Here is a 144,179-nt window from a genome sequence, read left to right as displayed (position 1 = left end):
GCATAGCAATACATAAGGAGATACTTAACATTAATTAAAAACACAAAAGAGGAAGAAAGAGAAAAATGAGTTGCAGTGAGAATGGAGGAAAAGAGGCGAAGAGACAAAACCTTTGCAGAAACAAGAGAAGGCAACAAAAAAGAACAAGCATTGCAAACCCAGTAGATCTCACCTATGAGAGAGCTATTGGAGTTGTCATTGTTTTTAGCAATCTGGTACACCAGCGAGGCTGCTGTGCAGCATGGCGGAAAGCCAAAATAGCACTTCGAATGACGCTTCATGGCGCTTTTTTTTTTAACATTGAGCAAAGCTGCTGTCTGACATGGCTAAAAGACCTTACAAAGCTATGTGGGATCTAATAGCTTTGCCAATGCTTGTTTTTGCGTCTTCAAGTCAGGGAAAAACAGTCTTTTAACAGTGTCCCCCTGTGGTCTGTGGTGTTACTGCAATGGTGGAAGTGCAGGAAGTGACACAGCTGAGGAGGCCTTTGCCATTACTACCTTTTATCTAGATGTGTTTGACCCAGTGTCAACCACCCTCGCCTCCCATGTTAGTTACTTTGAATTGCACCACGCTCAAAGCCCATTTTTCACAACACGCCTTTCTATCTGCATAATTGATGCTGCCAGTCGGATAATGGCGGCCAATTTTCTAGCCCTTTTGTAAAAACACAAAAAAAATCAACTAATTTGACCTTATTGTAAATAATAGAACCCTTAAAGCCAGGGATCTTTATCATAGGTTGAAAAGAAACATGGACAGCCTTGCGAATCTTGGGCCATATTATCAAGCATGGGCGATACATTATCGCCGCTTTTATCGGCAGGAAATGCTGCTAAAGCGGCGATAATGGACTTGATAATATGCTCTTGTGAATTCCCATAGAAGCCCAGGTTCTGGTGTTAACCTGGGCTTCTATGGGAATTCACAAGGGCATATTATCAAGCCCATTATCGCTGCATTAGCGGCAGTTTCCTGCCGATAAAAGCGGCGATAATGTATCGCCCTTGCTTAATAATATGGCCCCTTGTTCACAACTGAATAATTGCATATTAATACAAAAATGATGTATTCTGTTGGAAGTGCTAGAAGCAATGGAGGGTGCACGCAGCAATGAGAGAGTGGTGGGAGGGGCAAGCAATACCAGCAATACATTAAATTAATCGGCTCTTCTGTTACATAATCCGATGTTCATGAAAAGCTCTCTAACACCATTGGGCTATTTTGCACTATATATTAAAAAAATGCAACAAGGGAAAGGGTGGGGAGTAGGGTTGGTTGAGAACATGATGCGGGATGGGGCAGGAGAGACGCACCAACTGGGGCACGATACAACGATGGGACAAGCAAAAAGCAAAAAATGTACTCACCAAGCCCAGTTGGTAAACGGAAATTAGCTGCTGTTGCGAGGTTGTCAAGTTTGCAGTGTTTATTATCATAAGTAGCACATATATTGGTTTCTCATGAATACATTGATTTTTGATGAGGACAACAATTATTATTATTATGTATCTTATAGAGCACGCGGCTACCCCCAACGGGAGAGTCCCGGCGCTAAGCGAAAAAGATGGGTTAAGTGATCAGCACTGTGGGGCTCGCGAGAGTCTACGGTAGACTAAAGAGCCATGTTTTTGTAGCTTACGAAAGCTAGGCTCCGATGAGGCCTTTCTGATTTGTAGGGGTAGGGAATTCCAGAGGATGGTTGTTTTGACTGAGAATGAGCGCCCGCCCATTCTGACCTTGGCAAAGCGAGGGGTAACGAGAAATTCTTGGTGATTGGACCTTAGATTTCTTGTATGGTGTGATTTGTGGATTCTTTTCCTTAGGTAGTGGGGACCGGTGCCGTTTATTTCTCTGTAAGCAATGCCTTAGATGGATATTTCTTATGAGCCTTGCAGCTGCGTTCTGTATTGTTTGCAGCTTTCTGAACAGGTAGGCTGGTAGGCCCAGATATAAGCTATTGGCATAGTCTATTTGGGATGTCACCAGTGCGTGGACAATAGTTTTTCTGCACTCCATAGGTAGGAGGAGGAGGAATTTCCGCAGTGCCTTTAGTTTCCAGAAGCACGTAGAGGAAACATGTCCTGTAAGGGTTTTGCACAACAATGTAGTGTCGATTTTGAATCCCAAATTCCTAGCTGATGAGACAGGGCATGGGGGCGGATTGAGCACTGAAGGCCACCAAAGGTCAGTTCGAGGGGTCGAAGGTTGATTAAAAAGCAATACGTCAGTTTTATCGGCGTTAAGTAGTAAGCAGTTGGTAGTCATCCAGGTGGCGATATCTGTCAGACAATGCTGAAATTTAGTAAAAGCTGCATCTGAGTGGTCTTTAAAGGAGAAAATCAGCTGTGTGTCATCAGAATATGAGATGACACTAACATCGTGTTGCTCAATAAGTGGGGCCAGGGGGGCAAGGTAGACATTAAAAAGGGTGTGGCTAATGGCCGAGCCCTGTGAGACTCCGCAATCATAGGGCGGGTTGATGAGACGTGTGGTTACAACCTTATTCTTTGGACTCGTCCCTCAAGAAAGGAGTTAACCCAGGCTAACACAGTCCCAGTAATTCCTAGTTGCCTGAGTCTGTCAAGGAGAATCTTATGGAACACCGAATCAAATGCTGCTGACAAGTCAAGCAGCACCAGCATTGCACAGCTGCCTTTGTCCAGGGTTTCTCGGATAGTTTTGGTTACTTCAAGTAACGCTGTCTCAGTGCTGTAACCAGCTCTGAATCCGGACTGCGTATCGTGCAAAAGCTTGTTGGCTTCCAAGAAGTTAGATAACGGTTTCTGTGCCTCCGTCTCCAAAGCCTTGGCAGGGGCTGGCAGTAGAGAGATGGGTCTAAAGTTTTTTTAGAATGGCCGGATCTGCATTTTCTTTTTTGAGAATGAGTTGGATGCACACAGATGGATAAATGCCAGTTTTCAATGATGTATTCCAAAGCACATTTAATGGGGGGTAATCAGGTGGGCTAGTAGTTTGAAGAATTTAGCAGTAGATTAAGAGGGTTTTCGGGACTGAACGGGCTAAAATCTGTCCAAGTTTCTGTGTGTGGAGACAGAGGTGTCATCGGGATCTCATTCTTCTGAACGAGGTGTAGCTATCTTCGACCTTTTCTTGAAAAAAGCTCGAAAGGTTCTCACAGAGAGTCTCAGACTGGGTAATGTTACTTTTCATTGTCTCAGGTTTCATAAAGCTTTGGACAATTTTAAAAACTTCTTTAGTAGAGTTATTTAATGCTTTGATTTGGTTAGCTATATGATTTTTTATAGCGGTACGTTTTAATTTATGGAATTGGTTCACTGCTTTCTTGTAGATGTTTTTAATTTCGATTCTATAGGTTTTGTGCCATGTCCACTCGAGTCTTTTGCCGCATTTTTTTTTTGTTTGTAGTTCCTGCGTGAACCAAGGTGTGGAGGGTTTATGCCTGGCTGATTTCATGGCTTTCATAGGGTCAATGGTGTCAAAAGCAGAGGCATCCCAGTGATTGAAGTTTGCCGCATCACAGTTTGGTTCACCAGTGAGTAAAAATGCCGTGTTATGTAGTGCAGCGCCAATGGTTTCAGGGGTGACTTTCCGCCAGTTTCTTCGGACCTCTGGCTTATTTTCCCTATTCCCTAGGTTTGTATTGAAGGTAAAATTTAATGGAACCAGATGGTGATCGGACCATGCAAGAGGGATGAATTTCTCTGCCAATATGGTGGGGATGTTTGTGAAAGTGAGATCTAATATATGTCCTGCTGTATGTGTGAGGGTCATGACCAATTGGTTAAGAGTTAAGCCTTTGAGGGAGTCGACTAGTTGGGCGGTTAGAGGACATTGGGAGTTGTCTATATGGATGTTAAAATCACCTAAGACGAGATAGTTTGTATATTTCAAAGAATGGTCAGCTATAAGTTCACATATATTCAATGGGTTTGGAGTCGGGTGGTCTGTAAATCAGTATTCCTGCTATGGTTAGTTTGGGGGAGATGGTGACATTCAAAGACGTTGCTTCCAACAGATCTTTGGTCTCCATCCTTTTATGTGATATTTCGCAGTACTTTTTGATGATAATGGCTAGTCCACCGGATCTATGACAGAATATCGACTACAAAAATATCGACCTACAAGAATATCGAGTCAACAATATCGAGGGCAAAAATATCGACATCCTATCTACAACATGGTAAGTACAAAAATATCGAAAAAATAATATCGTTGTAAAAAATATCGATGTTAAAAATATCGATTTTTTTTTTAATATATATAAATGTAAAAGTAAGTATATAACACTAATAAATAAAATAAACATATTTAAAAGTATCTAATAATGTTTAAAATTAATAAATAAAAATATATACAGTAAAGATATAATATATATGTACTAAACAATAAGTATTAATAATTAATTTACTAAAAATACCCCTTTACCCAAAAACTGAAAACTGACCCTGAACCCTAAAAATACCCCTTTACCCAAGAACTGAAAACTGACCCTGAACCCTAAAAATACCCCTTTACCCAAGAACTGAAAACTGACCCTGAACCCTAAAAATACCCCTTTACCCATGAACTGAAAACTGACCCTGAACCCTAAAAATACCCCTTTACCCATGAACTGAAAACTGACCCTGAACCCTAAAAATACCCCTTTACCCATGAACTGAAAACTGACCCTGAACCCTAAAAATACCCCTTTACCCATGAACTGAAAACTGACCCTGAACCCTAAAAATACCCCTTTACCCAAAAACTGAAAACTGACCCTGAACCCTAAAAATACCCCTTTACCCATTAACTGAAAACTGACCCTGAACCCTAAAAATACCCCTTTATCCATGAACTGAAAACTGACCCTGAACACTAAAAATACCCATTTACCCATGAACTGAAAACTGACCCTGAACCCTAAAAATACCCCTTTACCCAAAAACAGAAAACTGACCCTGAACCCTAAAAATACCCCTTTACCCATGAACTGAAAACTGACCCTGAACACTAAAAATACCCCTTTACCCATGAACTGAAAACTGACCCTGAACCCTAAAAATACCCCTTTACCCAAAAACTGAAAACTGACCCTGAACCCTAAAAATACCCCTTTACCCATGAACTGAAAACTGACCCTGAACACTAAAAATACCCCTTTACCCATGAACTGAAAACTGACCCTGAACCCTAAAAATACCCCTTTACCCAAAAACTGAAAACTGACCCTGAACCCTAAAAACACCCCTTTACCCAAAAACTGAAAACTGCCCCTAAACACTCAAAATACCCCTTTACCCAAAAACCCCAAAATGACCCTGAACCCTAAAAATACTCCTTAACCCAAAGTTAAATAATATTATTTAATTAGCAATTAATAATTAATTAACAATAACAATAAAGTAAATATATTAGCACATAAGCTGTAATTAATATAATTTAATAATTATTATCATTTTTCCCCAATTAATTAATTAACAGTAACTAAAAATTATATATAAATAAATTACTCTAATAATGTAATCAACTAACTAATATTATTTAATTACCAATTAATTACTAATTTAAAATATGTACCAAATTATATTAATTAATTAACTAATTAATATTAATTATTTGCCAATTAATTACTTATAAATATTTAAAAACATATATTAATTAATTAATTATTATTAAATTACTCCCCACCCTATTCCCCTATAAACCCACATCCCGCTACAGAAAATATATATCAATTAATCAATTAATTATTTCCCAATTAATCAATATTAATTAGCAAATAATTATAATTAATTAATTAATCCTACTAATTATTAATCAACTTACCATAATTAAATTACTTCCCACCCTATTCCCCTATAAACCCACAACCCGCTCCGGTACTAAAACATCAAATTTACTTATAAATTTCTATATTATTATAGAAAATGTATACACATATAATAGTAATTATTTTAAATACTTAAATTAAACATATAACACATACATAATAAAAAACTATAAAATAATACAAATATCGATATTAGTGTCATCGAAATTATTAACATCGATATATATGCTATCGATATTACTAACTTCGATATTACTTACATCGATATTAAGTATTTCGATATTACTTACCTTGGGTCGATATTCTGTCCTACGATATTCTTGCCTTCGATATTATGCTCCTTCGATATTACAGACTCGATATTATGGTAAGTCGATATTTACAACTCGATATTTTGACTGTCTACCAGTCCACCACCAAACAATGTCATATGAATGGGTTTCTGTGGCTGCTGCAGAAATATCTATGTCAACTGGGGAAAATTCTGACAGGGCCAGCTTGCTGTTTCATCCTTCTGATGTCAATGTAGGAAATGAAAGTGAGTTGGGTTGTATATTAACACCAGTTACTTAAGATACCACAAAGACACCAACAAGAATGTGTCTGGACTGATAATAAACCAGGGCATAGACAAAGGCTTTGCACAATACATACTTAACAACAGTGTAATCTCTTAATTTGGGAATATTTAAAGTTATTTAAAAGGACGTACTGTCCTGCAAAGTTAATGTTCCTACGTCTGTGCGGGTTTGCCTCCTCTCTCCTCCCATTCATGTTGTTTGGCTGCAAGGTGGTGAACTTACTGTTTGCAATAAAGATATTTTAACAGTTCAACCGAAATTAAACTCTTCAATGCGGTCAGTTCCACTGTAGCGTTTCTCCTTCCAGACTTCAAAAGAGATTACAGCCGCCTGCAAATATGCCCAAGAGAAACGTGAGTGCCGTGGCATCTGCAGCCTTCCAGGAAAAGGCGGTGTGCAGTCTGATAAGGGACATGTGCTGCATTAGACAAAACATCAAACAATATTTGATTGGCAAATATTTGGGGAGATACATGTTTGCTTGTTTAAGAAAGATTGAAGGGCTCCTTGTGTAACAGTGGCTATAAAAGCAGCTGCCAAAAATATAAATCATGCACATAAATATTAATTGTGCAAATACAGCAAGTCTCTGATTCGTTTTTCTTGAAGATCTATTTAAAATTGCCAATTTTATTAAACACAACTTTCCTCAACTGCTTAATAGTAATCTAGAGGAGGAATGAAGTCAGAGAAAGAAGAGTAAAGAGGCACCCTCAGAAAACAACGTCTGACATTTGACCTCGGTCATTGAATGCACAGCTAATGTGACAAAATGAGAACAAGATTTACAGGCCAGTGTAAAAAAAACGGAGCTCTTGGAGGAATACTGAAAGAGGAAACATCAAACTGAGAATGGAGTGAAAACACAAGCCCTCGTGTGAAATGCTCTTAAACAAAGAAAAAAGTAGTTCCTAAAACAGTTCCTAAAACGGGAGCAGTGGATGGATAGTAGTAATTGGTTGATGCTCTCGGGGAGGATGGGAAAGTCAATTAATTACCATGAAAATGATTAATCTAGCAGTTTAATGTGCAGTGATACATATAAAACGTGATGCAGAAAAAGACACACATTTGAAATGTGTTAATTTACAATACACAGTCATAGTTACCTGTGCAGGCCATAGAAAAGCTATGAAGCTAATTTTTTCAACTAGAAGCAAACCTAACATTGCTGAAATGTGCTCAATGTAATTTAGAGGTTTGACCTTAAATTGACATGTTTAGAAATGTAGTCATAACTGCAGAAATTATCTGTTTTAACAAATGAATTAAATATAATGAACTTCCCACTTTCTCGTGTTTCATATAACGTTTGAATAGAATAATTTGTGCATTTTAAACAACGATGCTTGATTCGTAGCAAAAGGAATGCGTTACCTAACAGTGATTTTGACTTTTAGTTAATAGTTCATTGTTCTCACAGTGAAATAAACTTAGATGTGGAAGGTCGATCTGTGTTTTAAGGCTTATGGTAACCAAGCTCAATGATTCCAGAATCTAACTAGGCATGTCTCTCTGTAGCTATCCTTGTGATAAAGTGCACAAGCCGCATGTATTTTGATGGGAAAAGAGGAGCTGAACCTGCTTACTGAAGAAGACTGCCATCCTATTGGTTCATGGAAGAAGTCTGATACAATGTTTTTACCATGTTTTCTTAACGTTTATATTATTGCCTGTTCCTAGGTGGATGGATCTCATTCTTTTGCTCTCTCTCAGAAGGATTGGACCAGGCCTAGATCCCTAATGGTTGTGGCTACTACTGCTGCTATTGTTTCCCTTTTTGCCAACGTTGCTATCTGATTGCTACTACAAATGTATGCTGATTTTCTTGGATTTATTGAGACTCTGCTGAGTCTTATGAACTACTCTTTATGGGAAGTTCTGCTATCTAATTTGGCTTTGAAGCTTTATGCTCCTCTGATCTCACTCTTTTCTCTGAATTTGAACTCTTCATGGGTTCATGAACTATAAACCTCTGATCCTGATCTTTAGAATAGGGAATGTATTCCTTTATGGAAAGCGCTTAATGCAATATATATTTGATGCTTTGTTCTAACCATTCTTTTGATGAGATTTCTATAAACTTTTTTGATTTATGGACTAATTAAATAAAGACCAAATAAAGAGGAGAACATTATGAATCTCTTAATTAGAATAAAGGTATTGGAAAATTATCACAGCTCTCATCATTGACTGACTTAAAACTGTTGATGCTATTTACATTTGAGATGTCTGATTTGCTCCTTGACTCCTAATACATCATTCCAAGATCTATCAAGAGAAAAAGGCAGGATTTAGCATGGAAACAGGTGATATTACTATAAGTACAGAGATTAAAGTGTCTACCCAGTCCATGATATCAGTTTTCGGATGGCAGAGTAATGGTTCAATGTTTGGAGCAAGAAGCTATAAATACTTATCCAATTTAGAATAAAATACCTGAATCCTGGAAACCAATGCTTGGAGCTTGAGGAGCTGACAAGATGTGATTTTCAAAGGCGGTTGCTATTTGGAGGTGTTAGTATTAATAGGGTGATGCAAAGTCTATTGTAATTGTATTTACCATTGTATTATTGAGTTGAAAACAAATAGTTTGACGAATGAAGGTGTTTATTGTTTCTGTGTGAAGAGATTGAAGAATTCAGCCTTGGTGGAGTCTTAAATCCTAAAATAATAAAAAATTGAGACAAGCGTAAAAGACACTTGAAAATGCCATCGTCGAATAGTATTTCTTGCTTGCAGAGATTTTGTGGTGTAGGGTGCGCCGGTACCATCACCTACACAATTGAGAAAGAAATACTAATAAACTGTTGTGGTTGTCTAATATTGATTAATGTTAGAAAATAATTGCGCAAACCGGGGAAGTTGCATAGATTAGGGTGATTTCACGCTGGTCAAGAATTCACTTGCACATGAAATTTCTGTGTGTATGATAGAAGTCAGAAAGTGTAAAAAACCCTTAATATTCCAGTTGTTGAATTGATATTGTTTTCTTTGCGAAAAGCAAACAAGAAATTATATATGTTTTGTTCTACGTAAATTTGGAAAGGAGGGTGACCTGCTGCAAGGAGCGAGATCATACGTCATAATGTTTTGCACTGAGATTGGATGGTTGGTGTGCTTTCACGCTGGGATTGATTGGTGATGCCAAGGTGCTTTGCTGTGTTAGGTCAGCGACTTTGTGAATGCTGCATTGGGATTTGTTAACAGGATTTGGATAAATAACAATCAAGACAATATTGGAAGGGAAAGTTTGAAATTTACGGAACAGAATTATAACATTGAACTGTGAATTGTTTACTTTATGAGTTGAGAGAAAACATGGGATTTTTGGAAGGATTTAAGAGTTTTCTGAGAGAAGTTACAGTTCTGGTACAGAAAGAAGAAGAGGCAGCCTCTGAGGGATCATCTGCACATTTTATGTCAACTGAGGTGGGAATAGATACATGTTTGTGGCTTTGCAATGGTGGAAGATTACTGAGAAAGTGGGTCCATTGAGGTTTCCAAAATATGGGACTTTTAAATTAAGAATTATTGACAAATTAAGAGAAAAATTATGTGAGATGAGCCTCTACCTAGACCTAAGCAATTTGAAGCTTTAATCATGTGGAAAAAGGCTGCTAGAGGCAAAGAGAGAGAAAAATACCAGAAAAGGACACAGAAAGCAATGTGTAATTATGCAGATGGTCGATGAGATGAGGAACAGAGTAAATAGAGGAAAGCCATAGTCGAAGGCAATAGTATATTCAGCAATTTCTACTTAAAAGCCGGAGAAGTGGAAGAAGAAAAATAGTAAAGTAAAAGACAGGGAGGGAAATTACTATGAAATTGAGAGATGATATTTTAGAAGAGATGTCAGCTGCACTGCACCCAGCTTATGTGATTACAGCTGAATGTCCTGGAATTATTGCCACAGCAAGCAGTATAGTAGCTACAGCTCCTATAGAAACTAGAGTGGTACAAGTTGAGAGACAACTTCAAATATTGCAGAATGCCCCACCACAAGTTGCTCAGAGACAGATTGTTCCTCCACCTGTGGTAAATCCTACTTTTATGCATGCACCAGTGCAAACACTGCAAGTAGCAACTGTACAGACAGGGCCTAGACCTTTTACAAATTCCCCAGTTAATATTAATCTGACCCCAGTGGCACAATGAGTATTAGGAGGTTTGCCTACGACAGGGATTTGTCCGTAGACCACTTAGGCCAGTTCAAGCACAAGAGATGAGGGAAGAATGTCTATATGACACCAATGACCCAGGAGGAAACTAACTTGATTGAGGCTGGAACTTTTCCACCATGGTTTTAGGAAGCTGTATGTATTAAAACGGAAAGAAGTCTCAGTGCAAATGATTGTCCCAGAACCTCAGACAGAGAGGACATTAAATATACCAAGATTAAAAATTGAACTAGAGGAAATTATTACAGAATGGTTCGATTTAGAATTTTTGAGTATGTATTAAAAATAATTAATGTACCTATGTAAAGAGATTACAAGACGAGCAGCAATTATATATGAGAAACGGACTGATTTGGCCCAGAAATATGATGTTGATTTTGATTTTCCAAAAAGCTATCCTTACCAGAAGGGTATAATTGGATGATACAGCAATTGAAAACATGCGTCCTACAGGCATTCAGTTACAGATTACTAAATTAATCAAATGTATTACTAAATGAAGGGATTTTGAGAAATGAAAAAACCAAATGGGCAAAGAAGCATGAAAAGAAAAAGAAAATGCAAGAAATAGGAAAGGAAAATAAGGAGCCAGATAGAGAAGGAGCGTTCAGCTTATCCACTTAGAAAAACAATGAGAAGAGTGTATGTTGATGTGCCTTGGAGCAGAGGTGTTCTTGCAGCATTACAAACAATTTTAGAAAACTGAGAGACCAACCTGTGCAGTGATACAAACAAGTTGATCAAATTGTGAAGATTTAAAAGATTTTGTGGACTGATTTGGATGCATTATTTGGTATTGTGTTACCAAATGATTTGTGGGCTGAGTGTAAGACTACTGTACAATGGCCATGTGATGAACCACCGGGAGGTGCACACACTAATGCGCCATCTCCTGTTGTTATGGAGAAATATGATACAGTGATTACCTTTCTGATAGGCAGAGCTCCTCAAAAGGACTTAGATTGGTTGAAAATTAATCAAACCACACAAGCAGCAAAAGAAACAGTTCATGAGCATTATGAACATTCATTGCAGGTGTTTCAGAAGCACAGTAGAAGAGAACACCCTGAAGAGAAGTACATGGGCATTTTTGTATCTTAGTTTGTGTTAGGTTTAAGACCAGAGATCAGTTCCCATATAACGCAAAGTGTAATCTGTTGGCAAAAGAAGTCACGTGATGAGATCTTGCAATATGCAAAATTTTGCACTGACAAATTAGGAATGAAGCAGAAAAACATTAAAGAGAAATTTATGTTGGCACAATTGAAATTGGCTCAGAAGTGTTTTATGCCTTTTTTTTTGGAAGGAAATAAAGGAGGTATGCAAGGTGGTGTTGTTCCACAAACTAGTTTCCATGGAAATTCCAGAGGTTTTGGTATTTCACAGGGTAGAGGTGTACCTATTGATCCAGGTTCAGGAATTGAGGTTTCTTCATTGAGGAAAATAACTCCTTGTCACATCTGTCCAAACGGAAAATATGCCAGAACAGCAAAAGATCAAGTGCTAATGCTAAAACAATCTGTGATGATACAAGTCTCACAGACTCAGATGATCCCACCAAATATGAGAAATCTGAAATTCAATGTGAACCAGATGCCAAAAACAAACTCAAATTCTTTCCAGAATATAAATCAAAATATGTTCTAACAGTTTCCTAAAGCAGGTCGAAATGCTTTTCAATAATATTCTGTTTTCAATGGTTCAGGCTCTGATACTTTTTTATAACGGTGCCTGAGAGGGGAGGAATTTTTCGTGCTTGGCACAGTCTTAGAGGTAGACCAGAGAGGTCCATATGTAGATGGTGAGGGAAATGGCCACCCTGTATCATTTCTGATCGATACTGGTGCTTCCAGATCCACTGTTATAACTGTGGAAGTTCCAGACCTACTCTGCTGGGGAAAGAAGATCCATGTTGTAGGAGTTTCAAATAAACAGATTACTAATCCAATTTCAGAGAAGGTCCCTGTAAAATTAGGCTAATTTGAAGGAAATCATTTATTTGTCATTTGTGACACAAGTCCTGTAAACTTGTTAGGGAGAAATGTGTTGTGCAATTTCAATTGTACAATGTACTGCACACCGGATGGTGTGTAATTGCAGACACATGAGAAGATGTAGAATTCAAACTGATTCAACAAAAGACAGCTTTAAATGTATTCCCATTAATGAAAACTAAAGAATTTCCTGCATGAAAACAATAACAAAAACAATAAAATTAGGTGATTTTCTCTCCCTATGTGTGCAGCACCCCTAGAAAGAGGAAAAAACAAAGAGAAATGCAAACAATTCTCCTTGTTGCCCCTCGCTACGCCACCCCCATTCTGACACATTTCCAGGTTTACAAATTCTCGTAAATGTAGAAATGTTGCAGAATACATGGGTGTTTCTTGGGAACACCGACAACAACAACCATGTCACTCCCCTTTCACGCACAGTGTTGTGTGAGAAGGGGCCATATTTACAAGGACAGGAAAAGCCATGCAGGATGGCGTAAAGTGTCCTTGTAAATATGGGGCAGGAGGTTGTGCCAGCGGTGCGTCGCAAAAATTGATGCACCAGTGGCACAAGGGGCTTGTAATTAAGCTCCTAAATTCCATTGCTTTGTTAAATCATCTGGCTGGGAACAGACGTAAAGCATCACTGGGTAAAACTTCATTATTGTCTGAAAGAAGTTCAATATTTGGGACACATAATTGAAAAGGAAGCTAGAAAGGTTTCACCAGAGAGAGTGGAAGCAACTCTTCCGATGAATCCAATTCGAACACAGAAGGAAGTCAGAATTCTTTTTGGGAATGGTTGGCTTCTGTAGGTACCAAACATTTCCCTAAGCCTTTACTGAGGCTGACACACAGAGATGTGTCTGATCTACTTCCATGGGACAACACATATTTTAAAGCACTCCTAGAGCTGAAATAAATTATTTGTCATGCCCCACTACTGGGAATGCCAGATTACAGTAAAGGGTTCGTCTTTCTTTGCATTGAGAGTGAGGGCTGTGATTTCTCAGTGCTAACACAGATGTATGGTGATGCTCAGAAATCTCTGGCTTATATCTCTACAACCCTTGATCCTGTCACCGCAGGTCTACCCCGCTGTCTTAAAGCCGTTTTGATCGTGAACACTATTCTGGACAATAATGAGAGCATAGTGAGGGGATGTCCAGTAACTGTGATGGTCCCTCACTCTGTGGAGCTTCTCTTGACAAGAACGAAAAAGCAGCACATGACCCATAATCGTTTGACAAAATATGAGCAGAGCATTCCATTTTCTAAGAACGTTGTAATTAAAAGGTGTCAGAATTTGAATTCTGCTACATTGCTTCCAATAAATGATGATGTTGGTGATAAAATTGAACATGATTGCCTAGATGTCCCAAATGTATGCACAAGTCCTAGACCCGATATTAAGAATGAACCCCTGATTGAGCCAGATCATGTAATGTTTATAGAGGTCTAATACTTGAGAAATAGGGATGGTACCCTGAGAGCAGCATATGCTGTATGTACAATAAATTATGTTGTTGATGCTTCACCCCTTGTTGATGCTTAACAAGTGGTTACCTCAGCCCAGATAGGAGAACTGATCGCCCTTACCAGAATATGCAGCTTAACTGCTCAAATGGGAGTGACTATATTTACAGACATTCAGTATGACTTTGGCGTTGTCCATGATTTTAGGCAGTTATGGTCACAAAGAGGTTACATGACCCCCTCAGGAACCCCAATTACAAATGAGTTGCAGGTGATAGATTTGTTTGATGTTCTTTAGTTGCCAGTTGAAATTGCAGTAATTAAATGTGCAGCTCATAGAGTGGAAATGGCTACATAGCCATGGGAAATAGGTATGCTGACTCAGTGGCATGGTTTTGTGCTTTGCTGGCCTGCACATTTAATGGAGCTTTTACATGAGAGTCTGGGGAAGTCACTTAATGCTCCATGCTAATGAAGGTGGCAGACACCTGGGATGAGTTGAACAGGGTACAAGAAAATGTTTCAGAAGCAAAACAACTGAGTTGGATTAAAGAAGGTTGTGTGAAAAATGCTAATGACATTTGCTTGTCCGCTGATGGAGGGCCAGTGTTTCCTGATAGCTTGTTGTTCCCAATGACTGAATGTTTACATGGATATACACACTTAGGTAGGGATGCCATGCCAAGACTTTTTTTGCCCAAACTGGTGTAATCCTAGATTCAGGATGCTGGTGGAAGCAGTGTGTCACAGATGTGTGGCATGTCAACAAATAAATTCAGGGAAAAGAACACATGTCACACTGAGTTACAGAGGGAGATCAGGTGGTCCTTTCAACAGAAGGGAGATAAACTTTATCAAAATGCCTGTTTGAAATGGGTTAAGAAATGTCCTAGTCATAGTATTTGTCTTTTTGAGATGGGTGGAAGCCTACCTAACCAGAAGAAATGAAATAATGAGGTCCTGCAGATGATTTGCACTGCATTACACATCGAGCAAAAGTTACATTGCAGTTATCGACGTTAAGCTTCTTGCATACTTGTATTGTATTGTATATGGTATTTATAGAGCGCAACAAACACCCTACGGGTACCCTGGCGCTAGAAGAAAAGTGAGATGCAGACCAGCAGGAACAAGAGAAATGGCTAAAGAAGGAATACAGCCAACGAGAGCGATGTCTAATGCCCAAAGGAATTAATTTCTCGGGAACAGCCATGTTTTAATTTTTTTCCTAAAAAAGCAGATGAATAAGACTATCAAGTGTTGTTTAGCAAAAGTTTATGCATCAACATCACTGAAATAATAATAATACTTGGCAAGCTTGTAAAGCTCATGGTTACACCTGCTGGTGTGTCCCCACGCTGAGGCACAGACTTGTCAGATGTAAAGGTCAGAAACACAGAAAAAAGGGCCTTATGTGCGGAAGAGCCAGGTTTTTAATTTCGTAGGAAGAGAGGAAGTGATTTCCAGTGCTTAGAGGCCAGGTAGCTGAAGGAGTGAGCTCCCATTCTGTTTTTTTTTAAATCTAGGGACCTTGAACAAGCAGGTACTGGTCGATCTCAGATGCTGAGTTGTAGTATAGGGAGTGAGTAGATTGTGTAAATAGCTAGGCCCCTTCCCCTGCAATTTGCATTGGCTAATACACAAGGTTTTAAATGACCGTACATTTTACTCTGAGTGCTCATGCGCATTGGAAGTATTCTTGATGGAAAGACTGGTCTTTTGCCCCATGAAATACTGATGCAATAGCTAAGCAGGTTGCCTGCTGTGTCTTCAAATGCATTATTGAACATCACAGATGATATGATGCTCAACTACTGCTCAGGATTGGCTGATGTGGTGCTTTCCGTTTCTTACCAGGTTGCAGCAGCCAAAAATGATCCACGCCAATAACAATCCCATGACCTCAACCCTGGTGGTAGAGTTGTTATCAAGAACCATGTTCGGAAGAATAGTTTGGAGCAAACTTGGAAAGGCCCTTTCCAGATTCTTCTAGTGACCAATATTGCTGTTATGTGTGCCAGAGCGTCGCACACCAAGAAGGTGAGAAATTCCAAAGAAGAAATTGTGCTCTTTCATCCTGAACCAAGAGCAATGGTGACTGCACCACCACTAGCTGTGAGACTGAGTGAAGCAATACCGGGATCCCACCAGCAGCATAGAAATTAAAGCTGTGAAGAACTGCAACCAATTGCACCGTTTCAAGTACCTACTGTTGCACCAAGTGGCATTGAAGTCTCTACCGAAGTAGAAGCAGAGACTGATCCTCAGTTTGGAAACATGACTGAAACAGTATAAGTGCAGCAAGAAGACACAGGCGATGGAACAAGCACTAGACTGAGAAGGGTCACCCACGACGTTGAATCGCCTCAGACTGGTAAATAAAGAAGACTGAAACAAAGTATATCAACTGATTGAATTCCAGTTACAATACCAGAAGAAACAGAGATAAGTGATGAAACTGATACCCGAGAAAATCAACAAAAGGTGAGCAGATCCAAAAGAGTAAGAGTAACTTGTCAGAGGTATTCAGCACCTGAGTGGTCTTACTATTTAGACCGAGTACTAAATGTCAGAATCAATGATCTGTGGATGTGATATCTGAAGTGTTTGAACATTCATGGCACCATCACAATAAGCATCGCTAGAGAAAGTATTTGATAAAAATGAACTGTGCATTTACAAAAAGATTTTGGAAAGTTTAAAGGAAAGACACCTGAAAAAACAACAATAGACTGATACTGACACTGATCAATTCCATTTTTTTTTATTTTAATGAAGATCAATCGAGGCCCGATTCTGCAGTAGAAGAGTAGGGATAACATTAAGAGAAGAACACAGAATAGGGTTAAGGATTGTCTAAACTTGCTTTATTGAAAGCTAATCATTTAAAGAAACTGTTTGCAAAGCCTGCATATTGAACTTTAACTTGACTACATTTAATCTGCTTCCAGAAATAGATGCAAATATATTATGTGTACAATCTTCGAAATAACAGTAATTATGATTACCATAGTGCTAGAGGATTTTATTTAACACCTGACAAAGCTTTTAGAAACACAAACACAACAAAATCACACAAATATATCTGATTGATGAAGAGCAATTAAAAGCGTCATTTATCACCTACAACACAGGGAGGATTACTCAACAAACGTTTATTCTAGATTAGTACAGGAATACATAGATGCTATAGTTTCTAAGGACTGTTATGTCTGCACTCATTTGCCGTCATCAGCATCAGAAGAAGTCACATATCACCACATGCCGTTATCTTGTGGAATCTCATGTAGTATATTACTTACACTGTTTAGAAGACACCGCGTTCTGCTCAGATCTAAGTCATACTGGATAATATCCACCTCTTGCTGTAAGTTCCTAATTGAAATTACTGGCTTTACATTACCTTATTATTATGGTTATCATGCCACATGCCTTTGGATACCTCGTTATTTAAATTTTTGGATATTGGACATCTGCATTGTTTTTTATCACCTTCATTTGGATTACCTGTTTAATATTTTGAACAGAAACCACACGGTTGTAGTAGTTTTCTGCTTGAGTCAGTATCAGTTGAAATTGGACAACAACAGCTTTGATCTATGGCTGTACTCTTACTTCGCCCTGAAAAAGTCCTATGTCAAGAGGATGAAACACGTTGGCTGATGACTGTTGCTTAAATGGAATAAAAAAGAAGAATAAGCCTAGACGACTTTGCATTAGCAACGATTTTTTGTATCAAAGCAGATTTCTTCAATGATTATGCACGCATTCTTTTACGGACTCTAGTGTTGACAAATTGTGGTGCGGAGCCAATCTAGTGGTTTTGTCTTGTATCTCCTTCAGAGACGAGGGGCTCCTGGACAGGGGGTACATTTGGCTTTCAGCACACACAATTGTCTATTGTTTATATTGTATGGGTGATTGGCGGCACAGGTGCTGCATTTAACTTATGGTCCACTGTCCATTTCCTGTAGGTTCATAATACGTACACTTGTATACAGATGAAATTGCTTTGATTATTTCTATTCTAACTATGACTTAATACTTTCTAGAATGCCTTTGATAGCAAGCATGAATTTACACTTACCTAGAAACAAAATGGACACAGCTTGGTATTATTGTATGGCATATTGAACTTTAGATATTGTTAAAGCTTTTCTGAATATGTTAACCTGTGTGATGCGACCATCAGACAAAGTTTTTATTATGTCATTGGAAGAGAAAAGACTAACATAACAACTAGTAAAGACAAACATAGTGATGTCTTGAAAAAAGTTAAGATTAGACAGTCAACGCAAAGGTAAAATTTGCAAGGGAAAGTTTACATTTACAGAAGAAGGACACCCAAATGAACCAGTCATGTGGGAATCGGTAGTTGTGAACACACATTTGAATTAATGGGAGGGACATGGCAAATTTTAGAGGGAGACGAATCTGCAATTCCAGAAGCCTATTATGTTTGTAAATTAATGCTTATTTCCTTTTACCTGCCGATTGGGATGGGATATGTTATTTAGGAGTTATATTTCCTAAAATGTACCCTGGGAGTAGTAGAGATGCATTAACCATAACACCAGCCCACATAAATACTCAAAGTGTAGAGAAAGGAACTCAATTAGTGGGAGACATATTTAGAGCAATCATTCCACTTGTAGGAGTCATACTAAATGACAAAAACATTGGAAATATATCAACTGTTGTCAACAAGCTGACAACTAGTTGGTTTTACAAGGTCGTTTAGCATTAGGCATTTTACTCACAGAAAAGTGTGGAGTATGCAAGATGCATAAATTAACCCACTGTTGTTCATACATATCTGATGAGATTAAGAAAATAGAGGAATTTGCAAAAAGCATTTCAGACTTGAAACCTGAATTAGAAGAGTTGGAAACGCCTGGGGGCATATTTACAAGCCTCCATCGCCACAAGAACAACACTTTTATTGATGTTCCTGTGGCGATAGGGCATTTGCCTTATTCACAAGGCAGCGTTAAGCTATATAATGCGGAATTTTTGTGTGATAAGGCACCCTTTCACGCTATACTTAGCGTGAAAGGGGTAGTCAAAGTATGTTGCGTGGGCGTTCCGCTGCAACCCCAATCGATTTTGATGCTGGCACATATTTGCAAGGGTGGCGTAAATATGGATCAGTTCCAAAATTAAGACCAGGGAAAACCTGGTCTCAAACAGACAGAATGAGGAGAAATGCTTTATTTTTCCCCGATTGTGCTGTTTCTATGTGTGCTGCATTGTGCAGCACACATAGAAACAGCAAAATGCCATGTATGATTGTTTATGTGCAGGATTGCGTCCTTTCCTGGACATAAACAATCATTTTAAAAATGACAAGTTGCAACTTCTAGACGCAGCACACATAGAAGTTACAAAATGCCACACGATGGGTCTCTCTCATCTATTGTGCCGGTATGTTCCCCAAATTTTGCTGTACATGAGCGTTGAGGCATTTCAGCGGTATTAAACCATTTCCAACTACCTTTTTCAAGACCGTAATATAAACTCTCTCTACTCAATATACATTAGTCTTTTGAACCTCAAAAGTGTCTTCTTATTTCCTCATTATCTATATATTTTTATTTGAAGTTTCCCTCATCTTCTACTTGAATTTATGTTGAATCTCAACTCTGGAATCAAAGGATCCTCTGAGTGAACGATGAAGGGCAATTCGAACTTTTATGTCCCTTCATGCCTAATCATCCAGGCAACATCCCCTCTCTCCATAATATACACCTTATGTGTGTGGACTAATTTCTAATTTTGAGCCCCTAGCATTCAGATAACTGTGATACCTTGTTTCCTTTACTGGCTTCCCGCTATCTTCCTCGTGGGCAGCGTCACATAATATATATTCAGTTCGATGGCACAAAGTGTATGTTACGAATCTCATTATTTTCTTTGAATTCAAACTCTTCATGGATTGTTTAACTCTGAGGGAGATATTCTCAAGAACGTGTTATAATTATCGCAAAATTAGCTTAATGCAACTTTGCACATCGCAGTTTATCGCGACAAAATAACACTGTGTTAATGTTGTATTCTCAACCCAGCGGCACCATGCGATAGTCTCACGATACCGTACAAATGACCACAATAAAATTAGGGCAAAAGTGAAAAAAGTTGCGATGTGGCCAACCACGATACAACCACGATACAAAAATCAGCGATAACCAGCGACAGGCCTGCAATTTCCACGCGTCATGTGGGAAAATGCACCATACCAGCAGAACAAAAAAAAGGCAAAAAAAAATAAACTGCGTAGCACCATGAATGCACCCGGACCGAGTGCAGAGGGCAACGCGAACCCCACAAGACCCACAGATGACCAGCAAGGAACCTCGGGGTCAGGGAAGGCCAAGAAGAAAAGAAAGAGTAAGACATGGTTCAGTCCGCAGGAAAACCAGATCATTGTTACGGAGATGATAGAACACTACCAACAACTGTTCGTCACCTCCAATGTGTCATTGGCAACAAAGGCGCAAATATGGCAGAATATCTTGGACCAAAAGAATGCAGTTGCAGCATTGAGGAGGACAATGGAAGAGTGTCAAGAGGCGCTGGAATGATGTGATGGGCAAAACCAAGAAGAAACTTTATGCCAACATGAAAGCAACAACGCTGATTGGAGATGGGAGTCCAGAGGCACACCAGTAACTGGATGACATGGAGAAAATGGTGGCCATAGTCATCAGTCGGGATACAGCGCCAGGAGTTGTGGATCCGAACACTGCTCAACATGACCCCACACAACATCATCAGGGTGAGTCCCGACCAGGTACTGGGGGGACGGGGAGAGATGGGCACAATGGCACACATGCACAATTAAGTAGAGCACACTGCACACCCACAATGACTCTGGATCATGTCCCTGATCCCCGTGGCACACTGCAGTACACATACAGACACCAAGTAGGCACCGTGCCCCATGTCCCCAAAGGGGTCCCACCCCACACATCACCAATCTCACCACCAACACATGCACACGTGCAAAACCCAGCAAAGATGCGTATTTGTGAGCCACACTGACAATGCAAATGACACTACATGATGATTAGCATGGCTGCAGTCCAATCATCATGACATTGTGCACGCCACAACACTGAGGTGGCTGAGTGACGACCACATCCGGAAAAAGCAGATCACACTCTGACACATCCACGTGCACAAACAACCCCTGACGCCAACAACACATCTGCGGACAAACCATGCCCAAGAGTCACAACTCGACGAAGAGCCCAATTCACCCAGGTCAGCTACATCTCAGCACTGTAGAAGCACAGAGGTCAAAGGCACACAGCCTGAAAGGGATAAGGGCCAGCCAAATCAGAGCTGCAGTGGCGACTCACCCACAAGACAGCACACACACATGAGAATAAGAGCACCTCAACATTGACAACAATATGGTATAAACTGCAACACTTTCACAATAGAACACAGGACACAACTGGTGCCAAGTGTGTACAAAATGGACAATCACATTTGGCATAGCAGGAAACTGTGAGATGACAATGTACGAGTACATCCTCACATCTGTTATGTAGTACAAATGTCCACTGTCCCGCATCAAATAGGCATCTCCTCACAAAGTCACAATGTGCACTATCATGCAGTCTGTATGTAAACTTACACAACATACATGGAACACACTGTGAAATTGCATCTCCCCTTTACATTGCAGAGGGACAATCAACAGCTCCTGCATAGCAGACCCCACATCACGTCAGTTATGATAGAGACGACCCCCAGGACATTGCTTACAATGAACTCCAACTGTTCATGGACAGCTTCGGCACCCCACCTCCAGTAGGAGGGCAGCCCAGCAACATCAAGGTGAATGCATCTCCTACACAGACCACACAGCAGGAAGCATCCACCACCACGTCTGGCTCCCAGCACCTCACCGAAGAACACATGGCGTTCAACGGTGTGTGATAAACTGCTAGAAGGAGCTGGCTGAACTGGTGCGGGTGGGGTTCGGCCCCCTGGCAGCCAAACTAGATGCCATACATGGGAGTCTAAGTTCCACCAGTGACCACTAACACTCCCCACAGATACCCACAGTCCGTCCAATGCCCTCCAACAATCCATGGCTGGCGTCGCTGGAGTCATGACTCCGAGACAAGAACAACGGTTTAGTCAGAGTGGCTCCAGCGATGTCAGGCGGGAGTTGGGACACATGCAGAGGATCATGGAGAACATGGAGCGGATGCAGGCGCAAAGAATGGCTACCACGGCTGCACACAAGAAACCTGTAGATGGGATCTTCCATGCCCTGCAGATCCTCATCATGGGAGTAATGCCACAAGACATTGCGCAGATGAATGCTGCTGCTACTTCTACATCCACATCTCCGGCCCCTGATGTGTCAGTGTCACACAGTGCTGCAGACCAAACCCGACCATCCACATGTGAGGTACATAAAACGTAAGAGGCAGAAGATGAGGATGAATCTGCCTTAGTGGTAAGAAGGAAGCAGTAGCATTCATCTCCGCCATATGGCTTCTTTCTGCTTGGTTTTGCCCTATGCATCAAGCCCTGGAATAACACCTTCCACTTTCCCCCGATACCCTCTGCGACACTAACCTTGCACCTCAACATGGACTGCCATATACTGTTAGCATAACAATGACACAGCAATTAGCCTACCGTCTGGACTCTTCCCCTTCTGAGTAACTTGTCAATCCCTAAAGGACTCTGGCTGGCCCTCCACAGGGCAACATTGTAAAGTGTTGTCTGCAGGGCCCAGTAATAAGTCAGCTTCAACACTCCACTGAACGTGAATAATACATTCTAATACACACAGATGTGTCATGTTAATGATGAATCAAGTATGAAAGCATGGACGAATGTAGGGGCAGTGATTCCCCCTTACATCCATGTTGCTCATGTCGTGAGACTTGAGTCACAAAGTGCATCCCTGCACCATGGTGGTACATATCTGACCCCAAAAGAAGCCCTGTTGTCAATTGTAGGTCACAAATGACAGCCTATATATAATGATTTGGGACACATGTGAAACGCTGATGAGTGGGATTCCGTACTCCATCTTTGAAAAACAGAAATGGCATTTTGAATAAGTGACACCCCAACAGCCTCTCTGTACAGAGGTGATACACCCACCATCTATTTTCAGTGATGTGCTTGAACAGAGGAGTGACATGCACTCAGGGAATGTGTTTTGGATTGAATATATCTGCACACGCTGTGCCTGTGGTCATTTTGTACTGTCCCATGATTGCTCATGTGAATACATTGTCAATGATGGTGTTCCTACGGGCTATTCCTGCTGCAGCTGCAGTGGAGTGTGGTCCACCTGCCTCATCTTCCGGTACATCTGGCACGTGTAGCCATGGGGCATTGGTGCGTACATATATGTTGTGCAACACACCTCATGCAACGATCATCTTGCACACGATGTCTGGGCTGTACAGAAGCCTTCCACTTGTGATGTTCAGGCACCCAAAACGTGACTTCAACACGCCAAATGTGCATTCCACGATGCCCCTGGTGCGTTTGTGGGCCGCATTGTACTGCCTCTGGGCCTGTGTGTTCAGGGCTCGGAGGGGTGTCATCATCCAAGGGCAGAGTGCATATCCTAGGTCACCTGTGACAGTGCAGAGAGACATGAGTCAATAGTTGGTTCTGCATGATGTGTTGGCAGGCTTACTGGTTTATTGGTGTGTAATATATGTGACTTAGTGATTCCTGTTTGACATGTACTGCTTGTAGCAAATGAGCGGCATCAATGTGCATTACGTAGCCTCACTGCTGCCCTTCCCTCCCCCGAGCCTATTTACTAGTGTGTGCAGCGTGGTTGCATCACTTGCACTCCTAGGGCACACCATTGTCATGCCTGTCTGCGCATGTCCACAAGTCTGACAACGACACTTTGATTTTGTGCGTTATAGGTGGGCGGCCACGTGTGTGTAAGCCTATGGTAAGTCCTTCATTACATTGAAGTTATATAGTAACGGCCTGGTGGTAAAAATTGTTAGTAGGGTTCAACAATAGTTTGTTGTATATTATATGTAAATATATGCAAACATGTATAGTAATGTATAGTGTTGTCGTCTGTATTGTTTGTTTGAATGTTTATTGTAAACATTTTATATAAACACTAGCCTCTGGTGTTTGACAAAAAAAACCCCTCGGACTAGTACACTGGTTGATCCAAGTGAAACAACTTGTAAATGTGGTTATAAATAAATAAATCACAACACCCACGAATCCAAAAAAGTTGTGTGGTATCTGCTCCAAATAAAATAAGCAGAAATGAAAAGTGACTGGGTTCCCTTTATTTGATACATGTGATTACGTTGTCCTACCCAGCGCTCATTTGGACACAACCTCCCCTTGTCTTTTATTCACTTCGAGCGGTAACTCTTCCGCGAGGTCCTTGCATTCAAAATTAATGCCAGCTTATGAATCAACACAGAGATTAATTTAGATATATAGGCTGGATCTCAGCCTATTAAAACATGTCAGAGGAGGAAACTTTGTCATTCACAGAGGCATATACCAAGAATTTAATTTCAGGACCATCACCATTTGCATAATTAAAATTGAGTACTAATGCTCAGCAACAGAGCGAAACTGACAAATTAATGCGCTTGAGCAAAAAACACGTTTGGACGGAACTACACGGGCATTTTTTGTTTCAACATTTGAAATCAGGTACCATTCCTTGGGGGCTCCAAGTTAAGAATGTGCCGGTAGTTTTTACAGAGGACCCGGTGTACAAAAAAGGTTTCAGTTATATTGCCACAAAGTGCAGTAGGGACCTTATGGTCCACACAGTAGAGACTGCTCAAAGAATTTGTTCAAAAGAACAGGAGGAAATAGACGCTTTGACTAAAGAGATTTCTGACAACCATAATACAATAGAAGCAAAGGCTTTACTAGAAAAAATCGAAAAGGAGCTTCAAACTTTTAAAGATACGACAATAAACTATAGAATCAACAAGTTTGAGAAGGACTGCAAGGCGTTTAACTTAGAAACGGTCTACCCATACTTGAGGGAGGATTTTTATACCCAACAAGAATCCCGTAGAGCACTCTCCCAATATCGGGGCCGCTCCAAAAATTGTTTTCTTACCTTCTCAGAGAGTTCATCTTCAGACTCCTCGGGTGATCAAGACCCCAGAGAAGGCTCATCAAAACGACAAAATAATTTTTTAGAGAACGGCGAAGGCAGAGGCCGCTTAAGGTTCAAACCCCAACCGCAAGCATGGGAGATGAGAACCCGCAACAAGAACTATTACAAGACATAACCAACTCGTCTATCATCAATCTCTCTACTAAACAGCTCAAGATACACGAGAGATCAGTCCTTGAACTAGGTCTCAAGTTTGTCCCAATAGTTACAACAGACATAATTAACTTAAAGATAGAGGCTCAAGATCTGTTCAGGAAAATTAGATTAAAATCTTATTTCCATAACAAAGAAAATACAAGACCATCCGAACCATCTAACTTATCAAATAAGTCGTCTTTTACTCCGACATCACAAATGGTTCCCAAACAAATATTGGCGTTTGAACAAGCTGTTCTTTCCTCAATCACGTAGTTGGGCCGACATAAGACATTCGTTAGGAGAAACATCTCGAAAGATCAACAGGCAGCAATAAAACATCTAAGCGAGGATACAACCATTGTTGTGAAGCCGGCCCATAAAGGGGGAGCCCTAGTGGTTTGGCAAAAAGATAAATACATCAAAGAAGCGACAAGCCAAATAGACAACATAGAATGGTATAGAAAACTTACAGATGGCCCAACTGACAGGATCCAGACAGAGATCCAAATCATACTAAAGGAAGGATTGGATGAGGGCATACTGAGCCCAAAAGAGTTTGAATATATGAAAAAAAAAACTCAGACTCCTGTGATTTATTTCCTGCCTAAGGTGCATAAAAACCTGCAAAACCCGCCCGGAAGACCGATAGTCTCAGGGTGCGACTCCATCCTTGAACCACTGGCCAAATATGTGGACGTTTTTCTAAAACCATTCTTGAGCGATGTAAAATCTTACATTAAAGATACTGGAGATTTCATCAACAAGGTTGAAAACCTGCCCTTTGATGAGGAGAAAGAACTAATGGTGGCGTTCGACGTTAACTCGTTGTATACCCAGATTCCCCAAGAGGAGGGACTTGAAGCCATTGAGTTTTACTCAGACACCAGACTACAACCACAAAGAGTTCCAACCAAATTCATAAGAGACTTGGCCAGCTTGGCACTCAAAAGAAACTTCTTCCGATTTATGGACACTTTCTACGTGCAGGTGAAGGGCACCGCCATGGGGTGTCCTTATGCCCCGGAAATGGCGGTGCTCTTCATGTCCCTGTACGAGGAAAGATTTGTCTATCTAAACAATCCATACAAGAAGCATATCCTAAAATGGTATCGCTACATTGACGATGTCTGGTGCCATTGGAGTGGGACCCAAGAACCTCTGGCCCAGTTCCATGATTGGCTGAACAATAGGCATCCAGACATCAAATTCAGTATGATACACAGCAACACCCGCTTAACTTTTTTGGATGTCGAGGTCTTTGTCAACAATAACGAACTAGTCACCACATTACACAGTAAAAAATACAGATAAAAACACCATTTTACATTATCAAAGCTTCCACCCACAGAGTTTAAAAGAAAACCTACCGTACAGCCAACTACTAAGAATTAGGCGTAATTGCTCAAGAAAAGAGGACTATTTCACACATGCTGAAATATTCTGTGAGCAATTAAGAGCAAGAGGCTCTCCGAGAAAGATGCTTAAACACGCAACTAAACGTGCGTGGTTTACCCCAAGAGAGGCTTTGTTAACAAAAAAAGAAAAACAACCTCTGGAACAGCTAGTGTGTGTCTCCACATATGGTCCCCTGACAAACAAATTCAAATCAATTGTGTTGAAAAACTGGCACATGATGTCAAATTTAGAAGCCCCATTCGCAAGACCAATGTGTGCCCTAAAAAAGAACAAAAATTTGGGTCAACAATTAATAAGAGCTGACTTGGGTATTTCAACAATGAAAAGAAATGTATGCACATTATGGAATTTAAGTCCAATACAGGGCCACCATAAATGTGGCACCTGTATCTCATGTGCAAGCACAATAGAGGGGACTAAATTTGAACACAATTCCGTCAGATGGAATCATAATGAGTTCACTAACTGCAAAAGCAAAACATTGTCTACGTAATACTTTGTCCTTGCGACAAAATATACATAGGCATAACAAATCAACAAATCACACAGAGAATGGCCCAACACCGCTCCAGAATAAAGCAGAAAGTGTTGACCGCACCAATGGTCCAACACTTCGTAGAGAAAAACCACACTGAAAAAGATTTACGTTGGTCTGTCCTATCCGGAATAAAAACTCCTCCGAGAGGAGGAGATGTGGAAACGCTGTTATTGAGAAGAGAAGCATACTTAATTGCGAAGTTCAACTGCGTGAATACAGGACTGAACGAACAATTTGAAATCTGAACGTACATTGATGTCCGCTGTAAAGACACTGATCCACAAACTTTTACTTAGGACTACATCTCCCATAATCCTTTGATCACATGACTAGACTTAAATAGAAGTGGTCATGTGACCAATAACAACTGAACACCAGTTCGTCACGGAAGCAGGCAGGAAAACTACGAGCGTCCAAGAGATTCAAAGGTGAGGGCAGTCATCCGCGGGGCAAACGAGGCGTTAACACGGTACAAATTCTAAATAAATCTTTTCATTCCATTCTTGCAGCCACATGCGAGCCTCATGAAAATTAAGCCATAGGTGGCGCTACGCTTTAGAAAAAAGCGGTGGTTGTACCGCGGACAAGTAAGCGAGTGTAATATAAAGCTGCCACTTGATAATTTGAAAACATATGAACAGATTACTAAGGGTTCTCCTCACGTCTCATTAACATAGACCCTGCCGCAGCAGCCCTGACAAACGAAAGCAAAACGAAAAAAAAGCACAAAGAAAAACAGACTCCCTTCTATAATACAATTACGAGTTTTCACAAACGTAAGTCCTTGTTTCTGGTTCAATCATCGTGACAGCTGGTTGTAAAAACATAGACTATAGATATAATAAGCTCCTCTTACCCCTACAGAATTACTGAAAGCCCTGGAGCTCCCACCATGATAGATTCAACCCACAGCCCATAAAGGTAATACACAACGCAAACGGTTGAAAGTACAATATTGATGCAAATGTAAGGTCCCATTTTAAATAAGATCTCCCCCCAATTATTTTAGGTACCCAACTAACAAAAGCCCTGAAGAAAAGCCTGGCGAGCATCACACAGGCTTGGAAACGAGTCGGCTTGTTTATACCTGATTTGCTCTTGAATGTTCAATGCGCTAAGGGCCACTAGTTGAATGTTGTGAATTCACACAAAATTGTGCATGAAAAAGTCATGCCCTGGCGCAACCAGTCCTTCATTACATTGAAGTTATATAGTAACGGCCTGGTGGTAAAAATTGTTAGTAGGGTTCAACAATAGTTTGTTGTATATTATATGTAAATATATGTAAACATGTATAGTAATGTATAGTGTTGTCGTCTAAATTGTTTGTTTGAATGTTTATTGTAAAAATTGTATATAAACACTAGCCTCTGGTGTTTGACAAAAAAAACCCTCGGACTAGTACACTGGTTGATCCAAGTGAAGCAACTTGTAAATGTGGTTATAAATAAATAAATCACAACACCCACGAATCCAAAAAAGTTGGGTGGTATCTGCTCCAAATAAAATAAGCAGAAATGAAAAGTGACTGGGTTCCTTTTATTTGATACATGTGATTACGTTGTCCTACCCAGCGCTCATTTGGACACAACCTCCCCTTGTCTTTTATGGTAAGGATAGGGCAGACACAGATGCAGAGTTCATGGCTGGCTGAATTCACGATGCGGTTGAGGGTAGACCTTTGGCTTATGCTGCAGTAATAGCGACACACACAACACTTGGTATGTATGATCCCGGACCCCGGGCGGGCTGGCGCTCCCTCATTTACCCCTACAGCCGAGCCCGCACTCCGGGGGCATGCTACATTGCAACATTGTCGATTGTGGGCAGATGGCGCCAACACTACAATAGAGACACACGCATTAGTTACTTCCTTGGTAAGGCCATCACTTAACAACGCCCAGAGCCCCGGTTGATTAACCATACCCCTAAGCTGGACTGTTGTAGGCCAGTCCACTCCGCTTATGCTTACAGGTGGGTTCGGCACAGCAACATTGCCCAGGTCTACCCCACTGCCTGAGGTGACATAGGTGCATCCGCTGTACACAGCACAATGTTATGTGATAGGGCCCAGGGCCCTCATTCATACATAATGACCACACAGACACACTTAGATAGTTTGTGGGGCTGGCTACGGGTACGTGCGCCTGGCCCCTATTATTGCCAGGGTCACATGCCCAGTGATGCCTGTGCTAGATGGGTGTGGGGTGAGTGTAAGCCATCCCTCAGGGAGTGGTTGGTGCTGGCAACAACTACAACAGTGATCAGACAATCCGAAGTTCAAAGTTCAAACAGCAAAGGTCCATGCCTTGAGCTGCACAGAGTTAGTGGTCCCGGATGCACTATGGCCGGCAGAGGCACCCCACCACAGGAAGGTGACTCGCGGTGCACTGAGGTAGGGCCACGAGAACTGAGCAGGTCCTCATCAATGTCCAAGGTGAATGTCGCAGAGGGACAGTTTCAGGAGACAGTGGAAGGTGTTGTTCCAGGGCATGATGCAGAGGGCAGAACCAAGCAGAATCAGGCAATATGGAGGAGATGAATGCTACAGACTAATTTTTACCACCAAGTCAGTATCAGCTACATGATAATGAAGACAACCGCCAGGCCATATACTCAGACGCCAACAAAGTTCAACCAGAGAGTCTCCATGAATTTTGGGGGAAACAGAGTTAGTGGCACCAGAGCTGAAAGGGGATGCAGTCTGCGATGAGGCCTGTACAATGATATAAACTCTACCCTAAAGAAATCAAGACTCAGTTCCAAATAAGTGACCTACTTGACTGCAGTGTAGGCTGGAGACAGCGGTAAGCAGGGGCCCACAGCCATGTGTCATTGGCTTGCTATGCACAGAGTTAGTGGCACCAGAGCAGTTGTTAATAGTGTCCGATCACCTCCATAACGAGGATCCTTTTTTCCTCTTGACTGAACCGCGTCTTCCTCTTACTCCTCTCCTTGCGTACAATGATATGAACTCAACCATTGAAAAATAAAGACTCAGTTCCAAATGTGTGACCTACTTGACCGCAGTGTAGGCCGAAGGCAGTAGTCAGCAAGGGACCACAGACATGTGTCGTTGGAATGCTATGCACCGAGTTGATGGCACCACATCGAAGGGAGTACAGTGACATCAAACGTCCTATTAACATATGAACTCGGTCATCATGATATCAAGACTCAGTTCCAAATGTATAACCTACTAGTCCACAGTGTAGGCCGGAGGCAGTGGTGGAGTACGTCAATGAGAAAGAAGTATTGCAGGCCTGTGTCACGGAGGCCACAGATGATCTGAGGAGGCTGCTAAGGTCACGGGCCTCAGGCTTGGAGCTTGCACTGGCACTTGGTGTGCCCTCTTTGACACCCGCCGGTGTCGGCAGGTGAGCAGTGAGTGAAGTAGTGTGGCTCACTGGTTAGAGGCGGCAGACCCGAGAGCAGAGGACGGCCCGGGACCAGGGTTCGATTCCCGACGCGGCAGGTTTCTGGACCAGGGTCAGCGGACTCGATAATTCTCTCGCCTCGGTGCCCACTCTGATCAGTGATCACACTCGGCAACTCTGGGCATTAGCTTGCCTCATCTTCACTAATGGCCCCACCAGACCGCCGGGGATGCCTGGTCTCACCCTGGAGATACCCATTAAGGGACCATCTCTCAGGGAAGCCAGGAAGGGTTTCGCAGCGGTCGAAGCGCCTTGGGACCCTACGGGTAAGTAGTGCGCTATATAAATGCCTATACATTTACATTTACATTTACATGGGCAGGCAAGACGGGTCTGGGGACCAGCGGCCTGGGGTGCAGCAGGCGCATGCTTTCGGCCTCGTGGCAATTCCGGAAGATAACCACACTCAGAGCAATGTGCTTTTTATTCACATCCCTACGCTAGCCTGGCATACGCCCGGCCAGCCCACTTCGCTCACGCTTACAGGGGGGGACGTAACAAGCTATATTTCCCTGATCTTCCCCACTGGCTGAGGTTACATGGTTGCGTCATGGGTCACTTGCCTCCTTCGCACATGCCTGGTTCCCACCTCTCCCCACAATCTGCTATTGTGTGGCTGAGGTGCCATGCCATTGATGGCTTATGTACATGGCTATCCCAGATTACCACAGTAAGTTGTGCTGTCTTGTCTGGTAGGTGGGCATGTTGTTTGGCATGTCGTACGTGACTTTGTAACGTGTGCATTCCCAGAGTTGTGAGTTGCATGATTGTGGAGTTGAGGTGTGTGGTGTGCTCATTCAGTACTTACCAACAAACAATGCATTTCTGTAGGTGCCAGCCTCAAAACGCTGGTTGATGATGGACTGTCAGAAGATGAAGGAATCACGCACACTGCCTGGGTAGTTGGTGACGACATTGTTGAAGAGTCACCGGTGGTCCACCAATTGCCTGCACATTGATGGAATGTGTGTGCTTTCTGTGGTTGTAATTGTATGCAGTGTCTGCAGGGGTCACAAGTAGGACATGTGTGCAGTCAATTGCCCCCAACACATGCGGGAAGCCAGCTATGGTGTAGAAGCCTTGGTTGGTCTCCAGCTGTTCCTGCAGGTCTCCAGCTGTTCCTGCACAGTGTGGGGGAAGTGAAGGTGCTGGGGTACCAAACCGATGATGGCATCCAAGACAGGTGTGAGGGACGTTGATAGGGCTGGCTGTGAGACTCCTCCAACTCTGGCGGTTGTTGGTTGGAAGGTACCAGAGGCCAACAGGTTCAGCACAGCCAGCAGCTTTGTCTGCGGAGGGATGTTGGTTGTCCCCTGTGTTGGTACCGTCAGCCTGTGGGCAATGATGGTCAGGATACAGAGGATGGTTGTCCTTTTGAGCCTGTAGTGGGCAATGAGTACTCTGCATCTCATTAGCAGTAGTTGCCGGTGTCATCTGTGGTGTTGTTTTTTGCGGCTGCTATCGCAGAAAAACTAGTGATATCGGCTGTTAGCACCAACTTATGAATAGGGCGATACATTTATCACCACTTTGGCTGCGATAAAGTGCCACTAACTCAGCGATACGTCCTTGAGAATATGCCCCTAAATCTCTTATCCTCATCTTTAGAATAGGGAATTTATTTCTTTATGGAATGCTCTTAATGCAATATATATTAGATGATTTGTTCTAACCATTCTTTTGATAAGATTTCTGTAAACTTATTTGATGTATTGAATAACTAAATAAAGAAAAAATAAAGAAGAGACCATTATGAATCTCTTAATGAAATAAAGGTATTGGAAAGTTAGAACAGCTCTCATCATGTCTAATTTGCTCCTTGACTCTTAATATAACATTCCAAGATCCATCAAGAGGAAGAGGAATGATTTAGAGTGGAAAACAGTGATATCACTATAATTGAGTACAGAGATTGAAAGTTTAGGTTCCAGTCCACACTGTCAAGGGCTAACCACAGGACGAGGCCTGCATGCCAGGGACAACTGGGGAGAAAGAATATGAGAGCGACGATAGAATGCCAGCAAATTGGAGGCCTATGGGCGGGCCATAGCCCACTCATTGAATTCAATGGTCTCTTTGATACAGCTCATATGCTGTCTAGCTGAGACCTAAAAATAGAGGTGGGTAAAGGAATAAGATATATGTGTTGCAATTTGTATTCGGGGAACAATTATCTAATTATCTTGATTCTGTGAACAATTGTTACATGCAGTGCAACACTGCAACTCCTGATAACTAAACAAGAGAGTCAAAGTGCATCAAGTGCTACACACCTGATGTAAACATAGCATAGGTGTGTTCGGGGTGCAACACTGCACACCTGATAACTAAACAAGAGCATAAAAATGCTATACATCTGAAGCAAACATAGAAAAGGTGTGTTCAGGAGCTTGAGAAAAGCAGCTTTGCAAAAGTTGCTGTCAAAATCGAAAGATAAAAATGAGCTTTTATTTGTGGAGTGCTGCGAGTAACGTACATGCATAGTGAGGTAGTTTAGAAGGTGTATGTGAGAATCAGTTCAGCTTTGGTGGGTAGCAGGTAGCTAGTTTGCGAACGTTTTTGATTCATGCTAATGGCAACAGGAGCCCTGTAGGCATCGGACATTGTCGCAAGCCATTGGACATGTCAAGCCTGAGGCAGCCTGGCAAGAACCAAGTGATTGCTAATGGTCCTGAGAGTAAGCAGAAGATGTTTGTTCTAGTGCCTGAGTAATTGTTGACCGTAGAAACAGGGGGCCTCGTTTATGAGGTCTTGCGTCAGTTTTGCGCATCCGATGCGTCACTTTTTTTGACGCATCAGCAGCGTACAAATATGCCTCCTGTTGCGCACTATTTACAAAGTGACGCATCTAAGCAGATGCGTCACTTTGTAAACCCCTGTGCTACATGCCCCATGTGAAAGGATGCATAACTGGAGTTGCGTCACTTTTGTGACACACTCCAGCAATGCGACACTTTTGCGCTTACAGATACGTCAGAAATACTGACGTATCTGTAACTCCTTGTGACATGATGAGTCATACATTAAATATGACGCATCAGGTATGTCGCAAGGAGTGTGCACTGAGAAGTTACGCATCGCTGCTTTCACGCAACAATGCGTTATTTCTCATAAATGAGGCCCAGGATACCCAAGGTCAAATCATGGCATGCTCACTCAACACTGATGCGTGATATTGGCCGAATACATTGCTTTATAACGTGGTCGGTGGTTCCTTCCACTCAACTGGAAAATGTGAACATTCAGCTACAACGCTGAGCACCTAATGGTGAATCGGGGTGAGGCGTGGTGCAATGCGGTCCTTGTGGCTCTCTATCTCACACATTCAGTACCACAGCACCATCTCAGGGTACTATGCGTGGGCAGAAAGAAGGCAAATCTCCCACAATGCAACAAATGAAAGGACAGCAGGCATAGGAGTACATACAGTGTTGCGTCATAAATATGCACACATACAAACTTCCACGCCTATGTGCGCACGCTTTTCACAAATGCACTTTTTTTGCCATCCACTATAAAATAAAAGACGTCTAGATTCGTCACTGATCCTCATTCGCCTTTGATGAGACTTCCAGGGAGCCAGTGATTGAACAGTTAAGAAATTTAGACCATTTTACCACCTGTGCATCACTTTAATTTGCAGATGAACAAACTAACAAGATCTTCGATATCTGACAGTGCTGTGGTCCTCATTTACACCGAGAGACTCGCTCAGTAATAACACAATGAAAACACCTGCGTGGGAATTCTGTACCTTTAATAGCTATGCATCCTTATTTTAATTCAACATAATTGCCAGAAAAAGCACAATTACGAGCAGCTATATTTAATTTCTGCAGAAATTTTTTGAACAGTGCCAACGCAGGGGTTCAGATGAGAACAATTGCACCTGGTGTGAAGTTTCTTGTGCATATCTTCAAAGTCTGCTGTCTTAGTTCTTTGCAGAAATACTCATTATCCGCCCCCTCCCCCTACATATCCTCTCACTTTTATCTGTGGGGGTTCTTGCTGTGTTTCTGCCTACTATTCAACAGGAACATGCGAGAATTGCCCAACAGACAGAGACCTACAAGTGACGAAAAGGGACACATTTACTACATTTTCATGCAACCCAGGGCAGCAAGCAAAGTTCCTGCACTACGTTGTGTGAAAGGGACAGAGCAGAAATACTCCGGGCCTTATTTATGAGGCCTTGCGACAGTTTTGCGCTTCCATTGTGTCACTTTTTGTGGCTCGTTGCCAGCGTAAAACATGCCTCCTGTTTTGCCCTATTTACAAAGTGATGCATCTAAGCAGATGCGTCACTTTGTAAACCCCTGCACCACATTATACCTGCGTCAGGTATAATGTATGCAGGAAGGGAGTTCCCACGTAATTAGGCCTTGTAGAAGTGACGCAGTGAAATCGACGAGATTTCACTGTGCCACTTCTAGGGTGCACATGCGTCAATATCTTAACTGCAGGCGTAAGACTATGGTGACACAATCTAGCAATGCGTCACTTTTGCTTCTACAGATACGTCAGAAATACTGAAGTATCTGTAACTCCTTGCGACATGATGCGTCATACAGTAAAGATGACGCATCCATCATGTCGCAAGGAGGGCGCACTGAGAAGTGACGCATCGCTGCTTTCACGCAGCAATGCGTCACTTCTCATAAATGTGGCCCTCATTGTTTACAAAGAGATGGAGCATTTCTGTTCCCTCCTTGACCTGGCGCACTGTATGCAGCCTAGCACCAAATGCACCTTCCTGCACAAAAATGATCCTTAGATGCATACATAAAGCACAAGTAGATAATATGCCAAAGCCGGCCTCAGCTAGAAAGAACAGTTACATTCTGCAGCGGGATAAAGTGGACAAAGAGAGATTTCTTCCTGTGGTCCCAAATCGCTAGCAGCCAGAGATGACAGTATGCTTAAACACAGACTCTAGTCCAGACCAGTTGACCATAGCATTTTCTGACATATTGGTTGAAATTAGAATCCAGTTGACATGTTCACTCTCTTCTAAGGAGAGCTTACCAGTCCGATGGTTTGTCTCAGCATGCACTAAAGTCCTACTCATGGTCCCAAGAGATAGCCTCCTGGTTTGAACTTTACGAGCCAAATGATCCTCCATGCTAAAGAGTTTAAGGGAGGAAATATGGGTGAAGTTGCACGTAGCATTTATGAACAAGGACAGCTAAGGGTTTTGGAAGGTGATGAATGCCTCGTTTCTAAAGAATTTTAGGAACTGGGGGGTATGGCCCTGCGGACAGAAGTGGGGTTGGGCCCAATATATTGACAAAAAACAGAATTACCCACACTTCACGTTATTTCAGCAAATCTTACTCAAAAAAAGAAATGAACCAACTTTATCATGTTCATCTCGGCAATTATTTGTGCCTTTTAATCGTTTTTTTAGAATAAACTGTTGCTTTTTAGAAAGAGAAGGAGGAGTTCTTCACAGACATAGCCACACGTTTTTGTTATCTAAATTGTGCAACAACATATGTGCAAAAAAAGTGAAACATACAGTCAATACGATTCATTTCATAGTATGACGTGTTCTAAAACAAACAGGTGGAAAAAGAAATTATTAAAGTGAAAAAAGATGTCAAACTTGTTTCAAATAGACATCAACACATAAATACAATTATTTCAAAATACTGAAATGTCATCAATTACTGTATAAATTCAGTACTGAATCTTTTTTTGAGTAAGATTTGCTGAAATAACGTGAAGTGTGGGTAATTCTGTTTTTTGTCGTTTCTAAAGAAAGCAACTGATCCAACGTTAGATGTGCATTTTGACAATGCAAAAAGAATGACTGCTTTTGAGAAAATATACCAGACCACCCTCCGGTCCTCTGATCATACCGAGAGTCATTTTCCAGGGGATGGAGCTTCCCACCTAGTGTTTGAGGTAGCAGAGGTAAAGAAAGCATTGGCTCAGTGCACAGGCTGGAGTGGTGGGCAAAGGAAAGGAACATATTAGTGAAAACTCAGTATGGTTATAGAAAAGATAAAGGGTGGGGCAGAGCTTGACCGCCAGCCAAGATAGCCGCCTGTGCTGGGAGCTCCGCCCATCTTTGGAAGGCATTTCGAACAAAGGAAACCTTTTTCATCGTATTGCTACACATCAGTTGCCTAATTTATTGCAGTTATGCTGGGTGAGAGTGGACCTCCCTTTGGTTACCCTTTTCACCTTCTTTCATGCCTTTTAATAGGACTTCTCATTTCTGCCTCACAGCAGCAGCCATTTTATCTTAAATGAGCTCCTCAGCTGGAATCCTCTCTCACACTTTACCCAGTGAAGACTGGCTTTTGAAGAGGCTTCCACTCATATATTACCTTTTACAATAAACCTATGGAGGATTTTACTATCCATTTCAGCTGTTCTCTTTGACATTGACTTTGCTGCCTGGATTTAACTCTGTTGATCCTTTCTTCAGGACATGAAGGAAATGAAGCACCTCATTTAATGCGCATTCACGCAGGAATTGTTCCTTTCACTCATTCTAAATTCTGTGCGACAAATGGTGTTTATTCATTTTTGTTTTACAACTTACATCTTTTTCTGAATTAATATTTTGTGCACGTTCATAATTCCTTTGGGTTGTATTCACATCTTTGCTCTCTATGACAAAGTATATTATAAATATCTTATACTGTGGTGCGGGTTTTTGTTTTTCAATGCCATTTGACCTATGGGGCTTTTCAGAATATATTGAGAACTGTATTGGCAGAATAAAGAAATGTAAAGCACCTCTTCATCAAACTTGCCATCTACTAACAAGTTGTCACTCTTTTCAAAGCCTCGTAAGTGCTCTATTGTGTGTGTCCCAGCTGAGTCAAGAATTGCTTTCTCACCCTTGCCTTCCTCAAAATCCTGTCATTCAGCGCCTTTGTCTACACATAAACGGGTCACACAGGGCCGGAGACCTCCTGTTAAACCATCTTGCCCTATGTCTCTTGAGCTGGTGTTAGACGAAATATTGGTGTTGCGCGCATTTGTTGAAGAAACCAACATACATATGCAAAGTTTTGACGACAAATGGTCTCATATGGAAACAAGAGTTTCAGCTCTGGAACAGATCGTTAGGGATGTCTAGGATGAGCTGAGTAAAATCTCAACTTTGGCAAAGCAGAAATATTCAGAAAAACCTTCGTATTTATGGCTTTCTGGAAGTTCTGGAAGGCAATGAATATGTTGCATTTTTTACTTCTTTATTGGGATTATCTTCCTACACAGTACTGAATATTCAGTGAGCACAAATATTAGGGTAGCATTCTCAGCTGACTAAAAAACAAATACTCTGACAAGGAAGTAAATTGTTTATTTCTCACAATGTCTCGAAAGCTACATCGGCCAAACCGAAAGTGTTTCTGGATCTTCAACCACAACTTCGCTCTTTTGGTGCTCGATTTGGACTATTCCACCACTATCTTTTCAAGGTGACTTTCCAGATCAAAACATCTTCTTGCACATCTCCTGTGGATCTTGAACCTTTCTTCAGCTTCATTAGTGAGCTCAATGGATAACTCTGGACCTTCTGCAAGATGAATGCTGCTAATGTCCTCTTCTAAAATGTTATCTCACAGACTCTTTTGTTGTCACATTTCCTGCTATAATGTTCCTTACTGTGATTGTTTCCTTTTTCGAATTTACTGATTAACCTCAGTTTTTTTTTACAGGTTCTTTGCCATCTATTGTATTGTTCCTTGTTTTGATCCACCGGTCTGTGGATACATCAAGATCCCTTTCTGTGCCATCTTTACCTTGTGCTGTCATCGGCCCAATCCTACTGTTCATCCTTATCAGGCATGTTTTCACAGTCAATTAAATTATAACCATGAGAGGTGTCATTTTAGAAGGAGAAATGGTGCCTATAGTGTTTGCATTAGTTTACGGTGATATGATTTCTGTGGTGCAACAAGGTGAGGGGAAAAACCCTAGACCCTCCAATAATTGGTCCCTAGAGCCAATATACTTCACGATTCTTATCCTATGCACACGCGCAATTATACAATCCAAGTTACATCAAGTAGAGAAAATCGCATCAATAACGAGTAAAAGTTCTTGTATTTTTCCTGTTTTTCTATAATCCAAAAAATGCCCAGTCAACACATGCAAGTGAGTGAGGTGGAAAATATTGTGTCAAGGGATGAACGGTGTGGGGATGAGTCCAATATAATTATATTGGACTCACTCCCACACTGGCCATCTCATGTATTATGTGCCACACAAGTTGTTGTCACCTGGCGGGTTAATGCTTGAGGCTGACACATAGTGTTTTGCAATCCAGATTTCTGGACTATATTCCAAGGATACCACATGTTATTTGGGTTTTACACACATGGTGAATTGTTTTCACCAATACTGTTTGTCAGTTGTTGACACAAATATTTATCATATTGTTTTTAGCCCTGAAGACGTATCGGGGTCCTACCCATTTAACAAAACACATGTTGGCTGTGCGTTTTTTGTATTAAAGAAAAACAAGAAAAATGAAAGAAATTTTACTCGTATTGATGCGATTTTCTCTACTTGAAGTAACTTGACATGTATAAATGCGTGTGTGCATAGGATAAGAATCATGTTTTACAGTCGTCGTTATTTTGACACGTAATGTCTCTTTTTACTGCAGTTTATTTTTTCCTTTCTCATTCCATTAACCTCTTGGGCTATTTTTCTTTCTTTTCCTGTATCCTTTCCTTATCTTAGAAGCCTGTTTCTTTGCATATATTGTGATTTGCTTTATCATTCAGTTATCTCTTGGACTGTCAAAGGATTTATTAATCCGTTAAAAAGGCAGATAATTTTGTCACACCTAGCTAAATATAATCCTGACTTTGTCCTCCTCCAGGAGACCCACCTATCTGAGTCTGAGGCTTTGAAATTTAAGCATGGTTGGTTGAGGTCTGTGTGTGTTTCTCCTGCCTCTGCATAAAGGAATAGTGTCAAACTACATTATCATACGAAATTTAAGTTGGTTACTATTTCACAGGAGTCCGACATAGAAGGGAGATGGTTAATTGTTAAACTCATTGTTAATGATATCCCATTAACCATTTGTTACATTTATGGTCCCACTCAGAGTGAATATGCTTTTTGGCCTACTATTTCTACAAAATGTTTGTAGTATGTTCATGATTTTCTTATTTTGGGAGACTGCAATCAAATAACGGATCTCTTTATTGATTGTCAGTCTCCAATTAAATGTATACCTCATCATATACATAAGCAATTCCATTCTCTCATTACCCACCCCCTCCTTGCAGATTCATTAAGGTTATGTAACCCTTCCAGTTGGAAATGTTCTTTTTTCTCTCCACCTCATGGTTCTCTTTCAAGACTTGATCATATTTTTGTTTAAAAACTGCTCACCCAAAACCTTATCAGTTTCACTAATGAACCAGATTTAGACTTGGTCCTGGTACAGTCCAAATCCAATTGATGGAGGTTTAATAACTCACTTTTACTTGATCATGATTTTACTTCCTCTTTCATAAATTTTACTGAGGATTTTTTTAACATTCATGCAGTTTCTGATAACTTCCCTCAACTACTATGGGATAACTTTAAAGCTACTGCCTGTGGACACATTATTGATTTTGTCTCCCAGAACAATAATTATTAAACAGCACCAATCACTGTTGTAAAATATTAAACACCTAGAGCATCAATACTACTCTCCCTCTTTTGCTCCTCATTTAGAAAAACCTATTCGTGCAAAATTGCATTTTAATAAAATCTCTATGGACAAAGCCTCTTCTATTTTACTTCGCAGTAGGCCAGCTCCTATGGTGGTCACAATAAAATGGGAAAGCTTCTATCTAATCATTTAAAGATACGTAAACAATAACACATCATTAATCTCATAACAACTGATACATGTAGTACTGTTTTCAAGTACAATGACATTTTGGCTGAGTTTGTTCGTACTATAAATCCTTATATTCTCTTGAATCTCTGTCCCATTTATCTCAGATTGACGCATATCTCCAAGAAATCTAAAATCCTAATAGTGGTCATGTTGATATTTCTTCCCTAGAAATTCAAATATCTCTTTCAGAAGTTCTTCGGGCTCTCCTATCTCTTAAAAAAGGAAAAGCTCCAGGACCAGATGGCTTCACAGTTGAATTGTTTCTAAATGTTTGTAACACTGTGATCCCCGGATTAGTAAATCTTGTTCAATTTTTCTCTAATTTTGGTTCCACAGGTGGCACCTTTCAGGAGGCCACTATATGTCTCATCCATAAGGATGGCAAGGACCCAACTCTCTGTAAAAACTACAGACCAATTTCCCTAGTTAACATGGATTATAAAATGTTTGCCTTATTGTTAGCTTTACACCTTGACCCCTTCTGCCTTTGATAATTGGAAAGGAGCAGGCTGCATTTGTTAAAGGCAGACTTGCATCTGATAACTCTAGATTATTCTTTAAAGCACTGAATAAGGCTCCCACTTCACCGTATTCCCTTGTGGGGATTTCTATAGGCGCATGGACAGCGTTTGACTGTATAGATTGGCCTTTTTAAATCTTTGTCATTACATGAACTATGTCCCCATTTCATCTTACTTATTTCTTTACTCTATCAATTGACCATGGCATCTGTTTTTAAATGGAAAGATTTCTAGCTCCTTTCCCTCTAAAGGGGCATTTGCCAAAGTTGTCAATTATCTTTTCTTTGGTTTATATTGGCTGTGGAACCTCTTTTGCGTTGCATTAAACATAATACAGCAATTGATGGTTTCCGTTATGGGCATATGTTCTTGAAACTCTGCAGATATTGATGATATTCTCCTTTTTTATTTCTGATTCTTCAATACCTGCCTTACTTCATGAAATAGATCCATTTTCTTTGGTCTCTGGTTACAAGATAAACTCAGATAAACTCAGATTAAACTGAAATCCTTCCACTTACTAAATTTTGTTTGAAACATCTATGTTTAGCAATGGATTTTAACTGGAATATGATTAAATGTAGGTATTTGTTTTCCTTCTTTAATCAAGGATTCTATCAATGTGAATACACAGAAATGTCTTCATAAGGTTGATAAACTCCTTTTGTTATGGAACCCTTTGTTTATTTCTTAGTGGGGTCATTTAGACTCCATTAAAAGGATGAATTTACCCATTATTTTATATAATTTATCCATGACTCCTGTGTATATCCCTGTTTCATTTTTTAAAAGATTTGATTCAAAATGATCCAAATTTCGTTGGAGCAATAGGAAATCTAGAATTTGTTTCACTCATCTTCAGAAACCTAAGCAAGAAGGTGGGGTCAATTTTCCAAATTTCTAACAATACCATAAAGCTTTCTGCTTAAAAAAAGCATCTAGATGGGTATTTTCATTGTGTTCCCCGTTTTCTAACTTGTTATTAGACATTGAATCCTACTTCCTTACCCCTTTTTCTCCCACAGAAGTCTTATCCTTCTCCTCTAATACTTCTATCACAGCTCCTCTGCTTTTTAAACATATATCATCAATCTCCAATTGCAATTCATAAATCTTGACCACACTCCTCTCTTTGACATAATAATCTCATTACTATCAATAATAAATCGTTATTCAGGAAATCGTGGCGACAAAAGGGCATAACATGGGTCAAGCATTTATTTGCTGATGATGCTCCTCTTTCTTTTTCTCTATTCCAACAAATGTTTGTTTGCGTAAACACCTTCTACTCATCAATGTTCTTGTGGATGTTCTTAATTTGTTACCAAATTCTTCATTATCGTTGTCTTCCCAGCCCTCCCTTTGCTCTATTCTTATGTCTATTCCTAGGAAATCACTTATTTACAAACCTTTGTGTCCTTCTACAACTTGTAGACCTAAAACAAAAGTGGAACTTCAATTAGAAGTCGATTTGGGAAGATTTCCAGAAAGGCATTACTTCACAATCTTTGTTCTTTTTATATTGCAGACTTTACCTTACCCCCTCCACCATAGCTAAATATTCCACAAACATGTGCCGGTCATGCCACAAACTGAATTGGGGTCTCAGACACCTCTTATTCATTGTCCTTCTAATGCTTCTTTCTGGTAAAAGGTGTGTTTCAACTCTCTTCGACTTTTCCTTTCAAGTCTTCCTTAACACCTTTAACATTTTTTCTTTGTAGTTTATCTGAGAACACCTCCTTTGATTTTGGTAGTTTGAAGCTATTAAATCTCATGTTGGCTTTAGATTTTCAAAAAAATACTCTCAATTGGAAAGGTTCAACTAGGATATCTTATAAAGCTTGGAGGTATATGCCTGTCATTATCATAGATTAGATGCTGTTTTTGCTTCATTGTATTGCCCTTCTGTTAATAAGGAATTATATTGGTATATTTAGATATTGCTGTTCATAGTTATGCTAGTTGTGTTTCGTCTGAAGATTTTAAACTGTTGTGAGAGGTTTCTATCTGTGTAATAATTTATCAATATTATTTTTTATAGCGCTCTTTTTCATTTCTCTTTTTATATTGCAAGAAGTTTTTACACATTGGTCTTCTCCTAGATGTCCCTCCCTTTTTCTTCCCCTGCCTTTCCTTTTCCCTCAATTTTCTCAGAAAATGTCTCTTTTTCTGCAACATTTTTGTACTCATAAACTTTTTTCTGAATTATTTCTTTAATAGTTGTTATTATACTATTGTTATTTCCCAATAAAGCTGCTTTACATTAAAAAAAGAACGGGTAAAGGTAATATTGACCAGTGCCTTACTTGAGCATGGTGATAGCTAAATATACAGTGGCTAAGAAAGGCTACATTTTTATGGCCTTTATGTACTTAACGGCCACCGCTGATTGCATTTCCCATTCTAAATGATGGGTTATTATGGAGTATATAGGAGTTGAGGTGCCCATTATCGATTTTATAAGACAGATGTATTCCAGGGCGCCTGCGTACATCCATTATGGTAGGGATGGCGAGTGCACAAAATCTTTTGATATTGAACGGCATACTTGCACCCTTTCTGTTCCCACTTTACACTAACAAGGGTGGAAGCAATCCTCGCGGGGAACTCCAGAGATGTCTACTACTTTACGCAGAAGATGCAGTGCACATTTCCCGAATCAGTCGAGCACTGCAGAGACTCATAGAGGATTATACCAAATTTATGGAAATCCTTGATCTTAACGTGAAAGAATCAAATACTTATGTGCTCATCTCTGGTGCACATTCAAAGAAACTTCCAGCTTTCCATATAGGACAGCTAAGGATGCAGATTGCTGAAACATTTCTTACCTAGGGATACTCTTTGATGGGAAGTTTTAATGGAAAAATATAGTTTTAAATAGAGCATTCCTATTAGAAGAAAGCATAGCAGCAATTTCCAATTTTAATTTCACAAAGAATCTGGAGTCTGAACCCATCACTGAGGTTTTAGATATTTATGCAGCCAAAACTATTTCCATTGCTACTTATGAGGTCGTGGTCTGGGGCATGGTGGACATCGATTTGCATCAGGAAGTCAAGGATGTTTTTGATAAAAGTTTGTTAGCTTTGTCTCGTAGTTGTCCAAACTTTATATGTCACAGCAAGATGGGTTTACCATATATATCAGATATTATTGGGTCACAGCAATTTTACTCTGTCACTCGATTTGTATGTCTTCACACTAAATAATGCCATGTTTGCAATATGTTAAGTGCCGCTTGGAGGATTTAGGTCTATTGGAACTATTTGTCTCACCTTCAACATGCGTGCAAATTACAAAGGCGAGCTTTAATGATATTTTTCTAGCAGGGACCGCAGCAGACAGGTGGATGGCAAATAGAAACAAAGTTACAATTAGCTTATATCTAGTGGTTCCCTCGCTCAAACAAGGAGCTCAATCTTACCTATTTTTTATTCAGAATTTGCAGCACCAGTTCATTCTGACTAGATTTCGCTTAAAATGTATCCCGCTGATGCTTGGTTTCCCTGTAAATTCTCACTCTGTAAGCGATATTAGCTTATTTCCCTGTGATGGTGTATCAAAACAGTCTGAGTTACATATTTTATTCTTTTGTGCATTTTACACTGAACAAAGGAAAAGATTCATTATTCCACTTTTGCATAGACACAATTTTAGTCGGTGTAGTCCAGAGCTATTTTTTAATCTAACAGCTTGATGGCCTCTTGGTGTGTTATGCAGTAGCCTCATTCCTCTGGGCCTGTCTGAAGCGTAGACAATCCTATCAGGATTCTGATATAAGTAGTTGAATTGGTTGGATGACCCATGATAACAATGCCTTATGATACACTGTATATTAAAGACTGTCTTTGTTATTTTTAAGTGGTGTACTTAATATATATTAATATTATTATATCAGGCATTTATCATTTGCATGGACGTGACCTTGTCAAAGCTCAGGCACGTTGAAGGGTAGCACTGTTTTATAATATTTTAAACATACTGTTTTGATTTAGTATCCTCTTAATTATTTTTAAGAAATGCTGCTCTGTTGAGGAAATATTAATGTATAAACTTCTTAGAACTGGTTATAATATGTCTTATGAACTTATCACATTTTAATTGTATTTGCTTCTGTGTATATACTTTCTATGCTATGGAAACAAAGCACAGTAAAGTTCTTTCACAGACTGACTGATCTTTGGAGGCATTTTACTCTTTTTTACATTTGCTGCAAAAGGCAGCGCACATGGAAAGAGGAAATAAAGAGGAGAAATAAAGATATGGCTCTTCGTTACACCTCACTTGCCATTCCAATAGGTGGAGCATTTTGGTGCATTTCCAGGCTAGCAAGTCTTTGAAGATCTGAGAAAAAATCCATGGATGGATGCATGAGAACACCCATGCTTCATCAATGGAATGCTTCCCAGCTTTTTCTTACTTGGATATCTATATATTACTGAAGTATTGGTGTTGTCCTTGCATAACATTGTATGATGCAAGGACCATGGAAAGGCTTCCTAAATATTGGCTCAAGTATTTTTAGAAGCACTTTTGTGATTCTACCACCGGCATCAGTGGTATCTTTAAGAGTGAAGTTTACTGAAAAAACCAAAGGTTAAAGGAACGTTATAGTTAGTAGAAAATTTCAGTGACAAAATAACATTTTAAGCTTAAAAAAACATTGAAATTAAACAGTTATAGTTATCTCAAGTATCTATAACTCATACCCTAAAGTAACTATAAGTTGAGCCCCCGCCATGCAAGTGCTATTATCAATGAGGTCTCAAAGCAGCAATTCGCTGGGATACCTTCGCTGGTGATATTCATGTGTTTTCCCCTGCATGGTTCCTCCTAAGCTCCTTACCGATCTCTCAGTACTACTGCTGCTGAAGTTCCTGTCAGGAGGGTGGAGCTGCTTCTAGGAAAGGATGCAGCTGAGGCCTAGACTACTCCCACAGCTGATTTTAGTTGCTAAACCTTCTGCTATTGCGGTGACTTTCATAATCTTTTATTTTCTGTTTTCTTGACTTCATTACAGTTTTTTATTAATATCTAGAGAAAAAATGTGCATGCTATACACAACAAACGCAAACAAACAACACCTCCCCCACCAGTAAAGTAAAACAATTGTGGACACTAATGAACATTCTTTTTCCACATTATTGGAAGAATTACAAGCTGTCCATTCTAATACAGACAATATTGCATCAGAAATTACAAATATTCAAAAATATATGGCAAGTCTCTCTATGAAAGTCTCTCACAATGCAATAAAAATTTAGGATAACAAATGAAAAATTTACAGCATTATACCCATCATAGCTAAAGTTGATAGGGTGAGTAATCTATTAGTTGATTTCGAAAATTGCCATTGGCAGTAGAACTTGTGCCTTTCTAATTTACCAGAAGATGTAGAAGATAATGACTGTAGGTGCTATCTGGAAAATATATTACCTGGTCTTCTGCATTTACAGTTCCCAGAAATTTGAAATTAATAAGGTGCACAGAATTCTTTCGATCACAATCCAAGTCATACTGTCTCATTAAATGATCTTTTAAGTACTGTAAACAGTTGAGTCCTTCGGTGCACTCTGAATTTTTTATATTTCATCCTTTTTCTCTTGGTAATTGTTGTGCAACTTCTACCCAGTGTTCTGTCTAAAAACACTCAAATAAAGGTTGATAGGTAGGGTAGGAAAAATTCCATCATAGTTGGAGAGTGCACACTTCACATAACTTCAAGTCTTTTCAATTTGTTCTTTTTACAAGACAGTTCAAGTCGTTTTTCATTAGAAATATTTATTTATTTATTTATTTATTTGCTGGTTTATATAGCGCTTAAATCGACTCCCAGTTGAGTATCTCTGCGCTTTTGGAGCCGGTCGAACAGAGGGTGTGGATAGAGTAAGAACTAGATCTCATTTCTGAACAGTACGTTTTCAGTTGTCTCCTGAATTTGAGATGTTCTGTACACTGTCTCAGAGACAGAGGAAGTTTGTTCCGTAATGTGGGTCCTGTTATTGATAGTGCTTTGCTCCCATGTGTAGCCTTTTTAGCACGGGGCACCACTAGAAGAAGATTGTTGCTGGACCTGAGAGATCGAGTTGGAATATATGGAACAAATTTGTTTTCAAGGTAGGCGGGCCCTTGTTCATTTAGACATTTATGTATCAAACAACATATTTTAAATTTAGTTCTCTGCCGTATTGTAAGCCAGTGCAGTTGCTCAAGGAGGGGCTTAGATGCAGTTCTCAGGGGGACATTGAGGACTAGGCGGGCCACCGTGTTCTGAATACCCTGGAGCTTGGCCAGCACACCTTCGTTGGCAGAGAGCAATAGTCAATCCGACTTAAGACAAGTGCCTGAACTAGACTTCTCCTAAAGGAATCCGGTAGTAGAGGGAAAACTTTGCGTAACAGGCTAATGGTGTGGAAGCATGAACCTGAGATGTAGTTGGTATGTTGTTTTAGTGATAATTCTTGATCCAAGCGGATCCCTAAATTCTTCACGACCTGCTTGGGTTCTGGAACTGCTCCCAAGTCGTGCGGCCACCAGTCTGGGGTCCATAGTATTTTGGCTTCTCCAAACAACATAACTTCAGTTTTACTGACGTTGCACTGAAGGCAGTTGGAGGACATCCAGTGTGCCACTGCCTTCATGCCTGATGGGAAGGAGCTTCTTACTTCAGCGGAGAGAGTTTTGAAGGGGAAGAGGAGCTGCGTGTCATCAGCATATGATACTGGGATGAAGCCATACATGCACATCACTCTTGCCAGGGGTGCCACATAGAAGTTAAAAAGGGAAATGAAACCCCGACATTTAAACTCCGGCTTATTTAACACTCTAACCATGTAAACTCCGATACCAGCCAGGACCTGCATTGCACATATTCATTACGTAAACCTCCGATTTCAGTTACGATTCACCGTCAGACTTTATTTTTAACCAACACTTGATGCATGCTAAGTCTCGTATTCTAAATTGTCTACTTTTTTTGTATGATTTGCAGCTATTCATCTTACTGAGGCATTCTAAGTATGACTGTTTCACGATTACTTTGTATATTTACTCACCTACTCATGACTAAATTAGAAAGAGAGATATATTGTGAATACTTGAATTTATTTCTACACTCAGGCTAGCCTAAGTTTCCTGTTCTTTCACTTTCACAGACCCCTGTGGAAGGGTCCATCCTTAGACCCGAAATGCATTGGGTATATGTGGAAATATGATGATTAAATGAAACTGATGAAATACAATCAGCTAAACTAATGAATATGATTAAAAGGAATATGAAATAATAAATATTTCTAATGAAAAACCACTTGAACTGTCCTGTAAAAAGAATATATTGAAAAGACTTGAATGTTATGTGAAGTGTGCACTCACCAACTAGGATGGAATTTTTCCTACCCTACCTATCAACTTTTAAGTACTGTGCCATCATCATTTAGGGCCCGATTAAGATGCCGGCTGAAACAGCTCTGACCATTGGTCGGAGCCCTTCAGCCAGCATCGTAATCAGCTGGTCGAATTCCCTTTCCGACCAATCCATTTTGATGGGGTTGGTCGGAAGGGAATCAGAATCGGTTTTCTCAATGGCCTCAGATGGGCTCAGAGAGCCGGTCCACCATTCGGAAAGCCTGCAGGAATCCCTCGGCTGGCTCTTTACGGCCAAGGGATTATGATGGCAGATTCCCACTGTCTTTCTGTGCCAGCCTTTTTGACACAGAAAGGCATTGGGACTCATTCTTTGGGGGTCCCCCAGCAGGCCTCCTTAGGTTCAAGGTCGCCCTGTTGATATCTGCACCCCTTGAGGTGCCCGCCACGGGTGCAGGGTTGAACTACACCTCTGCTGTTTCCAATAAGAGCATGCATTTCTTTCGGAATGCAGGCACCCTTTGTAAAGAATAGGATTTCAACCGAACAGGGTTCGGTTGCATTTTACTTCTTGAGGTTGTGACGACAGGAGGTTCTTGAGGTTGAGGACGACAGGAGGTTGTTTGGTTTCCAGTTCCCAACCGAGTCAGTCCGACATCGGAATCGGCCCCTTAGTGTTGATTTGAAAACCGCCAAGAGAGATCCCGTCTCTATTGGTAAATGGTAACAAAGTTTTCATTTTCATTAAACATATGAACATTTTAGATTATTTGGCAAGACATAAAGCAGATATTTGTTTACTCCAACAGACTCATATAGATGATATAATTTGATCATACATGAATAAAAAATGGGTGGGTAATGTTCCCTTCTCTGATGTTAACAAAACATATGGAGTTGCTATTCTTTTCACAAAAAAATGTAACCTCCAAATACTAAATACATATTCTGATGCAGATGGTTGTTATATTATAGTCAAAATTAAAATTGATAATACTATTTTACATTTGATTCATGTTTATGGTCCAACAACATTGAAAGCACTATTGGAGGTGATTTTAATCTAATATGTGATGCACTGTTGGACAGAACATTGTTAACTAAATATAACCCTCCAAAGCTTTTTATACTCTCAAATCCTTTTTAAAAACTACTAGTGGATATTTGGTGCTTACTTCACCCAACATATAACGTTTTTACCCTTTTCTCTAATCCTCATTTCCTATTCCTGAATAGTTTATTTATTAATATTCCATCAATTAATAAATTCAACTTCTTACCCTATTATTCATAATATTGATATTTCTGACATGCGCTCATTTCTTTTGTTTTACGACTTGGCTCCAGTCTCAACGTAAATGGTGCATGAATGTGAATGTTGCCCTCAACGACAATAATAAATCAAAACTTGTATCTGCAATACATGACTATTTTTTTCATCAAGAAGGCTCTACTTCAATTTTAAATCTTTGGGATGCCTTCAAAGTGTACATAAGATGCCTAACCATATCTAATATGGCTCATGATAACAAGTCATTTAACTCTAAACATAAAGATTTGGACAAACAAACACTAAGTATGAACAACTTTTATCACTTTCAATGATATCACTTACAAAATACATTTACAATAAAGCAGTTATAAATCAAACTCCCTCCTAAGTAAAAGGGCTGCCATTCAAATTTCTAATAATAAAGCTACATTTTGTTGCAGTGCTAACAGATCTGGCAGGCTTTTAGAAAATTGACCCTTGTATAGAAAAAGATAAAAATGTAATTCATGCTTCTAATGGAAAATTGCTCTAACATACAAAGAAATTGTTAATGAATTTTTGGATTATTCTACAACTTTATACAGTAATCCTCCATCTATAGATACTCATAAAATTGATACATGTTTGGATTTTTGTGGTATACCTAAACTTTCTCCACCAGTTAGAAATAAACTAGATTTACTGATTTCTCTAGAAGAGATTGAGTCAGTCATTCAATCCCTTAACTCACTTAAATCCCTGTGTCCCAAACTATTTACTCACTAGTATTTCAGGAGCAATCTCTTGATATTTCACTGAAGCACTGATTTCCATTCTCCTGAACCTAACAAAGATACCACTAAAGTTTCAAGCTATTATCCTGTATCTTTAATTAAATGAGACTGTAAGCTTCATTCAAAACTTATAGCAACCAGATTATCCTCTATGTTTGACACTGGTATTCATGCTGATTCAGCTGGTTTAATGAAACGTAGACACTCTGAAAATACAACTAGATTATCATTCCATGCAATTGAAGCTAGACAATCCTTTTGACTTCCCTCCAGGTACTTAATGCTGAAAATGTTTTTTGATAAAACCCTTTGGCTTTATTTATTTTGTACCTTGTCTGCATTTAAGTTTGGCAGTTCATTGATTCGCATGATATCAGCACTTAGGGGTCATTGCGATAGCGGACAGACTACAGTCCGCCTTCCATCATGTCGGGTAGTGGGACCACCCGCCTATAAAGTGGTGGTCCCACAGGGGCAATTACGATACGACCGCAAACGTGGCAGTCGCACTTGCCATTCTTTACATTGTGGCGGGTGCTGCTGGCTGCAGAACCCGCCGCAATGTAATTTAGGCTCTGTTTACATTTCCTGCACTACGTTGGCAGGCACCATGCAGTGCCAAAAGGAAGTGCCCGAGCTGAAGGTGGCCTGATACAGGCCCCCAAGGTTCCTTACCACCAACTTGTTCATCGCGGGTTAACCGCCATGAACAGGTGGGGGGAAACAGGATATCATAATCCCAACTTGGTGTACTGCCGCCATGCTGGGCAATGCGACCGCACCAACAGGCGGTTGGAAAATTACCGCCTATCGGAACAGTGGCAGTCGTTTTTTCCGACCGCCACGTTTCTGCCCACCATAGTAATCTGGCGGGTGGAAAAACCACAGTACGATGGTGGAGGCCTGCCACCGACAGGTTGTCGGTGGTGGGGCTTCTGCCATCGTAATCGGACCCTTAATTCGAGTCCTTATACCCGACTTTTCATTAACGCCCACATCTATAGTAATTTTAATCTTTTAGAGGCATCAGACAAGGGTGTCCCTTGTCTCCTTTTCTTTTTCTCCTTGCTATTGAACCTTTATTCTGTGCCATCAGAAATTCTGTTGAAGTAGAAGACCTTATTATTAATGATGTTACTATAAAATCTTCTGCCTATGCTGATGATGTGTTGTTATATATTAGTAAACCTCACTCATCCATTCCTCCTTTGCTAAACCTAATTTAAATTTACTCTCAAGTTTCAGCCTACACCTTAAAAAACTAATAACACTGACTTTTTCCTTTGAATGTTCATTGTATCCCAAATATGCTTCCTAACAAGGGTATAATATGGCAAAAACAAACGTAAATATCTTGGTATCCATTTTTCATAAGCAGTCCTTCTATCTTGGTGGGGGGAAATTGATTCTATAAAAATGGTTATTGCTTCATAAATCTTTTACCTCCTTTCTATTATGCCTACTCAAATTCCTCTGCAGTTCTATAAAAATGCAGATAAACTCATATCTAAATGTATTTGGAATAACAGAACTCTTCATATAAGTTATACAAAATTAAAAGTTGCTAAGATTAATTGGGGTTTTGTTTTTCCTGATTTTCTTAAATATCATGCACCTTTTATTTTATAAAAAGGCTCTTTTTGGATCAGTCATACAGATCTCAAAAACTCACCTTTGTGGCTTCTCATTGAACAAGAATTGGAGTCACCCTTCCCTTTACCTGGACTGTTAACTATGTCCAATTCTAGCACCGTACTTAAATCATCAACCAGTCTTCAATCTACAAAACTAATATTTCAGAACTTAGACTCTCTTTATCAATTCCCTATCTCACTTACCTCAAATAATATAACCCAATGATAAAACGTGTACTAACCACAATATTTTGGCAATCTTGAATGAAAGCTGGTATTTTTTACTTGAAAGATATGTATAATAAAAATACGTTTTAAACTTTTGATGAATTGCAACAACAATTTTGTTACCTCCTTCAGAGAGTTCCATATATGAACATTTGTGTAATTCCATCCTTGATTCTTTTCCTAACAACTTACCACAAGGTGCCACCACTGATTTAGACATTTATATTTAAACAGTAGCTGCATCCCCACATGCTGTTTCAAAGTTTTATAAAACATTTACCAATTTTGTAGGGAATAATATCAACTCTCTTTCAATGTTCTGGAATAATGAACTAGATATATCTGTTTCTCAGGTTATATGGAAGTGTGGCTCAATGGTTAAAAGAGGCAGACCATGAAGCAGAGGCCAGACCCGGGACCAGGGTTCAATTCCCGACGCGGCAGGGTCTTGAGCCCAAAATGTCCACGGACTCGATAATTCTCGCTTCAGTGCCTGCTCGAATCATGGGTTCACACACTGCAACTCTGGGCAATAGCTTGCTTAATCTCCACTATGGCCCTCGCGGCGGAATGCCTGACTTTCACCTTCGGGGTGCCCAGTACGGGTTATCTCACAGGGAAAAACCAGGACGGGTTCCCAAAGCAAGTGCTTAGAGACCGTTGGTGATAATGCGCTATATAAATTACAATTACTTTATGGATGCATGATATTTCTGGTTGGCTTCCTGTTACTTTATACCAAACCAATTTACTTATACTGTTTAATTGTTTATGAACTCCTTTAAAATTATACAACTCAAAGCTTTAAAACTCCCCAAAGTCGTGTCATTGCAATATGAATCCTCGTTCTCTAAGCCATATGTTGTATGAATGCAATATTTTCCCTAAGTTTTAGAGGGAAGTTTGGGATAGTATTAAAAACATCTTTATTTCCTGAAACACTTTCTATGATACGTTGATTGGTAAAGCTATTTCACTTTCTACAAATATGTCTGATTAAAATAATAACCTGCTAGACTTTCTGCTAGACCATGTCATGAGTGATGTAATATGTGACGTCATCAGCAGTGCATTGCGGGCGCGCAAGAAATAGTTAGCTGAATTAACTATAGCGGGGAATTTCAATGGTTTTGTATGAGTGAAATGTCCAGCTAACCATAAAATGTGTGAAACCTATGGTTTTTTCAGTGAATTTCTAAGGTTTTTTAAATGCTAATTCCTAACTATAACGTGTGTGAAAGCTATGTTGTTTTCAGTGAATTTCTAAGGTTTTTTAAATGCTAACTTTTAACTATAACATGGCTTAAACCTATGGTTTTTTTCAGTGAATTTCTAAGGTTTTTTAAATGCTAATTTTTACCTATAACGTGGCTGAAACCTATGTTTTTTTCAGTGTATTTCAAAGGTTTTGTAAATGATAATTTTTTAATGTATTAATTGTTATATTTTTTATACTGATTTACTACATTATTTTAAACTATTTATTTTTAGATATTTTATTTTTTAAATTACATTACACATTTTTAATATAAATTGGAAAAAAATGTTTTTAGAAATATTAAAATTGTAATATTTTTTTAATTTAATTTAATATTTTTTAATGTATATATATTTTATATAGCAGGCAATGATATCCTATGGAAGGAAATTCAAGTTACTGGTAAGTACAGTTAAATTTACTTTTCAGGAATAGTAGTGAGCTAGATTGGGGAATTAATTCCTCTTCAATCCTGAGGTCCCCTGTGAGCCAACTAGCCCACCAGGTACCTCCAGTATGCGCCAGGCAGCTGTGTTGCAGAGAGTCGTTCAAAGGGCACGCCCCCCTTTTACAACACTCTGCAACACAGCTCCGTGGCGCTTACTGGAGATACCTGTTGGACTAGTTGCCCACTAGGGGACCTCTGAATTGAACAGGAAATAATTCCCCAAAGTAAAACGCGCCTCAGGGCATGTTTACACTCACATCACCTCAAGCCCCGCCCTCTACCTTCACCACTGTGCTAATGCACCCTGTAGAGTGTTCTAAGTTAGGGGGTTAAGTCCCCTTGCATACTGGGGGTCCCTGGGGGCCAACTAGCCCACCGGGAACCTCCAGTATGCGCCAGGAGGCTGCGTTGCAGAGACATGTAATGAGGCCGCGCCCCTTTTTACAGCTCTCTGCAGTGCAGCCCCCGGGCTCGTTTGCAGAGGGGGAACTAATTGCCCTTGCATACTGGGGTTCCCTGGGGGCCAACTAGCCCACCAGGAATCTCCAGTATGCGGCAGGGGGCTGCATTGCAGAGAGGTGTAATGAGGCCACCCTCCTTTATACACCTCTCTGCAACACAGCCCCCTGGCGCGTTTGCAGAGGGGGAACCAATTCCCCTTGCATACTGTGGGTCCATGAGGGCCAACTAGTCCACCTGGAATCTACAGTACGCGCCAGGGGGCTGCGTTGCTTTGCCTTGGGCGTGGTGGTCCCCGGGGCAGTGTGGGGGGGATTGGGGCCCCCACACACATATTTTTCACTATGCCCCCCGGGATTTGGTCCCCTTGGGGGGTAACTTGTAAAAAAGCAGACCGGGTTTAAAAAAAAAAGAATTGGGGCCTTGGGTGTCCTTGTGGGACCACCTGAGCAGGCCTAGGGTTCAAGCTGTTTATACCGTGCCCCCTTTTTGCGTTCTACAAATTTGTTTTACTGCTTTTTTGTGCCTCGGTCTACCGAGCACAAGATGGCTGCCAACACTTCCTGGTTTGGAGTGTTCACAGTCAATGAGCATGCAGCTCGTACTCGGAAAGGTATGCGTACGGTACTCGTTCGGTACTCGTTCCCTGTGATTTTTGTACCAAAAAAAATTTGGGGGGCCTTCAGGGTCCTTTTGGGACTCCTTGAGCAGGCCTAGGGGGTCCGGGAGTTTCTACCCTGCCCCTTTTTTGCGTTCTACACGTTTGTATTTCTGCTTTCTTGTGCTTCAGATTAGCAAGGAACAAGATGGCTGCCACGTTTGGTACCCTATCAAATGACCTCCAGAAAATAATTAAAAAACATTGGCCAATTCTCAACTCAGGAAAAGACACCATTGAGAAACCGCTGTTCTCCTTTAAGAGAGGTCCAAATTTGAGAGATCGTATTGTTCACACAAGACCACGGAACACACCTAGGGCTCTGGGAACGATCTGGAATCTACCACCAGTAACAGGCCATCATCCATGTGGAACATGCCAAGCCTGCCCTCAAACAACTAAATCGATGGAGGTTGATATTGGCACCAACAGACCATGGAGACAAGAAAAATTTACAAACTGCAATAGTGACAACCTAATTTATCTGATCACATGTCCGTGTGGTCTTAAATATGTCGGAATGACTACTCGGAAAGTAAAAATCCGAATCTCCAAACATAAAAGTACGATCCGTCGAAAAAGACAAGCTACCAAGCTGACGAATCACTTTCTAGAGAAACAACATGACCCTACTGCATTTGTGTGGACCGTTCTTGAACAGCCATATATCCCACCACATGTTACAGACCACACCACCTTTCTCATGCGCAAGGAACAAAAGTGGGTGTTTAGGCTGGGTACAAATAGGAGTGGACTCAATGATGAGATCCCTTGGTCCTCTCTGTAACTTGGCGACAACAATTATACACATCCATATATAGACACTGATCATAGATGCCTCAAGCCATGTATTTAAGAAGAGCGCCTTAAAAATCACTAATAACACTGTCGCACAGTAAGTCACTCAATATTTTACTGAGTACCCCAATAGTTTACTTAACACATCCTTGTTAGCTCTGTGACTGTAGCCATAGAATGGTTTAATAACATATCCACCAATTGATGTAAGCCAAGGGTACCTTAGGGCTAAACAATTCAGAAGAGCCTCTGTGATGCAAATACATCTTATAAAATATTTGAGAGACTATTTGATACAAATGCCGAGGGTTTTGTACGCTCGTTTCCCTAGGCAAAAAAGACCCGCAGCCTCTGTTTATAATAAAGATAAACAACCAATGTTCCCATAGTTACGAGGGCTTTACCAATGAAACCACTCGATACAGATTTAGAGTCTGACCATGTGACTCTTCGCCGCGTATCACGGCGCGTGCACTGTCTCATCTACACACCGACAGTAGACGCGCACTGATTGGTCCGTTGATACCATGTGATCGCAACCATACCAATCTCTGGCATGCTCTTAACCAGAGTGTCCGCGGTACCTCGTTACCTCCCCATCGGCTCAGAGGAAGGCGGCGAGGTACCGACGGACAGGTGAGCGTTTTTAAGCGAACGGCATCTATTGACTCTTTAACTACTAACCTCGTACAGCTTTGCCCGCATATTGCACTTTTAATACGCCTTTAGACAGACGCACATGACGAGTGTTTACTCGCCGGCTAGAAGTCTGTCGATGCAGGGCGCGATGGCGTTCCGTGTGTGCAGTATTTAAAACTCCACTGCACCCAATGCAAACAAACGGCACTGTGCTATACAAGACAGACGGACACAGCGTTCAGGTGCCATTCATTCACAATACTTGATGTGCTTTAGTTCTGCCTTTTTGCCGCTTTGTCGATACAGACCCTACATTCAGACAAACAAAAGGAGCGATGACATTTCTTGTTCTTTGCTTCCTTTCCCCCTTTTCAGAGCGGTGCTTCCCTCGTATCCTGAGCCCTTGCCAGGCGAGGCTCAGCCTCCTACTTTGTCTACAATGGTAAGATAAAGTATCCTGCCATGAAAGATCATTAGATGTCTTCATGTGATAGTAAATTAATAAGCTAAAAAAGGCTTTTTTGACAAAAGAAATTTCTTTGTGTGGTTATAAATGTACTCAACACATTCTAATTGCTTACAAATCAATGTGGTTACTATTCTTTGTTATGTTTGTTTTTTCACCAGTGACATACAACGACTGCGAAATCAGACGACACCTAAAGGATCCAGGTGATCTCTATTCAGGTCGCAGTTTAATATTTGTAGTCACTTTTTATCACTTCACATTATTGCAGTAGCTTTTGCTTAAGAAAGGTCCTGATGAATGCAACGGACTCTGTGGTCCATATATTTGCAGAAACATGTTGACCAATACATCTGGGTAAATATTTGTTTAGTTTACCCTACTGCTTTTTAACATTGGAGGAGCGAGCAAAACATGGAATAAAGGTATTCTTTGCTCCCTCACCCAATTTTAGTCCCACTTATCACTCTCACTACATGCACTGCATACCCAGTCACCCTCTTTTTTCCAGCTTAAGAATAGCCTGTGAGACTCTTACCATATAGGACAGCATTAGGTTCATCAGAGGTTTAACATCACCTCCACTGTGTAACCCTTGCTGTTCCTAATAAATGGCAATACAGGAATCCCAAATGATGAAGGGCGGTTCCGAGTGGTGACTGATGGGTACCCTGTTAGGGTTCACAAGGTGCCCACCCAATCTTACAATCATTTAGATGTAAGTTCACTCACATACTTTTATTAGTACCACATTTTTGTTGTCTAGACCCGGTGACATATTATGTTTTTTCAGTCAGTAAGGGAACATGCCACTGCAAGGTCTTTAAACTCCCTGTAGGCCCTCCCCCTACCCTATTTTTGTTCACAAGATGGCTGCCAACACTTTCTGGTTTAGAGTGTTGACAGACAGTTGACAGCCAATTAGCCTTCAGCTCATGCTCGGGAAGGTACAGAGTACAGTAAGCTTACAGTAAGCTTACTGTATGCACCTGTAGATATACTTATGATTATACTTTTGATTTTCTCAGGAACTACTGAATGGATTTACACCATTTAACAAAAAGGCCCATCTGCGAACAGAACTCTACCTGTTTGCCAAGTTTGGTGTAATTCTTTTCAGCCGTTCGGGCTGTAGCCCCGGCTAAAGGTCCTATGGGAAATTGCATGGGGAAACACGTTTTGGGACCCCCCTTTTTTCTCTGCCCCCGCTTCACAAATCACCCCCAAACTTTCAGGGAAGGAGCGGAGTGGAGCAGGCCATCTTCTTGGAGAAATTTGCGAAGATTCGTCCACCGGCACCAAAGGTATTCCAAATAGAATGTTACGGATTTCCTATGGAAACTAGGGGCCTATCAGGATGGCGTCCGTCCGCCACCCCCGAGGTGGAGGGACCGTCCGCAAGGGCAGCGGCATTCCCTCCATGCCAATTAGGATATGACCTCCCCCCTGGCGGTCACATCCTGTATCTTTAACATTGCGGCGGGTGCTGCTTCAAGCGGCACCCGCCGCAATGTTAAAAATGCATGCATTGCATTTGCCTGCACAAAGCGGCAGGCACCATGCGGTGCCTGTCGCTTTGTGCATGCAAATGCAGGGGAGTACCATAGGTACCCCCCATGGGCACCACCCCTCCCTTACCCTGGGGGCCCCCCAGATGCAAAGGTCCACATACTTTTCCACTGTGGAAATACATATACATACATACACTCACTGTAAAATCAAGGGTACAGGGACATTATGGTTAGGAAATAGAATTAAAAACACTTTTGAAATTCATCAAAAAAGCCAATGGTACAGGGAGTTGTGAATCCCTCGCACGTGGAAAGGAAACATGTTGGGATATTTTCTAGCCCATAAGGAGTCCCTCACAGACCCCTATATTGCAAGCATGGGCTCAGGGTACCTCGACCATGATTCCTTCTACTAGTGCATTTTTGCAGACGGTAACCATTCCCCAATACATAAAATGACAGATGCAACTTTTCAGTCAGGTTGCAGCCTATCACAGTATTGCTGTTGGCGAGTGAACTCGCAAGTAACTGTGGTGGATCCATGGTGGGTTCGGGCCCCTATATAGCTATATTTATGTTTCCTTAATATCTCAAAACCTACTGAACAGATTTACACCAAATCACAAACAGCATTCTTTCTTGACCAAGATCTAGCTTTCTGCCAAATTTGGTGTAACTCTGTTCAGTGGCTCGGGCTGTAGTCTTGTCCATAATCACTATGGGAATTACCTTGGGAAAGGCACTATTTTTGGCTCCCACTTTTTCTCTGTCCCCCTTGATTGATTTTCCCGAAACTTTCCATGCACAACTAGAAACACAAGGTCACTTTTTGACAATTTGTTGAAGATTCGTTAACCAGTACCAAAGTTATAAGCAAGTCAAAATAATGCTTTTCCTTTGTGGAAACTATGTCACATATACACATACATACATACAGATTCAGCGTGTCACTGATGGCGTAGCGTGCTCCATATAAAGGAGGTGCTCTCTGCCTAAACTTGGGATCTACCCGAGTTCTCTGATTCTTTTTTGCATACTTTATATAATTTATGCAGCACTCTAAGCCTCAAGGTATTGTTTTGACTTTAACTGGGTGATTCCTTGTGTCTGGACAAAGCTATATCTCTTTAAAAAGCTCTAAATAGAGCAAAACGTGTGTCATGGGTTGCTTTTTTATTTCAGGTTGGCTTGGATGGTATTTTGCTTATCAAAAGCTGTAATACTGTGTCTGGAGGTGCAGAAAGCTTTTGTCATTTTTCAGCTTGGCGTGGATGACACAGCGCTAATACTGTGCTCAAATACTTTGCTGTAAAAATGGCAAAAGGCCTTTCCACTTTCTAGCTCGGCATGGATGGGACTGTACTAATCCTATGCTGAAAAATTCTGCTAGATAAACAGACATTTGAGGTGAGCAGATTTAGAATTTTGCTGGTGTTGTATGGTGCTCCATATAAAGAAATTGTTCTCTGCCTAAAATTGGGAACTACCCAGAGTTCCCTACTTCCTGTTTTCATAATTGTGCAGCACTCTAAGCTTAACAAGATACTATATTGACTTATACTGGGTGTTCCCTTGTGTCCAAATCTATACCTCTCTGAATAGCTCTAACTAGAGTGGAACATGTGTCAGGGGTTCTATTCATTCCAGGATGGCTTGGGTGGTATTTTTTTCAATCTAAAGTTGTAATACTGGGTGTGGAGTGGTAGAATGATTTTGTCATTTTTACACTCGGTGTTGATGGCACTGTGCTAATCCTACGCTCAAAGACGTTGCTGTAAAAATGTAAAAATAATGTGTCACTTTCTAGCTCGGCATGGATGGCACGGTGCTAATACTATGTTTAAAAGCACTGTTAAAGTGTTGCTGGTGCTGTAGGTTGCTCCATATAAAGGAGCTGCTCTGCACTGAAAGCCAGGCCCTTGGTTCAAACTCTAGCTGTACATGGCCAAATCCATGTGCAGTATGTGGATGGGTGCCTGTAGGGAGTTGGCCCAGCCCCCTGCTGTGTATGGCCAAAGTCTGTGCGCAGCTGGGGATTTGATGTCTGGGGAGGTTGGATGCTGCGTGCAACTCCCCACTGCGCACTACTGTGTGCAGCGAGGGTTGGCTGTCCACAGGGGTTTGCGTGCGGCACCCAAACTCCCCATGGCCACCAAACCCACTGCTGTGCACAGCTTTAGGCTGGCCGTTAGTCAGCTAGACCCTGCACTGAACCCAGGCACAACCATAGAGCTAATTGGGATGGTGAATGTAATGTCCTCTGGTATCCTGATGGAGTAAACTCTGTCCTCCAAACTCTAAACCAACCCCATACTAATGAACCCTGGGTGTAGTTCATGTAGTTGCGCTACGCGCGACTACGCGAAGTGCACTTCGCACTACGCTCAATACGTGCAGCACTACGCGAATTGCGTAGTGCGCTGTTCACGATGATTGCACAGTGCCGGATGCTTGTCCGCACTGTGCAATCATTGAAAACGGCATCTCGCACAGTGCGAGACTGGTAGTTTCTCATCGCGAGCGGTCGCAAGCATATGCTACCACTCACAATCAGAAACCTGACCTCCCCGCGTTGAGAATCTCGCTGGGAGGTTTATTTTCCTTGTTCACGATCGCCAACTTGATGTTGCTGATCGCGAATGAGGATAAAGTCTCGCCGGAATGTCATTTTGCTCGCTCGCGGTCCCCAGCTTGACGTTGAGGACCGCGAGCGGGCAAAAAATGCCAACTATGCTACCCTACACGATTTAGCACTGTGCTACGTGCAATTCGCATAGCGCGAAGTAGCACAAACTACGCAAACTTCGCAATCATAGCGTAGTTGGCTGCCCAGGGTTAATATTAATACAGTTTAACATTAAGCCACAGGCATGGCAAACAAGATAAAATTCCTTTCTGTTTTTTAACCACAAAAAAGGTGGGTCTAAAAAGAATCTTGTGTGAGATTTTAAAACGTTTTTCGATTTTTTTATTTGTTTGATGGTTTAATTAAAAAGAATACAACAGGGTGTCTGATTAAAAATAATTGCAGCCTGGTTTGTGGGCAGATACTTCTGTGCCCTGAGCTACAGAACAGACTCCATTAGAGAGTATTGTGTTGCACTCGGTGCATGAATTCCTGATATTGGAATAGTATGGATCCCTTTGTGTTGCCACAATTTGAGTTGGCATTGAATTTTCAGGTAAGAGAAATAGCCCTCCTGCAGAAGAAAAGACATCTTCTTCCTCCTCTTGTCTTCTTTTTGCAGCATTGTATTGACTGCCGTGCCTTATGTTCTTGCTTCCTCATGCCAGAATTTCCAAAGAAATATTTTTTGCCTGTACCCTGGCTGATCTCCATATGACACATAAGTACGCAAACTTTGTGTTAAAAATTTCAAGACGTCTTCCTTGTTTGTGTCTGTGAGAAACCCGCCATGCTCAATTTTAAAATAAAATGACTAATTCATAGTAATCACAACTTTTTCCTAAATTCCATTACACTTACTCATCACCCAGAAAAGGAAGTAAAGGCCTGCTGGAGTGAGTCAGCACCCCCTATTCAATGTGTGAAGCCACTGGAGTACAGTGGTAGCTATGGAACATTAAAATCTTTTAAAATATAAGCAGCCATCTGATTGGCCAGAAATTGTTCCGAATCATGTCATGCTTGTATGTCTATTTTTGTATCCTTTTCGGTCCTGAAAAGTCCCAAGGGGCGTCTCTTTTTAGGATACATGGACCCTCACTCACCAAAGTGTGAAGCCTAATCATTGGATCCTGTGCTAATTTATTCAGCAAGTAGGTTGCATGGTAAAGTTAAAAACAAACAGCTGGACTCTCCGGACATAATTATCCTTTGAGTCTCGGATGGGCCAACATGTTTCTTGCCTTCAATGGTCCTGTAGGTTCTGTCGCTGTCCACAGGACCAGTGTATAGCCCTAAGCCCAAAGCTATCAGTAGAGGGAAGCACTAAACTAGTGACAAACACACAACATGCTGTACGATTTAGTGTAGGAGTATGATACTAGCAAGTAACTCACATATAATATCCGTGGAGCCCTAACCACAAATTGGTAAGGCCTCATAGAGAGTGTGGCCCTGTTTCTTTTTTCTGTAGTGGACCAGTGACTTCACTTGAAGTGAGAAGCCCAGTCATCCCCAAATAGTGAGTTATCCGAAACTCTTTTCTTTTTCTTTTGTTGTACTGGGATCTTATCCCTCTATGGACAACATGTATGGGACAATATTATGCTATAAATAAGCCTCAGATTACAGGGTCATTCTGGGTATATGTGGCCATGTCCTCTGCTTTATTGAGATAATGTTCTCAGGTATAGCCTGTGCTTTTTGTAAAAAATGCCTATATCATCTTTTGACCGCAGATGGCTGGCTTTGCTTTTCAGTGTTACATTCCCTGGACCTTGGTCTTTCTTAAATTCCTTTTATTTGATTTTGATTATCTTCCCTGAGATTGCATAAGTAAAATTTCAAAATTATGATATAGTTTCATTGAATCCCATACACAATATAATGGCGAACCCCCACGCAATTGTGCACGGTTCAAGATTTCAGATATTTTCTTCAATTAAGTACTCATTGGTACCGATGAAAGTGGAGCATGTATTAGAAAAGATCCATTAAAACATGCGTCAATGTTGTTAACCATCTACTGTTGTTCACCTTGAAAGAAGGAATTGCTCATTTAATTGGTTTCTTCCTTATCATTGGACCTTGAGGCGCATTACAGGGACCTTGTTTTAATATGCTTTGGACTAACTTGGTTAATTATACCCATAAAGTTGGTGGGGGGCTTCTTTCTGAAGGTATTTGGCTTCTATTAAAATGTTGTTTTAATGTGAATGCAAAACATTGATTAACATGATTGTTTGTGTTATCATTAAGATTGTAGGTTTGTTTGCCATTTTTGACTGATTGATATAACTAAGGGTCTGATTAATATTTCGGTGTATGATCCTCTTCTCTGCCAGGGCAATGGGGAAAATTACTCCTTTGCCCTGATGGAGGTTGTAGGAAAGTGTGTTGGTGCAGAGAAATCCGAAGAGTCGACATGGCACACAGCCAGGTTTGCCATGCCACCCATACACTGCATAAGGTATAGGTAAGTCACCCCTACTGCAGGCCTTTAGCCCTCAGGCAGGGTGCACTATACTCTATGTGAGGGCATATCAGCTACAATTTCCAGTTGATTCTGAGATGTTGTAAATGCACAGGGAAGTCATTAGGAGTGCATGGGCTGGATACGTCTCAACACAAATTTCCCAGCTCCATGATAGCTACACTGATTTGTCTTAATAAATCCTCACTGATGCCAGTGGTGGATTTATTAATACATTCACACCGGTGACCATTTTAGAGGGTCCCCTGAAAACCTACCAAGCAGTGGTGTGGTTCCTGACTTGTTTTCGCCAGCCTGCTACTACCAGACATGTTTCTGACCTCATGGGGTGAGAGCCAGCCCTCTCAGAGGACAGAGACAAAGCCTACTCTGGGCAGAGGTGCTTCACACCTTCTCCAGGGCCTGATGGCCTTCCTGGGTGGGAAGCTTCAAAGATGATGCTGCCTTTGAAATCTAATCCAGGAACCTCCAGATAGTAGGGGAAGCCAAGCCCCCTTTCCTGCTCCACTTTTGGTTGGAGGAAAGGCAGGAAAATTAGTTAGATTTGGAGGAGGGTCCCCACTTAGCCTACACCACCCCTAAGGCAGGGGAGGGGAGCACCTCTCCGGAAATTCCACCATCCTAGGATGGTGGAAAAACAGCTATCAGGACTGGGTAGTGCCTCTTCCCATAGGAAGTGATCGCTAGAGGTGTTAACACCCTAAAGGTAGGAAGCCCATTGTCTACTACCTGTCTCCCCTTGTAATACCCCAAATTCAGTATTTAGTTGGCGCCCAAGACCTGAACCTAATATTCGATGGACAAGAGAAGACCAGGACAAAGAAGACACGCAGTATGAGAACTGAAGCCCTGCTGCTGAAGATAATGGTGGCAACCCCTGCCTGGTGCTCCCAAGGTTCCACAATTGCTACTGCATTGTCGTCCTAAATGATGAAAGGACTCCAAGAATCCTGGAGCCCCTCCAGTCTTCAAGAAATTGCAGAGAAGCACCCTTGGAGTTACGGTATCACTACCCTGTACCCGTGGGCACCAATCCCCTAAAGCCAAGTTTGTCGACTTTCTCCTCTGAGTAGACCTCGACGCAGCACCAAAGCAAGAAAAGGTACAGCAGCTTCAGAGGGTCATATCGGTCTCCCACTAAGTTTGGAGACACCAGGACCTACAGGAGTCACGATGTACCAATACCCAGGGTACCGGACCACCAACAGCAAACACCAAGAAGAAGAGTCCACTCTGGACTCGCAAAGCTAAAGAAGTAAGCACCCATCAAGGGATGTTGAGACAGCCAAGACCCACTTCCTGAGTGGCCCCGTTGTTCTGAGATTAACTCACAAAGTTGCCTGCTCTTTTTTACAGGTAAGAAGTACAGGAAGCAGATGTTGTTCTGTAGTTTATTTGTAGAGGTAAAACCCTAAGATGTCACAGGTAGAAAAGCACAGCTCCAACTGCTCTTGCATTCCTAAGTACACACAGTGGAGTCTCACCAACATTCCACAAGAATTAAAGGAACAGTAATAACATTGAGACAGGAGGATGTAACACATCCTTTCTCTTAAATAAAAAAAAACAATAATAAAAAACTATATACATTTCAATGAAAATAGAGTCATTATGCATATATACAGAATCACAACAAATAATCCCTAAGCTTGACAGGTTTCACAATAATACGTCCAGATAATCTTCTAGGCATGGGAACATCCTCCTTTGGAAGTTCAGATGACATGGATTGAACATGGGAAGACTGAACAGAACTAGTAGCAGAAATGGAACCAGACCCCTTCTCCAACCAAAGATCACGTTCCAAATCATTGCACCTGGCAACATTACATAAATTCCATTTTTGTCCGTCATCAAGCAGTACACAATTTCCCAATACTTTTAACACTTTTTTTGGACGAGACCATCTAGAAGAACCATCCTTGGATAACCCAAAGCGAGAAGACCTCACTAAATCACCTACATGAAAACTATTTACACGTTTCACAACTTTGTCATTATGCCTGTCTACATACTTCTTCTGATAAGAACTCATCCTACTGTTGAGACCTTCTTTATATTCACGACCAGCAGAAGTCTTGAGCATCCATGCAGGGGTCACTTTATTACCAGCAGGACGCCCCTTCAAAAGATGGAATGGAGATACCATGGTAGCAGAATGTGGAGTGTTTCTATAACTCCAAACCAAATTTTTGACAGCAACCTTACAATCATTGCCACCAGACACAGCCAATTGTATACAATCTTTTAAAACACGGTTGAACCTTTCTACCATGCCGTTCTCCCTTGGGCAATAAACAGCCGTGGTAATGTGTTTTATCCCACATAAATGTAAATAACTTTGGAACTCAGAAGCAATGAACTGTGGGCCATTGTCAGTCGTGATGCTCTCAGGAAAACCTTCCCTATGAAAAACCTCCTCACAAAAGTTAACTATGCTAGAAGCTTTAACTTCCTTAACGAATGCAACCTCTGGCCATTTGCTATAATAATCCATTAACACAATGGCGAACTTCCCAGTAATATTACCAACACTGAACGGACCACAAATGTCCATAGCTAACTTCTGCCATGGTCCGTCAGGAAATGAAACAGCAGAGATTGTAGTTTCTTGGGAAACATGAGATTTATCACTGCATGTGCAAGCGGCACAATTCCTTACACACCTTTCAACATCCTTGTCCATACCAGGCCACCAGAAATCACACCTACATCTTCTTTTCATGCCAGACATGCCTGAGTGTCCTTCGTGCATAAGATCCAGTAACTTACTTCGTAACGAAGACGGTACCACAAGTTTATCAGCTCTTCTAACTACACCATCCACAAGGTCGTAAGAAAGTTCAGCCCAAACTGTTTTGTATTCGGACAAGTCAGAATCACTCCAAGAGAAATTATTGCTCACAAAAGTTAACTATGCTAGAAGCTTTAACTTCCTTAACGAATGCAACCTCTGGCCATTTGCTATAATAATCCATTAACACAATGGCGAACTTCCCAGTAATATTACCAACACTGAACGGACCACAAATGTCCATAGCTAACTTCTGCCATGGTCCGTCAGGAAATGAAACAGCAGAGATTGTAGTTTCTTGGGAAACATGAGATTTATCACTGCATGTGCAAGCGGCACAATTCCTTACACACCTTTCAACATCCTTGTCCATACCAGGCCACCAGAAATCACACCTACATCTTCTTTTCATGCCAGACATGCCTGAGTGTCCTTCGTGCATAAGATCCAGTAACTTACTTCGTAACGAAGACGGTACCACAAGTTTATCAGCTCTTCTAACTACACCATCCACAAGGTCGTAAGAAAGTTCAGCCCAAACTGTTTTGTATTCGGACAAGTCAGAATCACTCCAAGAGAAATTATTGCATGGTGATGTTAAGCGTGCAATTACTTCCTTCAATGCCACATCATCCTGAACAGCTTGTTTCCATACTTCCAAACTTATAGCACCACTACACGCTTCATCCACAGAAGCAATTGACCAGTCTTCATCTTGTTCAACCACAACATCTTCACCTCCGACAGGAAGTCGAGATAGGCAATCAGCATTGACATTTTTGATTCCCGGTACATACTCCATTGAAAAGTCATATTCTTGTAACTTATAAATCCACTTGGCAATTCTTGGCGTGGCTTTGCCTGCACCCTTAGTGGAAAAAATATCAACGAGGGGTTTATGATCTGTTCTCAACTCAAAATTAGTGCCCCAGACATAGTTCCTGAAATAATTCACACCCCAAAAGCAAGCTAAAGCCTCTTTCTCGATGACAGAGTAAGAAGGTTCAGCACCCTTCAATGTACGTGAGGCAAAGGCTACCACCCATTCAAATTTGTCTTTCCCTTGCATCAAAACAGCTCCAAGCCCATATGCACTCGCATCCACAACGATGATCGACCTTTTGCTGGGAGAAGGGTGAACAACAAGCAATGTTCTACGCGCGTGTACATGCTCGCGCTGGCAAACAGATTAAGATGCAAGATGCTTTTTTTTAAAAGATGCAAGGTATTTGGAAAAGCGCTGGTTTCTCAAATTACTATCAGAAGAAGGTAAAAAGCAATTACGAGTCGTTTTCTAAGCGTTTGTAAGCGCTTCCAATAAAAATTGAAGTGGCAGTCATAATAAATGTCGTTTTTTTTTTTGTATTTACAAGCGCTTTTTAGGAAATCGAAATGAGCAGATAATGATAAAAAAAATATAGACACAACTCACTGCACAGACGTTGGTATTCTTGGAATGGTTTTGAAGATCTCTCCTTTTCTTTGTAAGTTGTAGAGATGTTTCTCTGGTATTCTTTTCCTTTGTAGAACGATTTCTAAAATATACTTGAAGACATCAAAGGGTTAGATGGGTTGTTTTCTCCCTCGTCGCCACTTTTACAGGTAAGAAGTACAGGAAGCAGATGTTGTTCTGTAGTTTATTTGTAGAGGTAAAACCCTAAGATTTTGCTAATTTGCACTTGTGAACACTAGCGCTCCTGAGGCGGAAAGCCGGGAGTTAGGCACTCTACTCTGCTTTTATTCTTTTATGGAAAATACTACTGCATTTTAACCGGAAATTGTGTTAGCTCCGAAATTTATTTGTGAATTGTGTCACGCTTTCCCGCTGTTTGTCACAGCAGGGCGCTTCCTCCCACCCTATTTGTACAAACCGGGGGCCGATTTTAGGGCCTTTTCGGTAGAAGTACTGTCTTGCAAAGGGCGACGACTTTGGCCGCCATTGCAACAGAAATAACGCGGTCAGCGCTCTAGCGGTCGGGCGAATCACAGCCCGGGCGTATAAGAGGAGCAGGCTGTCAGCTACTCTTCTTGCTAATTTGCACTTGTGAACACTAGCGCTCCTGAGGCGGAAAGCCGGGAGTTAGGCACTCTACTCTGCTTTTATTCTTTTATGGAAAATACTACTGCATTTTAACCGGAAATTGTGTTAGCTCCGAAATTTATTTGTGAATTGTGTCACGCTTTCCCGCTGTTTGTCACAGCAGGGCGCTTCCTCCCACCCTATTTGTACAAACTGGGGGCCGATTTTAGGGCCTTTTCGGTAGAAGTACTGTCTTGCAAAGGGCGACGACTTTGGCCGCCATTGCAACAGAAATAACGCGGTCAGCGCTCTAGCGGTCGGGCGAATCACAGCCCGGGCGTTACTTATGAAGCCTGTCTTCCGTCCGCGCAGCGGGCGGGCGCAGCGGGCGCGCCGATGGCGCGCCGGAGGCGCGCCAGAGGCAAGCCCGTCTGGGCCCGTCCGGGCCAGACCGGGCCTAGGGCCAGCCACTATGCCAGTGTTCCCCCTGGACCCACAAGGTACTCTAAGGAGGATCTACTGTCATTTCGACTCATGGGCAATCCTGGATGCCCGCATTGGGTTGGTTCTAGCCCTCCTCTCTGCCGATGCCCTGCCTGTCCGGCCCCTTACAGGGGGGAGTCGATTGGTAAGAAGGTGGGTAGAACCCTGCAGATGGCTCTCTTGAACTGCAGATCGCTACTGAAGCATGCGGTCGAGATCCACCTGCTGTTAGAAGATAGCAAGTTCGACCTGCTCTTCTTGACGGAGACATGGTTATCCCCTCACTCAGACTTCGATATTGTATCGGCGCTCCCCAGTGGTTTCAATATCCAATGTTTGAACAGAGATAAAGATATGGGGGGGGGACTTGCCATAATTCACCGGGAATCTCTGACCTGTAGATTGAAGGAGGGTGGAATTTTAGACGCAGAAAGTGCTAGTTTTAACATTCAACTCTCACCCACCCACTCCCTGTCAGGTCTCCTCATCTACAGACCCCCGGGGAGTCTAAAACACTTCCCTGACTCTCTTTTAGAAATCTCCTTTTCAGCTGCCTCGCAGGCCCCGAATTTTTTGATCCTGGGCGACTTGAATATACACTTCGACGACCCCAAGGACAATTCTGGGGCTGAACTGATTACCAACCTTAGCTCCTTTGATCTTGAACTGACAAATAAGGAAGCCACCCACAATAAAGGTCACTTGTTAGACCCGATCTTTTCCAACATCCCCCAGATTACAGCCAAACCCCCCTTGCCCCTACTATGGTCAGACCACTTCCTAGTTCCTTTCTCATGGGAGTTTTACCATGGAGGAACCAAGGTCCCCTGTTCTCGGACGCTTCAAAGGCCATGGCCAAAGCTGTCAGTAGACAATCTGTCAACTGTTCTCGAAAAATCTGCACCCCCTACAGAATCCGATGTTTTACAGGCAGATACAAATTTTCGAGACTGGCTCACTAATTCCCTGGATTCGGTTCTGCCTCTTAAGCTCTGCACTAAAAAGAGCAATACGTTCAAATCCCCCTGGTTCTCGCCTGAACTAAGAGAACTCAGGAAAGAGTGCAAAAGAGCCGAGCGCGCTTGGCGCAAAGACTGGGCACCTATTCACAAAACTGCATATAAAGCAGCCCTTAAACTTTACAAACTAGGACGACAAAAATCTAAAGCTGCCTTTTTTGAAGAAAAAATTCGTCTCTCTTCTAATTCTTCCAGAGAAACATTCAAAATTGTGAACATGCTTCTTAAAGTCCCAGCTCCCTCTTTGGTCCAGAATGACCCAGTACTGAGATGCAATCAGTTAGCAGAATTTTTCGATACCAAAATTCGGAAAATTCTTGATAGCCTCCCTCAATCCTCCACCACTGAACTCGTCGAGATCCCCTCTCCTGACCCTACCTGTCCTCAACTCGAGGCTTTCAGTCTCATATCCAAAGAAGACTTCTGTAATATCTTTTCCACTATTAAAAGCGGCTCTCCCTCAGACCCAGTCCCGATGCACATTCTAAAGCAAACTTTAAACATCATAGCCCCGGTAGCCACGGAGTTACTCAACTCGTCGCTATCCTCGGGCATAGTGCCCCCGAGCTGGAAACAGGCCAGAGTCAAAACGCTTTTAAAGAAAGCAGGACTAGACATCTCCGATCTGGCCAACTTCCGCCCGATCTCGCTCCTGCCTGGACTGAGCAAAGTGGCCGAAAAAGTTGTGAATAAGCAGATCTCAGAGTACCTAGAGGTTAACCATCTCCTCAGTGACTCTCAGACTGGTTTTCGCCCGGGTCAGGGCACAGACACCGCCCTTTTGGCGGTGACTGAAGAGGTAAGATGCATCTTGGATTCAGGGGGATCAGTAGCTCTGATCCTCCTGGATCTGAGTGCTGCATTCAATACTGTGGATCATGCTGTCCTGGCCCAACGTCTGGCCCTGCTGGGCATTACAGGATCAGCCCTCAAATGGTTGCAGTCCTACCTGGAGGAGAGATCCTTCAGGATCTGGGAAAATGGGTCCATGTCAGAGGCCTTCCCTCTTCAGTGTGGGGTGCCGCAGGGCTCCTCCCTCAGCCCCACACTGTTTAATGTCTACATGGCCCCGTTGGAGAAGGTGATAGCCCCATTCGGGGTCAAAGCCATAAGCTATGCTGACGACACTCAGCTTGTTGTCTCGCTGTCGCAACATGAGGGCAGCCCGGTTGATCTCCCAGACTGTCTTACAGCCATTTCCTCCTGGATGTCCAGTTCGAAACTTAAACTAAATGGATCTAAGACGGAGATCATGCTCTTAGGCAATCAATTCACCTCTCTGCCCCCTGAGATGTGGCCTGCCTGTATGGGAGATCTTCCACCCCCCAAGCAGCAAATAAAAAGCCTAGGGATTTGGTTCGAACCCCAACTGACCTTCAAGACCCATGCGCAGAAAGTGGTTGGAGGCTGCTTCGGCTTGCTTCGGGCAGCCCGGAAGGTCCTTCCTCTCCTTCCGTTTCAATCTAGAAAGCTGCTAATCCAGGGTTTGATTCTGTCCAAACTGGATTATGGTAACTCCCTCTTCCTCGCAGCCCCTCATGCTACCATCAAGACTCTTCAGCGAGCTCAGAATGCCGCAGCCAGGCTGCTGATGGGGGCGCCGATACGGGCCTCAGCCAAACCATTGCTGAAAGCCCTGCACTGGCTCCCCATCCAAGAGCGGGTCTCTTTTAAGTCTCTCTGTATCGCACATAAGACCCTGCAGGGTAAAGGCCCTCCAGCCTTGAGAGGATTGATCCGACCCTACAAGTCGACCAGGGCCCTTCGCTCGGATGGAGAAAATCTGGCCATTGTCCCACGAGTGAGGAAAGCCCGAACAGGAGGCCGACGGTTCTCACTGAATGTGTCAAACAAATGGAATGCTCTTCCTAGAGAACTTCGTTTGGAACCGGATCACCTGAAATTCAGAAGAGCTCTTAAAACCTTTTTGTTCCCTACCATTCCCTAACCTTGCTTATCGCTTGAGTTCACCAGGTTCAGATTAGGATTAGCGCTGGGACGCTCCAGGGCAGCCATGCGCTCTACAAGTCCAAAATCAAATCAATCAAATCAAATCAAGATGTCACAGGTAGAAAAGCACAGCTCCAACTGCTCTTGCATTCCTAAGTACACACAGTGGAGTCTCACCAACATTCCACAAGAATTAAAGGAACAGTAATAACATTGAGACAGGAGGATGTAACACTCTTGACAGTGAGGACCTCAACATGAACGATGCCCGGATGACCTGTTCGCTCTGCACCCAACCCGCTGGCCTCCATACCGACTGCCTGGCTGTGCTCCTTTGGTCTTTTTAGAAACATACGAAGTCGCACCGGGTTATGTGCAAGTATTTAAACCACACAGGTTAGACGCTGAACAAAAATTCAGATGCGAATAGATAAGTGTAAATTTGTTTACTATTTTATTTTATTTTTATTTGTTGTATCAAAATATATTTTATTCACATTTTTTTATATATATCCTTTTTTCTAAAAAGATTTCATATATTTTTTATCTTTACAAAGTGCATATTGTTACATGTGACCATATACAATCAATTATAATATTCAATCATAGATACATCAATTAAAGTGTACAGTCATTTTACAGAATACCGAACCAATTCCTCTTCTGCTCCTGTGGTCTCCACGCAATTGTGACTGCCTGCTCTGAAGGAGCCCCATTGAACTTACTTGCATGTCCTCCTGTGCACTGTGTTTTCAAATGGCCCCCTTTGTCTTTTGCGCACCAGTTCAAAGACCCCCAGCACTCTGCTCTCACCTGATCCGGGACGCTGACAAACCTCTCCTGCTGGAACTTTGTACTTGGTCCTGACATCCCCCTAAAAAGAGAAGGTGAACTTCATGAAAGCATTGCCTGATTTTTTTTGCATTTTTCTGCTGTTTACCCATTGTTTCCTATAGTGCGTAATTGCGTACAAAAGTGATATTTTTCTGAATTTGAAAAAATTGAAACGCCGAAAGTACTTACATTAGAACTGTGTTCTTGGTCCTAATTATTGTATAAAATTTGATATTATTTTTATAAATTGATGTCAGATGTATTCTTGAGTGTGTGTCTCATTTATTGCCGATGTGGTGTACAACATATGCTTAGCACTACTCAAAGATAAGCCTAACTGCTTGCCCACACTACCACAAAAAAAGCATTTAGAATATCTCTTTTTACCTCAGTATACCATTTGGTGATTCACTGAACTCTCTGCACAGTATACTTGTTTTTATTATACTATATAGGAGCCAGCTCCCTACAGAGGTACCACCCGCCAGATTTAGAAATGGCTGGCGGACATTTCTCCCATAGGCAGGAACCAATGTCAGCATAGTTTCTGTAAATGTTTTGTAGCTTTGAAGGATGGCTCTGTCAAACATGACAGAGGGATCCCATCAAAGTAAAAAAAAAATCTTTTCAAGAATTAAGCCCCATAGCCAGATCTTCTTTTTAAAAATATAAGAACTAATGCCCACTTTCCCATGGAAGTAATCTCCCATGGCGAGGGGAGCGGGGTTTGCGTGGCAGTGGCGGACAGTAAAAAACAGCTATATGTCCACCCATCTAAATCAAGCGTGTTGACACATAGCCTATTCTCTGGTGGTCCTCACTCCATCAGGCTGTCCGAGAAGTTTGGCCATGTCGGAGATGAATTAGTATTCAATATATGGTCCGTCAACATCTAAATTCAGTGGGCAGACCATTATCCTGTCACGATACAGTTTCCTCTCCAACAACATATAAATTGGCCCCTTAGTCAGGTAAAATCAGATTAAAGAATGATTCAATTAACTAATTTTGGCATAGAAGGGTTTATGCTGTGCTTTGTGGGCTAGAATTGATCACCTATACAGGATTAGAGGCAGAAGGAATGACCCTGTTCGCTAAGCTCAGTGCACACAGATACAGATTGTGCAACATGGTAGCCTACAATGGATACACACACACCAAAATAAAAATATAAACAAAACAACCTAGAAGTTTACTGAAAAACACTTAAAGGTCCCAGCCGGACATTGGGCACTGTTCTCCACGTCTCTCTGCTGTGTCTCCCTTCCTCTCCCTCCCTCTGACCGCATTACAATGTCTTTTATATGTCGTTGTACTGTGTAACATTGTAACTTGTATCTCACTTGTCCTCATGTAACTTGTAACTCACTTGTCCTCTGATGCCTCCAGGTCTAGCCAGCGCTATATAAAACTCTTCAAATAAATAAATAAATCCATCAATTGTGACACTGTGTGATAGGCTTTCAGGTTTGGTAGCAACTCAACAACCTACATATGTACCCTAAATTAGAAAAGCAAAAAACTGATAACGGGCCTAAGCTAAATAAATAGCTCTCATGTCTTAGGGGTACCTTGGTGATGGATGTCCTTATCTTTTTGCTAATTTTCACTTAGCTCAGAAGCAAAATATTTCAATAGATTTAAAGAGGTCACCCAATTTTTAAACCATAAATGTTGTTGGGGCTGGACACAGGGTCTGGCCAAAGGCCACACCCTGCAGCCAACCCCTGGGTTATCCACTTGGACGATTCTGGCACAGTTTTCCCGTCACCCGAGGGAAGGAGGTGTCGTTGCTTACTTTTCGGGGGTTATACATGCCCATATTTTTCCTAAACTGGATGATCTTCCATCTTGGATAACCCAGATTTTCCCCTACCTCACACCTTACAGCAATTTATATTGAGCAAATTTCGCGTTGTATGACATAAGGGGTGGATCCATATACCAAATGAGATTCCCTCTACAATTATAAGCGCAGGACCAAATAGAAAGTGGCCAAGAATTTGAGGGCACAATGAGCACTGGAGTAGGACACAATGCCCAGTACGAGTTGGACCCACTGAGGACCAGGTGGAATCACTCGGACAGGATAGTACTGCAGTTGAGGACCAGGAAGAACTACAGGGTAAGTGAAAACATAGGACCATGTGGTCTAAACTGTCATGCAGCACAGCATAACAACACACTGCTGCATTGCACTGCACTGCGCGCAAGGGAAAGGGCAGGATTATCTCACATGTAATCTCCTCCATCATATAACTGTAATTGACTTGAACAGTGACAATTCATTCATTCAGACCAGTCCAGTCCTGCCAACCTTTTCAGGACCATATGTGATGTGCTGCCCCAGTCCATGTTGTCCTTTGAATTCTGGGACTTCTTAATGTACAATATGATTGACCAGGACTACAAGTCCCACAATACAAAGCAAAAACCCTGAACTGGAGAAGCACATCATGCATGGACCTTGGAAACTTAGCAGATATGTCAGTGACAATGCATGCCCCCTTGCTATATGAAGAAGTGTGCTTGTCTTGGGGCTAGACAACCAACAGTGGAATGGGATGCAGTTTGCCAGAGGGTAACCTCCGCACCGAGAGGGGACCCAGGTGCTGAGTATGTGAAGGATCTCAAAGTGGGATCATGTGAAAAGCCAGATGTACAGCCAGATGTACATTCACTAGCACTAAACCATATTGCAGGCAGTTGTCTTGAGGTCCTGGATGAGAATTTTACAGGTGTTTCCTGACATGTAAGAGACCACCCTACCTCCTGTCGTGCTCAAATAGATATTGGTGATCGGGGTGAATGCAAGTGATGCACAGCAGAGATCCATGATTATTTATTTGAAGTTTAGATGGTGTGTGTGTTAGGTGGGCCCCTAGTAGCGTAGTGCCTTTTAGGTGTGACTGAGCACAGTGAACTGGCAGTGTATCTGAATGGGGTGCCATTGTATCGCAAGGAGGCAAGGTGTGATGTTTGTGCTGAACGGTATGTTAAGAGATAGTCACTGGTGTCTATGATATTTTGCCACTTGTGTAGCAGCTGTGAAGAGATGCTGTGGTATAGGGCATTGGTGTATTACAGTCTACATTTGTTGTGGGCCTGGCTGATTGTGTCACTGTGTCAGGAGGGAACCATACGAAGAAAGGTCTAACTATTGAACGTATGTGAAAGCAGGTGGATGTGGAACAGGGAATTGTGAGGTGTCATGGTGAGTCAGTAGGAGTGGCATAGAGACCATCCAGAGCACCACGATCGGTGCCGGAGTACATTATTTTTGCATTACGAACTGCCTGATTGTTGCATTACGAATTGCATTATTTTTGCAAACAACCTGATTGTTGCAATATTTTTGCAAACAACCTGATTGTTACATTACGACTTGCATTATTTTGGCATTACGAACTGCCTGATTATTGCCTTATGAACTGCATAATTTTACATTACAACGTGCCTGATTCTTGTATTACAAGCTTCATAGCATTGCATTAGGACTGCATTAGATTATCGAGAATTGCTCATTAATTATTTTCTTTTTTAAATGTTTTATTTTATTTTATTTGCAAAGGATTCAAACACAAAATATACAAAGAGAATTGCTCATTAATACTGCGAGAACCTACAAGGGCTTGCTGGCCTAATAACCGGCAAGGTGAAATATTACAAATATGCATATGTTGGATTTTTATTATGTGGTCTCATCGTATATCTTTTTTTATAAACATATAATTGTTTTTTTATGAAACTCGTGTGGAGTCCATTTGTGGTGTTATCATTGGGTTACTGAGAGCGCGATTGCAAATACTTTACACATTTGCCTTGGAGATAAGCCTGGCTGCTCGTGCCAAGCTACAGAGGGGGTGAGCAGGGGCTATCTGAGAACATGTCCTTCCTTTCACTGAAGCAAGGGTCCCTAATTGGGCTAAGGTTTCTACCTCAGCCAACTACAGACCCCCAGGTCTAACATTGGTGGTCAGCGGTTGGGATTGGAATGTGTATTTGCAAATTCACTCACAGTGATTGGTGAACATCACTAGTTTAGCATAGACCTGGATGCAACCACATATTGTGTTTTGATTTTTGGTTCCATTTTTGAGCGGCCTTTAAGGCACACATCATGTCTTAACCCCTTCGGTGCTCATGACGAGCTCAGCTCTTCATGAGGCACAGTGCTCGTATTCTCATGACGAGCTGAGCTTGTCATGACCACACCCATTTATATTATGGTCCAGCTCAGCAGGGGAATATCTTAAGCAGCCAAGGTATTAAAGGAGTCAAGAAGACTTTGAGACTGCAGAATTAGAATTCGACATTGAGTCTTTGCTTGCCTACAAAGTTGATCAATTGAGACAATCCTGCAGAGTTTTGGGATGTTCCATGAAAAATAGCGCCAAGAAGGAGGTGCTGCAAATGGCCTTGATGGCCTGGTAGGAAGCCAGAGGCTCAGGAGACGGGTGATGCTGAGGTGGATGAGGATGACCCAGGATTTGCCAGTGGAAGGACCAGCCTCAGGGGCTGGTAATAACCACTCAGGGAGGAGTTTTTCCCCATAGGAGTTAGAGGAAAACCAAAGGGTCAGAGTGCATGAGTTGGAGGTTTTAAAACTTAAAGCTCAAGCAGAAGAGAAGAAGCTGCTCATTGAAAGTGAAAAGCGAGCAGAGGAGAGCAGGAATGCTCTCGCCTTGGAAGAGAAGATTCTCTTAGCTCATGAGTTAAGCATGATATAACTGGACATGAAGGCTAAGCAGGCGGAGTCCGGTTCGAATGGTGGCAGCACACAACCACTGCCAGCGGGTAAGGTGTACATTCCCAAAGATGTAGTGCGAGATTACCAAAGGGGCAATTATATTTATGCGTGGTTCACAGCATATGAGATCGCACTGAGGAGGAATGAGGTGCCTAAGAAGCATTGGGGGCGGACCTATGGAAACACTTTGAGGCTTCTGTAGGGATGTTTTACCCCCATTATAGAGGGAGCGAACCCTGACCTACACCAATATGAAGGAGGCTTTATGCCTCAGGTATGGGCTCACCCCTGAACAGTACCGGCAGAAATTCAGGAACCTCAAGAATCTGGAATCCAGTACTTGGGTGGAGTGTGTGACTGAGTACAAGCATGCACTAGATGGTTGGATGAAGGGCAGCAAGGTAACTGATTGTAAGGGCTTATGCGATTTAATTAGTTGGGAACACTTGAGTAGACTGTGTGTTCCAGAGCTGCGCCAGCATCTTTTGGACAGTAAGCTGACTGATCCCGGTAAGCTTGCTGAAGAGGCGGACCACTGGACCAGCACCAGAGTCCACAAGGGAATTGGAGGAACCACTACCAAAGGTGTACATGGTCCCCCGCAGAAAGTGGGGGGAAGGGTAACCACAAGGGGTTCTCTAAAGGGCCCCAAAGTATTTCCCTGGTGAAAGGGTCTCAGTCTCCCAAGGCTAAGAGGCCCTGGTCCCCTAAGGGCAAGCGGGACCACAGAGGTCCTCCTACTTGTTATTTCTGTAAAGAAGTGGATCACATTGCCCCTAAATACCCCAAGAAACCACCTGCACCCACTGGTGGTCCAACACCGGGTTTAGTGAGTGTAGTGCTGGGGGAGTAATTGAGTCCTTGAAATGGGGCAGAGCAGGCAGTTATGACCCTGGTCTCATTAGGAGATCGATAGATGGTCCAGGAAGCCTCTCTGCCTGAGAATACTAAGAAGTACAGGCAGTTGGTGACCATCAATGGAAGGAGGGTGGAGGCTCTGAGGGACACAGGAGCCAGTTTGACATCTGTTAGGTGTCAGTGGGTTTCTGAGGAGCAGGTAATTCCTAATGTACTTCACCCTGTAGTTGCAGCAGACAACTCAGTGCGCCTCTGCAAGGAGGCGCTTGTTTTCTTTGAGTGGGGGGGTCTCAGGTTCCTTGAAGGTCGTTGTAAGCCCGTCCATGCGGGTAGACTGCCTACTGGGGAATGACCTGGAGAGTTCCCCCTGGAAGGAGGTGGAGCTCCTGGCGCATTTGGAGTTGTTGGATCTGCCTGAGTGGGCTTGTGTGACCACTTGGTCTATGGCAGCCAGTAAAGGTGTTCAAGAGGACTTGGAGCATGAAACAGTGGCCCAGGTGCCTGCCTTAAAGAAAAGAGGCAGGGGGCGCAGGAAACCATCTCCCACAGTTCCCGTGGTCCAGAAGGAGACATACCTTGAGGGGGATGCCCTGGAGCCTACGGAAGAGCAAGTAGCTGAACTGGGGGACCTACCTGAGCTGACTCAATGGCAGCAGGAGGGAGGGCTCTTCAGGGAGGAATTCTGTGAGGAGCAGAAAAAGTGCCCTTCTCTTGTAGGTTTGCGGCAACAGGAAGCAAACCAGGCAGCGGGTGATCCATCCGGGTCACACTTGATTTACTGGGAGAATGATCTCCTATATAGTGAGCCTAAGGTTGCTGAGCCTGGGTCAGCCTGTGTGCTGGTGGTACCCTAGAGCTTCAGAGCCTTCCTACTAGGGTTGGCTCATGATGTGCCTTTAGCAGGACATTTGGGGCAGGACAATGCCTTTGAGAGGCTTGTCACCCACTTCTACTGGCCTCAAGTGCGCAAGAGTTCTGATACTCATTGCAGGACCTTTCAGACTTGACAGGCAAGTGGGAAGAGTGGAAGTAAGTGCAAGGCTCCCCCCAACCTTTCCGTGTAGTCAGCAGCCCCTTTGAAAGGGGGGGGCACTGACATTGCGGAGCCTCTGGATCCCAAGACAGTTATGGGTAACAGGTTTTTCCCGCTTGTGGTAGATCATGCCACCCAGTATCCGGAAGCCATCCATCTCCAAACGGCAACAGCCCGCGTGGTGGGCCGTGCACTGATGGGGATTTTCTCCCATGTGGGGTACCCCAGAGAGGTGTGTCCGATGGGGTACTAATTTCATATCTAGGTATATGAGTTTGGTGTAACCTATAAGTTCACCATGACTTACCACCCCCAGGGTAACGGTCTGGTTAAGAGATTTAACCGGACCCTGAAGGGCATAGTTATGTGTCTTCAGGAACCCATGAGGTGTAAGTGGGACGTCCTCTTACCATGCCTACTATTTGCTTACAGAGAGGTGCCACAGAAGTCCCTAGGGTTCAGCCCCTTTGAGCTCCTGTATGGGCACCCTGTAAGAGGACCCTTGAGTTTGGTAAAGTAGGGCTGGGAGAAGGCTCCTAGAAAACCCCCCCAGGATGTATATACCTATAGCTACATGCTGGCCTTCAGGAACCAAACTAGGTGTGTCAGGCAACTCACCCAGGCAAATCTGGAAGCCAGACTGGAAGAAATTAAATGGTGGTATGACTAGAATGACACTCTGGTCGAGTTTCAATCTGGACAAAAAGTGTGGGTGATAGCGCCAGTGGAGCCTTGCGCTCTCCAGGACAAGTGAACTGGGTCTTATAAGGTAGTGGAGCGTAGGAGCAAATTGACCTACATGGTTGACTTACAGTCTCCTAGGAACCCTTTGAAGGTCCTCAATGTGAACCAACTCAAACCACACTTTGGGAGGTCTGATGTGGCCATGCTCTTGGCTACAGATGACGGGGGAAGAGGGGAAGGGGGACCTCCTGTCAGCCACGGAGAAGGATGGGTCAGTGGATGGGGTGAACCTCTTGCCTACCCTGACCCCGGAACAGCAGAGGGACTGTCGCCAGGTATTAGGTCCGTTCGCCTCCCTGTTCTCCCCGACCCCAGGAAACACCCATTGGTCAGTCCATGATGTGGACACTGGAGATAGCCTGCCTGTAAAACAACAAATTTACAGGGTAGCTAATAAGGTCAGGGCCAGCATCAAGGAGGAGGTTTCCCAGATGCTGGCGCTAGGGGGGATTGAGACATCCAGCAGCCCCTGGGCTAGCCCTGTGGTCCTTGTGCCAAAAGCTGTTGCGTCTGGTGCCACCCCAGAACTCTGGTTCTATGTGGACTACCATGGGCTAAATGCAGTCACCAAGCCTGACGCTCACCCCATCCTTAGAGCTGATGAGCTTATGTATTGGCTGGGAGTTGCCTGGTACCTCAGTACATTTGACTTGACATCTAGGTACTGGCAGATTGCATTGATCGAGGTGGCCAAAGAGAGTTCAGTGTTCTCAACACAAGAGGGGCACTACTAGTTCAGGGTTATACCCTTTGGGTTGAAAAATGTCCCTGCCACCTTCCAGAGACTGGTTAACCAGGTGCTGAGTTGGCCCGAGGAATTTAGCACCGCCTACCTGGACGACATTGCTGTGTTCAGCTCCAGTTGGGAGGAACATTTGGGACACCTCTGTGAAGTGTTGAAGGCCTTGAAGAGGGTAGGCCTAATTATCAAGGCAAGTAAGTGCCAGATAGGGCAGGGTTCTGTGGTATACTTAGGCACCAGGTAGGGAGCAGCCAGGTTGGGCCCTACAGGCAACAATTGATACCATTCTGGCTTAGGAACCCCCCAAAGACAGAGACAGGAGTGAGGGCCTTTTTAGGACTCACTGGGTATTACAGACGGTTTATGAAGGGGTATTGCACCATTGTTGCCCCCTTGACAGAACTGACGTTAAAGAAACAGCCCAAGAAGGTGATCTCGACTGATGCCTGCCAGACCGCTTTTGATGCACTGAAAACTGCCATGTGCACGGCGCCTTTGCTCAAGGTGCCTTATTTCTCCAAAGCATTTGTAGTGCAGACAGATGCTTCAGAACATGGCGTGGGAGCGGTGCTCTCACAATTGAATAACAAGGGCTTGGACCAACCTGTAGCTTTCATTAGCAGGAGGCTACCTCCCAGGGAACAGAGGTGGAGTGCAATTGAAAGGGAAGCTTTTGCTGTGGTCTTGGTGTGGAAGAAGCTGAGGCTCTACTTGTTTGGGACTCACTTCCAGGTTCAAACCGACCACAGGCCCCTCAGATGGTTGATGCAGATGAGAGGTAAGAACCCAAAACTGTTGAGGTGGCCCATCTTCCTACAGGGAATGGACTTCACCATGAAACACCGACCTGGAACAGAATACCCCAATACAGATGGTCTGTCCAGATTTTCCTGCCTCAGTGTTGAGAACTCCCATGAGGGTGGGTAGTTCTCCCCACTTTTCTGCTGGAGGGGACACATGTTAGACCTGGCATTTCATGACGTGATTACCCCAGACTTTTTGCCTCTACCTCCTTGATTTTTGATGCTGTGATGGATTGCGTTTCACTGGCTAATATGATTTGCCCACTTTGCCACTGCTGATCAGTGTCAAAGAATAAGTGCTCCCTGTGTAAAGTGTTATGGTAATTGGTGGTCCATAATTGGTATGTTTGTCTTACTAGTAAAGTCCCTAGTAAAGTGCACTATGTGTGCCAAGCCTGGTATTGCAAATGCTACTAGTGGGACTGCAGCACTAATTGTGCCACCCACACAAGTAGCCCTAAAGAGAGAACTCAGGCCTGCCAATGCAGTGCCTGCACGCAGTTTGCTAACTGCCATGTTGTCCTGACAAGTGCACCCACTTACAAGGCCTTACCCTTCCCTTTGCATGCACATCAGACACCCCTATGGTAGGTCCAAGGTGCCCCATGGGCAGGGTGTAGTGTCTGTGAAAGGTAGGACATGTACTGAGGTGTGTACCATGTCCTAACAGTGAAATACTCTCCATTTCATTTTTCACTGTTGCAAGGCCATCTTGCCCATAGGACAGAATGGGGAAGGCTGTGTAAAATGTTTCCAGCCTATCTTCCTATAGGCTTAAGATGGATAGGTGATGTTTAGTGTGCCTGAACTCACAGTTTAATAACACATCTTTATGTGAAGGTGGTTTTTGCATTGTGTGTTTAGAAACCATGCTTTTAGAAGTGGCTGATTTTATGTTCTAACAATTCTGTGTGTCTCTGCCTTGTTGTGGATTGACTGTCGGGATTTGAATGTGATAGGCTATGTGGAATATCTTGATCCAGAGGAGAAGGGGAGACAGCAAAAGGCAGACCTGCATCTGGAATGTAGGAGGGAAGAGTGGCCCCTGGAGGTGAAGAGGCCTGGGCTGCCACAATATAACAATTGCTCCATCTCCTGCTGAGTGATTGAGGATCCAGACCCCCACTATCAAAGGAAGAAGATGTCACTGGCAGGGAGACACCCAGAACTAGTTTGGACAGGGGTCAGTACCCCCTGAACACAAAGACTTCAAAGACATTTAGGGGTGTAACTATGAGAGATGAAACCCCTGAACGTTGAAATGATCAAGACTGAAAAGGATTGAAACTACTTCTTGGTCAAGAGGAACGTCTGCCAAGGAAGAACAACTGAAGAGAAGGACTGACCCTTGCTGTGTGTTCTGGGGCTGGCCTGCAGTTTCGTGATTTAACTAAGGTGTGTCATGTATGCGGCGTATTGCCGCTCCGTTGTCATCTCTACACACGATCGGCTGCTGGAATCCTCACTTCCGGGTTGTGCCTCAGCCCGGTCTAATTGTTCAAGGACCGGCCTCTGCAGCGGAGCACTTCTGGGGGACACGCATAAAGCCTGTGTAGTCCCGCCGGGTCACTGCTTCGGATTCCACACGGATGCTAGGATCTTGCTGAGATAAGGCGAATGCTTATCTCCTTCACCTGCTTCTGGTTCCCGCTTCCACGGAAACCACCCGTTCCTGATTCCCGCGCGGATGTGCTAATAGGTATTCCGGCTCTTTGCCGTCTAGGGGGTACGTACTTACGCGCTGAAGCATTTCCAGCTTTACCGCTATCGCGCTGAAGCGCTTGTTTCTTGGGCTACGCTTTCCGCGCTGGAGCGCTTTGTTTATTTTGTGCATGGCAGCACGTGCTGGAACGCTTTATTTTTGACCATTATATCATACGCGCAGGAGCGCTTTGTTTTTTAACTTTCTTTATGCACGCAGGAGCGTGTCTGTTTACAGGACTGTATTCACTCATGCAGTAGCGCTTGTTTTGGGGCACAGGTAAAGCACACAGGAGCGTGCTTGAGTTGCATAACATTGCTGCACATGTTCACAATATAAAGAGCCTACAGCAGTAGTCTGTCACCATATTTTTACTTTTCTTGTCAAGCGCAGGAGCGCTTTCTTTCGTTCCTTAAAGGAGCAACCAGACTGTTATGTGCTGCAAGGGGTTCACAAGCCTTGGTGAGTACCTGTACAGTTGGCCCTCACGCAGTAGTGTATAGAGGTGTACATAGGAAGAAGGTGGGGTCTGGGCTCCTTTTCTAACGGGTCTCTCTGTCTTCTCCTAGGGTACATCACGGTCCTACCCGAACTGTTGCCTTCCATTCCGTCCACATTCCGTGCTCCCTTCCCTGGTTTCACCTCATCCCTGCCGGGTACATCCTTCCGTACGGGGTCAGGTGGGTACAGGGGCGGTAGCTCTTGGCGTCTCTGCGGAATCTCTTCGCAAGCAGAGGTAAGCCTTGTGGGGATCCTGACAAGGAGAGGCTAAGGGACTTTGCTGTGTGCTGTGTCCCCCCTGCTTGGAAGGACTTTGCTGTGTGCTGTGTCCCGAAGTAACTTGTCCCCAAGGGCCCAAGGAGAGCTGGCTCCCTGTTGTGGAAACTCAGAAACATAAAAGTTTCCAAGTGTGTCTCAGCGATGCAGTGTACGTGTGCTTTTTGCAGTCTGAGACCTTCATAAGAACTGCCCAGTGACCGTGTGCACCCGGAGTCCAGGTGATGCTGTGTGCGTGTGCTTCGTGCAGCCTGAGACCTTCGTGAGGATTGTCCCGAGATTGTGTGCTCCCGGAGCCCAAGTGAGTCTCAGCGATGCTGTGTGCGTGTGCTTCGTGCATCCTGAGACCTATGTGAGGATTGCCCTGTGAACGTGTGCACTCGGAGCCCAAGTGAATCTCAGCGACGCTGTGTGAGTGTGCTTCGTGCAGCCTGGGAACTTTGTGAGGATTGTCCTGTAATCGTGTGCACTCGGAGCTTCAGTGAGTCTTAGCGACGCTGTGTGCTTGTGCCCTGTTGTAGTATGAGACCTTTGTGAGAAATTGTCCCATGACCATGTGTCCCGGAGCAGTCTTGTTCTCTACTTCGATCAGCAGCGTAACCAGAAATGCTGCGATCAGCATTGCCATCGGCCCGGACCGGCATCCCCAGAGGAGCTGTGAAAATTCACCACTGCGGGCCTGAGCTTGCCTTTGCCAAGGAGAGACCTCAAACCATAACCGTCGGGGGTCTGAGTTCCACTGCCAAAGATCAACGAAGTCGCATCGAAGGCCCAAGCCGCGAGGGGAGAAGAGTGAGATCATACCCCCAGGTAAAGTTCAGAGAGATTGTGTGTGTCGCCGCCTGGGGCGGGGTGCGGGCTACGAGAGAAACACTCTTGGCCTTTCCCATCTTTGCAGAGGGAGCCTCCGCTCAAGTCCGTATCACGGCCCGTACTTGCAGAGGAGTGGCAGTACCAAGGCCAGAGGATGGAGCTGCACTTTGTTTTCCATCAGAACAGTGTTGAGGGCATATTTTCGCAGTAGCTGACCGCGAGTCAGTACGAGTTGCATAGAGACCATCCAGAGCACCGTGATCGGTACTGGAGTACATTATTTTTGCATTACGAACTGCCTGATTGTTGCATTACGAATTGCATTATTTTTGCATTATGAACTGCCTGATTGTTGCATTACGAATAGGATCACTTTTGCATCACAAACTGCCTGATTGTTTCATTATTAGATGCCTCATATTGCATTGAGTGTGAGTGCAACCAAACATTATGTTTATTGTACATTGTACACACATATTTTTGCACGTAGTCAATGCCAATGTTGATGGCAGTTCTCCAGGTTGGTGTGTATACATTCATAATTTGTAGCTACCCAACAACAATTACCCACTTGCACAATGGTGCAAGGGTGTTTGTGGTAGTGCCAGGCACCAGTGTGTGTTCCAGCTCAGCCAGGGATCTGCAATCTGTAGTGACAAAACTATCCAACCTTTACCTGCCCTATCACTTTCACACAGAGTGCTGCAATAGGAGGCTTCCTGTGTTGTGCTGTGTGTAAAATCACCAAATGAGGCTCACTTACAGTGCCTAAAGTATGAAAAAGGGTCCATACTTGACTCAAATGTGATGTAGACTTACAATTGTCAATAGAAATCTGATAAAGCAACATATGCCTTCAAAGACTGCAGGTCAATAGCTACATCATGTACTCAACTCAACTTACTCCATAGTACCAATTCTTAAATATGAAATGATGACGAACTAGTAAAAGTACAATTCTATCTATAATAGCTATCTAAACTACCTGCACCTATCTATCCTACACTAACAAACCCTAACACTCTTACACTATTTTAACTTATCTTAAACTACCTACACCTACCTAGCCTATACTAACTAACTTTAACACTAGCCTAAACTATATTAACTTAAGTTAAACATCAAACCTCCTTCCCCCTTACTACAAACAGCTACTGCAACTAAACATATGCTACCTATACATGTAAACCTAAACAAATATATATTTTGGGGGCGTTTCTGGTTTTTCATGTTTTTTTTATAAACACACTAAATATCAACCTCACCCACTTAAAAACCTAACAGTATAAAAACATACCTAAAAACTACTACCTACTAATATATCTAAAAGCTAACACTTAACTATGCCATACCTATCCTAAACCCTAACTAACAATATGTCTAATAACGACAAACAATTAACCAACATATTAAAAACAGGAAAAGAAAATGTCAAGAGGGAGATTCTCAAATTTGCGCACAAATACATTCCATGGCCTAATGTAAGACTAACAAGATTTCCTGGAGGCTGGCCTGTTCCTGTTCAATGCCATGCATACTCCTATTTATCTTGCACAACTCCGTTAGATTCGGGGATACTGACAAAGATCCACTGGAAGGTGTGATACTGCTAGCCTATGTGGTTGGCTGCAGTGAGGTAGTACATGGTCCTGTGTTTGTACCAGCTGCTGCTACTGTTGGACACCCTCCAGATGTTTCGGCCCGCCAAATTGTGTTTTATCCATCTGCCTTCCAGACTTACAGGTACCCATTGCCTTGGCCTTTTTATACGGCATCCCCATCTTCTGGAAAGCCTTCGCTACATGGCAGATGTGGTGGTAGTGTTCCCTCCTCATTGAGCTTTGTCAGCTGCCATGTTACCTAGGGAGGTTTACGAAAAACATATTAGCTCAAGTTGTAAATGTATATGATGTTTGCGAAAATAGGCTGACATTGCCATACAATCATATGTGGCAGTCCAGACCAACAATAGATATTGAGATAGAGATACGGACAACATACCTTCAGTACAAAGACACCTCCTAATCGAACAAGGCAAACTGAGTCAAGTCTGATCAGTGTAGGTGTACAATATGGAAAGGTAGTCGCAGCAAGCAAGTTCAGCTAGTGTGCTTCTACATTGCATGACTCATCTGGGGTTATACAAGGCAGCACTCACTGCTGTCTTGACTTAGTGTCAGGTAGCCAAGACATAGATGAAGGGTGGTTAGCTACATCCTGCAAGACATAACTGTGGTACACTTCACAAATTTACCTTTAGGCAAATACCAGGAAATCTGACATATAGCTTCTGGTATACAGTTGTAACAAAACCATGATGACCTTTACGTAATCAAATGTTTGTACACTCCTCCTCCCAGGGCTGCTTTCATCAGCGCACAATTTAAATCAGACAATGCATCTCAGTAGTGTGTGTATGCTGGAGTACTCATCTGTACAATAAGTTTGTGGGGTGTAATGCAGAGAACCTTGCACCAGGATGCAAGGGTGACTGCATTGATGCTAGCTAGACACATTTACCCCACCAGTAGTTGAACAGTGTAATGGGTTTTATGCTGCTAACACAGTGCACCCCTGCATGTAAACTTTTACACCATGCAGCAACATGACTTCATACCTTGCATTGTATGAATGCCTGCCAGAAATTGAACATAGGGGATATATACGGGCCTTTAGTTTGGCGTTTCAAAGACAATTCATGTGCAGACTAGTGCATTTGTCCAGCTGACCATACAAGGCTAATGAGACTGCATCCATGCAGTGAGGTCTACTGGCGCTCCATAGGTTTTACTGCAATGACATTTGTACAATGTGCTAAAAAATATACACATTGCACTGAGATACAAATTCTGACATTCAGTTTAGACCTGCAAAGCCATAAGACCAGAACCCTGCCATGTGGACATCTGAACTCATCGTGGGCATCAGTCAGGCAGTCTGGTAATGCTTTGTACAACACTGTGGTTAAATTGAGTAGTAGGCATACACCCCTCCAACCTCCAGGGCATCAGTGCAATTGTTCCTCTGTCACTCCATTTTACATAGGCATGACATGGCCGACTCTGAGGAAGGTTCAAGTACCCCTGAGGCCCAATTACAACACCATACCACAGGTTAAGTTAAGTAAATCATGAATTATAAAAACGTATGATAATGTATGTATGTATGTGTATGTATAGGCATTTATATAGCGCACTACTTACCCGGAGGGTCCCAAGGCGCTTCGACCGCTGCAAAACCCTTCCTGGCTTCCCTGAGAGATGGTCCCTTAATGGGTATCTCCAGGGTGAGACCAGGCATCCCCGGCGGTCTGGTGGGGCCGTTAGTGAAGATGAGGTAAGCTAATGCCCAGAGTTGCCGAGTGTGATCGCTGATCAGAGTGGGCACCGAGGCGAGAGAATTATCGAGTCCGCTGACCCTGGTCCAGAAACCTGCCGCGCCGGGAATCGAACCCTGGTCCCGGGCCATCCTCTGCTCTCGGGTCTGCCGCCTCTAACCAGTGAGCCACACTACTTCATAATGTACTAACAACCTTACAGAAACATATGTTGAGAAGTCATTTGTATTCTGGCATGGGTAAAATTGATGATTTGGAAAAGCACAACAACATTCACAGCATCTATCGTAGTTAACATGCTTTGATTGTGATGGCTACCCTCATCACACTGTCATACAAGATTTAACAATTTGGCTTTTGATTTGACACACAGCTACAGGGACAGGTATGGGGCACCAAACATTTTGAAGTGTTGACCAGCAGGAATCTTTACCCACACCTACAGTCATTCCCACTGAAAATATGTAGCAGGAGAGGGTAAATGTATGCAGCATATATGAGCATAGTATGCTGCAAGATGAAGCAATATGTGTGGCATATTGACACACATTTAAAAAAAAATCATATTTCATGAGACCGTCATGTTCACACTTGGTAACACTGTCTGGGTCATTTTTTCCACCTCTTCAGCACTAGTTTCATACTCAAATAAGGACATAGGCAACAAGACTAGCTCATTACACTTTGCTGCTACACATGTTAAAACGTTGTTTGTAATGTTTGTGCCATGTGTTGTATGACAAATTTTGAGTGTTTAACATCTGCAGTCAGATGATGGTTCATGTGCCAAATGTATCAAAACAGTAGTTAAGCAAACATCACCAAAGCTGCAAAAGATGCATGAATCCTGTGGGTTGGCTTACATTGCCCCTAAACCCACATCGACATGAATTCTTGTCAATTCATCATTATTCTGTGGACAAGGCCAGTTGTGTTGGTACACTGGGCCAGTTGTGTTGGTATACTGATTGTAATTTGGTTGAAGGTGATTGGTACATCCCACTACACCCCCCGCCCCCCTCCCCCCTCCCAGCGCCTTGAGACCCTAGCGGGTGAGTAGCGCGCTTTACAAATTTGTATGATTTGATTTGATTTGATACACATCACAGTGTTACAACTATCATGGCTCATACACGGACCTTACAGAGCTACAACCATGTCATGTACTCAGTATGCACACTGGGTGCATCGGGATCCCAGAAGGTGTCAACTTCTACCCGGGTGTATGGACAATGTCCACCTACAAGACGAAGATTTAAACAGTGCATCGTAAATAATGCAGCTATGCACGGTCTAAATTGCATTATAAGTACTATGAGAGCCCAGTGATTGCAAATATTCAACACGCTTGACACACATGTGTATGCAATGTCTGTATATGGGATGCAGCTAGTCACCTTGAATTGCAGAGCTGGCTGAATGTTGAAGCTCAGAGATATCTAACATCACATGTCTGAAGCATGCCTCAGGCATGTGATGTTTTCTGTACTGCTGGGTAGCATCATCTCAGGCCCTCTTGCACGGTGACACTAGGGGTAAACCATTGGCCCTAGGCAGACCATAGTAGTGCTGCGATGGGAAAGTACAGGTGTGCACCATATGTAACAGTGTAAGGACCATATCAGACTTTTCATGGCGTTGGTGTACAAAGTGCTGATTAGCGTCAACGCATACTACCTTGCAACATGGTGCAAAGGTGCGTGCCTTGTAAGAAAAATTTGTATTTTTTTGTCCTGGAAGGGCCACCTTCCTCCACAAAAGCAATTGCCATAGGCGTTTTGATCTGTCTACATGCGCTGCACAACGCAGGGCACATAAAACGTTTCACGTACTCGGAGATTGAACATATATTTCTCCCTTACCCATCACCTGTGCAGGGTTCTATATGTTTGGATCATTCCCTGTTCAAGCATGTATGCTTCTAAATCCATGGGTGTTCAATGTAAACAACCACCCACAACCCATTGAACAGCACCCAGAGGCAGGGTACAGCAACGCAGCAATTGCCCCTATGTCGCATTATACTGGATTCATGTACCCACTCTAAGACACACAAAAAGCCTTGTGTTGCTTAGATAATAGCACTTTATTGTTTGCATTGCACACAAGGCCATTTGCATGGTGCAAAATCAAACCATCACATTAAATAATCTGCCTTTTACATGTTTAAACTTTTGCATAAATGAGATGGTAACATTACTACATGCAGATGTTACATACATAATTACATACCTACTGGGCCTCCGAGTTCCAATCCCAGGATGTCTCACATGCCACAACTTCAGCCCAGTGATATTTAAGCTGGGAGACAATGCGCTCAAAACCGAATACCTGGCACATATGCCAGCGCACCCTCTCCCAGCCCTCCTTCCTGTCCTTAGTGGGGTAGCCCTGGCTGATCCTACCAGCTGAGGCCAGAATGTTGGGCCGTTAATGCACCAGGAGCCATTGGATGCCCCCAATCTCTCTCTCAGTATAATTTTTCACCCTACATATAGATTTTCACCCTACCCTTTCCCGACATGACCAATACCCTACTAAACCCACTATACTCCAAACAAATACCACTTAACCTAATGCCTACCCCAATATATTAAACCACAAGAGAAACACCTGACAATACAATGAGAATTGCTAACGCAATATTCTCAAAAAGACAAAAAAGGTACAAAAGTGACACAAGACCGACAAGACCAAAAATCGCTCAAAAATACCACTCTCAAAACCACCGTCAACACCCAGCACAAACTAACAGACTGTAAGAGAAAGTCAATCTAACTTTCACATTTCCTTGTGTGCAGTCTGATACACCCATTGTGTTGTGTTATTTCCTGGGTATGTTCAGCACGTTTCTGACATTTGTGTCATTTTTTATTACACAACACTACACAAATTGACATTGCGTGGTGGATGCACTGCGCAGTGAAACATCTGCAGTCAGTGCCACGCAATGGCATTGATGCGCAGATTGGGACCGGCGCAACTGGTGTGATGTGCCAAGCAACAGAGGCAATGCACCCTGCAACAGGGTGATGCGCAAGTTCTGACCTACGCAACAGGGCTGATGCTTTGGATCTACTGTAGAGGCTTGGGTTAAGTTGAGGTGAAATACCTTAGGCCAACTTCCACTGGTCCAAGACTGGGGTGGCACCACTTGGAAGGTCTGTGTGACAGAGGGCAAGGTCCAGCTGGTGAAGCAGGGTGGTTGGAAGTCTTTCATGTGCTTGTGACTTCATGACAGGAGGCCAGGCAGATTGCCTGTGGAGTCTGTTCAGGGAATGCATGTAGTGTTTATCACCCTGGCAGGGGATCAGCAGGCAGCATGGCAGCACAACAAGGCAGAAGTCAAGAGCTGTATGATCACATATCACTTTTCACTGGTGTTACTAGGGTACACACCAGATTCCCGCCACAGTCACAGTCATCTGTGCATGTGAAGATTGATCCTGGGGCCCTATTTGATACCATATTCAGCCCAATCTCTCTTCCTGCAAAGTGTCCCGACCCCTTCCTTGCAATGTGTCAAGTTCAAGTTCGAGTTCAAAGTTTTTATTGTTTGATTAGTTAAAATCATTACAAAACCCCCCCTAGAAAAATTGAATACATCTGCATAGGCGAATAGCATTATAATGCAATAAAAAAGATCAAAATGCATCACTATTTTGTATTACAAAAAGTACATGGCAATAAAAATCAATTATTAAAAATATTACTTTAACGGTTTTAAAACTCGAGTATGAATTTTTTTTTAAATATATACCCCTTGAAAAGGGTGTGGGGGTGATTTAACATGAATTTGTATTTAGTGTTCACCAGCTTGCAATAGGAGACTATTGACAAGTTTCATGAATTTAACACCTCGGCAAGCCAGGATACACGACGAGACCTCCAACCAGCGTATAACCGCTTGTCTGCGAGACCGGATGTTTAGTTCATTAAAAATGAGTCCTTTGGATTTGGATGGCTGGACAGGCGCATAGTAGATGGATTAGGGTTTCTTTTTTAAATCCACATAGTCAACAGGATTCTGAATTGAAAGCTGTTTTCCATGAGAGGTATAGGTCCTTAGAGTCATGCACGCCCATTCTAAACTTTAAGAAGCTCGTTTTTAGATAGGAGCTGAAATATAAGCTTGTGGCTTTGAGAACCTGTATGATTTTATAACTGTCCATCCATGCCGCCTCCTGGTGAGCGCAATTTTGTCCTCCAGTAAAGATTTCTTTTTGGCTGCGACATTTATTATTTTGTTGAAAGTTCCTCTATCCATCCCTTTGTCCCATACTGATTGTAATTCCATCTGATCCAGAGAGGTACTCAGGAAGCTCCCCCAGGAGTTTGGCATTTCCAGCTCCCTCTGAGACTTGATTTCGTCAAAGCATAGGCTGTTCAGAGTGCCCGGGTCGGAGGAGCGGAGAGTGTGGCAGAATTTTATAAAGTTACTCATTCCCCTGTATTTCTGATGCTGGAGACCAAATTCCAGTCTGACCTGGGCGGACGAGGCATATTTCGGCATATCAAAAACAGCTTTGTAAATTTTTGACTGCAACTCATTCTGTAGGTGCGAGTCTTTGCCACACCAAGGGACCAAACCATAGGACAAACTGGGTTGGATTTGGGCGACCATTACTTTTAGCAAGTGGGAATAGTTTGGGCAGTCCATTTTTTTACATATTAATCTATAAGCATAGATCAGTGATTGTGCCTTAGCTTTGAGTGCCAATTTATGTTCTTTATGAATTGTACCCTGCCCGATTGTTACGACCAAGTATTTGTATGAACTTTTTTCTTCAACATTAGCCCCATTGACCATCCATTTGAACTTTAATTTTTTGCTATCAACTAGGCGGACGATTTTTGTTTTCTCTTTATTTAGCTCCAGCTGTTCCTTGCCCAAGTAGGATACCAGATTGTTTATTGATCTCTGTAACCCCACTGGGGTTTGGCTCAGCAGGACTATGTCGTCTGCGTATTGTAGGATTGCAACCGGTTCATTAGCTAATTTCGGGGGGTGACAGTCTGGTTTTTCTATGTGTGGAGCTAAGTCAGATAAATACAGGTTAAAAAGGCTGCGGGCCAGGACACAGCCTTGTTTCAGGCCGCTTTGTGTGTAGATACTTGCGGTGGTACTCAACCCCTTTCCCAGCTTGGCTCTTGGCCAGGTGTTAGTATACAAAGTGATAATGGCATTAAGCAGTAAGTTCGGCAAGCCCCATCTGTTGAGTTTTTTCCATAGATGACTCCTGCTCACTCTGTCGAATGCGGATTTAATGTCCACAAAACAGGCGAACAGGCGGAGTTTCCTTTTTTGAGCTATTTCCGTCAAAAGTGCTAGAGTGGCAAGGTTGGATAGAGTACCCATACCTTGTCTAAATCCTGTCTGGAATTTGGGAATGATGTTTTTTTCCTCCATCCAACCTTGCAACTGGATTAGCATGCCCGAAGCATACAGTTTTGCTTCAACGTCAATCAGTGAGATTAGTCTATAGTTTCCCGGGTTATCTCCCTTTTTCATTATGGGGTGGATGATGGTACCCCTCCAGAAAGCCGGGATGTTGGACTGCGTATAAATCTCATTGAAGACTGGGGCGAGGATGGAAGACCACAGCTCTGGGTTATTCTTAAAAATTGTGTTCGGTATGTCGTTTGGCCCGGCCGCTCCCTGAGACTTTAGTTTCGCTATGAGGCCACTTAGCTCTTTCACGTTTGTCAGGGAGTTTGGCTCGTTGATAAGTTAATTTGATTGAGAAGTGATGCCTTCTGCAGAGGCCAGAGTGGATGAGGCTTGGATTTCCTTCTGTTCGTGGTATGGCCCATGGGGTAATTGTTCGGGACCCATCGCAGATTTGTTAAACAGGGGTTTCACATGGGCAATACATATATCAGCACCAATTCCTGCCTCTTGCTAAAGTATTGGTCCGGATGTTAATGTATTTACTATGCCCCAGAAATCGCTACTGTTGGATTTTTTACTGGCAGATAATAGTTGCAGCCAGATGGACCTTTTATGCGCTGTTTTTGCTCTTTCCAGGTTCCTCCTGTATGTGCGCCTTAGTGCGTGCAACTTTGTTTTTTCTTGTTTTGGACCCTTTTTTCCTGCTTGAGATAGACATCGCACTTCTCTCGCAATCTCTCTTTTTTGCATTCTGAAGTCTTGATTGAACCACGGATCCCTTATGGTGACTTTTGTTGGATTCCGTCCCGTGGAAACTGAAAAATTAAAGACCAAAAACTCGGCCAGTCGCTCCCAGAGGCTTACGTGGGCGTGCTCTAGTACGGGGCCTTGGTTTTCTTGGAAAGCCTTGACTTTCTCCTGAATGGATTGGTGGGCACTGCTCGCCATTTTAGCTTACGAAGATTGAACGTTTCAGGCGGCTGCATGATGGTATTGCACTTTTGGGCGATTTTTGTTTTGTTATTCAAGTTCAGATTCAGAGGGAGGTGGTCACTTTTGTCTCGTGGGATGATTCTAAAGTTGTTAATTTGTGAAAGCAGGTTATTGCTGATAATTATGAAGTCTATTGTTGAGGTGACTTTTCCGCTCAAATATATTACGGCGAATCCCCCGGAGCTTTACCGTTCATGATTGTCATGTTGAGGGCTGCTAGTTTACACACAAGCTCGGTCGCACCCTGGGAGGATTTACTACTTCTTCCCCGTTGAGTCGTTAGAAGGTTGCAGGTAAAGTCGCCTGAAATCACTATATGGGTATTCACGTGGCTTTTCTGCAATGATTTTAATACATTTATTAGGGTTAGATGCATTTTTCTCTACGGATGGATGAAGACGTTGATTAATAGGAGTTGTCTGGTTGATTCCTTGCTGCTTACCTTGATCACTTGGATCCAGTTTACCCCCGTGCCTAGTTCTTCCGTTGCCCAGTTAATTTTTTGAGTGATGGAGATTGATAAGCCCCCTCTCGGATGGCCGTAATTTGAATGTCTTTCTGCCAGGCAGTGATGGTCAATGAAACCAGGAATTAAGCTTGCCCCCATGTTCCATGTTTCTTGGAGCAGGATTATTTGTTGTTGCATAAGGAATGATACTGTTTCATGGTCTTGTCCCATATCCCTGAAGCCGTGCACATTCCACGAACAGAGCGAGATGTTGGCTATTTGGGCATCTTCCGTTGCTAATGTTATACTTTTTCTTACTTGGTTAGGAATACTTATTGTTAAGCGTTCTTGGGATCCAGGACCAGTCCTTGAGTTCCTGTTGGCTTCCCCCTGTATTACCAGATCATTCGCTTTTGGGGTGCCTATTCTCGCAAGAGGGAGCTACCAGTGAATTGGAACGCGCACCACGTACGCATGTGGGCTGGTGTTTTCCTGGGCTTTTCACTACGTTTGTTTTTTTAAGAAAGGGGTGTGGATACCTTGGGCGTTGATGTGCCTTTAGCCTGATGCCCCATGCTCCAAATCTTCCACTCATAGCTACTATTTTGTCCACCAAGTCCTTGGGCGACCAACTTGTCAGAGACTTCTCCACTCCCCTCCCAGTTGTTTCCTTAAATTCCACCTAAGTTAGGTCACACAAACGGATTCCTTTTAATTCAGGGATTTCATAAAAGAGTCTCAAAATGGTTTCCCCTATTTATTATTTCTTGGGTACCTTTTGACGAATATTGCGGGATGAAAGACAGTTTCAGTTCACACTCATCTGATTCGACTTGCTTTTTGTATGAAGAGGGTTCGAGTTCCTTTCTTCCACCGTTTGGTGTTGAGATTAATGGGATGTTTCGATCACTTTCTTGTTCATACTCGGCCATGTATGTGGTTGGCACCTCTAACCTGGCATTAAGTTTTCCCGATGATATTTGGGCCACTTTCCCTATTCGTGGGTCCACTTGATCCTGGTTAAGGAGCTTACAGTGGCTATCCTTTCCCCTGATTGTTACGGCGATAAATTTGAGGAGGTTTTGAGGGTTGAATGACGTTGGGACATCCAACATGTTCGCCGAAGGTTGATTATACTTTTCTACATCAGGCCCCTTGTTTGTTGCTGCTTCTTGAAATGCGCATTGTTGTATACTTGCGCCATTGCTGCTCCATGGGCTTCTATTTCCCACTGTTTGCTGTTTTTTTCTGTGTTCTGCTTCACCCTCTTCCTTGTCAGAAGATGTTTTTTTACCTTGTTGCTGCACGGCCGGGGTTGCATTTTCGATAGATTTGTCCTCTAGTGGTGGACTTCCAGCACCTTGATAGGTTTGGGGGGAAGTTTGAGGTTTGGTGATATGACTAAGGCCCTGACTCTTTAAAAAGGAGTACTGAATTGAATGGGCTTGGTCACTTTCAAGGGTTCCTGCCTCGGGCACGGGGGGGAGTGTTTTTTCCTTTTCCATGGGTGTTTTTGCTGCAAAGGGTGGAAATAATTTGACCGGGGCAGGGCTAGATTGTTTGTTATATTTAAGCCTAGCCTACCTCGCATGCTTTCTTTCCCGTTTTGTTGGTTTGACTCTCGCCATTGCTGTTGGCTGAAGGGCCACTAGTTGCTGTTCGCTTTGATTTAGTTGTGTCTCAAATTCTAATTTAGCTGGTGCTACGTTGATGTCAATTGCCTCTTGATCGACAGGTTTTTGAGGTATTCCATGGCACTTGTTATTATAAGATTATTTTGCTGCCCCTAGAACGTCTTTTAAAAGTTCCGGAAGCGTTGCCAGTTTCTCAATTATTGGGCTGCAGTAGCATGAGGATAGTTGATTATTTTTGTCTCTTTGCTTAACCAGGGTTTCTCTTTTTGTTAATAACGATGTTATTAAGTCTAATTTTGTATTTACTCCAGAAATGTGACTGCCCACTAATAAAAGTAGGGAGACAACATGTGGAACCCTGAACAACGTTCTAATTGATAAAATGTTGGAGGATCCGAAAGCAGATTTTCTGATAACCGGGGATTTCAATCTTAATTTATTGTCACCTCACTTAAGAGATGAGACCACACTACTCCAAAAAACACCAATGGCTAATACCTGAGCAGGATATAGGGATTGATAATAACAGCAACATTAATAAAACGGGACAGAAATTCGTAAAGGACATCGAAGCTATGGGTCTTCGAATACTTAATGGGAGAATAAAAACGGATGTCCCACCAAGATACAGTTATTTCGGGCATAATGCAACCTCGAGGATTGATTACACCGTGACATCCCTATATATCTTCCACAATACCAACTAAATAAAGTAATTGAAAGTGACCTTGCCCAGCAGTTAATACTAATGGACACTGGAATATCTATGAAAAAAACCTATCAAACGGTCCAAGGACATATTGGTACTATTAACTATAAAAAAATTGATCTGAAACACTGGTAATAAACAGGAAATGAACGACCAAGTGGAAAAGATCTTGGTAAAATCCCTGAATGACACTGCATCAAAAACAGTAATTGAGCAATGGGAAAATATGATTGGGATGTTGACTAAAACAGAAGGTCAAACTAAAATAAATATGTTTAAATAGGTTTAAAAACGGGAAGGAGTCCAAGAAGCAAAATGAAGCTCTCTTAAACCTACCGCATACAATTAGGTCACTGAAAATAGAACGTAATAGGACTATCAGATTAACTAAGAAACCGGGGGTCAACGCAGAAATGATTGGAAAGTTAAAGTTAATAAATTTGAATTTGAAAAAACTGATATGGGGTGTGAAAAACAAAGCAAAACAAGAAATTCGGGCAAAAATATTCCACGCAAGTAACAAGAAGAACTCAAGAGACTTCTGGTATATTATCAATAGTCTTGCACAACCCAACAAGCAAGCTGTCTCATCACCTATAACTGAGCAGGAATGGTACAAGTTATTGAGGAAACACTTGAATCAAGACTCTCTACATACAACCTCTCTGCAAACCCAACAAGGGTGTAAATCTCACAAAGCGAATGTCATTACTTATCATGATTGTGACATGGATACACAATTAGATAAAGGAAAAGAAGAGATAATTAAACTCATAAAACAACAGAAGAACGGTGCGCCTGGACCAAATGGGATACCGTTTGCGCTCTTCAAAGAAAACCCAGAACTATGGGCAATATACCTTGAAAAATTGTATTTAGAAGTCGCTCGGACAGGAACGGTACCCAAGTCATGGCGCGGATCCCTAATAACTCCAATTTTTAAAAAAGGATGTTGGGCACTCCCAGAAAACTATAGACTGATTACATTGCAAGAAACAGATGCCAAGCTGTTTGCCAGAATAATTTTGATGAAATTAACTGCCTGGATGACGGAAGCAAAAATAATGCCTTTAAACCAAACAGGTTTTATACAAGGATTAGGTCAGGGGTCTCCAACCTTTTCTGTAGTGAGAGCTACTTCTGGTCAGTGAAAATCGTCGTGAGCTACTAAACCCCAAGCAACTCACACATTTTTTCGGACCCCTGATCTATGAAGCACTTAACTCAATTATAACACATGCTTCAACTCTGCGTAGTCCATTTTCAGAAAATGCATAGTTCTTCACTCTGTTCAGCAACACACTGTCTGCTAAGCCTTGCACTCTCTGCCCAGTCTTCTACTTCCAATAATCTAACTCCACTCCCTTTGCAGCTTTTTATTTCATCAAAATGTAGTCTACTTTACAATGGTTTACTTTGCAGTCTAGTTTTCGTTTAACTCAATTATGTTCATTACACCTCATGCTGCACTGCACAGATTTCAGATGGCAGCAGTCTCTCTGCACCATCCTGTCCTACACTAAGCACATACCCATTTTCATTGTGCGTGCTTCAATCGGTCTGTGACTCTGTGTACAATCCTAGACATGGTGCTGCACCTGCTCAAAATGTCAAGGGCCGCCAGTGCAAATTTGAATGTATTTTACTTATCGTCTCAAAAACCCTTCTGCTCTACCTGTTAATTGTTTGGTTAGCCCACCTCTAACAAAATGTTTGATGAGTCTCCTACCTACATAAACTCATTCCAGAGAGCTGGTACCTTACTGCAAAAGTAGGAGTATGGGAAGGTAACATTTATTTTCCCTTCTGACATTCTCCCTTTCTGTGGCATGGATTTTGCAATTTTGCAGTCTGGGATTGAAAACGCAGAGAAGAACAAGACAAAACCCATCAATTCGACTCATTCTTTGAATTGGGACAACGTCCTGCTTCTGCCTGTTGACACATGTTGCAGAAGGAACATTTGCAAAGGAGAGGTACAGACCTACCTTTTTCAAAAACATGTACTTTTAGTAATGCTGAAGGTGAGAGTACTGTTCTAGTTGGCCCCAGTCTGACCTTCATTTTCAAAGTGCACCTCATTTTAATTACAAAAATGAGGCTCAGTGCATGTGAGGCCCTTTGATTTCAACCTTGGCTGCCACTGCGCTTTACTATTGAATAAGGATGTAAAGCGCGGTGGCAGGCGACGTTAGAATCCAAGATCCTTGCATGCTTTGAACTGCTTTCACTCTACTACACAAAGGCAAATATATATAGCGCAGTGTAGTAATCAGTGAAAGGCTTTCACTGATTGCTACACTGGGCTATATATTTGCCTTTGCATGAATGAGAAAGCAGTTCAGTGCAGGCAAGCACTTTGGATTTTTGTACTGGCTGCCACCGCGCTTTATTGAAGGCAGGAAGATGTAAAACACGGTAGCCAGGGCCGGCTTTAGCGCTGGTGGAACCCAGTGCAACAATGCTTGTGACCCCCCCCCCACCCCCACAGTGACCACCTCTGCAACGGATTCCTTCAAAACCGTCCTTTAACAGTCCTCCTCAAGCCTTCATAACCCCTCTCTCTCAGATGCATTTATTTTAATTCGTTTTATAGCGCTACTCCTACCAACCAGAGTAAGGTGTTGGAACACTTTACATCACACTGAGACAGCCAATCAGTGAAATGTTACATAAGTTAGGGGACAAGAAGGTAAAGGAGTCACAGGTCATCCATACAGGTAGGCAGAATCGTTTAAGAGTGCTTGGTCAGGAGAGGCAGAAACACAGAATTTAAAACCTAACACCATGGTTGGGGGATTCTAATAGGAATTGATTTCTACCCAAATAAACCTATTTTGCAACAGCTGAGGGAAATCATAACGGCCAAGCAGCCAGCCTATACCTTGCAGTTTTCATGCATCTCTTTGACAAGTTACTTGCTCACTGTTCTACATTAGGATTTTAACTCCTAAAGAGCTTGCAACAATATGGTCTCTCTGACAAAAGTAGTAACCCACTGACCTATTTACATTACGTTATATATGCACTTTGTGATCTGCACTTCTGTGCTACCTTACTGTGAGTAAAAACTTCCTTTGCAAGTTTACAGATTATTACACCAACGATCTCTCTCTCTTTCAGTTTCCAGGAAGGGCATTCACCACCCAGTTTGACATTTTTATTATTGTCTGGACTTTGTTAGAGGCCAAGAACGCAGTAGCAGGTGCTTTTCTATAATTTTGGCGCCCCACATGAAGTTAGCACCGGGTGACATAGGTCTCGCCGCCCTAGCAGCACAGTACATGCATGGCCTTTTAATTTGAAAGTCAGCTGCTGCTGTGCTTTATTGCTGTTAAGGCAAATGTTAAAGCACCATGGCAGCCTATGTTAAAATCAAAGGTCTGTGCATGCTTTCAGTCTGAACTGCTTTCACAGTCATGCAAAGACAAATAAATAGCGCAGTATAGAAATCAGTGAAATTCTTTCACTGATTACTTCACTGCGCTATATATTTGCCTTTGCATGACTGTGAAAGCAGTTCAGTGCAGGCAAGCACCTTGGATTTTTGTGCTGGCTGCCACTAAAGATTTAAAGCATGGTGGTAGCATGCAAGGACTTTTAATTTGATCATTGGGTGCCTCTGTGCTTTATTCCTGTTAAGGCAAATGTAAATTGAAGGTCCGTGCATGCTAATCTAAACCAGGCCTGCTAACAGCTGTCACAGTCCTAAAAAGGCAAATATATAGCGCGTTGCAGTAACCAGTGAAAGTGCCTGTAAGGACCTTTGATGTTAACGTTGCCTGCCACTGCGCTGTATTACTGAAGTTAGATCTAAAGAGCAGTGGCAGACAACGCTAAAATCAAAGTGCCTTGCAAGCACTGAGTGCTTCTTACCGACTCTGCTACTGATCAGTCAGGGTCCCACGTACCTCATAGCTGCTCGATGTTATCGACTCTGCTCGGTCAGGGGCCCACTTAACTCAGAGCTGCTCCAGGAGGCACATACCGAAAACAAATGCGAAGCGTGGTGGCAGCCAGAAAAAGGCAGGTGGTGCGTGACTAGGAGGAAAAACGTCACTTTCTTTAGCCCGCCCAGCCAAGCTCACCAGCCAATCAGAGCAGCTGGTTGGTGTGAGGGCGGGCAAGGGCTGATAGATGTGAAAAAAATGACGGAATACAAAATAAAACTCTTAATGACGTCTCAATAATTAAAGAGCAGCGCGAGCTACTCTCAGAGGGTCGGCGAGCTACCGGTAGCCCGCGATCGACCGGTTGGAGACCCCGGGATTAGGTACTACCACTAACATACTGGTTCTCGCCCTACTTATGAACAAGTTGCTTAGATCAAAACAACTCCTGTATCTTTGTTTTATAGACTTTAAATCAGCATTTGACTGTGTCAACCGTAAACTACTCTGGAAAAAATTAGAAAAAATTAAAATTCCAGTCCCCCTACTTAAGCTAATTTGCCTCTTATACTCAGAGACGTGGGTGAGTGTGAGGATGGGTGATGGTCACACACTATCCAGGGAGATCCCAGCTAATGAAGGTCTGAAGAAAGGCTGTGTTTTAGCCCCCCTTCTCTTTAATTTGTTTCTTGCGGACCTACCAGGAATATTGGACGAGGAAAATGCGCATCCCCCGAAACTAGCTGACAAGAGGCTCACAAGTTTGATGTATGCGGACGACGTCATACTCATGTGCCACACAAAAGTGGGCTTACAGCGCTTAATGAGAAGGACCTATATCTATTCTAAAGAGAATGGGATGGTTATAAACGAGACCAAAACCAAGATTATGGTAGTTGCCAAAAACGCTAAATTGAAACACAAAAGCCAATGGTTCATGGACAACATAGAGCTTGAACAAGTAGAGGTCTATAAATGCCTCGGCGTACTATTCGATTCAAAGGGCAATTACCAATTACATAAGAGTGATGCTCAAAGAAAAGCGAACGCACTAGCTGCTGCATTTAGAATTGTGCAGAAGTCGCTTCCTACCCTGACGTATGGTCCTCTCCTGAGCATTGTCGGTGCAAAACTCCTGCCCACTATTGCTTATGGCAGCGAAGTTAAATGGGTAAAGACAGTGATGTTTTGAACAAAATCATAACTAGAATATACCAAGTGTTATTTCATCTCCCAGTGAACGCTTCCCCGGCGCAAATAAGGTTGGAGTTTGGTTTAACCAATCAACAGTTCGCTAGGCAAGGCCATTTTATAAAAGTCTGGAATCAAATAAAAAGTGACCAGAAAAACGAGATATCGATGCTCTTATGGAGAGAAATAAATAAGGATACTAATTCCTCTGCAGCTCTATATCTTAGAGAAACAATCAATGAGTTTGGGGTCAGGTCTATATGGGAAACGAATATAACCAAATCATCATTCAAGAAAATCATTAATAAAACCGCAGCCCACCTATCCATCATAAATGATAAGGCTACCCTTACCAAGAGGAAACACGCCTGGATCGTGCTAAACGGTTACAAAAAGAAGGAGATACAACAATATCTGATAACCCCGTGGACAGAAAAAAACAAGCGGGTGCTCCTTGAAGCAAGATTCGGATCCATGCCAGGTCTATGTCATCTTCCTCCATGGGAATTTCAAGAAACCCAAACGCTATGCAGAATATGCAACAGTCTGTGTATTTGCCCTGAACTCCGTCAAGAGAGAAAAACATTGCTGAAAGCTCATCTCAAGTCACGCGGCAAACGCTCATGCAGGCAGGCCGTGATTAATTGTATGATCCCAAATTATATCATTTTAAACTCCTCTTTTGTAAAGTTCCTACTGTTAGTTAAAAGGAAACTCGGAGACGTAATTAATGCAAATACTTAATGGATTGTAAAGCTCATTTTATGATATTTTATATGATTTTAAACTGAAATATAACTTTTAAATTTTTTGTGTGGAATGTTGTAAGATTTTAAATAATCATCACAATAAACTACCTTTGTAACTTTGACTGGCAATGAGGTTAATAAGGTCGATTTGCACGTCCATTTTATTTGACTGAAAGTTTAATACTTTTATAGATTGTTCAAGGGTATGGATCAGTGTTTGAGCCCATTGCATGTTGTAGTTGTCTTCGGTGTGCTGCGCCAGGGCGACCAACCCGGAGCTTGACCCATTTCCGGAGGAGATGGTTATTGGTGACAAGAGAATTGGTTGCTTGATTGTTAAGGGCTTATGACCAGCCTCCGGTAGCTCTGTATACTGAACGTCTTGTTGTCCATGAGGGCTTAGGGGAGTTGACGAGACCAATTTAGATCTTCTTTGTGAGGTTCTTTTCCTTGGGCTGGGGGTTAGGTGATCCTTTTCCTGTCCCTTCCCTTCTAGTTATTCCAGGATTTCAATCAGATTCGTGTCGCTCATATTAAAGAACGATTTGCTGCTCAGCACTTCCTTTGATGCGGCGTTTGCTGCGGATTTATTTAAGTTGATTTTTTCCTCCTTGGACCATCTTGCATTTATTCGGCACTCTTCCTTGGCACCGGGAGGAGATTTCCTGACTTTGAGATTTGCGGCGGGTGTTAAATCCTTCAATGCTGATGTTCCTTCTAGGCTGCAGTTGAGTTTTTCACGCTCTCTGCTTACCCCCGTGGGGGTCTCTGACTCTAATGGTTCCACAGGGTCTCCGATTGCAATTGTTTTTGTACTAGATACTTTGAAACCTTCAGCAGTCGCTTCGGTTTTTGTTTTGAGGGTTGGGACTGACGTTTCTGGTGCGATCTGATGCACCTGAGCTATTACGGCCACTAATTTCCTGACATCTGTATGAACCAACCTATTCTCTGACATTGGTTCATACAGTGGTGCAATGGCCAACATTCCTGGGATGCCCGGGAGAGAAGCTTGAGATTTGGCTGGCTGCATTGGGCTTGGTAGCATGGAGTATTCCTTTGAGGGGGCATACATTGCCGCCATTGGGTCTTTTAGGAAAAATAATTTTCGAATCCCTGTTTGATTATTCGGAGTTGGCTTTGTCTTTGATGTCTTTGATGTTGGGCTGGGAACTGAGACCAGCCTCTCCCTCTGTCCTGCTCCGTTTTCAGTGTTATTGGTTTGGGAGTCCTCCTCTTCTAATGGTTTAAGTTTAGATTTTTTATTTTTATTTTTATTTCCTTTTTTTCCTGGTGGTCTTTCTGTCATCCCCTGGCGGACGGTTCCTGATCGCATCTGTGCGGAGCCCTGACGCTGTTTTCTTGAAGGCTCGTTGAACTCTGTAGAAGTTGGTAGGATTAGAGGGCCGGCAGATGACCGGGTGTGGGGCAGGGCAGCAAGCCCCTCAACTCACTGGCTCAGCCGGCCCCCAGTCCCCCGCCGTTCTATTCCGTTCCCAAACCGCACAGCCCACACCACCTACTAGGCCTCCAACGCCTCCAACACACCTTGCTCTACTAGGCTCGCTGACGTCAGGCTAACACACTAACGGGCTGGCTCACCAGAAGAAGAGTGAGCTCAGGTCAGAGGTCAGAGACCTCAGAGATCTTGGCACTTCTAGGGGGTTTCTGAGGGCTCCTGGGGGCTCCTTTTGCTGTTCTTAACGTCCTTCCCCTGCCCCCTTTGCTGTCCCGGTTACAAGAAGAGCACTGTGGCTCTGTGACTTACTTTCTCCCAGGCCCTGACAGTTTCCGTTGGATCTCCGTTGAATCGCCTCTGTGGCTAAGAGGGGCCACAGCACGCAGCAGCCTCCAGCGCGACTGACAGCTTGGCCCCTCCCTCAATCTCGGAAATCTCGGCAATCGGCAAACCTGGAACTCACTCGCTGCTTTGTTATGTAATGTAATTTGCAGCCCCCGCTGCGCTAGGAGGTGACTTGCGGCTCCTGCCGTGCAAGAAAGTACAAGAAAGCTCATTTCGGCACCCGCCGCACTAGGCGGCGACTTGTGGTACCTGCCGCACTGTGAGGCGTCTCGCGGCTTCTGCTGCTCTGAGAGGCACTTTGCAATGTGTCATCAATGCAAAACATACACTTAGGGAAGCAAAGATAGGCTGGTTCTCCCATACCCCAGTGTATGTTCCACCCAGCTTGCAGCTTTGCTGGACTGTCAAAATCCCCTCTGGTGTAATTCCAACATTCCTCATGCTTTGGCTAGGCAACCATGTCTTACGCACAAAGCCAGCCAAGGGCCTCCTTGTAATGTAGTGGTACAACCACTTCTGCAATCAGTGGTGGTAGATGTATGATGAGAGCTGTGTGATGCTTGCACAACACGACATGGTACATGTGCAATGCAACTCTAATATGATATTTGTGAAGCCACCCAAGGCCACCTTACGTAGCCCTGAATGGGGTCATTAATCTTGAGTAAAGCAATGCATCCCAAATCACTGCACTGCCTTGCTATGTGTCAGGGAGAGGCTCAATAGCCATTGCATGGGTGTACCCAAGCAACTTCCATGGTTTTAGACCATTTTCAGACTTGCCAGACAAGGTAAACCTGGGAATGGGCCAGAAAGATACACCTTCCCAAGAGATAGTAATACGTTTAAATATCCTCGTTACTTCCTTTTTCAATGTGTGCTCCATCCACATTGATAGAGGGATGTGCCTTTCAGGATTTGTTGTTTTGCAGGAAGGCTCCCCTTCATTCACAAATACATTCCTGCATGCGGCACAAGCACGCTTGCACCATGCCTGCGTTGGTGCTAGGCAGCAAAAAAAGGCTCCGGCGCAGGGTAAAAGGCAGAATGTGTTGTATTCTGTTAGAGCACTTTTCAGCCCTTTTGCTTTCATGCATAGCAGTGCAGTAACGTGACTTGCTGCGCTACACTGTGTGATCATGCTCAAATTATGCCCTCAATGTACAGTCACAGGACATTCAGTGACCAATATTGTGATACGCATTTATCAGGCTACGGCCAACATAATGACATGCAGCACATACACTCAGTCACTGCACACTGTTTGGTTCTACACTCCCTTTGCACTGTACTAGAGTGTGTCATGGCAGAAAACACTTCCAGCACACACATTTCAACCATGTGCTCAATGTTACACATTTGAACATATGTGTTGTGTATGTCTTGCACAGGTATTCTGAACATGGTTTTATCATGCACACATTTCATGTTCAGCCTAATGTTGGGCAGTGGTGAGTGTAACACACAACAACATACTTTGAAGAGTTTATTGATCCAGTAGGCCTCACTGCAGTGAAACGGGGTCGAACAGTCATGTTCACTAGTACTGTTCACTACATAGCATGTTGCCACCCCCCTTTTGCAGGCAAAGTTAGTAGCAGTACATCTACTATGAGGGCAGGTCTTTGCGTGGCCCTCCTGTTTCAAGCAGACTGCAATCCATAACAAAGGCCTATGTAATGGCACACATGCATATTCCATGTTCTCCTTTGGGATGATAAAAGAATTAGTGAGCCTCACAACTATGCAGTTGAGCACTCAGGGCAGGAGTAGGCTACTCTTACCATGAGGGAAACATTCCTACCCAACACCTCCGTTACGCCATGTTCAATTAAATTGTGTATGTACACATATATTTGAGTATGATTTTTGACCTGGACGCTTAACATTTTAACCATCTGTCTTCCTGATGTGATGTGATGGTTGGCAAACTTCTTCCTTGTCCGACTTCTCTGCTTTATGCCACGCATTGCTAATTCAGCCAGTGGATATGTTTTGTTACAAGCCTTTCATCCTCCTTGCACTGCCATTCAAAGCATGGTAGATGTGTATTTTGTCAACTGTGGGCAAATGTGGTATTCACATCAATCTGCCCAGGAAAGGTGTAACATGTGCTAGTTTGTGAATCCCTACACATGCAGGAATCCATTCTTAACAATTGACATTTTGACATCTACACTTGAGACTTGGCCTTTCACCGTGACAGCTGTCACTCATGATCTGTGATGGCATCTGCTGTGACTTTTGCTCCTGCAAGTGCTGGCATTCTTCATGCTTCTCCATGTATGAGACACTACGATGATGGGTTTGCCTCAGATACTGACATTTCGGGAGAATTGTGTTCCGTCGTTCACTGAGTACCACATGGAACATAGTTGGCTACTGCAAAACACAGCAAGACCGTTTGCTGTGCTGCCTTGCACAGCAAACGGAGGACAGAAACTGACCGTTACTATGTAGATATGTGGCAATCCTGCCATGTCCCTTTCATGCAGTACACTTTATCACATTGGCTTGCTGTGTTGACTGTTTTGTATGTGGGTGTTATGGCCCCATGTTGACCAGCAGCCCAGACAACATTATTGTTACATGTTGAGGCCTACATCTAGATAAGAAGATGTGAGTGACTCTTTTACATTGACTTTCACATACACACAACACAACGAATGAGTTCAAAAATATATTTGTAGGTTGATAAGGTGACATATTTTCAGTCGGATTAACATCAGGCAATTTAGTTTACTTTAAAAAAACTGGGCACAATCTGGTCACGTCTCTGCCAACCAGCCATTGTGTGCTGGATCTCTCCTTCGTTGTCTTCATCCTCGTCCAGTTCATCTGGATTTAATTGCTCATTGTCCCACGGGACATTTATTTTTTACAGAGATGTTGTTCAATATAGCACACACAAGGACTGTTTTGCACAGCATAGGGGGTGAGTACAACAGTCTTTTGCCTGACATATACAAGCATCGGCAACTGGACTTCAGGACCCCAAAGCTCCTCTCAACAATGTTCCCTGTTTTGGTGAGTGCATTGTTAGATCTTTTTTGTTTCTCCTTCTGTGGCTTGGTGAATGGGGTCATGACCCACGTCTGCAATCCATCTCCTTGGTCTCCTGAAAGTTAGAAAAGACAACAGTAAATGAGTCTGCACATTTTACTTAGACTCAACTTATGTAAGTTGACAAACTCATACACATTTCGTACACTTTTTACAGATGTGTTGGATACTATTGGCCCTTGCATCCTCATGTTCTATGTGTCATTACACATATTGTTCATGTCCTGTGACATAGGACACTTCTACATGCTGACTGTCATGTTCAGGCAGTAGATTACTATGATAAGTAGTTTGGAATGTTATTCACAGCTCTATTTTATTTGCATTCATTATATATGTGTAAAGTTACGAACGTATGATCAGATAGCTAGGAAATATTAATACTTATATAGGTTGAGACAGTGCCAGCATGTTTGATACTCACACATACATTTGTCCTGTAGAGACCTATAATGCCCTTGCTTGCCTACATGACATTAGCACAGCCTTTAATTCTTTCAATTAATTTAGCCTGGCTATTTGCTCAGTACAAGTAATGAATTTCCATCATGTGACGTGGAGAGTTATTTATAATTTTGATAAACGACAGCTAATTCTTTTTGTATGGCAAGGTGACATGCTGAACTTGGATTAACACATAGGTATGGCAACGGAGGTCATTTTTATATGGGTCAGACTTATGTAGATGAAGGTGTCTTTATACTACAGACCAATGCACAGCACTTTCAGGTTTCACAAGCACGTATGTGATTTTGTCTGGTGGGTGAATCAGTACTAATATGCCTTGATTATAACATAATTGATGTGGCAAGAGAGTGTTAAGTTTAGGATGCTGAGTACACTGTGATACCTTACCCTGGTTGCATTTGGTTCTATATTATTTATTAATGTATGACATGTTTGACAGCATATAAATGGAATGTTTATGGTTTACTTTGATGGACTGAGATGCAGGAAATGTGACTGATGTGCAGGAAATGGAGGCAGTGTAAGCCACCAAACTGATCATCGATCACATTGATGAAGTATGCCAATGTGGGTTGATGACTATGTATATGCTTGATCCTAGACTGTAAGAATGGCTGAGACATATGCATACTTTGAACTTTTAGTATCACATAGGTACCTTTATTTGTCATTTACACATGTATTCAAGTTACTCTTACAGTGCATGCCATAAATGGAATTTACAACTCCCTCTTCCATTATTGCTCCTGATAGTTTGGTCAACATAAATGTTTACTGCCATGTGTGACATGTTTAGTTTGGAAGACATGATTTATTCAACATCCATTGCTTGAGTTGATCTTTCACAAATTACCAAGCCTAGATACACCACTGTCAATACTGACATCTCACAATTAGCTAATATGTACCTTTTCTACACATATAGACGTGAACGGTGAACCACACGATTATTGACTGATTTGGTAAGCAGTGCAGAAAAGAGGATTCTATCCACTCACACAGTGAGAGTTGACACAATATTACTCAAAGTAGATGTTTCCCCACTTCTATTGCAGGATTAGTGAGGGAATGAGACAATGGAACATCATTGTCTACATGTTTGAGTTAGTTATCCCCACTATGTGCATATGTCACAAGATCCATACACAAACACAGAGATGACTATTATGTCATATATTATAACTTCTTAATTAGTATTAAGTATATTTTAAGTTTCCTTACCAATGAGTAGGCTATTCCCATATGTGCAATTCTGAAACTGCTCATTGATGATGCTGTGGTGGAGGATGAAGGCATTTTGCCAGCACATTTATGAACGTTGCCTGATGATCCACTATGGCCGGGACATTGATAGAGTATGTGTGATTGTGGTTTTTGTATTAGTGAGATGTTGCAGAAGGAGGCCCCAATTGCACATGTGTGCAGTCAATTGCACCAAGGAGATGAGGAACTCCAGCGATGGTGTACAGTCCTTGCTTGGTAGCCAGTTGTTGTGGAATGTTTGGGGACAAGAAGGTGCTGGAGTGTGAGTTTGATTTTTGCATCCAGAACAGAGGGTAGGAAGACAAAAAGTGTTCCATGTGAGATTCCTGTCAATCTGGCTGTTGTGACTGGGAAGGAACCTGATGCCAGCATGTGGAGCAGTGCCAAAGGTTTGACATGTGGTGGAATGCTAGTGGGCCTTGCAGTTTTTTGGCAGAAGAATTGGCCTAATCTTTCCCAACAATTCCATTATGGACTCCTTCTTGAGTCTGTAGAACGTTATGACCGCATCTTCCCTAAGGTCAATGAGGGATATACGCTGCAGGTAAACATGCATGCTCCCTCCTCCTTCGCTACCTATGTGGTGGTGGTCTTCTAGATACTCCGAGCTGCAGCATTGCGACCCCCATGGGATAGCTAAGCTTGCCAAAGTATTTTGTGATGTGTGTGTTTTTATAGCAGAGCCACTGCATCATTTCCTACACCTGGTTTGCTGATGCACCGCAAGGTTTTGTGTCTCGCTTCCTGAAGATGTTTGACACGTTGTGAAACACATAAATACCACTATTTCACATTTGAGTCTGATTTTGCAGGGAAACACCTGCACTGCATAGATTAAAAAGTGTGTGGTGCCGCTGCTTTCAGTGCAGCTTTTGCGCTACGCAACCCTTGAAAGGCAACACATTTATGGAAATGCGTTATTTTATAGATATGGCTTAATGCTTGCACCGCTGTTGCGTCACAATACATGGCCCAACACCGGCACAAGCCTGTCGTAGATATGCCTCTTAGTTTGGTATTCTATCCAGTCCTGACACCTAAAGAACCAGCCAATGACTGGTGATGCTGGGTGTGAAGGAGCACATCAACGAATTGCGTATTCGTGGGTGAGAACTGGTAAGCACCTACATATCCGCAAACCAGCAAATGGAAATGGCGCTCAAATTGCACAGGTTCTCAAGCAAAGCCTACTAGAATGATACCGTGGAAGCCGCAGATGTTTTTGCAACACATACTCATTCTGGTAAGCTCGCACAAACTACCAGAAACCCATGAATACACAAGAGGTCCTTCACAGGCATCTCTCTCATCGCTGAACTTGAGGTGTCAGCAAACAAAGTCTTGTCTCACCCAAGCAGTTAAATCTATACCCAGAAACAGAGGCCAGAACAGCTAATATGTGGAAAAGCATGGACGTCATTTAGGGGTCGCAGCTGCGACCCCCTGGGTTACCCCTTGCGACTCCTGGCACTACCGTTGCACCACCAATAGGTGGCAACATGAGTGCCTTGAACAGAGCAGCAGCTTGTCTTCATGGACTTCGGTTGAAGCGCCCTCTCCTTGCTTTCTGTCAATTTTTTATTATACTACTAGTAAATATGATTACAATATTCACTATTAGTGTAATAAAAGTGGAGTACAATTAGATGGAAGTGGACCTTCCCTGGCAGCTGAGGTATGTAAAAAAGAAAGTGCTTTTAAATTTATGTCGTGCGCGTGCTTGCGTGTGAGAATGTGTTAATGTGAGAGAGAGAGCGTGTGTATGTGTGAATGTGTGTATGAGTATGTATATGTGTGTCAGTGAAAGTGAAGGTCAAAGGGCATGTGATGCCGCTTCCGCTACCCCTGGTATTTTGGTGAATTGACATCCATGTGGAGAAGCTCTCCTTTAACATCCGTCTGCCCAGCGAAAGGAAAAAGCCACCCTGCTTGCAGAAAACATAATCACATTGACAAAGAGTGTCACTAAACATCAGTGTCCCACAATCCAGGCCTGCTCTCAAGTCAACAAATCGATGCAGGGTAAAGTCTCTGCAGAAGGCCAACACCCAGTCCAATCAAGAAGTGTTAGATCGACCAGGGCAAAGAGGAGGAAGAATGACACGTCCATGTCATATCAGTCATTGATGAAGAAACAAGACCTTGAAGTCATTTTCTAAGAGCAAAGTGATCATCTGTGGTCTGGCGATTTCCACACTGATTAACACGGTTCATCTGTGGGTGTGAGAGCATGGAAGGATTTCAAGACACTGCATCCTGCTCCTGAACTGGAAAGTAACATCGACCAGAATGGAGATACATGCTCAGGGCGGCGCATTGCCTCCTCTGATCTCTGATGCCATCCACCGGCAGTGAACCATCCGAGCCAGTGTCTTCATCACAAAGATGGACGGTGGCACACTGCTGAGCTACAAAGCGGTCGAGGCGCTTTGACTCATCACGTTTGCCTTATGAATCAGCTGCGCTGGCTGGAAAACATGCTGCGCCATCTTAACAACATAATTCAAGGTAATGAGGGGCTTATTTATGAGTACTTGAGTCACTTTTGCGCCACCCGTGCGTCACTTTTTGTGACGCACCACCGGTGTAAAAAATGTGCCTTGCTGCACCATATTTACAAAGTGACGCATCTAGGTAGACTCGTCACTTTGTAAATCCCTGCACCACATTATACCTGCGGCAGGTATAAGGTATGCCGCAGGGGGCATTCCTACACGAGAAAGGATCGTAGAAGTGAAGCAGTGAAATCTGTAAGATTTCACTGCGCCACTTCTAGGGCGCACAGGTGTCAATATCTTACGCCTGCCTCTTGGCAGGCGTAAAACTGACGCAGGCACATTTCACATGGGACTTGCCCATGTGTTATGAACCATTGCTGGAGTTGCGTCAATTTTAAGACACACTCCAGCAATGCGTCATTTTTGCGCCTACTGATACTGACGTATCTGTAACTCCGTGCGACATGATGCATCATACTGCAAATATGACGCATCATTGGTGTCGCAAGGAGGGCGCAATGAAAAGTGACGCATCGCTGTTTTCTAGCAGCGATGCGTCACTTTTCATAAATGTGGTCCTGACTGCCTAAAAGGCAACTGTGCCAAGTTGCATGTTAACAGCTCCATAGATTCTATGGCACTGTGACAGACAGATTCCATTTCATGTGCTCTGCATTATGGAGCCGGGTTATGCTGGTGGCTTAGAGAGAGTGGAAGGCCCTGTGCCCTGCGTCTACTTAACATCTGTTCTGCAGTGTCCCAAACAGTGAGGCAAGGTCCCCATCTGTGTCGAAATGTGCATAGCGAAGAAAGAGAGAGGCACATCACTCTCATTGTGGATAACGTAGTTGCTCAAGTGAGTGGTCCAAGATAGATTTGTTTTGGATGCTGATTATCATGAGCTGATGCTTGACAACTGGAACTACAAACAGAACGAGTGGAGTCAATAACACTTCATATGGGACATAAAAAAGTACATCTATACATACAGAGTATCTAGGAGTCAAAATGAAAACGGAAACAGAGAGGGGGGAGCTCAGTTCATCAAAGACCCATGACATAACAGAAAAGGTTTTTTATATTTTGAATAACACCACGTGATATATTGTATGAAATGTGATTAAAATGCACGTGATCAAGCCGACTGGAAAAAGCAAACCCAAGGGTAGGTGAAAGTTTTCCCATCAGTTGTCGATCCATTCCGCCACTTTTTACATCATGTGGGTTCTCCTTACCCAGGAGTCAGTGCAATCACAGTCCAGAGGATATAGAAAAGACTGCGAGAGCCAAAAGACCCTTGTATCTACAAGTTTGGCGGTGCAGATTAAAGAATCAATGTGAGGAGACAACTGAGATAAAGCAGTGGAAAAGTGTGAGTAGTGATAGAATAAAATTGGATCAGGCTGAGTAGAAGTGTAATTTTTAACGATTTCTCTCAGCTCTCCAAGACTAAAAACAATTGAAACAAACAGATTTAACAAAATATCTGTTCAGCAAATAGTGGTCGACATATTTCTGCATAGATGGATAGTGCCAATGAATTCATCAGGACCTAGATATTGCTACTGCTGTTGAATAAGTGAAAAATATATATAAAAGGGGATTATATCACCTGCATTTCAGGTTGAATACTCCACCACAATCTTAGGCATCGTCATGTTATTGGGAAAAAAATATGAAAGGAGACAGGAACAAGAATTAAAATATATCATAATACACTCAAATGTGTGTATATTTCATTTCTAAGATGTAATTAAATGGTTTCGTGTACATATCAATGTTTCGCAACTCACCCAATATTTGTGGGAATAGCGCCTCACCTCACCTTGCTGCAGCTCAGGTAATGAGGAGCACCGCTCTGTTTGGGAAAGAAATATATATCTGTAAGTATTCTGCTGTTAGTCTTATCTAAAAATCATGACCGTATAGTCAGAAACGTACTCAATAGGGGGTGTTACTGATTAAGTTTGCAAAAACCGCAAGATAGCAGTCTCATCGTGGGGTTTGTTCTGCATGCTTATCAAACCGACATCACAGTACTGCCAACGAATGTTGTGGTCTCTTATGTATTAGCACTATGTATCTCCCAAACATCAATCTATTACGAGATCGTTGTTTCAAGAAATAAGTCAAAATGGGCAAGCCTGCTTGATACCAAAGGCAGAAGTTAAAAAATTTTAAAAAGTTACCAAGCATGCTGCCTGCTGGTTCCTTCGTTAAAGAAAGGACGGGGGAAGCATATGTATCCACGATTAGAGTTAAGATAAAAGCATCGGCTCACAAAATCGCGGCTGAACTTGCCGCGGCGGCCGCTTGTCGCGGGCCCGTTCTTAAAAGTATCAAGCAAGGCACCGTTAGCGTAAGCTCAAGCTCAAGCGGCGCCATTCCTTATCTCTCGGTCGGTGTCTCCCGGCGTTCCTATGCGCTTACTGGGGAGGCACAGAAAAGTCCAAGAAAAATCATTAGGACCATGGCCTGCTTCTAAGAAGTGCGATGTTAAGCGAGTTGCTTGCTTACGACACCGCACTGTAACACCCCCTATTGAGTACGTTTCTGACTATACGGTCATGATTTTTAGATAAGACTAACAGCGGAATACTTACAGATATATATTTCTTTCCCAAACAGAGCGGCGCTCCTCATTACCTGAGCTGCAGCTAGGTGAGGTGATGCGCTATTCCCACAAATATTGGGTGAGTGGCGAAACATTGATATGTACATGAAACCATTTAATTAAATCTTAGAAATGAAATATACACTACATATGAGTGTATTATGATATATTTTAATTCTTGTTCCTGTCTCCATTCATATTTTTTTCCCATTGACATGACGATGCCTAAGATTGTGGTGGAGTATTCAACCTGAAATGCAGGTGATATAATCCCCTTTTATATATATTTTTTCACCTATTCAACAGCAGTAGCAATATCTAGGTCCTGATGAATGCATTGGCACTATCCATCTATGCAGAAACATGTCGACCACTATTTGCTGAACATATATTTTGTTAAATCTGTTTGTTTCAATTGTTTTTAGTCTTGGAGAGCTGAGAGAAATCATTAAAAATTACACTTCTACTCAGCCTGATCCAATTTTATTCTATCACTACTCACACTTTTGCACTGCTTTATCTCAGTTGTCCCCTCATATTGATTCTTTAATCTGCACCGTCAAACTTGTAGATACAAGGGTCTTTTGGCTCTCGCAGTCTTTTCTATATCCTCTGGACTGTGATTGCACTGACTCCTGGGTAAGGAGAACCCACATGATGTAAAAAGTGGCGGAATAGATCGACAACTGATGGGAAAACTTTCACCTACCCTTGGGTTTGCTTTTCCCAGTCGGCTTGATCACGTGCATTTTAATCACATTTCATACAATATATCACGTGGTGTTATTCAAAATATAAGAACCCTTTTCTGTTATGTCATGGGTCTTTGATATATTGAGCTACCCCCTTTCTCTTTCGCTTTTCATTTTGACTCCTAGATACGCTGTATGTATAGATGTTATAAGTAGGGGCGTGTATCTAGTTGTGAGTCTTTAAACCAGCCCTTGGACCCCCTTCTAAGTAGTGTGTATTGTAGTTACGAGTGCAGCTGAGGCTGCGGGTCCCTTGTTATATGAAAATAGGTTGGCCTAATTTTTTGGCTCACATAGACCGCTCAGATTTGAATCTTCTAAATATTCTCTGTTTTGTATTCTGTGGTTGTGACGTCTTGATATGTGACAACTTCTGTCAGAACTTTCCAACACTCAGTTGTTTGAGTTTTTCCACCGAGTTATAAAATTAATACTTACTCTCTGCTCGTAGAGAGATGGCCACAAATTGTGGTCTAGCTTTTGAAGATGCAGAAGTACAGAACATTCTTGATGAGAACCCAGGTGTACTAGAATGTATCCCCATTGTAGTTAGTAACAATAAAGATGGGTGGAACAAGATCCTATTGTTAAAGAAATCGCACTCTAGGACTATAGTCCATGGTATAACTATGGCAGAGTACTTACGCGGTAATTGTGCACCTTCAGGACTAATTGTGACCAATGCTCCAAGACTTTTCTTGGACGACAAGAAGTTCATCAAGGATTGGTCAATGATTGCCTGGAGGTGCACAAGGGACTGGCTAGTCCTGATTATCAAAACCGCGAAACGACCCGCAGAAAAAATATTAGTAGAAATACAGCATCTTGAGGCAAAATAAAAGCAACTATTAAATCGACATTGTTCAAGAGTGGTCAAGAAGACAGCAATAAAAAATATAGTGAATTCAAGGACTCCATTCAAAAAAAGTTTTAGCAAAATTCTCCTCTGAGAAAGTCTACCCCTACACTAGTGACACATATGTTGCACCAGCATTCAATCGCAAAGTGCTTCGAGGGGGTTCTACTTACGCTACCTCCAGCTCAGAAGAGATGTCAAGTGACTCCGATACATCCCAGAGTAGCAATATGTCCACCACGAATAGAGGGCGTGGTAACAGAAGAGGTTGAAGAGGGAATCCTCTTAATTATAATCAAAACCAATTTCAACCCTTCTGGCAGCCCGGCCCGTGGATGTATGGTCCTAATTTTCCGCCACAAATGGGTCCTCCTTTCTATCCCCCGCAGATGCAACAAGCCCCAGGTGTCCCGCCTTTTTTAGGGTTTGGCCCCAGGCTAAACAGAGGCAGAAGAAGACAGGGACAGGTGCCATAGGTCCACTGGGTGACAACGACACAACAAGCCACAATGGACCTGAGGAACGGGAAAAAGATACTACAGGAGACTGCAGAAACGAGCAGTGGAACGAATCAGACAGCCTCGTGATAAATTTAAGCTCCCATACATTAACGATAGATGAAGAGAGCCTCTTGAATCGAGGTTTGGGTTTCGTAGCTACAAATACTGGAGACCCATTTACAGCACAAGTAGAACTAGCCAAGTTCTTTAGAAAGATCAGGCTGCACTATTTTTTTGCTAAACAGAATTACACTGAAACTGACTCTGGGAACAAAAATACTGGTTTGAAGAAACCATCTACTTTCAATCCCCCGACCATTGGTTTGCCGGCGAGGGTTCAGACTTTCGAAGAGGCAGTTGAAAATTACATCAACAAACTCCTTAAGACCAAACCGACTAACTCTTATGTGAACTTACCAAAAAGAGAACAACAAGCATTACGTTCCCTAACATCGAACGAGAGCATCACAATAAAGCCTGCCGATAAAGGCGGTGCAATCGTTGTTTTGGACACTGAATCCTATAGGACAGAGTGTCTGAGGCAGCTTCACGACCGCAAATCATACCTCCCTCTGAAAGAAGATCCTACTGAGAGGTTACAGACCAGGATTGGTCAACTTGTAGAAGAAGCTACCTCCGAAGGATGGATTACTCCACAGGAAGGTCAATATCTTCAAACCCCTCACCCGTCTATTCCATATTTTTACTGTCTCCCAAAGGTTCATAAACCGCAGAGACCACCGCCAGGGAGACCAATAATCTCTGGAATCGGTTCAGTTCTTGAACCACTATCCACCTTTGTGGACCATTTCCTGAATCTGAAGGTGAGGGAAATGCCTACCTTTCTTAAAGACACAAAAGATGTCCTCCGGACTCTCCCCGATATCGAGTTTGACATGACAACTGATCTCCTCGTCTCATTCGATGTGGAATCGCTTTATACATCGATTCCCCAGACAGAGACACTCGAAGTAATCAGTAACCTCTTACAAGACAGAGATTTGCAATCTGTGACACCGGTCCTATTCATCATGACCCTGGCAGAGTTGGCGATGAAGGAGAAATATTTTAAATTCGAAGACACTACCTACCTGCAAACATCTGGGACCAGTATGGGTAGTGTCTTCGCTCCCAGTCTCGCGAATCTCTACGTTCATATATTTGAACAAACTGAGGTCCTTACCCACAGTAACCCATACTATGTATCGCTCCAAGTTTGGAAGCGATGCATAGATGACATTTTGGTGGTGTGGCGAGGTTCGGAATTAGACCTCATGGAGTTCCATCAGTGGTTGAATTCACGTAACATCTACTTGAAGTTCACAGTTGAATCTAGCAAAATACATCTATCCTTCTTAGACCTCACCATCTTGGCTACCGCAGATGGCCTGGGTTCAGAACTGTATAGGAAGCCCATGGCCCGCAATGCACTTTTAAGTTATGAAAGTTGCCATCCTAGAGCACTTAGGAACAACTTGCCCTTTGGTCAGTTTTTAAGGATCAAAAGAAATTGCTCTACAAAAGAGGCATTTGAGGTGCATTCTGCGAAACTGACTGAACAACTGCGTGAGAAGAAGTATCCTAACAAGATTATACGCCAGTCCAAGAAAAGGGCGTCCAACAACAACCGTGACGCCCTCCTTGAATTAACAGTACCAAAAGAGAAGACTGAAAGGATACCATTTGTTAACACCTTCCACACTAAGTCTAATCAGGTTCAAAAGATTGTGAGAAAGCATTGGTCTATTCTGAACACTGGCGGTTACAACTTGCCAATGCCGCTTTTTGCCTTCAAAAGAGGGCAGAATATAAAAGACCAGCTTGTACATACTAGAACTAAAAACAAAATCAGCAGACAAGTTGGCACACTGTGGTATCTTCCCCCGGTAGAAGGTCATCATCCTTGTGGTAACTGTTCCGTCTGTCCTCAAACAACCAAGTCCGCCACCATAGATATTGGGACAAGCAGACCATGGCAACAGCGGAAGTTCACAAATTGTAACAGCGAAAATACCATCTATCTCAACACATGCCCATGCCTCAAAAGGTATGTAGGCATGACGACAAGAAAAGTAAAAACCTGTATCTGTGAACATAAAAGTACAGTGCGGTGTCGTAAGCAAGCAACTTGCTTAACATCGCACTTCTTAGAAGCAGGCCATGGTCCTAATGATTTTACTTGGACTGTATTGGAACAACCCACGATTCCGGACCACTGCCCTGACGTGAACACATTTTTTCAACAAGGAACAAAAGTGGGTTTACAAACTCAATAGCGACAATGAGGGTTTGAATGAACCGATAACCTGGATGTCGCTATAGATGATAAAATAAATCAGTGCTTTATTAGCTGCTATAACCAGACCCCCCAGGATATAGCGGCATGGATTGGCAAATTTAGCGGCACAAAAATGAAAATTTAGCGGCACAAAAATGAAAATTTAGCGGCATTTAGCGGCATTTTATTTTGGGTTTTTTTCGCCGACAAACACAGATATCTTACTGTTTGAGTTATTTGCCAACATAGAGCTATGTACATTTTGTTTATTTACAATTCAGCATGGGTTCTATCCTTTACCTTTCAAGTTTTCCGATAGCAAGGTCACAATATTTCACCAATCTGCAGAATTGCTGTACATCTTGACCCAGCACACACAATGCAGTCGCCTCATTAATAGTGTGCATCCCCAATTTTAAGAAACAGGGCTTTAATAAACTAATTCTGAGCCCTAATAAGAGGAGACACAGAGTTTAAGAGGGAAGGATTCACAAGTATAGTTACAACAGCAATAATATTTACAGTGCATTGAGCCTTGTTATTTCCAGCTCACTCATACGTCTCCTGAGAGAAGGCAGAACCTGATTTGTATAAATGTAATTCTTTTCTCAGATTTTTCAAGTGACTCTTTGGCCATTTCCTTGAGGGAGATGTAGCTCTGATGACTGTTCCAATCTTTGTTAAGTCTTGAATCGTTAATAATTCTGGTAAGATTCGTGATGACATTTGTAATATGCATTTTTAAATCAGTACAACGCTACTTCCCTGAGAAATTCTTGAGCAGGCCTACTACATATTTCTTTTCCCCAAACACTATTTCATGAAAAGTAAAATCGCCCATCCTAGTTAAATTAGTAAGCCTAAATTCCAATCTTAATTGACTGACTTGAACATACTTGGAAGCCCCAAACCATATCAGACTGCGGTGGACAAGACTGTCTCCGAATCTTTTTTTAATTTAGAGCCGTATGAAAAGAAGCAATATCGAATAGCTGTAAAGAATTTTGCTCTGAACAGTTCCAGGATAGAATCTACACATGGGCTACTTAATTAAAAAAACATCTGGCGTAGTTAGTACTGCATGTAGTATGCCCTGTTTTTCTCTGCCTAATTGAATTGTGGCATGTTTTCCGGGGGGCACACACACAGCCGCACCCAAGCAGTTCACAGGTCTTTCAAAGACCATTATTCATATTATAGCCCCTGCAGCGCCACTCTGCCTGTGCTTTGTTGTTGCTTCGCCCCTTCTAAGAGCCCCTGCAGCGCGACTCTGCCGAGGCAATCTTCCTTCCTCAAACAAATATGTGTCCGGGCTGAAACTTTCACACAATGGCGAAATCAGAGTCGGCTGTGATGTGATGCCTTATTTCGTTTACTTTCCTGTGACCCTTATCCCTGGCAGTGCCTTCGTGTTGATGTATTTAGAGATGTTGCCCAATGCAAGGATTTATGGACAAATTGTGAATACCAACATTTATTTTTGGGGATTTTATACAGCTCGACTTCGACCCGAAGCGAAGGTATTGCCGCTCCGCTTCCGTGTTCCTGGGCTGGAGAAGAGTCGTCGTGCCTGGTCTCCTTCCTGCTCTCCGCTCACCTGCTGGTTGTGATTGGGCATTTAAGAAGCGTGAAACGGCGGATTTCGCGGCCGTTTGTGTAAATATCGCGGCATTTGCGGGGATCGGCCGATTTCGCAATTTTTTTGCAAATCGCGAAATCGCGATAAGCTGGAGGGTCTGTATAACACACTATAAGCTTTGTAAATCAATGTAGACATATGTAATCAAACTGTTCTGCAATTCCTTACAATCAGGTTTCAGTAAGCACTAATATACTACATCTATGTAAAATATTTTCAAGAGTTTTGTTTAAAAGCGTAGACTCATAAGTTTTGAGTTTTTGATCTGGGACTACCTTCATACAAGAAAATAACATTTGCAATGTATATATGACAAGTATATCTACTCGTTTTTAAGAATGCTCGGTACTCTGCTAATGGTTCCCACTCTTGGGCCCATATGTTGCCGCATAATATCCTTACAATTTCTAATAACTCTTTTGAGTTTTTTTATCGATTTGATATACTAAAATCATAATGACAATTCCGGACTACAAATCCCAGCGTCCCAAGTGAGGTCACGTGCGCGGAAAGGCGTTTCTCTAACAAATAGTCCTCTCGAGACACGTTCGGTGCCTCCCCAGTTAGCGCAGAGGAACGCCGGGAGACACCGACGGAGAGGTAAGGAATGGCGCCGCTTGAGCTTGTGCTTACGCTAACGGTGCCTTGCTTGATACTTTTAAGAATGGACCCGCGACAAGCGGCCGTCGCTGCAAGTTCAGCCGCGATTTTGTGAGACGATGCTTTTATCTTAACCCTAACCGCGGATATATATGCTTCCCCCGTCCTTTCTTAAACGAAGGAACCAGCAGGCAGCATGCTTGGTAACTTTTTAAAATTTTTTAACTTCTGCCTTTGGTATCAAGCAGGACTGCCCATTTTAACTTATTTCTTGAAACAACAATCTCGTAATAGATTGATGTTTGGAAGATACATAGTGCTAACACATAAGAGACCACGACATTCGTTGGCAGTACGGTGATGTCGGTTTGATAAACATGCAGAACAAACCCCACGATGAGACTGCTATCTTGCGGTTTTTGCAAACCTAATCAGTAACACCCCCTACTGAGTATGTTTCTGACTATACGGTCATGATTTTTAGATAAGACTAACAGCGGAATACTTACAGATATATATTTCTTTCCCAAACAGAGCGGTGCTCCTCATTACCTGAGCTGCAACCAGGTGAGGTGAGGCGCTATTCCCACAAATATTGGGTGAGTGGCGAAACATTGATATGTACACGAAACCATTTAATTAAATCTTAGAAATGAAATATACACTACATATGAGTGTATTATGATATATTTTAATTTTTGTTCCTGTCTCCTTTCATATTTTTTTCCAATTGACATGACGATGCCTAAGATTGTGGTGGAGTATTCAAACTGAAATGCAGGTGATATAATCCCCTTTTATATATATATTTCACTTATTCAACAGCAGTAGCAATATCTAGGTCCTGATGAATGCATTGGCACTATCCATCTATGCAGAAACATGTCGACCACTATTTGCTGAACAGATTTTTTTAATAAATCTGTTTGTTTCAATTGTTTTTAGTCTTGGAGAGCTGAGAGAAATCATTAAAAAATACACTTCTACTCAGCCTGATCCAATTTTATTCTATCACTACTCACACTTTTGCACTGCTTTATCTCAGTTGTCCCCTCACATTGATTCTTTAATCTCCACCACCAAACTTGTAGATACAAGGGTATTTTGGCTCTCGCAGTCTTTTATATATCCTCTGGACTGTGATTGCACTGACTCCTGGGTAAGGAGAACCCACATGATGTAAAAAGTGGCGGAATAGATCGACAACTGATGGGAAAACTTTCCCCTACCCTTGGGTTTGCTTTTCCCAGTCGGCTTGATCAAGTGCATTTTAATCACATTTCATACAATATATCACGTGGTGTTATTCAAAATATAAAAAACCTTTTCTGTTATGTCATGGGTCTTTGATGAATTGAGCTCCCCCTTTCTCTTTCCCTTTTCATTTTGACTCCTAGATACTCTGTATGTATAGATGTTATAAGTAGGGGCGTGTATCTAGTTGTGAGTCTTTAAACCAGCCCTTGGACCCCCTTCTAAGTAGTGTGTATTGTACATAAAAAAGTACACCACGAACCCCTGGTGTTCAAGGATGGATTACTTCTAAGAGGCGATCCCACAGTGGTTCTTCTGGATTTTGTAGCTCAATACTGTAACTGGCTCTTAAAGGAACCAATGACAGTTGAGAATACCTCAGAAAGTCTGATTTCCAGACACTGACAGACAAATAGAGGAGAAAGCAGCCTGTTTTTTTGTAGTAATTAAAAAATATATATATTGCATGTTTATTTAGCGCCTGGCAGAACTTTTTGTGTTACAGCTCTTCGCACGGGAACATGGCAATTCACTTGAAAATCTACATCATGTTTCTCACGGAGTATCGTTCTTAGATTTAAACAAGATAGCAGAGAAATGTAAGCATTTGGTTCTCCATTTTCAGTTACTAGTTGGTACTGACAGGGCGTAAAATCAAGCCATGGTTGACAGAAGTAGATATATACAATGATATATCGAATCCGACTGCTTAGACAGAAAAATCCACAACTGTTAGGTTCTTCAGGCAGAAAAATCTACAAATGTCTGTGTTTCAGTTCTATTTTTAATATCTCAAAAGAGGTCTGCGCTTATCTCTTTGTAACATAGTTCTAGGTTTTTGGGGCACAAACTGAAAACAATTTGGATATAGTTCCTTATGTTTTTTGGACTGAGGCAGTTCCAAGGGCATGGGTTCAGGAACTTTGAGGAGGAAGGCTTCTCAATGCCATGTATTTCTGGAGGTCAAGGTGAATAGCTTTGTGGTTCAACAGGGACACTTTGAATGTACGTAGGTTGAAAAGTTGAATGTACGTTTTTCTAAAAGGAACCGATTTAATAGTCTTAGGGCTAGATGTAGGTAAATAGTATTTACCGATTCGTAAATACCGAATTTTACTGATTCGGTATATAAGAATCGGTAAATGCTATGTAGCTAACAATTCGGTAAAAATTACTTAATCGTTAAGATTCGGTAGTCACCGAATCGGTATTAACCGATTCGGTAATTGATATTCATTCCTATGAGCCTGGAGGCCCACAGGAATGAATGTCAATTACCGAATCGGTAAATACCGATTCGGTAAAAGGGGGAAAACATTGAAGGGTGGCAGGGTGTCACTATGACACCCTGTGCACCCCTCAATTGTTCATGGGTGCAAATGCTGCAGACATACATGCCCTAAGGGCATGTATGTGTGCAACATGGCACTGAAGCAATTTGCATTAAATTGTTTTTTGTTTTTTTTCGTTATTTACCACCAACTTGCAGTTGGTGGTAAATAACGAATCCTAACATGGGATAAGCACTCATTTAAGAGCTCCCTACATTAGGAATTCAGTAATTTACCGAATCGGTATTTGAGAAATCAGTAATTTACCCATTCCTTAAATTACCGATTCGGTAAATTACCGAATCCTTAATTTTGGCCCCCTACATAAGAAAAGCCTATTACCGGTCGCTAACGACCGAAATTCGTTAATTTCGGCCGTTACCAACCGGTAATAGGCCACCTACATCTGGCCCCTGGCAGCTCGCAGAGGAAGTGCTGCGGGAGGTGTGGCGGGGCAGGGGAGGGGCAAGGTGGGGGGGTAGTGGAATCAGACATACAACGGCCAGGAGTAAAGTAAGTAAATAAATAAATAACACTATTTACCTTGCGCTCGTTGCATCGCAGAGTTGGCGATGCAGCAAGCGCAAGTTAAATAGTTGTATTTATTTATTTACTTACTTTACTCCTGGTCGTCCTACATGCGACTTCACTGGATGTATGACGTTACAACGCATACTTTTACCACGCATACCATTACAATGCGGTATTTACAACGCATACGGTTACAACGCATAGTGCTTAGAGGTGCTGGATAGTGGTAAGTATAATTTTATATTCCAACTCCAGTCCCCGTGGACACTAGGGAAGGTGTTGGATATAAAATTATACTTATTCCCTATCCTAGAGCGCCCCCCAGCGCAATGCGTTGTAATGGTATGCGTGGTAATGCCTGCGTTGTAATGGTAGTGCGTGGTAAAAACTTCGTTGTAACAGTTGTATACCGACTTCACTGCCCCCCCACCCTGCCCCTCCGGCACCCCACCCCACTACCCGCAGCACTCTACCAGCGCCTGGGTACCCTCACAGGTGACAAGAAGCGCTCTACAAATCTACTGAATGATTGATTAATAGACATGTTAGTGAAAAGTTTCACTCCTGTGACCAGCCTTGCTGCAGTGTGCAGGGCTGCCTTCCCTTGGGGTCTACCTGTGAGTAAGTCATTGCCATAGCCGAGCACCAACATGACCATTGATTGTACAGCAGTTTTTTGTTTTTTTTAAGTCTGATTTCTTTATGAAGGGTTCAGCCACTTACAGATATTTGAGTATGCACTGAAAAATTCTATGCATTGATGTATGTGTGTTTGGAGGTTAAAAGTTTCATCTAGCATGAGACCGAGAAATGTTGTATATTCAATGATGTGAGCAGTATATCATCTGCATAGAGAAGAGGCAAGACGCTCAAGTGTTTGAGAAGTGTGGTCTGAGGATACAAGCATCGATTCCAAAGACGTTGCGCTAGTATTGTGCCTTGAGACTCTACTTACCAAGTGGTGTGGGATTTGAGAGCTTATTGCTTAAAACTTTTTCCTAGAATCGCATTTCCACATAAAAGGCTAGTCATTGTCCCACCGTGACAACTATACCCATTATTTCCTTGAGCGTGTTGTGTAAGTTGAAGTGGTTTACCTTATCAAATGCTGCAGATAGGTCAAGGAGGATAAGGAGACCTGCTTCACATACTTGTCCAGTATAAGCACTGCTTCATTTACAACTTGTATGACAGCACTTTCAATGTTCCACCCAGACTGGTTGCATAGTAAAATATTGTGAGCAATATTACTTGACATGGATATTATGTCAAAACTATTGTTTACCAAAATATTGAAATATTATGGGCCATATTTATCAAGGGTTGCCTTGCTTTTGCACCACGCAATGTGGTGCAAAAGTGATACTTGAGATGTGATTTGTCGAGCTTCACAGGGCCACATTGTGTGACTCTGAGTAGCTAGATCAATCCAGAGTAACGCAGCACAGCGCAAATCGCTGCTCTGCGCTGCGTTACTCTGCCCCAGGGAAGCGTTCCATGAGTGGTGCGTGGGTGTTCCCACGCAAAACCCATAGATTTTGATGCATTCCCAGATTTACCATTAGTTGCAGACTTGGAAATGTACCAAAAACTGCTACACTTCCCCAGGTGAGGCGTAATGAGGAGAAACATGTTTATTGCTCTTTGTTTTTTCCACTTTCTATGGGTGCTGCATTCTGCAGCGCACACAGAAAGAGGAACATGCCTCAGTGGATTATTTTTGAGCGGGAAGGTGCCCCTTGCTGCACAAAAACAATCCTGCTAACAACGCAGGCACCTGATGCAATGGGTACCTGTGTTGGCACTAGGCAGTACATTGTCAGCAAGTGCTGGGAAAAGGCAGAAAAGCACCATACAATATTAAGAACGGCACATTCCTGACCTTTTCCCAATCATGTAGTGCAGCGTAGCAAGGTGACTTGCTGCGCTGCATGATATAATGATAAATATATATACATATACACCCACATCACCACCATGAAACAGAATACTATCACATTTAGGTACTGTTGTGCGATCGCTGGAGCTGGTGATGGGTTGTAGAGAAGGTCTCATCCCTAGTAGTTGATACTAGTGAAGGTAGAACTCTAGCCTGTCTATACCGGTCTAGTCCCACTTGTCTCACAACTCCATCGGAAGTGGAGGTGACATTATAGGACAAAAACTTTAAAAAGTTGATTCACTTGTGTCTGTGCCGTAACACTGTTTCACCTAATGTGAAAATGCTGATGCTCGTGTATGTCTTAACATATACTATCAGGGCCGGCTCTAGGCGGTGCGACCAGTGCAACCACAACGTGCGCTGACTTTGGGTGGGGGCATTGTGTTTGAAGTATATTATGGTTTTAAAAGCACCTGCTGCCGTGTTCCTGACCTTCAGCAATTTTTAGGCAACAATAAAAATCTCAAGATAACTCCGGTGATTAATGTTCTTCATAGAGAGAGATCGAGGTTTGTCTAGTGTAAGTTTTGACTCATGGTAAGGTAGCACAGAAGGTTAATATGCCTGCTGCAAAGAACGTGCACCACTTAGATCACAAAGTGCATATAATGTAAATAGTTTAGTGGGTTACTGCTTTTGTTAGAGAGATCCTTTGTTACTTGCAGTTTATAAATTATAATCTTAACATAGAACAGTGTGCTATTATAAAAGGTCATCAAAGAGCTGCATGCAAACTGCAAGGATTAGATTAGATTGTTATGATTTTTTTCCCCAGACTTTTATTCTCCAAATGTTGGAAAAAGGGTTCATTTAGAAAAAATCAATTCTGATTATTAAAGAGAACCCCCAGCCATGGTGTTACCTTTTAAATTCTTACTTTGTGCTTTTCTAGACCAAGCACTCTTAAACTATCCTGCCTACCAGTATGGATGACGTGACTCCTACACCTTGACTGCAAGGGTTTTAGTCCTCCGTCTTATGAAACATTTCTATCAGTGGCAGCTCCTCTGGTAAGGCGAAGCAGCATCACCCCACTGAGTGCAACAGGAAAAATAAAATGATAATAACACAACATTAAAAATGTTACGTTATTATCATTTTGTTTTTAGTATGAGCCATGTTAGGGAAAGTGGGACTGGGCTATGTGACAAGCAGGGGGAGGAGTAGTGGGTGCACTTAAGTGCGCATGACGGTTTGGCCGGCCTTCTTGAACCGGCCAAACAGATATGCACAGCTAGCATTTCTCCACCCAGCCATATGGCAGAGCCGGGTAGAGAACATGCACAGGCTCCCACTCCCTGTCTGGGCACTGAATCAGACTGCTCAGACCAATCGCAACACTTTGTCATGCTGATGACAGCAGCGTTGTGATTGGTGTAGGGGAGTCTGGGAGCCTGGCAGTGGTGCTATAAAACTAATTGAATGCATTAAGTTCATACAAGTTAACTGAAAGCAGAGGTATTGTTGAGTGAATGCACACTACTACTTGTGTGACCTTCGACCTATGTCCAATGTTGTATGACCTATGGCCCACGACTGGTTTGCTTTATTGCAAATAATCTATAGTTATATATTTTTTAACATTAGGGACTGTACTTTCATTTCACATATTCATAAAAATGTAATGTTTTATTTAGTCGTAGCATTGCTTTGCACATATTTAGGCTGCATGAATTCTCATATTAATGTGGATGGCATGTCTGCTTCATTAGAACACCTTATAGGTTGCCAAGGTATGTCTCAAGCAGAGGGTGTATCCATCTGTTCCAGGAAGATCATTGTTCTAAGGACACATGGCAGACTCAATCTGCTAAAGACAGCCGGTTGTTAGTGGAGGGCAGCTTGCCCTTGGGATCAGGTATGAGATTACTGGATTCAACCTTTCAAAATGGCAGATTTCTTAGCTGGTAATGAGTAGCAGATGCTTTGTAAGAAAAGGAAAATAATGAGTAAGAACATGTTAACTTTCTTTTTATCCTCTTGTCTTCATATTTTCTATTGCCACAGTGAGTGGGATATTTGACCATTTTGTTTCACCTATTTTCTTGTACTGGCTTTGGGCTCTAATAAAAGTGATTAATAACTATACCAATGCGGATGCCTTATGCCAGAGGCATAACAAAAGCCCCCACGACACCCGCGGTGTGGGGCCCCCGAGCTCCAAGGGGCTCTCATCCCAAGTGGTAGATGGTGGGCCGAGAAGGGCCCCCCCCATGTCGTTTGCAGGGGGGGGGGGCTCAAGTTTCGTTGCGCCACTGCCATGTGCTTGTGGTGATTCAGAGGAAAGGCTAAAGGGAACTCATTTACACCTTGTCCATCTCCTGACGGGATGGTCTGGTGTTACAATATGGTTCATATATCAGGGAAGGAATGAGAGAGGGTTCATGGAACATCTATGTATTTTCTCCGTTCCATACAGTAGATTAGCAGATTTTATTTCCTGTAAATTAAGTGAAATCTACTAGGTCAGATATTTTGGCAAGACAACATTAAAGGGAACCAAAGTGAAGTAGAAAGAGGCGAGATGTGCCATTAAGGAGAATCTGACTGCAGGAAATCCGTGTAGGCTGACAGCCTTCGCTGCAGTGGATACTGAGGTAGTGGATACAGATTATAAAAGTCCGTAGTAGAAAGGGCATAGAGGGGAAAGCGGACAAAAAGGTGCTGCATTTTTATAACTTTCCAGGTCGGTCTAAACAAGATTTTAAACATGACATTTTCATTCTCACTAACTACTGCTTTTCTGGGTCTGTCCTAGGCATCTTTTTACTTCCTTTCATTTTCACTTCCCCTCATCATTTGAATGTTATCCATCAAAAAGGAATGGGCTGGAGGACCAGTCTTGGTGACAGCATGTGCCCAAGTGTTCTCCCAACCAACCTGAAGTCTTTTCTTCGTGTAGCCTCTGTGGGTACAGTAGTTTAGAGTAGGTGTCCAGGGCAACCAACATTACTAAACTTGAGCTGAATAATAAAGTCACTTCATTTAGACTCTCCTTGGGTGAGGACATCAGGCCTTCAAAGTTAACTCTAGGGGGCGGTAAGGTCAAAATGGCACAACTCCGTAAACACCAGTCATTCTTAAACTTCTGGTGGTGTCCTAACATCAAAGAACAGCACGCTGCTCCCCGCTCTGCCTGCCACCTGGACTGCTGTCTGCCACTTCACCTCGCTCCCACATACGCCATTGCCTGCTCGAGTATCGCAAGTACCCTGTAGCGCTAGATTGCCTGAGAGTTTGTCAATTAGATGAGCATTTTTAAATCGTAGCGCTCTGTTTGCCAAACTACGCTTTAATTATACTTTAAAGAGTGCTGCGCTGCCTGTCAAATTGATTGCTGCCTGATTGTACCGCTGCCACTGCCATTAGCATCGCGTTATTCCTGTTTGTGCCCCAATCCTGTTTCGATTTTGGCTGATGCCATTTTGTTTCTGTTGTTGTTGTTTTCTGTGCCTCCCTGCCCGTATCTCCACCCCGCTCCCGCCTCCCAGCTGACCCTCCCTCGCCCCTCCCCCTCCACTATCCGCATATGATAGATGCCTCAGCGCGCAGCGGTAACGTGCAGCGGTCGCGCCCCATTCGCGGCGAAGGTGCGCCAAAGGTAAGCCCGTCTACACCCGTCCTTGCCTGGACCGCGCCCAGCACCAGACCCCCTGCCCCCGCAAACCCCATTCCTCCCACATAACATATGACGCCGCAACCCTCTCAGCCCTCAACCCCGGCCGCACACCAAAATGCTACCAAGCTGCCCCAGGACACACTCATGGACTCTTCACCTGCCACTCCTGCAATTTCGACTGCATCAGGACCCTCGCCAAATCCACTAACTCCAAACTGAGCTCCGACAACAACCACCTAAAGTGCATCCTGCTCAACACCCGCTCGATCCACAGACACTCCATTGAACTCTGGAACCTACTAGACACCACATCGCCAGACGTCGCCTTCCTTACAGAAACCTGGATGAACGCCTCATCAGCACCCGACATCGCCATAGCTATCCTGGACGGCTACAAGATAATTCGAAAGGACCGCATCAACCAAACAGGAGGAGGCATAGCCATCGTCCATGAGAACACCATCCATATCACGACCAGCTCCGGCGATAACCTCACCACCGCCGAACACCTTCACTTCCAGATCCACACCGACCCCAAGACCACACTCCGAGGCACCCTCATCTACAGACCACCAGGACCCCGCACACAATTCAACGAAGACGTTGCTGACTTCATCAGCCCACATGCCCTCCCGTCAGAGGAGTACATTCTACTGGGAGACCTCAACTTCCACCTGGAAAAGAAAAACAACAACAACACCTCCACCCTTCTGGACAACCTGGCCAATCTCGGACTCAAACAACTTGTTGACACCCCCACCCACTCTGCCGGGCACACGCTCGACCCAATCTTCACCTCCAGCAAACACATCTACTTTGATCACACCACAGCTCTCCACTGGACGGACCACAGCTGCGTTCACTTCAACTACAAAAAGACCACGACCCACAACCCACCACAACCTATTCCCCGAAGAAATTGGAACAAAATTACCACCACCCAACTCTTCACATCGCTTCACCAAAACCCCCCTGCCAAATCTTCAGACCTAAACCAAGCAGCCACCAACCTCACACAATGGATCACCCTCAGCGCCGACGAACTAGCACCCTTGAAAAACCATCAAATCAAGCAAGGTAGCAAAAAAGCCCCCTGGTTCAATGATGACCTTAAGAAATCCAAGAAGTCCTGTTGCACCCTCGAGAAAGCCGGGAGAAAAAACCCAACCACTGACAACCTGTCCACTTTCAAGAACGCCACTCGCAAACACCACCAACTGATCCGATCCACCAAGAAATCTGCATTCAAAGATCGACTTGACAACAACGCCCATAACAGCAAGGAACTATTCAACATCGTCAAAGAATTTACCAACCCCACCTCCGTCACCAACGACATCACTCCCTCCCAAGACCTCTGCAACTCTCTATCCTCATTCTTCCACAACAAAATCGCCGACATACATGACAGCTTTGAAAACCAGTCCGAAGACCAGTCCACTCCACCCACCTCTGAACCAAAACAGCACTCTAACAATCTTTACACCTGGAACCCAATCACCACTGAAGACACCCTCCGCCTAATGAACTCCATCCACTCAGGATCGCCAACCGACCCATGTTCCCACCACATTTTCAACAAAGCAGACTCCATCATCGCACCCCATCTCCGCAAAGTCATCAACTGTTCCTTCAACTCCGCCACCTTCCCGGAATGCTGGAAACATGCCGAACTCAGCGCCCTTCTGAAGAAACCCACAGCAGACCCCTCTGAACTTAAGAACTACTGCCCCATCTCGCTCCTCCCATTCCCTGCCAAAGTCATTGAGAAAGCCGTCAACAAGCAGCTCGCCGCCTTCCTTGAATCCAACAATTCCCTCGACCCCTCACAATCCGGATTCCGAGCCAAACACAGCACCGAAACCGCCCTCATCGCAGCTACAGACGACATTCGAACGCTACTGGACAATGGAGAAACAGCTGCCCTCATCCTACTTGACCTCTCCGCCGCCTTCGACACAGTCTGTCATGACACCCTTATACAACGCCTCAGCAACGTCGGAATACAAGGAAAAGCATTGGACTGGATCATCTCGTTCCTCGCCGGAAGAACCCAGAGAGTCCGCCTCCCCCCTTTTAGATCAGAGGCACCGAAGTCTTCTGTGGCGTACCACAAGGATCATCACTCAGTCCCACCCTCTTCAACGTATACATGAGTCCCCTCGCATCCATCGCGCGCCAACACAACCTCAACATCATCTCCTATGCAGACGACACCCAGCTGATCCTCTCCCTCACCAAAGACCCAAACACCGCCAAAACCAACTTACACGAAGGAATGAAAGAAGTAGCCGAGTGGATGAAGAACAGCCGTTTAAAACTAAACTCGGACAAAACGGACGTCCTCATCTTAGGGTCTTCCTCCTCTGCCTGGGACGACTCATGGTGGTCTCCGGCCCTGGGAACAGCACCCATACCTACGGATCACGCACGTAACCTGGGCTTCATCCTGGACTCCTCCCTCTCGATGACCAGACAAGTCAACGCCGTCTCATCATCATGCTTCAACATCCTACGCATGCTCAAAAAAATCTTCAGTTGGATCCCCACCGAAACAAGAAAGACAATCACCCATGCACTGGTCACAAGCCGACTGGATTACGGAAATACCCTTTACGCAGGAACCACACCCAAACTACAGAAAAAACTCCAACGCATCCAAAACGCCTCAGCCAGACTCATACTCGACATCCCTCATCAAGCGCATATTTACGGACACCTGAAAGACCTCCACTGGCTCCCCGTCAACAAGAGAATAACGTTCCGTCTCCTCACCCACGCACACAAAGCCCTCTACGACCTAGGACCAGAATGCCTCAACGCGCGACTGTCCTTCTACACCCCCACCCGCCAACTACGATCGTCCAATCAAGCCCTCGCCACTATTCCGCGCATCCATGGAGCCAAAACCTGGAATTCCCTCCCCACCCACCTCTGCCTTACACACAACCACCTCCACTTTAGAAAGCAACTAAAAACTTGGATATTTGATAAATAAAGCACCCCCCCCCCCCTCAAGCGCCTTGAGACCCTCTGGGTGAGTAGTGCGCTATACACATTTCTGAACTTGAACTTGTAGGGGAGTCTGGGAGCCTGGCAGTGGTGCTATAAAACTAATTGAATGCATTTGAGAGAGCGGTTATGGAGACTTGAGGGGCACAGTTAAAGTGTGGTAGTGAGGAAATCTGTGGTGGAGGTGGTCATTGGGGGCGCCAACAAACATTGTCGCACTGGGTCCCCCAGCGCTAAAGCCAGTTTTGTGCACCATTACATTTTATTACTGAACTTGAAGTGTTGTTTTTCTACCAGCATGCAGACCACGAAAGTCCTAGTATGACTGCTGTCACACACATATCTAATGCACCATAGCCATTTAATTTGGTGTTGTACAGTTGAACATTTTCTGCACTGTTTAGTTAATGTAGTCCCATTGTGAGGATTGGTACCATGAAGTGAGAATTTTAGAATATCGTGGCGCCAGATTGTTTCCGTTCCTTTACCATCAGTTTGTCAAGGTCTTCTCACATGCTTTCGCATGAGAAGATCCTGACACCGGCTCATTAGTTAGTTTCAGGTGGTTGCAGTCTTTATCCTGCTCCAGCTTACTTCCAGCTGAGAAATTCTGAGCTCAGTTACTTTCCACTACCAATGGATCTTTGACAACATGAGAGGCAAAGGGAGAATTATTTTATCTCTCGGAGTCTCAGTATGTAACTCATTTGGACGCTCATTAACCCAGTCCACAACTGGAAAAAAGGTTTAGTGGGATGTATTACTAATTCAAAATAAGCTCACATATTCCACTCTTAAAATAAAAAAAAGAATAAAAAAAAATTAAAAAAAAATAAAATAAAAGAAATTAATAAAAAAAAAAAACATATTCCACTCTTAGCAATAGCATATAAAAATAAAAAATTAGAAGAACTTGTCCAAATCTCCTGAAGAGATGCACTCAATAAAGAAGAGAAAGGATGATTAATTTGCTAATTACGAAAAAAACTATCAGAAAAAAGAAAGTTAAATCACATTTCTTTAGTTGAGTCTCAGCAAGTAACATGAATCCAACCGTTCCCTAAACTTTCGTAGCAGGAAACCCCCTATTTCCTTCTTTTCTTTTAATTTTTTTTTTAATTTCAGTAATTTTTTTATTGAAAAAAAAGATATATTTACATGGAGCATAACGGACGATGGACCATGTCTGGGGAAAAGGAAAACAAAGTGTCAGCAGTGAAGTTTCCAGTAGAAGTACTTCACGAATGAGTCAAGTAGCATGAAGCCATACAACCATAGGTCTACACCCTACAAAATTTCAAAGATGTCTGTCTCCACTAAAGACAAGCAATATCAACTGCATTTGAAAGAACATGTTCCACGTGACCTTCCCTCAAGTACTTTTCCATGGGCCAGGCGTGATTCTTCAGCTCCCTTCTCACACAGATAAGCAATCATTCTCTTCCTTGGCCATCCTTCTTCTCCTCCATGAGAACTCATCCCTGTGCTTCCACATTCCTCTCATGCAACTTTGTACTTTCCCACCTCACTATTAAATAAAACAATAACTCCTCTGTGCTGACTAGTAAGGTTTAATGCTCACCTGCAGTGGTCACAAAAACAGTAAGACATTCCACATCGAAGGTTAAGCACAATTTAAATGTTGACTGCATCGTGTGCTTGCACTGAAAGCAGTGTGGGCTAAAATAAATCACACATGAAATTAAATGAACACATGTTAGGCCTAAAATAATAGCCAACTCAACAGATGGACTGGGTTACATAAACGAGCACATTTTCTCTGTAGTTAATAAACTGTGGATAATTCATCATATAACATTTCCCCTAAGTTATCACTTATCAATTCTAACTTCATATATTCAATGATTACACTTCAACCTACCCATAAACATTAATTACTAGCATCATAATATCACATGTTAACCACTCATTTGCTCGTGAGCGCTAATACATCCCTTACAATATTTCCCATTAGTCACAATTTAGGCTCAAAGTTAATCGCGTTTTCTCCACATTTGATGCTGTAAATGAATGTCACCTCTTCCTCAGTAATATTAGTCACAAATAATAATTGAGTGCGGACTATAGGTAAATATGATGCACTCCTACATTTCCCACATGGGGTCAAAATATTGCTTCCCCAATGACTTGCTGCAGCTTCCATTCATTTGTACAGAGAATAAAAACATAAAAATGTTCATTAAATACATGGGTTTCAACATTATATGCTTCAACTGATTAAGAGCAGACACTCTGGCTGTTGAAACAGCATTTGCCATGCATTATTTTGTTTGCTTATCATCTATTTCATTAAGCGCATGCTTTACTTTATAGGCTATTCCGAGTGTATTGTTTTTTTTTTACAATCTAAAATTGCGTGAGGATGGGAAATCAGAATCCTTTATTTTCACTTTACTACCACAAGGTTTAAAACAAGAGGGCTTTTTAGGGTTCTTTACGTGTATGCAGTCAACATGTTTTTAGCCTGTTTACATAGCCTATTGTCCGAGGGATTCATCGAAGCACAGGTCTCATTGAATGTTTACTTACTTACTGAGTACATCAATAGTGGCTAGTATGTGTAGACATGTGCCTTCTAGTAGCAGCAGTAGCCCGAGATATTTCTGAGGAAGGTACAATTCGTGACTTGCAAAAATAAAAGCAGATTTAATTACAAGCGCCCTTCTCTGTTGTGTTCCTTAGCAGAAGGAAAAAAACTGAGAGCATTCCCTCATTATTACTCTGTGCTCAGCTTAGGCCTCTAGGTCAAACTAAAGTCCTCAGTCAGACTTATGGAGGATTACATTGGTAAAGACAATTATAGAACCACCTTTTCCTATACGTGGAAGCAAGGCCGGACTGGCCGTAGCGGGCATCGGGCGCTTTCCCGTGCAGCCGGAAGGGTGGGGCCGGTTTTGCAGCAGTGGAGGCCGATTTTTTTGTTACTGGTGCCAGTTTTGCAATGGTGCTGCAATATCGATCTCCAGTATCAAAAGCAGCAGTGCTTCACACTTGCAATCCCACCCACCCCCGAATCCAAATCCATGGAAATGCTGGATTCCCAAAACGATTGTAAATATAGTGCGCAATGCTTCCAAAATAAAACTGTTAGTATATAAAACTTGTTGCAGGGTAATTGCTACACAGGATGCAGGACTCGAATACGCACTGACGATTGATCCATTTCATATTTCCTTACTGAGAGGATGAGGGCAGGCCTTCTTCTCTCAACAAAAACTAAAAACATTGATCCTCAGCATGATCCTGTTCCAGGCTGATTCCCTATAATATTTCACAATGTGTTGACTCCTGTTATTATATCTATGGTTTCTTCTCTCTTGACAAAGTTTTGGCTCAAGCTGACCTGAAAATGAAGTGATTAGAACACTTCCCACAAAATCAATCTTAGATCCCGCAGACGCCAATGAATGTATTCCAATTGCTAGGTTCCCGTTTGTTCGTAAGGGATGTACGACATTACAACGCATGCTTTTACAACGCGGGTTTTACAACGCATACCATTACAACGCATAGTGCTTTGGGGCGCTGGATAGTGAATAGTTTAATTTACTATTCCAACTCCAGTCCCCGTGGATAGTAGGGAAGGTGTTGGACAGTAAATTAAACCTATTCCCTATCATAAAGCGCCCCCCAGCGCAATGCGTTGTAATGGTTTGCGTTGTAAAAGTTGCGTCGTAAAGGCACTGCGTGGTAAAAGTTGCGTTGTAAGTGATGTTTCCCGTTCGTAAGGTTTTAGAGAAAGTTGCCATTAGTAACCTTCAACTACATCTGAAAATAATTGGCTTGGCAATCAGTTTTTGGCTGACATAGCATCAACACCTTCATGGGCATTGTGGCTAAAAGATGAAGAAGGGACATTTGAACTATTAATTGTATTAGACTTCTGTGCAGACGTCAACATGCCTGACCATAATATAATGCTGCATTATCTACAAGATGTCACCAATCGTGCTATGAAATGATTCTCCTCTAGTTGGAGAAGTCAATACCTTCAAATCATAATGTTTATTGCTCCTTCTTGTGCTGTACCACAAGGGCTCCCTCATTCTTGCTTCCACATTAACATTTATCTCAAACCTCCTATGAGTATCATCAAAAAAATATAATTTAAAGTTTCAGTCCTGTGTAGAAGGCGCTCAATTTTTCAAAAGAGCAGAGGGAATTCATTGGGAAACAGTAACACTTCTAGTGTTTATAAGTGTAGTCCTGAATGAACAATAATTGAGCAAGTTGAATAGTTATCTCTACTTCAAAAAGCACAAAGCCTTGACATACAGCTGACAGCAAGTCTAACAAGAAGAGATCCTGTTTAAGTGTCCAGAAAAGTACTTTTTTGGTTCCCTCCTAAGACAAAGTTAAATTTTGACATCTTTCCTACCAACATTAATGCAGCATAGATACTTCTCCACAGTATCTCATGAATAAAATTCAACCATATGTATCTAAATGGGCTTCCCACTTCACCAGAGGCAACTACCTAATTCCTTCTGCCATCAAGCTTTGTTTTGTGAAAGGCTGAAGATTGTTTACTGAAGGAATAGTCTCTCAGAATGTTTATGGCAGGCATCTAAACTGAAAATCTTTAACTAGGGTGACCAGACGTCCCGGTTTTGCCCGGACAGTCCTAGTGTCTAAGCATGGGCGAATTTTGCGAATCTGGCGTTCGCGAATTTGCGTATTTGCAAACTCGCAATCCGCAAAATCCGCGAATTCTCGCGAATTTGCAGATTTTTTATTTTTTTTGTGTTCGCAAGGGTTTCTGCCAGTTCGCGAGGGTTTTGTACCAGTTCGCAATTTCAAACTTACTTGTCGGCTCGCAACGGTTGCGACTATGTTGTTTCTACGTCTGGTTCATCATCACAGGTTCACAGCACCCTCTGTTTCACCACTGCCACCCTGTTTCATCTGGTACATCAATGCCACCCTCTGGTTCATCACTGTAGATTATGGGGGGGAAAGCAAGCACACCTGCCCTGCTTCAACTGACATGAATTAATTTGGGGTTGATTTATTAATGTGTCACTGTTTTAAAATTCCAGTCTGGCACCTGGTTCCTTATCTGTAATTTGCTTTCTGTTGCAGTGCAATTTTTTTTCCAGGACCTTTGTGGCCTACTTGTAGCTATTCTATGAGCCTGCTGTGAGGGTCAGAGCAGGGTCATAGAATAGTTGCAACTAGCAACTGAACTCTGGAGGGGCCCCGTCAGGAAGCACTACAGGGAATGGTTACTAATGATGAGTTTGAACTTTTGCACCTGCTGAGTGCTTTCACTTTTGCAAAACTCGTTTTTCTGCAGAACAGCAACTGTAATGCCCCAAACAAACATAGGCAACTGAACTCTGGAGGGGCCCCTCAGGAAGTACTACAGAGAATGGTTACTAATGATGAGTGAACTTTTGCACCTGCTGAGTGCTTTCAGTTTTGCAAAACTCGTTTTTCTGCAGAACAGCAACTGTAATGCCCCAAACAAACTTACTTGTGAAAGTTGATTTCTAATCCAAAAGTGATCCAAAGAAAGTCAAAAGGCCTCAAATCCAAAAAAGTGCAGGCAAATGTCAACCTGAGGAGTTATTCAGATAAAAATCATCATTTTAAGAAGGTCTATGCTGCTTGCTAGTGGATTTCTTGTGCAGAATTGCAAATTTTGTAATTTTGCGAGTGCGAGATTGTTGCTGCCCGCCGCACCTACATGTTCGCAATTGCGAACTCTCGCGATGCGTCGCCAAACTCCCGCGGGATCCCGCAGAAAAATCCAAAATGGCGCAGCACTCGCAAAATATCGAGAAAAACAACTCGGCAAACGCTGAATGACGGTAAGTGAACACCGCACGCCGCAATATTGTATCACAAAGAAAAATAATCCACTGCGTGCGAATTTGCGGATTTTCGGTAAATTCGCGAGAGTTCACGGATTGCGAATTTACCAAAAATCTGCAAAATCCGCGAGCGGAACGGATTTTCCGCCCATGCTTACTAGTGTCCCAATGCTTTCCTTAATTTTAAATACATGTCCCTGTATTTGAGACACGGTCAAGTCATCCTGCAAAGGAGAAGTGAAAGATGTGCTCTTATTAAGTAATTTGTCTGTTTCAGGTAGTACAGGAGAAGGTAGGCTGCGTGCATGCTGCAGCAGAGGGGAGACAGAATGGTGAGGAGGGCATGAAGGCTCAGGGTTGAGGTCCTGTCATAGCTAATGTTCTGTAAGGGTAACTTGTAAATGTGTGTGTGTGTGTGTATATATATATATATATATATTGATAGATAGATAGATAGATAGATAGATAGATAGATAGATAGATAGATAGATAGATAGATAGATAGATAGATAGATAGATAGATAGATAGATAGATAGATAGATAGACAGATATGTACAAGGCTAAGCAAACATCAGAGCAGGCCAATCATAAGTAAGGCTAAAGGCTTTAGTCCTACTTTTATGTGTGGCCTGTCCAGATTTTTGCTTCTCTAAATCTCCTAGTGCAAATTAAAAGTCTTACTTTTGTATAATTATTTTGCTGTTGTTGTTGCTATTGTTAATATCATTGTTATTAATGTTAGAGAGGGGGAAGCTTCTAGGTAGAACCTGCCCCTTTTGCCTCTCCCTGAGAACTACTTCAGGAAGGCTGATGACAGCCACATGCAGAGGTTTCACATATCAATGCACTCATGTTTTGGGTATTACTACCTGGACTCAGCATCATCCCAAACTAATGTCCATTACCTTAAACAAAGACTGTTTCTGCTTTGCTGAAAGAACATCTAAAACAAAAAGCAATCAAACCAGACCAGTTGCAGGACATTGACAATGGAGTCAACACCCCCTGTCTAGGAAGTGTGTATAAATGCGGGACTCAAACTACCCCATTTGGTTCCAGTTCCAAGTTATTCAAGAAAGAGAAAGGAAGTGATCCGCAGAGTACTCGAAGAACTGCTGAGATTCAGGACTGGTGTTTGTCAGACAGCACTCTTCCATAAGTGAGGGGACATTACCTGCAGCCTCTGCATCTTTCTGAAAGAGCGGCGGGTCTGATTGTGGCCTGGGAGACTGCTGAACCTCCTGATCAGCGAGGAGACATGTATCTGGCCCCGCAGGAGCTCACTATATGGGTAAGGAAAAGCCTAGCTGGTGAGCCTGGAAGAGGGCCCACGCTATAATAGTGGACTGTTTGCAAGAGAGTAACAGGAGTTGCCCTAAGTCTGCCCAAAGGTATGCCACCTTCCCAAAGTATTTCTACATTTAAGCAACATGAGCGAATTCAGCTCATCTTCCCTCCCCACCTGGGTACCAGCTCCAGCATCAGCCACCAGAGGAGAACAACCAACTTGTGCTGACTCAGCTTTCTGGCCACCAAGACCAGGGAGTCGTACAATGGACCAGAAGATTGAAGGCAACCCCTGGGAATACCCACCTGTCTGATGGGAGCAAACTACCTCAGAGGTGTTGCTCCTGCACTGAGACCCTGTGCTAAGAGGAGGAGACAGGACCACCTGTCTGTGCTGCTGCTTCCACAATCAAGTCTGCTCATCTGTATGTGTGGCTATGAACTGCGCGCTCATCCATAACAAGTGACTGACACACAGGAAAAAACCATTACCTGAACTAAACACTGACTGAGAACTTTACTACATATGTATGTAGGATCCATGCTTTAACATTAACTCCACTTAAAGAGAACTGTCTAGTAGTATAAATAAGGACTCACCTCTGGGTCACAAAAATTCAGGGCAGTCGGTTATGTGCACCAATGGTTAATCCACTCCTGCTCTTCAATCAAGTCTACGGATTCCTGTATAGATAGCCGCCACTGCACATAGCAGCCAAGTGTTCGGGTCCATGCTTGAAGAGCTTCTCCAGTTCAGATTTTTCCTTTAAATTCTGGGACATTTAGTCCCAGTTTTATGGTGGAATACACAAGAGTGCAAATCCCAGATTTCATAGGAAAAAAGCTGAAATGGAGCAGCTATTCAAACATGGACCTGGGAAACTTATTGGCTGCATGACTGGTATGCAACATTATGGTGATTAGAAATGTATTTTGTAGTGTGTCATTTTGGTGTGATTATAGTACTTCTCCTTCAGTAAAAGAAAAGCACTGCACTTGGCAATAAATTATTGCGTCTGTTATTAGACGGTTTGTGTTCTGAGTCCCAAACACCCCCCTTTACCTCCAGCGTGCGCGCACACGTGCACATACACACACAGACACACACACGCACAAACCCACACACTAACTCCCTTTGTCGCCTTTTGCTGCTCGTCCTCGCTACCCTGAGAGTCACATGCGGAAAGGGGGTACTTGGCTCATTGTCCAGAGATATAGTAGGATGGCCCCCAGGACACTAGAGGCAAATGACAGCAACATCTACGGGTATGGTCCTGTAGCCCTTATGCTTGCCCTGTGACCCCACAAACTTGTAATAACATTATTATTAGTAGCAATAAAATAATAATAATAAATTGACTCCCACTTCACTACTGCCCTCGATTCATGCCCACCATGAACTTATTCCAGATTTCTGGGCTCTAGACATCTTTTAGGTTTTCCTGTTCCAGACCTTTAAAATCACAGATTTTTACACGCATAACCTAGCAAAATGTCCTCTTTCAGTCCATTATATATGCAACTACACGTCAGCTGGGCATAGGCAGGGCATAAGTCGGGGGTACACGCGGGTGGACGGCGTCCACCCACTTTTTTCACAGGGTGGATGCCGTCTTTCCTGCCAAGAAGTTGGGCCCCACTGAAAAAGAGGCTGAATTCGGGACACTTTCAGCAGCGCGTGCACGTTGTTATCTGCTGATCCGCAACAAAGTGCAGGCGGGAGGGGGCTCTCTTAGTACAGAGTCCTGCCGGGCCTTTAACAAAGGCAGAAAAGAATACAAAATTTTCTAGCTATCGCAACAAGAATTTTAGATTCTATTAAGGACACGGAGGCGAGGATTATGCTTTCTCATTTCTTTACTGCAACAACAGCAGCCAATGAAAATGAAAGTACACATGTAAAATATAACATTTCTCATGAGGCTTTGAACCACGCATCTCTTACAACAAACAATCACAAAGGTATCATGTCTATAAATCCTGGAGACACTAATCCGGCCTCCTCTTTCTTTGCGCGAACAGTCAGTAACAGTCTCAGCACACTGAAAAGTTTAATATTGCAACGGAAAACAGATCCACCAGAAGCTCCAACGGAGAAATCTTGAATCGAAAGGAAAACCTCCATCCGGAAGGATCGGTAGCCAAAAGCACCGGCGGTCTTCAACTCTTGTTGGAGTCGTTTCCTAGAACCGAAAAAGGGAAGTTTGAGAAAAGTTTCCACCACAACCTAGATCGTTGTAAGGGTGAGCAAAACAGTCAGGTAAAACCACGTAAACAACAACAGTTGTATAACAGTCCCAACGGGTGGGATAATCCTCGCCTCCGTGTCCTTAATAGAATCTAAAATTCTTGTTGCGATAGCTAGAAAATTTTGTATTCTATGGCAGGACCGGAGGCTTCTGATTATGCTGGTTCAAAGCTCACATTAAAGCTCGTCAATCACAGCATCAGAAACATGAGGAATCGGTTTGTAATAAAACACCTTAAACATAGAGTCTGAGGACCAGTCAGCTGCCCTCAGAATGTCCTCCAAACGGGAACCCAATAAATAAGCCTTAGAAGCCATCGCACCCCTCGCAGAGTGCGCCCCATAAGCAGAAATATCAATGCCGGCCTCCGACATGATCCACCTGACCCATCTGGCTAAAGTAGCAGCAGCGACTGGCTTGAATGGTTTCTGAATAGAGATCAATAACTGCCCCAGAGGATCCGCCCTGTGTACACTAGTACGCTCCTCATAACATTTAAGACATTGAAGAACACACAGCTTGCCGTTATGAGGAAAGGCAGGATAATCAACTGAACGGGACATGGTCTTAGTACGTCTAGTAATGACAAAGGATACACCCTGGGGTGAAAACATCCTCCCAGCCAAATCCAAAGCTCTGACATCTGAAACCCTCCGACATGAAATAAGGCACAATAGCACCGTAAGCTTGGCAGAAAGCTGTAATTCACCATTGTCGGGCCAGGATTCCAACATATTCAGCACCATATTAACGTCCCACATGGTGGAATACCTGGGCCGAGGAGGGTTGGCCACACTCACACCTTTAAGTAACTTACATACCAAGGGATGCATCCCCACAGGTTTACCGTCTATGTGGTCGTGACCAGCAGAAATAGCAGACCTGAAGTTGTTCACCGACCTGTAGGCCAGGCCAGAAGTCGCACACTCAGACAAAAAATTCAGTACCTCTGTCACATTTGATCCCACGGGATCCACCTGTTTAGAAAGGCACCAACCCACCCACTTCTTCCATGAAGAAGAGTATCGTTTACGGGTGGAAGGAGCCCACGCTTGCTGCATAAAGCTGGAAGCCTCTCGCGAAAGGCCTGCAAGGCGTTCATGTCTCCGGAGAGCGTCCATACCATTAGTGACAGTTGGTTCTGCAGGACCAGAGGGTGGCACGTCCCCACCGGGTCCTGCAGAAGCGTCGGGAAGACTGGGAGCCGGAAGGGAAGGTCTATTGACAATTCCAACAATGTGGGAAACCACGACTGAGTCGACCAATAAGGCGTTACCAGCACCACCGTCGCTTCTTGGCGGCGCAGCAGTGCCGCCACTCTTGGGATCAGTGCAAACGGTGGAAACGCATAATTCCTCTGCTG

The sequence above is a fragment of the Lissotriton vulgaris genome, chromosome 2_1 (assembly GCF_964263255.1).
Source record: "Lissotriton vulgaris chromosome 2_1, aLisVul1.2, whole genome shotgun sequence".
In the NCBI taxonomy this organism is placed as follows: Eukaryota; Metazoa; Chordata; class Amphibia; order Caudata; family Salamandridae; genus Lissotriton; species Lissotriton vulgaris.
The sequence above is the reverse complement of the archived record's forward strand: the minus strand, read 5'-3'. Positions refer to the sequence as shown.